The sequence below is a fragment of the Physella acuta genome, unplaced genomic scaffold (genome assembly GCF_028476545.2).
Source record: "Physella acuta isolate Inbredline_101_S28 unplaced genomic scaffold, ASM2847654v3 ptg000237l, whole genome shotgun sequence".
NCBI lineage: Eukaryota > Metazoa > Mollusca > Gastropoda > Physidae > Physella > Physella acuta.
In genome coordinates this window covers 77,090-195,473 of record NW_026731756.1, presented here as the reverse complement: position 1 = coordinate 195,473, position 118,384 = coordinate 77,090, and the positions used below count along the sequence as shown (strand labels likewise).

The 118,384-nt window shown below is 37.5% G+C and overlaps 4 protein-coding genes and 3 non-coding genes across 7 annotated transcripts; 4 read left to right on the top strand and 3 right to left on the bottom strand.

The window, feature by feature from the left end:
* The first annotated feature begins 3,089 nt into the window (after positions 1 to 3,089).
* Positions 3,090 to 3,634, top strand: LOC131938209 (coiled-coil domain-containing glutamate-rich protein 1-like). Its single transcript, XM_059296131.1, has one exon. It carries the CDS (start codon positions 3,109 to 3,111, stop codon positions 3,454 to 3,456), a length of 348 nt encoding a protein of 115 aa, XP_059152114.1. The 5' UTR covers positions 3,090 to 3,108; the 3' UTR covers positions 3,457 to 3,634.
* A 5,719-nt stretch (positions 3,635 to 9,353) lies between these two features.
* On the bottom strand, positions 9,354 to 29,139 carry LOC131938203 (motor neuron and pancreas homeobox 1). The gene is made up of 5 exons (XM_059296117.1): positions 28,727 to 29,139; positions 22,494 to 23,344; positions 20,045 to 20,261; positions 11,069 to 11,229; positions 9,354 to 10,219 (listed from the first exon to the last, which is right to left on the bottom strand). Exons 2-5 carry the CDS (start codon positions 23,304 to 23,306, stop codon positions 9,881 to 9,883), a joined length of 1,530 nt encoding a protein of 509 aa, XP_059152100.1. The 5' UTR covers positions 23,307 to 23,344; positions 28,727 to 29,139; the 3' UTR covers positions 9,354 to 9,880.
* A 13,987-nt stretch (positions 29,140 to 43,126) lies between these two features.
* Trnaq-cug (transfer RNA glutamine (anticodon CUG)) lies at positions 43,127 to 43,198 on the bottom strand. Its single transcript has one exon. It is a non-coding gene; the product is annotated as a tRNA-Gln (tRNA).
* A 1,832-nt stretch (positions 43,199 to 45,030) lies between these two features.
* Positions 45,031 to 45,102, top strand: Trnaq-uug (transfer RNA glutamine (anticodon UUG)). Its single transcript has one exon. It is a non-coding gene; the product is annotated as a tRNA-Gln (tRNA).
* Positions 45,103 to 46,421: 1,319 nt separating this feature from the next.
* Trnaq-cug (transfer RNA glutamine (anticodon CUG)) lies at positions 46,422 to 46,493 on the top strand. Its single transcript has one exon. It is a non-coding gene; the product is annotated as a tRNA-Gln (tRNA).
* A 976-nt stretch (positions 46,494 to 47,469) lies between these two features.
* On the bottom strand, positions 47,470 to 47,854 carry LOC131938208 (large ribosomal subunit protein eL34-like). Its single transcript, XM_059296129.1, has one exon. The coding sequence runs from the start codon at positions 47,851 to 47,853 to the stop codon at positions 47,509 to 47,511; it is 345 nt and encodes a 114-aa protein (XP_059152112.1). The 5' UTR covers position 47,854; the 3' UTR covers positions 47,470 to 47,508.
* A 27,458-nt stretch (positions 47,855 to 75,312) lies between these two features.
* LOC131938195 (alpha-(1,3)-fucosyltransferase fut-1-like) lies at positions 75,313 to 77,070 on the top strand. Its single transcript, XM_059296108.1, has 2 exons — positions 75,313 to 75,744; positions 76,003 to 77,070. The coding sequence occupies exons 1-2, from the start codon at positions 75,327 to 75,329 to the stop codon at positions 76,854 to 76,856; spliced, it is 1,272 nt and encodes a 423-aa protein (XP_059152091.1). The 5' UTR covers positions 75,313 to 75,326; the 3' UTR covers positions 76,857 to 77,070.
* The last annotated feature ends 41,314 nt before the right edge of the window (positions 77,071 to 118,384 follow it).

The following is a 118,384-nucleotide window of genomic DNA, read 5'->3' as shown; positions in this document are numbered from 1 at the left end:
ATAAAATTTAACAATATTCATGAATTAATTATTTCCCTTAAGAAATCACTTGTTTGTCTACTTTTGAATAATTTTTATAAACAATTCTTTCTCTTATCATCAGGAATAAGGTGTTTTGTTGATATTATTATTAAATACCTCATTTTTCTCCTCTTCTTTGCTTCTTTTATGTTTTGAAGTTGGTTGCATTTTTTGTTTTTCCTTAGCACAGTGTAATTCTCTTACTGAAAGGTTCACAAAGCAATAATATATTTGTGCCATTGGACAACATACTTATTTTTTAAAAGATTTGTGAAGCAATAATCTATATGTGTCTTTTAAAAACATTTGACATGCGTATTTTTGCTCAAGGTCTGTGAGTGTAACATATAATGCTTTAGGTTATTGTTTGTTTGAATATTAAAATTAATTCCTGTCAGATCTACTGCTTTGATCAAAGTATTACATTATTGTTGTTAGGAACTGTAATAAACTGATTCAGTCACATCAGTCAGGGTTTATTCTACCAGTAGGCCATTTTCTAGAGTAGCTTAAACATATTTCTCAAGGTTTTTATACATTAAGTGATTTTTATTTCATTTTACAAGAATAATAGTCTTTAATAGACAATGCCATTCTGATGCATTTTATTTTAGTTCCATTGAAAAATTAAAGCAATAAAAATGTCTTTTTATGAAAGATGATGAAAATGATCACTAATTTTATCTTTTAACAGAGATAATTGCAAGCTTTTGGTATTTGACACTTTTTGTATCAAAACACTCAGTGTATTTAGATGGCACCTTACATGTAGGCCTATAACAAGTCATATCATCGTAATATTGTACATTGTTTAACGTGTTGACAATCATTTATGCCCACTGCTTTTTGTTCCATGATCCATAAAATTATATTTTTTACACACCGCTTAACAGCATGTTTACACGTGCGACATGTTTAGTATACATATCTAGCAAAAAATCAACAAGTTAATGTTACATGAAAACCTGTAAACCGATTTGCTGCAAGTGTTTTTTCTATGCGTGTATATGTATAGTATAGCTAGACAGTGGTAGAACTAGAAAAAAAGGGCCACCCCACAAAAACTTTTTTAGGGCCCTCTATATATATATATATATATATATATATATATATATATATATATATATATATATATATATATATATATATATATATATATATATATATATATATATATATATATATATATATATATATATATATATATATAGGCCTACACAAAAACACAAAGAATATTCATTTTGGGCTTGTTCAAGTTTTGAAAAAAAAAAAAATTCTTTGTTTTTAAAAAAAATTAAAACTAGTTGCAACACTCCATGTGTGTGAGTGCTATTTGAAAAATTTCTGTTTCAATTTTAATTATGTTTACCATAATGCTTCTTAAAAGCTAGGGGGTCCAAAGAATATAAGAATATGAAGCATGAAAGCTTTGTATGTGTAATGGTTTCTTGGGTTATGTTTTTTTAATGTTTTTTTTTAAATGTATATTATTAGTCTTAAATACATTTCCTTTTTATACTATGTCATTCGTTATTATGCATTATTAAAAACATAATGATTAAGAAAATTAATTGCTTTATATTTGTTTAGTACAGATCTATTCAAAGGTGCTTAAGCACACATTTGACTATTTAAAAAAGTGAAATAAGTTATGGAAGTGGTTTGAACGTTTGCTTATCTTTCATACTACAACTTATGTATGTATATATATATATATATATATATATATATATATATATATATATATATATATATATATATATATATATATATATATATATATATATATATATATATATATATATATATATATATATATATATATATATATATATATATAATATATATATATATATATATATATTTATATAGGCCTATATATATAATATATATAACTATAAAAGGCTTAGTTGTTGGGGCGCTAGTTTGTACACACTACCACAAACACGCCCCAGGTTACGCTGATGATAAAAAATACCCTCGATGACGGCCTTGGTGTCAGAGGCGTCACGGGGCTCTTGGGACACGGCCACCGGCGGAGGCCCCTAATGCAGCGAGACTGATGATTCAAGTAGTGCACCTATCCCCCTGTGCAGGGCACCCGATAAACAGACCCCTGGTGCTTAGATAGCAACTTTGGATCTCGGGGCGCTAAACTTCACATTTTAAACAAATATTAGTTCTATGAGCACTCAGAAACTTCCCAGATTATCATTAAGGTAGTATGAAGGGTGTAGTAATGCATAAAAGACAGACACGATGTTTATATGATGTGCCCAGCTCATGCCGAGGAAAACCTTCTGATTTTGGGGACATTCTTAAATGACGTCATGCTTTTTTGACGACTCACAAAAAACTAGACCCTCATCCCTAACTGTCGTCATTTAGTAATATTAATTGATTTTTTTTTTTATTAATTCAATTGTTTCATGTCCTAATAAGATAAAAAAAAATATTCTTACGTTCCTTGCTTTATAAATAAGATTCATCAAACTAATTAATAACATGCTATTAAATTAATATCCGCTGACTAGTGTCTGATAAAATGTGAGAAATAACGTACAGCTATGAAGTTCGCAAACAATTGATTTATCTATTAGCTACTTTTAAGACCAGGAGCGTATTTTGCATATTTTTTGCAAGAATTTGTTAATATTACATTCCATTTACACCCTTGCCTGCCTCAAATTATCTCCCCAATACTAACATTTTTGCCCTCAAGGGACACAACAAACACTAAGAATTATTTAAAATGTATTTTGAATTTACGTATAAATGTAACATATGATTTTATTCTCTATACTAGTAAAATTTATAAACAAATATTTTTATTAGTGGATGTGTTTTTAGTAATTATTGTTCATCATAGATATATATTTAATGTTTAGAAAAGTAATGCATAAAGTCTGTTGCTTTACATATATAAACTAAATTTATACATATAAAAATAGATACGTGTAGTGAAACTTTATGATCGTGTTACGTTCATGTTAGAATATTTCTTTGGGGTATTGGCATCTCGATCTTTGTCGTGGAAGGAACAACAGCGTTTCTGTCGTAGTCTGCTGAAAACCACACAATTTTACAATGCTTGGAACAAAGGATGATGTTGCTGTTGAGTCAGAAACAAAAGAGACCACAGAGCCAATTGTAGCAAAGACAGTTGAAGATGTGAAAGGCAAAGCTGATGAGGCTGATGCTGAAGCAGAAGAACAAGCAGAAGAAAACACAAAAACAGAAGATTCAGAAGAAAATACAAATGAAAATGCTAGCTCGGAAGAGACAGAATCAAAAACAGAAGAAACAACAGCAGAAAAGCGATCTGTAGATGAAAAAGAAAGTGAAGATGCAGAAGATGAAAGTTCGAAGAAAAAGGCAAAGACAGACTCTAATGAATCATCGAATGGCACCACAGAAACAACTGAATCTGCTTAGTTCTATTATATATATAATTATTTTTTTTTTCCTTTTCATTTTGAACTTAATCACAAACTTGTAAAAATGTGTTTATCATCATGTTCAGGAGAAAACTGAGATATTTATAGTCAGGTTGTACACTTCATCATGGTTCTCATCATTTGTACTGTTCTTGTAATAAACATCTTAATGTATAAAAAAAAAAAAATTCTTTGGGGTATTGAAACAATTGAATTAATAAAAAAATAAATAAATAAAAAACGGTTTGAGGACTGTATAGATATAGATGTTTGAAAGGGAAGAATGTTTGCTTTGATGTGTCTCATTGTAATAACATAACTTTTCCGATTGCTTAAAATTTGTATAATTTTAATTCTCGGTAATCCCTTTTTTTTCAGCTCTACTTTAAAACCCAAATTCCACCCCCCCCCCCCACCCCCGTCCCCTTAGCCCACCACGCACGCCGAGAAAAAAAAATCCCTTGAATTATCATTTAATTACACATTTGCATTTTCAGTTTCAGGTTGGTTTTTAATTTTATTTTTTTCTTTATATTTAGACGTTTTGTATTAGATCTATGTATAAGTAAACCATCTTAAATGAATGAAAGCAGGCTACAAGTAAGATAGAAATATTACTATTGTAAATCTGTATCAGTCCTCACAAGCCGATGATGAAAACTGTAATACTAAAGCGAACACACAACTGACGCTATAAATTACGTGTCTGAGGCAAAAAAAAAAAAGAAAAAAAAAAAGAAATATTTCTTTGGGGTGTCCCCACTTTTCATTGTGCATATTCCCTATCAAATAAATCAAATAAAAAAAAAATATTCACGCGAACAAATTATTGAATTTTAACCTGGGGGCCCACAGGGATTCTTAACCTGGGGCAGAGGCGCAGCGACCCTTCCCGGCGCCCGGGGACAAACTTTTCGATTTGAACCTCCCCCCCCCCCCCCTCGAGATTTCCATTTGCACCCCGCCCTCAAACTTTCGATTTGCACCCCTCCCCCGAGATTTCCATTTTCACCCCCCCCCCCCCTCAGCCTTTCAATTTATTTTTCCAACACATTTTGGCGCCCCCTAAGGTCGGCGCCCACTGGGATTCTTAACCTGGGGGCCCACTGGGATTCTTAACCTGGGGGCCCACTGGGATCCTTAACCTATGGGCCCACTGGGATCCTTAACCTATGGGCCCACTGGGATCCTTAACCTGGGGGCCCACTGGGATCCTTAACCTGGGGGCCCACTGGGATCCTTAACCTGTGGGCCCACTGGGATCCTTAACCTGGGGGCCCACTGGGATCCTTAACCTGGGGGCCCACTGGGATTCTTAACCTGGGGCCCACTGGGATTCTTAACCTGGGGGCCCACTGGGATTCTTAACCTGGGGGCCCACTGGGATCCTTAACCTGGGGGCCCACTGGGATCCTTAACCTGGGGGCCCACTGGGATCCTTAACCTGGGGGCCCACTGGGATTCTTAACCTGGGGGCCCACTGGGATCCTTAACCTGGGGGCCCACTGGGATCCTTAACCTGGGGGCCCACTGGGATCCTTAACCTGGGGGCCCACTGGGATCCTTAACCTGGGGGCCCACTGGGATCCTTAACCTATAGGCCCACTGGGATCCTTAACCTGGGGGCCCACTGGGATCCTTAACCTCAGGGCTAGTGTAGCCTACACCCGAAGATGACCCTGTACAAGTAAAAACCAACCCTTACCCTACCCCACAGCACCATTGCTACTATTTATGCAACCATCTATAACACACACACACACACACACACAATGGGTGAATAATTCACTGTAACTACAGAATTTGAAATCTGTAGAATAAATCCGACATATTTTAAAATATTTCCTCCACCAAAACCTGCAAGATAGGTTCGATTTTTTTATACATCGCATAACCAATCTCATTATGATTCGCTTATGGATATAGGCCTATATTTTTAAAAATGCATCTCTATACACGCGATGGCCAGCTAATGACCGCTAAAAGACACGGTGTTATCTCCCTTTGCACTCAAATTTTCCAGGTGAAAACCAGTCACTTTACGAGAGTTCTAGCCCCTGTCCACGCCACTCTAGCCGGTGTCATAGCCCAGCAGGCTTTGCGCGGTATCGGCACGAACCGTGGATTTGTCGCGGGGTCTAGGCGCGATAATTATGTACACACAAAACAGGGTTTGGAGTGGGTGGGCCTGGGGGACGACCCCGAGGAGTGGGAGTGATAAGGCAGGCTAGTGGATTAGGCCACTCATTTGCTTCTCGTTTCAAAACAATAATCGGCCCCGGACCGGGGATTCCCGCTAGCAGTGGTACAAGGTCCCAACATATGTACATGGTGTACTAACACCTGACATGCGTACATAGTGTACCGACATGTGTACATAATGTACTAACACATGAGATGCGTACATAGTTTACCGACACGTGTCCATAGTGTACTAACACCTGACATGCGTACATTGTGTACTAACACCTGACTTGTGTACATTGTGTACTAACATCTGACAATTGTACATAGTGTACTAACACCTGACATGCGTACATAGTGTACTAACACTTGACTTGTGTACATAGTGTACTAACATCTGACATGTGTACATAGTATACTAACACCTGACATGTGTACATATTGTACTAACACCTGACATATGTACATAGTGTACTAACACCTGACATGCGTACATTGTGTACTAACACTTCACTTGTGTACATAGTGTACTAACATCTGACATGTGTACATAGTGTACTAACACCTGACACGTGTACAAAGTGTACGAACACCTTGTGTACCAACAAATGAAAATTACACATAATGTACAAGCACTCACTATTTACTCGTATTGTACACCTGAGATCTACACAGTCTACAAGCAGCTGATATTTACACATCGTGTACAATCATCTAACATTTAGTGTACAATCACCTAACATGTACACATAGTGTACCAGCGCCCATAGAGCCCATAGCACCCCTAGCTCTAATAATACCCCACCCCACCTCCGTGTAAGAACCGCAGGAGGCGGCTTATGTGCCTTACAACAACTTATTACATTACAATCTTCAAAATGAGTTTTTTTTACTTTTTTTCCCTCTTTGATCTTCAAATCTCCACTGATTTATTACAGTAGGGCTTAAGATTTATACGAATCGTGAAAGATATGTACACTTATAAAAATCGTGTACATATACGTTTAATAAAATTAAAATATGATGATAAAAACATTTTAATAATATGCTTTTATACATGCACTAAAAAAGATTTTTCAAAACATAAAATAATGCACCACTATTTAAATAACATCAAAGAATAGTATGGTGGCTTATATAATATTACTAGTTTTTAACTGTAAAATATTGTAATCCACTTTTTTATAGTTTGCTGAATAGATCTACATATTTAAAGAAAAGAATGTTTTCTTTTTTTAGTGAACATAAAAATCTTGTTATTAAAAATATTATTATTATCATTATTTAAAATAAATGTATTGAAATAAATTGACAGCTAAAAATCCATGTGGACCAAATGAATACGAATAATGTGTGTATGATGACACGGATAATCAGGACTACATAAGCCTATACGAAAATTTAATCAATAAAAAAAATTAGACAAACATCTATTCAAGTCACATTTTATTGCCTTGCTATCGGGTCTTGACCCACTTGTTAATTTGGAAAGAAATCGATCTGGTGAAAATTGAAATCTTTCTTGCAGGTATTATATATATTCATGAGAAAAAAATACTTTCTCGTACACATTTACCCCTTATTTAAAAACCAGAACGTTTTGACGAGGCCGAAATTTGCTAACATATCTTATAACAGTACCAAAGTTGGCGCTTTATCTCCCCTTGTTTCCATTTCATAAAGTTATCCCGTGAGTTCTGTGCAGTGTTTCTTTCAGACATTTTTCTCCGGGAGGATGTGAGTGAGGGATACAAAGTACTTGCAACTTTCTGGGTTGGTAAACTTAAATTTTGGGGGAAGGGGGCGGAGGCTGGTTGAAGTATATATTTTGTATATACATTCTATTTCTTTCGGAGATGGGGATACTAGCTCTAAGGGGGCGGTGCCCCCACCCCCACCCCCCGAAGAGTTGCCCGAAAGAAACCCTAGCCCTAGCTTTATCATTCTAGAACATGAAACTAATAACATATTAAATATGTTGAATCTTTATTTCAAGCTTCAAATTACCTTTTTTTTCTTCAAATTTACCTCTCCCCTAAGCGTCCGCCATTTTTTTTTTCCATTTCCCCCGGGGTTCAAGAAAAAAATGTCCCACTTCAATAAAAAGTCAGGCGTCCCTCGATTAGTCCAGTATCGTAAGTTAGTTTCACATCGCAGTACGAGGTCACTACCTAAGCACATCGTAAGCGGTGGTAATGCTAAGGGCGTGACATCGCCCCGGCAGGGTGCGAGAGCCTACTAATCTTCCTGTTTGGAAAGCGGAAGTTCCCCAACTCGTTATCTGCGCGTGGAAAGTGTTTAACGCTCAAGTGTCAACGGCGTGGTCACGTGGGGGTCGGAAGATGGCGGCTGCAGGTGTCCCCCTCGTCTGTTTGTCCACAGTCCCTGTGTTCACGGGGACAAATATTTCTTGTCTGCTCGCTAACGTCCGCCATTACGGAACTAAAGGAAGTACCCAATTTCCATGTTCCCCAAAGTCCAATACTGGAGGCTTCGAAACGTTTCATGTTGAGTGAATCATTTCACTGATATGATTCATTTCCTGCATCATATAGCCAATATATATATATATATATATATATATATATATATATATATATATATATATATATATATATATATATATATAGCCTATATATATATATATATATATATATATAGCCTATATATATATATATATATATATATATATATATATATATATATATATATATAGGCTATATATATATATATATATATATATATATATATATATATATATATATATATATATATATATATATATATATATATATATAAATAAATAAAGGGCCTATATATACAGTAACCAGTATTTGTCTAATAAATCACTTCATTATGAGTTGGTATCTTCAAGATGTAGATCTAGGTCATGCAAGGTGTGTTGAAAACCTTCGTGTGTGTTGATGTGTTTATTGATTTCTTTGTCATGTTGCTTTGACACACAAAGCGTGATGTTAAGCAATACATATAAATCCGTGTATAAATCCGTGTGCTGGTTATTCTGTTATAGTATGATGATATTTAAAATCAAAAGTTTAAAAATGATAGAAAACAACGTTTTATGTAACATCTGGATAGTTATATCCAGCTTTAACGCTGAAACTGGCGACAGCAATGAAAACAACCAATAAGCCAGAGGGGGGACTGATATGAAGCTAAACACAGGGAAATCCCTTTTTTATCTCAATATACTCATGTACTAATTAATATGATTTCATTTCGACTACTGAAAAAATAATTTAATTAAAAAATAATAATATAGAAATGACAAACTTTTCAGTGAACTACTATTGACCTTTCTATTACGCGCTACGCTATCTGTAACACTTATCAAGTTGTGTAGAATTATAATAGTGGTAACTGGTTCATGGGACACACACACATTTAAAGTAACCTTTTAAATGATGTAAAACATAAGAACTCAAATAGTGTTTATCATTGAGTCATTAAACCGCAATCATTTTTCGAACTAGTCCTTCAGGTTTAACCCCATAGGAACCACTGCCATTACCAAGACGGTACCTTTTTCCTACTTCTTTTAAAATACATCCTCTAAACGAGGATGCGAAGTGGACAACAAGAAGAAAGAAATCGTCATCAGAAAAAAGAAAAAAAAAAAAACAAGATCAGCTTTGCAATGTTTATTTAGAGAAAAAAAATGCGAAAAAAACTACACCAAGTCACAGATTATTGTTAACCATTTAAAATATATTTACACTCGAGTTATTGCCCCTGTCTGTCTCGTGGGCCAATTGTGGACACGGAGATTTGTCACGTGCCCCTAACAATGGCTGGCGTTAGAACAGGAAATCAAAGTTTGTTTGCTAGTTATAACACTTAGGAGTTCTCTCCCCTTGAAGCGCCATCTTCCTTCCTGTCCGACCATCGCATTTGATATCCGATACTCTTGTTTTTTTTTTTTTAGTCTTTGGTCTCTTTAAAAATGGCAAATATTCTTTCTATTTGCGATTCAAATTTTGCCATTAAAAACGAAGTGTATCACAAATGACATGAAAATCAAACATATGACATTGTTTCTGTTGTCAGAAGTTCGGCCTTCACCGACAAGCGGGGGTTTTAAGGAGGTTGCGTATCAAAGTCAAATACACATAACAGTGTTGAAGGTCATAACTGAACGCCAATTTTTTTTCCCGGCATCGCTATACGTGGTAGAAAGAGATGAGCTATGTCTTAGTAGGGTCTCAATGGCTATGACGTCAGTGAATCGCCTCAACCATATTTAACCCGTCGTTGTTTTTGAGGAAGGGGATGTTCTGGAGGACCCCCTGCTCCGCGTGCTGTATCGTCCGGCACACCTTCTCCTCCACCATCTCCCCCTCCCCCTCCTCGTCGTCGTAGTCCAGCTCCGTGACGTCGATGTTCTCGTTGCCCATGTCGTCGCTCTCCTCCCTCTCGTCCGTCGTGTCCAGGGCGTCGTCCATCTTGGCCAGGGCTTTGTTCTCATTGGTCGATTCTTCTGCACGTGGTTTGGGGTCACTGCTGGACTTTTTGCTGCGTTTCCACTTCATTCGTCTGTTCTGGAACCAGATTTTCACCTGCAGGAAAAAAAAATATATTTAAAATTATTTTTAAAAACCAACACAGATTAAACAAAAGGTGAATGTGGAAGGCGTGGTAGGATGGTAGAGGATACGACTGCTAATCCGAAAGTCTTGAGGTCGAATCCGGGTTCGTGTCAGCACAACGTCCTTAAACCCACCCAGCTCTTAGGGTACCTTAGGCAAATAAGGGCGGCTGGGCATAGTGCTGACCACACTATCCCTTCATATTTACTACATAGTTACTGAAACAGGTGAACTCTACTTCACCCGCACAATGTAAAGTCAGATTCCAACGAGTACTTAACTAAGCCAAAATACGTATTTTTGAAAATGTACAGTTTGGTCACAATGTCAGGTACCATTTCATTGTAGAGTACTGTATACATTTTGGCATTCATCTCTAATCGCTAGTTTAACGACTCTATAATTGGTATGGGTTTATGAGGTTGTGCTGATTATGAATCAATAGACTGAAAGCTATATTTGAAAGACCAAAGTAAAATAAAATCCATCAACACAATGTCGATACCAAAATGTAAGATTTTAAAAGATTGTATCTAGCGTATTTAGTAATCGATCCCAACCATGTTTTACTCATCCTAATGTTAAAGCTGATAGTAAACGAATAAAGTGTTATCATTGATAGGTGTGAAATATTCATACAATGGACTCAAATCTGAATGACTTCCTTGAGTTCACTCAGCTATAATCAATACCTGACTTACGGTAGCCGGCTGGGCAGAATGTTGAATACACTATCCCTATGTCTACCGCGGCCATTGAAATAGATGAACTCTACTTCATCTACCTTGGGCACGAACAACAGATGACGTAAGCGCCTACCTGGGTCTCAGTCAGCATGAGTGACGTGGCCACCTCAAAGCGTTTGGGTCGGGACAGGTACTTGTTCATCTTGAACTGTCGCTCCAGCTCCAGGAGCTGCTGAGAGGTGAAGGCCGTTCTTGGACGCCGGGTCTTGCCCAGGGCTGACCCCTGACCTCCGCCTGAGAGGAGAAGAAAGAAAAATTGGGGTTGAAGATTTTTGTATGTATTACACTGTGTGTTGATCAATGATATTGGACAATGATTAGATTAGAAATGTTAGTCGAGAAATTTGATACAGAATCAGTTTCTTTCAGGTATATCTCCTGGAGGTGTGTGTGTTTCTTCGTGACTTTTTTCTCTTGGGGGGAAGGGGGGGCACTTATAATATTGGGGGGGGGGCGGACAAAAATTTCCGGTAGGTGGTGGGCGGACATTGGTAGAACTATATAAATTCTATTTAGTTCGGGGGGGGGGGGGCGGTAGATGTTTTTCGAGAAGGGGGGGGGGGGCGAGCTGAGCCCCCTCGAAACACTGGCCACAGCCGCTGGGTCGAAATAGAAATTTTTGTTATAGAAAATATATACGCTAACTATTGGACGTTCCCTCCAAACAACAGGACATTTTTAAGGTGTACCTCCCGGAAGTTTCAGGTTACCCCCACTCCCCACCCCCAATATATATTGGAAACCATGTTCATAAAAGCGATCGAGGATATTAATCAATGATAAAGGTTATTGATAATGGATGTCAATCATGGTGATTGATCTACGACATTTCATCGATCCAGTTTGTTGATCAGAAATACTGAAGGAATATATTGGTCAAGGATATTGATAAATATTGAACAAGAAAGATAATTTGACGTTGATATCAATGCATATCTGAGACAATGATCAAGAATTAGGATCAATTATATTTATGAAAGATCGATATAATTTGTGTATTTACCTTTTAACAATAATTTAAAAAAAAACTCTACTTAGATCTCCGCGAAGAAATATTTTGATTAGTGAACACAGATTCCATTTTCGGTAGTTAACCTCAACGATTTTGTGTCAAAAACACAATAGTTACGTCCTAAGTTCAGCACCAGTTACTGCCCCTTCTCCAAATCACCGCTAACTATTTAAAAGACAACTTATCTACCGAGCCTAACCGGGCGACGGAGCCGGTAATTGAAGCCGTGTCGAGGGCCGGACCAGGGCCGGGACAGGAGGGGAAAAGTTAGGCAACTCTAAGAGAAATGGAGAAAGATCATCTCACGATGTGCTTTGCTTCCAGCTTTTTGCTTGATTAGTCCGGCGTTCGTATGACATGAGTGATCGCCCTTCTTCTGCCATCTTCGCTTTTGTGAGCCAAAAAGTAATTGATGGGATGCGCGCGCATTCCGATTCGGACCGCTCCAAGGACCGCGTAAGTAAATGGGAGCGCCAATATGAATCGAATGTGCATTTACGTGAGTCAAATCTTCCGAGTGTTTCCTCCAGTGGACGAGGGGGCACGAAATGGATTGGCGAAGAACACGAATTGGCTAAGTGCGAGGGAATGAAACTTCAACAGGCAACCTACGAGCGGCGGTTACACGTCTAGAGGCGATCAGCAAATACGGTTATTCATCGGAGGAGAATAGAGCTGGTTTAGCCACGCCATAGAGGACGTGGCCCCGGAGTGAGGGGTTGGGCGGGGGTGTCGATTCGTTGGGCAATGACTGGGTACACCCCCCCCCCCCCCCGGGGGAGAGGGTGCTCGGGTCTGGAAGGAGATGTGGAGCTGACGGGCCGAGGTTTAATGGAATGACATTTTCTTCATGCCGACGCTCTTGGTTGCCAGATTTTTTTTTCTCTCGCTCCAATCTGGCATGAAATTCTCCGGAAGTGAGGTGGAAAAATTGTGGCCATTTACGTAAATGTTTGTCGAGATGTAGGTTTACAAGAAAATTAAAAAGGCGGTGGGGTTATCATCATATAGGATATAGAAGACTACATTTTTAAACATGATTTATGGTTCGGCGTGGTCGAGTCGGTAAAGCTCATGGTTGCTAAACCGAAAAGTCTCGAGTTCAAACCCTCGGGCAGATGAGGCTCGTTAGCTGGGGACAGCCACTCTTCTAGGAGAGACAACTCCAAAATTAAACAACTGCTGCCTTGTAGTTTGTTCTTGGTTGGACAAAGGCTATGGAAGCAAATCCAAAAAGAAAAGCAGGCTGAAATCGGAGTCAATGGCCTCAATGGCGCATAACCAGTTGACACGTAACGCTTAATTGTGTTGGAGGCGTGGTCGAGTCGGCAAAAAGCTCAAGGTTGATAAATTCGAAAAAGTCTCGAGTTCAAACCCACTGGCAGATAAATCTCGATCCCCTTCAACACTAATAATTAAGAACGAAGAAGAAGAAGAAACATGATTTTTCTTAAATCGAAATATACATTTCAAAATTCAAAAGAATCAAGTCAAGGCAGACTTGAGTATGGAAGTAAATTTTCCGTTCAGACCTGGCGATCTCTAGAGTAGGCGAAGTAGAGTTTAACTGTTTTTGTGACCTCGGCATTAAAAGGGATAATGTGGTCAACACTACGTCCAGACGCATTTACTTTTAGGTACTCATTAGCTCTGTTGTTTTTTTGTGCATGTATATATATATGTGTATAATCATGTTTCTTGATCATGTAATGCGACATCAAATGTTTACATAACATGTTGTATGTAACGGCATCTGGTGTTTTTATACCAGGGAACAGATGTGGAGTTTAAAAAAGTATTTTAGTCGTGTTTTAGTGTTGATCAGGTGTTTAGGTTTACAGAAGTATATACTACAATCTACATCACACGTACAAACGTACTCACCTACCACACATTATCAACCACTCCATACACACTAGATATATATATATATATATATATATATATATATATATATATATATATATATATATATATATATATATATATGAGCAATTCATATGTTGGACATAATTAAGACGCTGATAGCGCTAACATTCTGAATCCCAGACAAATTAGCCCCCTTGCACAGATATGATTTGCATGTTTTTATGTTGCGTTGCAGTCTTTGTCATGCTAATAACGGATATTACCTCCCCTCCACACTCACACACGCGCGCGCGCACACTACTCCATCTGCACTCATCTTTCGTCTGCCGACATATTCTGCTCACAGAAGAAATTTTTAAAATCCCCAAAGAAAATATTTACTGCACAAAACCTTATGCCAAAAACTATAATAAACGGGCTAAAAATAGCACGGGGCTATTGATTGTATGGAAATAGGTATGGAGGAAGCGACAAAATCAACCAATGGCTGATCGTGAAAGAAACGGAAGTGAGTTTTCTGGGCTGGTGGTGGGGGATATAGAAGGGATCAATCACCCACGGGCGGGGCGCTGTTGTCGTATGCTTCACCCATCAACGTGTAATTCACGCGCGCTTCATGGCTCGACCCACTGTGCTCGTTCATATGCAAGGGCGCGGCTCCCCCGGGGGAGCCACAACGCCCGCGGTCGGGCGTCTCATTAGCAAAAAGGCGAGCGAGATAAAGAGGCGTTAAGAAAGGAGTTCTGTTATGCGGAGGGAAGAGGTTGGGGGTGGGGGTGAAGGGGTTAGGGTTAAGTGCTAATGATTCAATATCTTAAAGACTGTAAAAGATCAAACTATCATTTGAAAAAAAGCCATTTCGTGTTCTGACTTCAGTACTAGATTTAAGTTTTATCAGTTGGGCACGGTAACTTTCTATAGTTGATTAAAAAAAATTTTTTAGTAAAATTCCGGGTGAACTTGTATTAGTCTTTATTTTACATTAGGTGATTTTAATTCTGAAAAGGGCACCATTGCAAAATCTTTTTAGACGCTTTAATCTTATAATGTTTTCCTACATTTTGTTTTTGTTTTTATTTTATTAAATAAAAATAATTTTTATTTGAAAAATTATTGTATCCAAGGGGATGAAAATCTGGCAAGTTTTTATACATCTTAACTATTTAAAATCATATTATCCCGCTATAAATTAAAGCTATACAGAAAAAAAAATGATTGCCTTTTTATACCTCCTATTTTTACCCAGCACATTTCAAATGTTTGCCATTCAATTTTGCCGGTCGGGAACTATCGTCAAGAGACCCGGGTTTGAAAGCTCCCACCCCCCTTCCCCTACCCTAATTGGTTGCTCCCAGCCGATATTGCCCAAGATTAACTCGCCTCTTGGACGTCCGCGCGGTTTGAGCGCGCAGCTCCCTCATCACCCGAGTGTCAACATCCGTCCCTATCACGGCCAGATTAAACGCGCATTTTTCCAGCCAAAGGAGCGCAATTTGCTAATTTAATTTACGATTTCGCGACGATTAGTCCCCCGTGTCCCCCGGAAATGTCGCAAATAAAGAGAAAAGATGGTCGGAGGAAGAAAGGGCGAGCACTTGATGGCATTACGTATTCAAAAGATTTCGGCTCTAGATGCTTCCATACCCCAGTCTTTTATGGCCGGTGCTCCTAGACTTTTGTTCTGGGTTTTTTTTTATTTCTCTAGTTCCGACGCCTTTGGCTGCTCATTTAGTTTCTGCACCACCCACAAAGCTAGTTTGTTGTCTGATGATAGCTGAGACCATGCACGTTGCCATGGCAACTACAAGAATTAAAATGTTTACAGTATTCAGTACTATTGGGGAGGTTTTACTCTTGACTGTTTAATCTCCCGGTTAGGTTAGTGATTATTTTTATGATTTTAGTTAAGTTATTGCACATGATTAGTAGGTTCGGGGCGCATGCACAGAAAATAGGATATTTTAAAATATTAGGTTTATGGTTTTACTTAAGATAATGCTTTTGTTCAGGAGCACAAACACACACACACACACACACACACACACTGACGCACACACAGACACACACACAGACACACACACAGACTCACACAGACACACACACAACGCACACACGCAGACAGACACACAAACACACAAAGACACACAAATACTCACAGAGACACACAGACACACACAGACAGACACACAGACACACACAGACAGACAGACAAAAAATTTGTACTATTATAAAGCACGCATTGTCTAAATGAATACATCTATCTCTACTAGATACAGATGTTTTTTAGTTACCGCGTCATTCAACTAAAATTTACATCTATCTAAAACAGACCTACATGGAATTCTTTGAAACAAAAAGAACAGTTTGGAGATCAGTTTATATGTTTAGAAAAAATAAAATTCATTAAAGTGTTATAAAACTCAAATTAGATAAAAAAAAAAAGAATTATTTGGTGTTTTACGGTATTTGGGTCTTGTTTCTAAGTGGTGACAGTTGGGGGGAGGGGGGGGGGGGTGTTTGGGGGAGGTGGGAGCGGGTGACTTCCCCTTGACGCTCAGCATTCTGCCGATCAAATCTGGAGCCGGTTCGATTGACCGGAACATAAAAAACACGGCCGGCTAATCACATTATCATGACAATAGCCGGCTTGTGGCTAAACGGCCACAAAATTCACGAATACGAGTGTGAAATAATACTGAGAAGCTGTGGAATGGGGATGGGGGTGGGAGGAGGGGGGGTGGGGGTTAAAGGATCAGGGGTGGAGGGTTAGGGGTGAGGCGTATGAAGTCCGTTGGAAAAAGAAGAAGGGTGGGGGTGCTGAGGGGGTGTTGAAAGAATAGGAAGACCCTGGTATGGGATGAACTGGGGGGTGGGGGTGGGGATTGAATAGGGTGAGAGTTGACTAAAGAACAGCTAGGATGAACTACAGGGCTTAGGTTATTGGCATGGGCGGAGCCAGAACGGTATCAGTGCGTGTGTGGAAATGGGGGGGGGGGGGGATTCATTGAGGGGGTAGTGCTGCTTTAGAAATTAGAATGGATGTTTCACAGTTTAAGAAAATTGATGAATTTTTTTTTTCATTACGTGCTAATTAAAATGGGGTGGAAGTTCGATGGTATTTTTTTTATTAAAAAAAAATTAAAATTAATGGATGTTTAAATATCACTCTCACGAATTCACCGAGCTAATTAATTAAAATTAAGTCTTTAAGGAAATTTATTTCCTTTTTTTGTGTGTTTTGTTTCTTAAGTTTTCAAATGCATGTTTTTAATGTTTAATGGCTTAAATTTATCCATTGATATGCCTGTAGACTAAGACGATGTAAATAATTAAGTTATGTCCCTTTAATAAGGTCGGTGCCATACAGAGGTATAATGGGCAAGTAACCGCACCAAAGGCTCGAGTTCGGTTATGGACCTTGTGTCCGTTTAAGCTCCTTACTTTACTAAGCTCTGATGGGTATAGAACAGATTGCACTGTGTGACGAAGTCGCATACACAGATAAACTCTATTTCATCTTTCCTATCAACCGTCAGTTCCAAAAAGTTTATTTTCAAGTTAAAATACCCTCTCAGATCTGAATTATCCTAAACCTCAGCACAAAAGGATAGTGAGGTCAGCTATGTTGGCTTAAAGTCGAGCAGTCGTAAAATAGATTAGAACCTGCCGCGTGGTCATTTTGTAAAATACATAGATTCTTTATAAGACTTTAGAACATCGCGCCTACGAAATACTCGTTGCACACTAGATTTTCCCTTTAGAGGGAATATTGATGGTCAGTAGAGTCCCAACCATTTTTCCTTTCTCTGACCTAGGGTCGTTTTACAGTCTTCGTAGGCCCAAGGCACTTTTTGTATTCGTAGGCCCGTCTGACAACAGTAACCATAACCTGTGCTCCAGATCATGTCATGGTTATATTGCAATGGATATGGCAATGGATATGGCGTTGGATAGAGCAATGGATATGGCGTTGATATGACAATGGATTTAGTAATGGTTGTATTTAAACGGGAAAACATGTTCCTTTTTTAAATTCTTTTTTTTTTTACTATCTTTTGCCTACTGTACCTTTTGGATAAGACGGCCCTGTCCTACCAAGTCAGGTACTTATCACAGTTGGATCAACTGAAAGATTTTTACAGACTCCAGTTCAGGGGTAATTTACAATTAGAATTACAACTCTGGTTTTCTTTCGGTGACTTTTGCAACCAAAGCTGGTACCTTACGTATTGCTGAGCTCTTCTTCTTCATTCTTAATTTTAGTGTTGGAAGGGATCTCCTCCAACACAGTTAAGTATACGTGTCAAATGGTTATGCGCCATTGAGGTCATTGACTCCGATTTCAGCCTGCTTTTCTTTTTGGATTTGCTTCCATAGCCTTTGTCCAACCAAGAACAAACTACAAAGCAGCAGTTGTTTGATTTTGGAGTTGTCTCTCCTAGAAGAGTTGCTGTCTCCAGCTAACGAGCCTCATCTGCCCGAGTATAGGGCTGGTAGGTAGGTCACCAAACAGTTCTATGGCTCAATAAAACTTGCATGAGCCATAGAACTGGTTGGTGACCTACTTACTAGCCCTATTGCTGAGCATTTCTTTGGACTTAGCCCGGTCAAGGTCGAGAGTGGTGTCACGATGCCCGGGCAACCCTTGACCACTTTATCTAATACCCTTAAATACATATTCTCTGGGTGCATACATTGTCTCTCATGGCAAAATGGAGCCATGTAATATGTGTGTAGATTTTTTTTTTAAACATGTATGCTTAATTTTTTATACTTTATACAAGACAAGTAATAGCACTAATTACTATACAATCTCCCAGTAAAATTATAAATAATGGAAAAAAGATATAATTAATTAATAATCATTTTTGTGAGTGTGTGAAAACAAGACAGAACTACATAGATTAATAAGGTGGTTGCCCATGCAGTTGAGTGTGGAGAGCGTGTTGTTTGTTCAAAAACCGGATCCTGTTTGTGATTTAGACGAAAAACACGAGGTGAATTTACATCAACTTACAACACCTGGACGTGCCTATTCAACAAACACCCAACACGGCGCGGTGTCACCAAAACAAAACACCCTTTACCCAGATCATACACCGTGATCCAACTCCCCCCCCCCCCCCGCCGGGCCAGGTGCGGCCGCCCGACCACCTGAACTGTACATAACAACCCGTACCTCGGAGGTACAACCCTAGCGTGGCTGTTGCCTAGCAACCGTCGTCATCGGATGGAATTTTTTATTTCAAGAATGTTGGAATAACCGCAAGAAAATGGGTTCGTGTGTTTGGCTGTTTGTAAGTTGGTGAAAATTAACATGTATGTGTATGTGTGTAGGGGGGGGGGGGGGCGACGACGGGGGGACTGGTGATGGAACACCTGTGGGTTGTTTTTTTTAATCAGCAGGGCTGGTGTTGTACACTGTCGTGTAGGTGTCTGTCGTGTAGGTGTCTGTCGTGTAGGTGCCTGTCGTGTAGGTGTGTGTCGTGTAGATGTATGTCGTGTAGGTGTCCGTCGTGTAGATCTCTGTTGTGTAGGTGTCTGTCGTTGTAGGTGTCTGTTGTGTAGGTGTCTGTCGTGTAGGTGTCTGTTGTGTAGGTGTCTGTCGTGTAGGTGTCTGTTGTGTAGGTGTCTGTTGTGTAGGTGTCTGTCGTGTAGGTGTCTGTTGTGTAGGTGTCTGTCGTGTAGGTGTCTGTTGTGTAGGTGTCTGTCGTGTAGGTGTCTGTCGTGTAGGTGTCTGTTGTGTAGGTGTCTGTCGTGTAGGTGTCTGTCGTGTAGGTGTCTGTTGTGTAGGTGTCTGTCGTGTCTGTGTATACACTAACGAGGAGCACTGACGTCGGGCAACTAGTGTTGTGTAATCAGTGTTACATTAGGTTTAGGATTAGATTTTTTTTAATTAACTGTAAACTGTGTCCATTGCAGTTATGTGATAGGCCTAACACCACCATCAAACAACGATCATACAACAACACCATCAAACACCAACACCATCAAACACCAACACCAACATATAACACCACCATCATCAAAGAACAACACCATAAAATAACAGCACCATCAAACACCACCGCCATCAAACAACGCCACCATCATACAACGCCACCATCATACAACAACACCATCACCATCAAACACCACCAACACCAAACAACTCACCCAAATAGTCGCCGGTGTAGTCGACCAGACGAGACACGTACATGCCTGTACGCGCTAACCACTCGGCGTAGTTGATTCCCTGCAGTTGGGCCAGCTTCAGGGCCTGGTCAGCGGGGTGGTGGAAGGCGCTGCCCGACAGTACGGAGGGGAGGTGGTGGGGCGAGAGGCCCCCTGGGGTCGGGCCTTGACCCCCCGGGTATCCGTATAAACCTGCGTTAGGGAACACGTTCTGTGGAAACAGATTATGAAATCAGTTTTTTAAATGATGAATATGGAATTACAAGTAATTGTAAAGTTCTCTGACGGTCCATGAGGCAGGTGAAGTAGAGTACTCTTAATTCTGTGACCTTGGCATACAAAGTTATGATGTGGTCAGCACTGAGCCCAGCCGTTTTTACTTTCCCCAATGTCAGTTAGGAACCCATCAGAGCTAGGCGAACTCAGGGTCGTTGAATCCGGATTCGAACTCGAGACTTTGGGGTTAGCTGTCTAACGCTCTATCGCAAGGCCTCGCCGCCCCACGAAAAGTAACCGAGATGGTTTAAAAATCTGAGAGAAGAAAAGGTGTATAAGACAACCCATAATGTCAACCTATTTGTGAATAAACTACAGATCAAATACTCTGATCTTGTCTAGTGGTTGTCCGTATGAAACGTGTGAAAGAACAGCAGGTTAAGCTAGAAACCTCTCCGCCCTAACAAAGTAGATATGTTAAATTGGGATGTCTTCTTCTTCTTCTGCGTTCTTAATTTTTAGTGGTTGGAAGGGATCGAGCCTTATCTGCCAAAGGGTTTGAACTCGAGACTTTTTCGAATTTATCGACCATGAGCTTTTGTCGACTCGACCACGCCTTCATCACAATTAAGGATACGTGTCAACTGGTTATGCGCCATTAAGGCCATTGACTCCGATTTCAGCCTGCTTATTGGATTTGCTTCCATAGCCTTGGTCCAACCAAGAACAAACTACAAGGCAGCAGTTGTTTGATTTTTGGATGTCTCTCCTAGAAGAGTGCCTGTCCCCAGCTAACGAGCCTCATCTGCCCGAGGGTTTGAACTCGAACTTTTCGGTTTAGCAACCATGAGCTTTACCGACTCGACCACACCGACCCCAAATTGTGATGTATTGTTGTAAATACGTTATTGTAAGACGAAGGTATTATCAATCTCAATTTTTATTGACTTGATATTAAATCGATTTCTATTACTACAAAAATAATTGTATTTAAACCCAGTATCTACAATAGTCTTTTCTTTTATGCATACAAAAATGGATATTTCCAAATTGAAGTGTGTAGACCTATTCATTCTCATTCGAAAATAACTTTTGACTTCAGATCTATTTTTTTCTTTTCAAAGAATATGTTTCAAAGATCACGTCAGATATTTCAAAAGTTGGCTGTTGTTTGTTGATTGTAACATACATAGTTAATTCGCTAACTTCTTAAGAACTGACCATGAACTAGATTGTTTAGGTAAAACATGAGCTTTCCGTGAGATATCTAGTCAGTAATAATCAAAAGATTGTATCTCACTAAGTTTTCAAATGCAGTTAATAATTCAATCTATAGACACTTGTTTATAACTGTTTAAAAATTAAAATAGAAAAGCTAAGTGAAAATAATGTTCTTAATCTTTAAAACTTCCGAAGCGAAGGAATAAATGCGATCTTTAATTTGTTTTAATCATCATTTATAACTCAACGCTGAAATATTTGTTTTATTTTCAAAAGTTATGCATCATTCAACGAATCCAGAAAAAATACATAAAATTACTGTTTGGTTTTAAAGAAATTTAAAGAAATAATCAAAATGTGAAAAATAACACAGAAGCAGCCAAAAATGTACCTGTGTACTAGGCCCTTCAGTTATCGCGGTTAAAACGACCAGAGTCGGCAGCAATAAGTCAAACACCGCGAATTGTATTACCCTCTCATTTTTAACATACGAACATTTTTGTGTGCATGTATAATATCAATACATATATAATGTATATATAATATAAATATGATAAGTGTGCGTAATGATGGATATTTTTTTAATAATCCGCGATGTACTGAGGCCGCAATAAATGAACCAATAAGTAGCGAGGGATGACTGTAGGTTTCATCTGGCTGCTGTATGTCAAAAGTAAATCATCTTTTTGTTTTTAATATATGATATCTAAGTTCTAAAATAATGAAAATTATTAGTAGGGGATATTTTAGGGAATATATGCCTACTTGTCACGGCCAGTTCTTATTCATCAATTCGGGCCAGGATGCCCGACCCACCCTCCCTCTTGGAGCATGTCCACCCCACCCCGCGGGACGAAATAGATGAAAAATAAATCAAAATATATTAAGCATAAATAGAAAATTATAAAATACATTGAGCTCCGCCCCGTAAGTTTCCAATGTTCTCCCCCGAACAAAATATTTGAAAGAAACCTTGTATCTAATGTAAACAAAAAAAAATACAAACCTGGAATCCGAACTGACCGGAAGTCTGGACGAGGGAGTGATGATGCATGTTCAAGAGCCCGGGGCGGGGGATGAAAGGTGGGGAGACGGCCGGTCCGCTCCTTGGTGACGGCGAGTCAGGGCTGTGACTCCTGGGGGTGGAGCTGTAGGACTGTGGGGAGGGGGAGTCACGGTGGGGGCTCTTGCTGCCGGACAACCTGTTGGAGTCGCAGATCTCCGCTGACCGCAAGTTCTGGAACTGTTCTTTCTTCACGAGCGCCGGGTGGAAACTGTTCTGAGGGGCAGGCTCGAAGTGTCGGGATTTCTCCGGGGTGACTCCCGGGGACGTGACGGGCGAGACGGTGGACGTGGGGTGTTGGGGGGAGGAGTGGAAGGTGTTGTGACGTGACGTGACGTCCAGGTCTGCGCCAAACATCCGCTTCACGTCCGCTTCCCGCGCCATTTTGTCATGCGCGTCGGAGGGAAAAGTTTTGTTGACGTGCGCACCGTCCGTTGCGGGCATACGGTACACGGGAAAATCCGGTGTGGCGTGCGGTGTCTGGGTGTCGGGCGTCAGAGGTGTCTGACTGTCCGGCAGTGTTCTGGCGTCTCTCTTGGACGAGGTGACGAGCTGTGACGAGATCGTGACGCTCCTGGCTGCGTCACACACTTTCCTCGCGGTGCTGGGCGAGATCTCGTGGCTGGTTACCATGGCGACGGGGCTGTGGTTGTTCTCTTTGCTGTGGGTTGGCCTCGACGGTATCGTACTCGAGGATGATGTCTTAGCCAACAGGGCATCGATACTAAACGACTTCCGGCTCTCGGATTTCGTCATGGTTCCGGAAGTTGTACGTTGATGATTAAAGATGGCGTCTATGAAGGAAACAAATAGACGCATACATTAATCGAATATATAAACAGATCAAATACTTAAGTATATAAAGATCGTAAACTTTGTAAAATACATTAATAATTATCTGTTAGCTTGATTCAGACTTGTGACTGAGTTCACCCAGCTCTGATGGGCACCTGACTTGCGTTGGGAAAAATAAAGTCGGCTGGGCAAAGTGATGACCACACTATCCCTTCATATGACCCAGGTCAAGAAACGCATGAACTCTAATTCATCAAATGTCAAATTGATCGCTAGGTCTAAAGAGGAATATTTACTTTTAACTTCTGTTTGCATGACACGTTACTGAATATATACATATATATATATATATATATATCTCCGGTAACCACAACCAGTGGCGTAGGCAGGGGGGGGGGGGGGGGTTAGGGGGGTCATAACCCCCCATAGACCCCTCAGTATATATATAAAGTATGAGGGGGTTGCAAATCGACAGTTTGAGGGGGGTGCAAATCGACAGTTTGAGGGGGGGGGTGCAAATCAAAAGTCTGGGGGTGGGGGTGCTAATCGAAAGCTTGTCCCCGGGTAAAAATTGGAACCCCCCCCCCCCTTGAAACGATCCTGGCTACGCCACTGACCACAAGGCTTTTTCAGATGTACACATTTTTTATTTTTATTTTATTTATTTTTATCTATGTCGTTCTACATGCTGCTCAATATTATTAAGTAATTTTAAACAGATTACAAAAATATTTAAGTTATATGAGATGTTTTGCTTGGAATAAAATATTCTCTTGATTTTTATTACATGTATGTTTTGATACCTTTGTACATGTACTGGGGACAAGGATCAACGAATACTAATTATTGAATTGCTGTATTCAAATTCAGGCAAATATTGAACTCGAATCCGATATAGTGTTTAATATGTTAAGCCCAGTTTGAGAGCAAATACTTTTTGAAGAATATCATGGATAACTAAGGCCTACATACATTATTTAATTCAACTTTGACAAAATATAATACAGAAATATAATAGACACGACAAATAATAACAAAATGATTAATAATATCAAATATTTAAAAGTGCGAAAAAGGTTTTGATTAATTCATAATTATATGAAATTTAAAAAATAAATTGAGTTGGAAACAGGCACAAAAAAGCTGGAATTACACACATTAAGTGTGCTGAAACTGAATACAAATACAGAAATAATTACACAGAAGACAAAGACATCATCACAGAAGGAAATCAGGTCGAAACAATAGCTTTTATCTTAACTATTTTACTGCAAGTTTTTGTTTTCGTTTCTAATTCACAATAAAAAAAATATCATGTAAAATTAAAGTGGGACAGTTAATTTATTAAGTATAATAAAAAAACATAACCTTTTTAATGCATATTGCTACCCTAACCCTAACCCTGACCCTAGCTTTAGCCCTAGCTTTATCCCAAACCTTAAGTCTATTACTAGGCCTAATCCAAACCATAATCCTTAATCTTAACACCAACAACTTGACATGTACAATATTATCTATTGAAGAATTTACGAGACCTGAAAAAAATCTCATCTTGATGGACTCCCCCCCCCCCCCCCCGACCCCTCCCATCAGCTATTTGATACTATGACGTAAAAACATGATGCTTAGATGCTTCAACAACTTTATTGTAAACATTGTACATACAGAATAATACGCTTTTTATATAAAAGGAACTGATATGAACCAGTTTCTAAAAATACCAACCAATCACGTCACAGTTCTCTCAACCATGCACTGTACACAAACCCCCAATCTATTTTCAAAACTCTTTATATTTTATTTTCTATTTACCTTTATAATCCGTTAATCCCGTTAATCCCCGCAGCCACTTTATCCCCTCTCAACCTAAATATTTGTCATTTTCTTGGCCTGGACTATCTCCCAATTCGCCTCCTACAACTTAGGCAAGATTGCTCCCCCCACCGTCACCTGTGGCCCAATCTAGCCCTAATAAACAATCTTCTGATAGACGCAGGCGTCAATTCAACACTTCTAACACCTGCAAGATTCGGGGTTTTGGCATCTTATCTTGGTCGTCCGCGCACGGAGATATTTAATGGGGGTTTAATTTGTTGACTTATCCGGCGAGAATGGATCTGCTTTGGTGGAGAGGTAGAGGATCTTCTGTTAGATATTCTGGGAGATGTATGGTAAAAGGTGGGTCTTTAAAAGTCAGTTACAGCGGTTCTTATGTGATTTTGGACAGGGCGGTATTGTAAATTGTAGAGGCATTTAGTTATGTTGTAGTTGTAGTAAGGACAACAGATAGGGCAGGGCGATGTTGTAAAGTGTAGAGGCATTTAGTTCTGTTGTTGTTGGGGTAATGACAAGAGCTAGGGCAGGGATTAGGGGAAGGGTTAGTTATGCAGTAAGAGGGATATTAGTAATAGATTTACAGGCCATCGGATAGCAACCACATAACTGGTGATTACTTATTAAACGCCTGATTTTGATTTTTATTGTAACTCCGCATATTATGGGTTTCGATAAGTTGCTATTTTAAATCTAGAACACCTCCTATGGTTAATGTGCTTGTGTCATGCCTTCAGTAATGGGAAACGGGTGATGTGATTTCTTTGCAATAAAAAATTAAACGCATTTGATTTGCTTTGATATCCCGTATGGACAGTCAAGTCTAGAAAGACTTCACGCAGCAGTGGCGTCGCTAGGTCGGGTGTCACCCGAAGCGGTACTTCGTGGTGTCAGCCCCCCCCCCCCTAGAAACAAAGTATATATATATATATATATATATATATATATATATATATATATATATATATATATGTGTGTGTATGCCACATTATAGTTACCCCGTTTACATAGTGGTGTCACCCCCCCCCCCCCCACCTTCTTGAAATAATTGTCGATATGTACTTAAAAAAACTATTTAACTTTAATTAATCACTAAAGGATCTAGCAAAAAGTCATTATCTTCTGTACATTTTGCAATATTTTGGCTTGGTGTCACCCCCTAAATGGTGTCATTCGGTGCTGTCCGCACCCCCCCCCCCCCCCTCTGATGCCAATTTAAATAAATGTATTACAGGTACAGCTTCAACTAAAAACCCGACTTGGTAATTTCAAATCGATTCTTACTCAAGTTTAAAAATTAAATTATTAAAGTGAGTGTTAATCTACTTAATGAACTGGTCCCAGACGACTATAATCAGTTGTCACACCTCGTTGCTCTCAAGCTTGCAGACTGAGCTACGTCTGTACCAATCGACTAACTGCACCTAGCCAGATCAATTTTACCCAACATGTAGGATGTTGTCATGAAAAAAAGAAACAAATAAAATTTTATTCTTTTACTTATACGTATGTTAAAACATTATCTTACGATGTTCTTTTTTGGAGCTTCTTTAAGCTAATGAAAATTATTTCTGTAATGTTTTGTACTTTTTGATAAATATAATATTTGATTAAAAATAGTTGTATCTATTGCTTTTGGTACTATTGAGACTGTATAAGGATAGAAATTTGTTCTATAAAGCAGATCGCTGGTTAAATTAGTTAGTTCAATGACAATCCCACGCCTTTAAAACAAATTAAAATAAAAGAAAAAACAATCAATTTAATGTAGGCGACTAGGAATTAATAACAATCAGTTAAACATATATTTCGTCTAAGCTTCTTCGTTACTCGACAACCCCCTAGTGAAGGTGAAGAAGAGTCGACCTATTTCTATCGAATGTGTTTACCGTCATATTATTATTAATTTCCGTAAAGATGTTTACAACAAGATGCATTTAACAAAATGAGGAGCCGATTGAAAATGTCTGACAAAATGGCATTGAGCGATACATCAAATGATTTTTGCATTGATCAGAGATTCAAAATTGGTTTAAAAAATTTTTCAAACAGATACAAGAAATGAGAAAAAAACATTGTTTTCGACTTCTTTGAAACATTGCCGTAAAAATAGATAATTCAAATCCAAAAAATAACGTTCTAATCTATTAAAGTGCAAGGAATTTAGAAAATTGTTCATTTTGTGTAGTCCTAAAAGTTTGGTCCTTTAAATCGTATTTAAACAAACATGATTAACAACATAGCTTAGCTTGCCTCTTTTTTTTTTGTTTGTTTGTTTTGCTATTGAATTTCTTAACTTTCTGTCTTAAGGGAAATACATTTTCCTTATTTATTTTACAATTAATTTTCTCTTAAATGTTTTCCAAGTACTATATTATTTGATGGCTGACTTTTGCGGCATTTAGTCGTAATGCGGATTATAATCAGTACGCCACTTAAATTACAATAATACATTGACAATAAGTTAACTCGTTCACCAGTAATAGCAAACTGGATATCATCCCCCCATCTACCTCCCCACCAGTTTTCGCTAAACTGACAATTAAAACGTACTGATTTGTATATTTTTTATTGCAATAATGTTTAGCTGGATATGTAGAGTAAAAATGCCATACTATTTTATGACCAAGTTTATGAATGTATATGTGTCGTATTAGTGTTACGGTTTAGGAAGATGCATCATGTAATGCTGCTGAAATGTTAAAAAGGTATAATATTAAAAAAATAAAGCTTTTATACCTTATGATGTCAAAATATACAAACATTTTCTATACATTTTTGGGAATGAATTAAAATTTCCATAAAACTATTATATTTATAAAACTATCAAATTGTGGTGTTTTTTTGTTGACCTATATTTCTTAAATGTTATAGGCAACTAATTCGTTTAAAACATTAGGGCAAGCTTTAAAAAGAAATGTAAAAAAATGCAAATACCTGTCATTAAAATAAAGTTAATCGAAGCATGAGAAACTACCCACCAATGCATCAGGTATGGCTACCATTTATACTGACACCCAACTTTCTGGGCCATCAAAAACAAATTCTTTTAGAAATAGGCAACGCATTTAAAGAATTATTATCAAAATAACTATAACAGTAGTAGAAAAATATATAGATCCTAGACATTTCAAATATAATATCTTAAGAAGTTGAGATGTTTGAGATATCAAAATATATCTGTACTTTGTTATTCTATAGAAACTCTTGTTATTTCACCAGCTTTAAAAACGTTATGTTTATTTATTATACAGCGGTGTTGGTAAACATCTTTGACTGTTTTATGAACTCCTCAGAACATTCGTTGCGGAATTTTTAAAATTAACATCTATAAGTGGCGTAAAGTGACGTTATAAAATAGGCCTATATAAAAATGTTAATTCGTTTATCCATTAATTGGTTCTAAAAGTAGACTTTGATGAAGCGGAAGGCAATAAAACAGAAGAATACAATCAATACAGAGAGATAATTATCTTAGCATTGGGTGACGTACATGTCCGTCACGTGAATGACTGCTCACCTACACATCTACCAGATCAAATACTCACCGGTCCTGACAGGCTAGAGGTGACCGTTGATGGGTGGAGTTGGGCAGGTGGTGTCGTTTCTTGGCATGACGTCACACAGGTGGTGAGGAGTGAGGTTAAGATACTTGGTTGTTGTTTAAATTAGTCCGAATTCGTGATGAAAAAAAGGTAAACTAACGGAACATGAATCTTGAGTCGTGAATTATGAGTCCCGATGCTCACACAACTTCTGAATTTGGTGAAGATATATTTTACCCGAAAATAGTCCAAAAAGTTTTTTATCTCAATTTTCTAAACACACTTTAAATTTTTTTAAATATTTTGTAAAGTTTATTGAAAAAGAGCTAACACCTGCTTTGGTTCGTTACAGAGATATGTTATCAGCAAAGGTTTATTCTAAAACAAGTTCACTGATTCCACTTTGTTTTCTCGCGTTTAATTAACTATCCCCAACGCCGGCTATTACTAGACTAATCTACCATCACCCTACCGTCAGGGTTAAAAAGCAAAATCTCCCTCCCCCGCCCAGCCCCGGGGCCGCCTCACCGGGGTGCCAATCACCCATCCTGACAAATGTTGGCCTGCCGTTCACTCCCCTGACACGCCCCGTGCGGCTGCTCGTCCGGGGCTAGCAGCAGACGACACGGGGTCCATCGCTGATTGGCTGCGCGCCGATAGCAAATATTGGCCGGATCAATAATGGCGTCAGGCGACACGGAACGGAGCCCAGCGACTAGATGAGGAAGAAACGGTTGTAATCTAATTGAGGGATGGCACCCTAGGGCAGGGCGCTTAGAGACAAGAACAAATTTCTTGCGTTTATATTCCATACAGGAGAAGAAAAATTTGGCCATGTAAAAATAGAATTTGGCCATGTAAAAATAGAATTTGGCCAGGAATGCTAGCAGGATCAGAATTTTCTTGCGAGAAAAATGGTGGCATCGTGAAGGAATTTTCGAAACGTTTGAGGCATGTTTAAGGTCTGGGGGGTTGTGTTGGGGTTGTCAGCACGCGGGTTGAGGCAGGTTGGAGGCAGAGTTTCTTTCAGGCATCTCCTCGGTCTGAGGTCCCTCCGCGAAGAATGTCTACAGTAGTCGTACCTTTCCCCTGAACGCAATAGAGAAATAGAATATATATATACTTTTAATAGTGTCCGTTTGTCTAGAAAATTAAGTCCGCCCCTCGAAAATTTCAATTGCCCCTTTCTCCTGTACCCCCGGAGAAAAAAGTATGAAAGAAACACTAGTTGCAGGGTTGTGTTAGTACGCGGGTTGATGTAGGTTCAAGTTTGGAGGGTTGTGTCAGCCTGCGGGTTGAGGCAGGTTGGGGGGTTGTGTCAGCCTGCGGGTTGAGGCAGGTTGGAGGGTTGTGTCGGCCTGCGGATTGAGGCAGGTTGGAGGGTTGTGTCAGCCTGCGGGTTGAGGCAGGTTGTAGGGTTGTGTCAGCCTGCGGGTTGAGGCAGGTTGTACTGGACATGGTTGACGTCCATGAAGCAGACAGACTGACGCAGGGCTGGAGCCGCCTGTCCAATGACAATGTACAACCTCCACAGTGTGGCGGCATAACTCTCGGCGTTTCTCGCCGATTTCCGCCTCCTACATTTTGATAATTACACGGGCCACTTATTTCTGTTTGACCCCCGCCCATTTACACATTCTTAGAAAGGTCCTTTGAAAAAAATAATCCGTCGCTGAACAATCGTTTTGTGTCGCATATCGTTGCAAAGTTGGAGACGGATTTAGACTTTTGTTTTGAGACACGTGCAGTGTTGTGTTTCTTCCAGACATTTGTCTCCGTGGGGGGGGGGGGTCACTTGAAATTTTCGGGGTGGGGGGACGACTAAAATTTCCTGGGGGGGGGGGGGGGGGGGGCGGACCCTATAAAAGTGTATATTTTCCATATAATTTCCATTTCGTTCGGTGGGGGGAGGGGGGGGGGCAGAGCCAGCCAGAAAAGATGCCTGGAAGAAACTCTGGACTCGTGACCGAAGGATAAAACTTCAGGATGGTCAGGTCTGGCTAGGGTCAGTAGTAAACTATGACAACCCAGTCACCTGTCAATAATGACACTGACATCTATTTCAACAAAAACTGTCTAAGAATCGGAAGTTAACCGAATACCCCGAACACCAAGGGTTCGTAGGAAAAATAGTTACAAAAAAATGTCACAGAAAAAAAGTCAAAGGAAAAGAAAAAAAGCATGAAATAAAGTCAGATGAAAACGGGTCACAGGTGTGTATTTGCATGGAATTTGTGACCACTTTTATGTTTTCAGAAAGTGCAAATCAACATAAGATTAATTAAACGTAATCTAAACATTTTGGATTTATATGCGTAGGTTGTATATGCAGGATAACATTTGTAAAACATATTTAGTCTGAAGTATGTAGGTTTTAATTCCGTTATAGAATAGAGTTAAGTATAATGTTCCTTTCTACTCAGTGTTATCATATTTTTAAAATACAAACTTTGAATCAGCGTTCGTCGTATCATTATTCTCTATTGCTTGTCGTCCATTGGGGGGGGGGGGGGGATATTGCATTGTCTATTTGATGTGGGGATAGAGTTTATACCATTGCACTGCTGCTTAAAAGTTAACCTTTTTTGGCCCTTACAGTTCATATGGCGATGAATTAGAGTTCATCTGTTATATTTTTAGCCACGGGATATGAAGGGATAGTGTGGTCAGTACTAAATTAATCCGCCTTTACTTTACCAATGTTAGGCAGGGAACAACCAGAGCAGGGTGGACTCGGAGTTTCTTTCAGACATTTTTTACCTCAGTACTGCTACCTCATCACTACTACCTCATCACTGCTACCTCATCACTGCTACCACATCACTGCTACCTCATAACTACTACCACATCACTACTACCTCATCACTACTACCTCATCACTGCTACCTCATCACTACTACCACATCACTGCTATCTCATCACTACTACCTCATCACTACTACCACATCACTTCCACCTCATTATTACCACCTCATCACTACTAGCCCATCACTACTACCTCATCACTACTACCTCATCACTACTACCTCATCACTGCTACCCCATCACTACCACCTCATCACTACTACCTCAGCACTACTACACCATCACTGCTACCTCAACACTACTACCACATCACTACTACCACATTACTACTACCACATCACTGCTACTTCAACACTACTACCACATCACCACTACCACATTACTACTACCACATCACTGCTACTTCAACACTACTACCATATCACCACTACCACATTACTACTACCACATCACTACCACCTCATCACTACTACCTCATCACTACAACCTCATCACTACTACCTCATCACTACTACATCATCACTACTACCTCATCACTACTACCTCATCACTACTACCACATCACTACTACCTCATCACTACTACCTCATCACTACAACCTCATCACTACAACCTCATCACTACTACCTTATCACTACTGTTGCGAAGTGCGTTTCGGTACGGGTCGATGCTGAACTTTACGAACAATAGATGACGACGATCCAATGAAGAACACAGAATGACGCTACGATGTTTCCATCTTTTATTACATATAATATCAACAGCTACATAGACGATAGACGGGACGACGACTTCTAGACATCCTCACAAGACGACGACAAGACCAAGACTGACTTCCAACTATCTTCCTAACAACCAAACAACATTCTCCCTTACGTCACATCTTTATTTCCTTTTTTTACGCATTCATAATCTTCTATTAGCACCACTACACACATACTCTCAAACCATCTACAACTTTACTAACTCCATTCAACTACACACATACTCTCAAACCATCTACAACTTTACTAACTCCATTCAACTACACACATACTCTCAAACCATCGACGACTTTATTAACACACATACTCTCAAACTCACTCCATACACTTAAGTCCATTCACAACAACTAACACCTCATCACTACTACCTCATCACTACTACCACATCACTACTACCTCATCACTGCTGCACCAATCACTACTACCACATCACTGCTACCTTAGCACTACAACGTCATCACTGCTACTCAAGACTGCTTCTTCATGATTGCAACGGAGAATGTTAACTCACACTGCGGGTCAAATGACGTCACTCTTGACCTTGCTGACCCTTAGGTCGATGGATGGCATGACCTACTTCTGGGCACACGACTTGATCTGGCCGAACAACAAAAGAAAAACGTTTGGACAGGAATCACGGTGCCTGGCAGGGTTTAGCAGGGTTTAGCAGGGTTTAGCAGGATTTAGCAGGGTTTAGCATGACATAAAATGTAAATACCGACATGGAATATATTACCGATGTCCGACACTAGACCTTACAGGAGATAGGTGTGCAAAGTTGATAAATGTAGTGTAATCTTAGGTTTAGTGGTATGGTAAATAACAGTAGAATTAGTGATATGATACAACCCGGATTAGGGTTTTGGTTAGTGATAACGTTAGCTCTAACATTAACAAGTTATAGCTGTATTAAGTTATCTAGTAGAAACCCAACACCCTGTTTATAGACGATTCCATTACTGTGGCATTAATGAAGACTAGTATGACACACCGATGCCTAGACTAATTAATGGATAGTCCAAACATTTTATTTTTAATTAAAACAAAGAGAAATATTTTTTAAAAATAAATAAAGCCAAAGCATCATAAAAACAAAACTAAAAAAAAAACGTAAATACAAAATCAAACTATAAAACAATAAAGAAAATAAATTCAATATTCAGAAAAACGAAAAGAAAATCATATAAAAAACTGTACAAAGAAAATCCAGAAACATATTTGCATTTTAAAGACGAACGAAGATTATCGCTTTAAACTTTAAACTGGTTACAATTCTATTGACTCAAAGAAGCTCTTGTGCGGTAACAACAGTGTATTGAATTGGCTGTTAACGCCCACTGTATATGATTGTTCCCTAACGTCCCTTTTCGAAGCGTCGATACCGTGCAAAACATGTAAACAATCGCTCACACCTATAAGTCAGTTACCTTTTTGGATTTGCCAGTCTATGGAGCAGATGAAGCTTTAATCTCTTGGACTGGCCTTGACATGAGGAATGACGTGGTCAGTTTTTCGCCAAGCTTTTACTTTTACTTACGTCAATCAGTTAACCATTAGAGCTGTTGGGCCCAGAGACGTATTGCGGACTCGAACCCAAGATCCGGATTCCAGACTTTCAGGCTAGCAATGATGCGCTCTACCACCCGACCACATACTTAACTTGTAATAATTTTTTAATTTTGCTGCACGTACAAAATTAAATTTTGTATTCCACTGCAAGCAAAATTGCCAACAATTGCTACTTTTCTACCACAAAGTGCTAACATTCTCACCACTAATTGCTAACATGTCCACCACAAATTGCTAAAATTTCCACCACAAATTGCTAAAATTTCCACCACAAATGGCTAACATTTCCACCCTCCACCACAGATCGCTAACATTTCCACCAAAAATTGCTAACATTTCCACCACAAATTGCTAAAATTTCCATCACAAATCGCTAACACCTCCACCACAAATAACAGACAAAAAAAATCAAACATTTTGAAATGTCTGGATATTTGGCTTGCCAACGCTGATCGGGAAAATCCTGTCTAAAATGACAGGCTCCGATATCGCAGACGGCCCACTGTCTAGCAGACGACAGCAGGAGCCTCCTGAAGCAGCTGGCACCACAATCTGAGAAGCAGAGGCCGATGGGATCGTTCTATTTTTGTCTCCAGCAGCTTGGGAGTTCAGAGTTAGCTTCTCCTTGTTTTAAAGCGTCACACGCATGCGAATATCGCACCAGGAAAATTCAACAAACAAAACTGCGTCATACGTCGTGTAAATTGTAAATTGCTATCGGAATAACAGTTAAGTAGCCATTGGAACAGTTGTTCATTGGGCAGATGAAGTAGTTTTCATCTGCTTCTCGGATCAGAGAAAATAAATGGGTAGTTAGGTCTGCTGTACCACTCTTACAATCAAAATCCTGTGTGCAAAACATTTTTGGTGTGCGCGTTATACTAAAAATAGATATTTAATTATATTTGAATTTTACAAAACACCGCAGCACACCTTTCATGGAGCAGGGTCGGCACCATGACCGACGGTCATTTTACTAACCTGAGCATCAGACCGGTTGGACTCTTCAGATATTGTTCTCCAGGAGAATGGCGCGGGGGGGGGGGCAATATTCCCTCACTGGAGTAAAATATACTTACTGTCCATTAACGTCCAGTGGCGTAGCGAGGTCGGGTGTCACCCGGTGCGGCACTTAATGGTGTCACCACCCAGAGCGTAGCGACCCTTCCAGGGGACAGGCTTTCAATTTTCGATTTGCACCCCCCCCCACCTTAAACTTTCGATTTGCCCCTCTTGAAAGACTATTTGACACTCGAATTAATCACTTAATTAATGGTAATTATCATTTTTCTCTATATATTTTGCTATTTTTGCCTTAATGTCACGCCCCCCCCCCCCTAAATGGTGTCACCCGGTGCGATCAGTACCCCGCCCCCCCCCCCCTCGCTACGCCACTGCATACACCAACATATATACATTCACAGACAAAAAAACGCACACACACACACACACACACACACACACACACATATATATATATATATATATATATATATATATATATATATATATATATATATATATATATATATATATATATATATATATATATATATATATATATATATATATATATATATACACACATTGAGAAAGATAAAGAGAGAACGGGAACGAGAGAGAAAGATAGAGTGACTCAGAGAGGTTGAAACAGAGTGAAAGAGATAGAAAGACCATATAACAGATAAAGAACAGTTCCAAAGATTTGTTTAAATTTTTATTTTCAAAGCCAGCTCCCAAGTCTTAACCCAGCAGTACTCAGTGTAAGCTCTAAACTGTATTGTACATATCAAAACTCTGGCGTCCCCACGATCTTATAGTCATAATTGTATGTATAAAGTTAATCCCATTTAGTCTACACCGACTATGCTCGTTGTTGATGTAGATGGATCTCCCAATAGAGCCCACATCAGCCATCATTGTGTTGTAGGGCGGTATCCCATCCCCTGGGTCTCTCTCGAGAAACCCATCCCCCCGTCTTCCCATTATCCAGCCACTTTGTAAGTCGCCGAAGATCAACAGAATTCAACACGGAGCAACTTCCGTAAGCGCCACCATCACGTGGTATTTTCTTTTTAATGTCCCATAATTCAATTACCGGTAGTCGCCCCCTGATCGCCGGCGCATGCGCGTGGAGAGATGTTGACACACGATGCCATTTTGCTCCTTTAATTGAGGAGATTAAGGCAAACGAATAGGGGCTGCACGTTCATCTTGTGCCAGTTAGCCCCAGGTCGGGATGGAGTGCTCTGTACTTGGCCTCTTCTGGTTTTAATCACGATTGGTCAACAATCATCGGATTGTTTGCGCGCGCGTAAAGGGAGATAAAAAAAAAAACAGAGCGAGTTTTGTAGTCTTCTGTTGCCTGCGTTGGTTAAAACGTAAGAAGGATAAGATCGTTCGCATCTGTGATCTGTGTTGTAATTTTTTTGTAGTCACAGACACTTTCTACCTTTCTGTTCAAACTTTAGCATGTTTTATCCAATTTTCTATCAATATTCTATATTTTTATCAGTATTGTAACGAAAACATTTTTTTAAAAGTATAATAGAATGATTACCGAGGTTTTCTAAAGGTTCCTCAATTAATGAGATCCACAAATGAAAAAAAATAATTTAAACCCCTTGTGTCCACAAGTCAACTTTGAACGACCCCATCCTCTCAAGCGGACGTCAACGAAAATGTAAAAATGTAATAGTTCCTTAAACATGTATTTCACATATAGGCCCACTAATTAAGTAGCTCGAGGTGTGTATGCGTAACTTGCAATAATACACATTTACATACAAATTTACACTCATATTTCATTGCTAACATTTACATACACATTTTAATGATATAAATAAACATACTAATTTCAATGATACAAATTACATACAGTGCTAACTTTTACAAACTAATTTATTCTTTTTCGTTTTCTGTTTGTTTTAAAATATTAAAGCCAGAATCTTATGTGTAAACTAAAATAAATTAAGTGTTTATAAAAGTATAAATATATTACGCGCGCTTGAATTTATTTCATCACGTTTGCATGACCCACATTCTGCTTTCATTCATAGCTGCATGAGTACAAACTTTTATAGACACATCTATTTAATTAATTGCTTGATGTGATTTGATTTATAGCTTTTAAACGTATACATTTAAACGTTGCGCGTGTCTTGATAATGAGATTTTGATATTAAATATTGACGTTTACACGGACTTGAACCCCCCCCCCCCCCCCAATTCTACACATCTCAAAGTTCAATTTAATCGGACCCCCCCCCCCCAACCTCCCAAATCATTCTTCATGTGGACATCATAAATGGATAACCCCTAAACCTCAAGTATGAAGATAAGTTTGAGGTTTCCAATCGGGTAATTTAACTTTTGGGGGTTCGGTTATACCACCAATTTCAATTTGTTTGTTATCATTTAAAAAATTACAACTTAAAGTTTCCTAAATCAAAGTCTGTATTGATAAGATGACACACATAAACCTAAGCTTTTACTTGAAAATCAAATCGAAAACTGCTTGTCATTAAATGAAGTAGCTGTCTCTGTATCTAAAAACAACAGCAACAAAAAACAGCAAGAAGAAAGAGAAGACAAGAGAGGACACCAAGAAAACAAGAATTGATTGTAATGATTGTAATGATTGTGATGAAGCAAAAAAGAAACATGTTAACCAAAGCACAAACAGGCCCAAAGCCAATCTCAAAACGTGATTTCTGATAGCCCGCGCGAAAGCCAAAATATCGCCGAGACAAAAGGGTTAATTGTTACCGGAATTTGTTCACCACAATGGCCGCTGTTGTTGGTAGAGAAGGAACATTTGGGCATGCGCAAACAGACGCGCACGCCGGACGCCTGGATGGAGAATGTTGCCAGTGTGGCCGTTTCTTTGTTCAAGCCTCGCCAGGGGGAGACACTGTTAAGTCAGTTATTTCTTCGTGTGGCCATTCCCAATTGTTGTGAGCCAACCTCTAAAGCTGCCCCTTCCCCGGGGAGCACCCGGGCCTAAGTGGACGGCCTAAAATATAATCTTTATGTTATGATAAACATTTTGGTTCGCCTCTTGTTTCCGGTTCGAGTTTTTAATTCTGAGGTAAACGGCTGCTCTTTGGAGTTTAATCTGAGACTAAACATGGGACAATTTTAATGAAGGGAACATCAAAGTTGACGCGGTCGTGTTCATCCGGATGTTGCGGCTAGGTTGAAAACATGGATTTGATCTGTAATCCACGAAAAGTTACCATTTCCTACGCCCATTAATATTTCCTGCTGTTTATTTTTAAACATTTCCTGTGATTACTTAAAACTCCCACATTTAAAAAAAAATGTTTTTTTTCTAGCTTCTTTAAAATATTAGCTTGCTTCTAAGAACCCATTAATTTATTAATTATTAATCTATATGTTAATATATTTTTGTGCTTCTTTAAAAAATATTAGCTTGCTTTCTAAGAACCCATTAATATATAAATGATTAATCTAGTCTATATGTTAATATATTTTTGTTCAGATTTCAAAATATTTCGTGTTTTTTTTTTGTATGGTCTATGACTTATGATGTATATTGAGTATTGACTACTGTAATGAAACGGAGTGGCCTAGCAGTAGAGCGCTAGACTGCTATTCACCAAATTTTAGAGTTCGAATCCGTGTTCAAGTCAGTATAATGTCACTGAGTTCACTCAGCTCTGATGGGTACCTAACTCACGTTAGGGACACAAAGGCGGCTGGGCGTAGTTCTGACCACACTATTCCGGGCTTCTGAAGCAGATCATCTCTACATAATCCACTCCATTTGTCTTAGGCACGAACGGGAAACGATGAGGTGATATCACATACAGGGGGGGGGGTTATCCATTCCCTCATCTTATCATTGCGATATAGATAGGCCTATTATCACGTATAATAAAGGACTTAAGGGGTCATCCATAAATGACGACACGCTTTTTTGACGATTTTTACCTCCCCCCTCCGCTCCGTCACACGTCGTCACAAAAAGCCAGAACCCCCCCCCCCCCTAAAATGACATCACACTTCAACCTACAACACCCCTCAAAATTGCAGTTGAATTTTTTTTAAACATCGATATTTTTCTAAAATCTTGTCTAAACTATTACAATTTATTAAAACAGTTATCTAACACGCGAAATGACGTCTAAAATTCGTTTTCTAACATTGCTTTTTTATAAAGCAAAAGTGTGACGTCGCAACATCTGGCACCCCCCCCCCCCTCCGTCCCCATCATCACACATCGTCACAAAATTACGGACCCCCCTCCCCTCTACGAGTGTGACGTCATTTATGGATGACCCCTTACATAATTTTATCATCCTTTTTAACATATAACAAATAACATTTTTTTTTTCATTAAACTTACAATTATGGGATACTTTACTTAAATACAATTTAGCTGGGTTAGAAACAGAGGCTTAGCTAGGGAAGGGCGGTTGGGTTAAAATTTCTTTAAACCGGTTACTATTTGAGATAAAAAAATTTGGCCGTCCACGAAGACATGTTGGACGGCCAAAATCTTTCAACAATTGATGCGTTTTTCATTTCAGAAAACAACAACAAAGAATGAAAAGACGCGTCTAAAACTTGAAATTATTTGCCCAAGACTAGAAACGAAACAAAGTTATTCATCGCTGATTTCTCGCTTGGTCCAACGTCATCCTAAGCACTGCCATACCAAACAAAACGACAAACAAGGGGAACAATGGAGAATAGGACAGCACTCTGTGGCGACAAGTTCAGGTAATTCGCATTAGTTCCCTTTCTTCTTACAACACCAGGCACAAAAAAAAAAAAAAAAAAAAAAAAAAAAAAAAAAAAAAAAAAAAATCCAAAATTTCAAAGTGACGAGGCTTTGAAACAGAAAATGGCTCTGAGAAGTATTGACCCAGCAAATGTTTGTCTGAAATCGACTCGAAGCGAGAACTGTGAAGAATATTGTTTCAAACGCGGGCGAGCTGGGCCCTGGAATGTTTTGCCTATTGTTGCTGTCCCATCAGATGAGCGAGCTGATTGGCTGTCATCATGTCACGTGATGATGGGGAGAGCGGTGTTCTATTTTTGGAAATGCTGTCATTAAACCTGACCGCGGTGACTAGCTGGTCACGTGAACAAACAGCCCGACAAAAACTTCGGTCAAATAGTTTTTATGGACAGCTGTCGTTTTGGAAAATTAAATTATTGTTAAACTTTGATTATTCTATCTTTTAGCAAAAAGACTTTTATTTTAATGTGTTAATTTTTTTTTTCAGACCCCTTTGGGTCGGCGTCCGGGGTAGTCGCACCCACCCGAACCCCTTAGCTACGCCTCTGTTGCTACCCTGAATTTATTATAATGATCATTTTTATTTATTTGTGTAAAATTTTTACTCTAAAACTTACTGTTATTTGTTGGAATCCAGCCGTCAATGTATTTGTATACATTTGTTTAAAGAATCGTTCGTCTTAATCTCAGAGAGGCAGTATAATATTTCTTTATGTTTCTGACGTTGTTCATCTATTAAAGGATCTTTTAGGATATGGGCTCAATGTTAGACCATAGTTATGGCCAGTTAGGGTTAATGTGTCTGTTTTTTCTAGAGGTGGACCAGTTAGGGTTAATGTGTTGTTTTTTTCTAGAGGTGGACCAGTTATGGTTAATTTGTCTGTTTTTTCTAGAGGTGGACCAGTTAGGGTTAATGTGTTGTTTTTTTCTAAAGCTGTACAAGAGCCAGCGTTAGGGTTATGTTAGTGACAGCAACTTTAAATAACTTTTTTTGCAGTTTCTTTATGAGTTTTAGGAGTTTCAAATGTTCTTGGCAATTTTTAATTAGACGTTTAATATTTTGTTTTGTTTGTTAATCGAAATCTTTCACGGCCCATTAACAATTCACAGTTGTCCACAGAGGCCTTTTTTCGTCTTTCCTCAACTTTGTGTACACTGTTACAACTTTTATATTTGATCATGGCCAACACGTTCCCCGCCTGTATCACTTTACACGTTTAGTGTTTGGTTCAAGTCCATCAGGCTAAGAGACAGTGTTGTAGTAAAGTGGTGCAGGGGGTGGGTTGACTGGGCTGCATCCAGGGCCACGGTGTTTTAGGGCCATCAACTGGTTGTTTTATAGTTAAAACAAGTCAACTGCGTTTACCTAGAGAAATAGCTTGGAATTTGGTTTAAATACCCACCAGGACCCTAGCGGACTTGATCCGTCCCTGCTATAGTGTAATCACAATCAACCCACAGTTGTAAACACAATCAACCCACATTTGTAAACACAATTAACACAATTTGTTAACACAATTAACCCACATTTGTAAACACAATTAACCCAATTTGTAAACCCAATTAACCCACATTTGTAAACACAATTAACCCAATTTGTAAATACAATTAACCCAAACTTGTAAACACAATTAACCCACATTTGTAAACACAATTAATCAACAGTTGTAAACACAATTAACCCACATTTGTAAACACAATTAACCCACAGTTGTAAACACAATCAACCCAATTTATAAACACATTCAACCCACAGTTGTAAACACATTTGTAAACACAATTAACCCACAGTTGTAAATACATTTGTAAAAACAATTAAATCACATTTTTAAATACAATTAACTCGAATTTGTAAACACAATTAACACATTTTTTTAAACTCAATTAACTCACATGTATTTTAACATGGGGCTTTACACATTTGTTTCGTCATTTATTTCATAGATTTCAATTTTAGCTTTTACCCTCTATGGCAACGCGACCCCACGTTTTTAAAACCATCTATGATATTTAATTATTGATGCATTTATTTCATTACTGTAACCAAAATGTGGCTTGAAATACAACCTCAAACTTTTTCTCTTTACACACTTGCTTCGCGATTATTTGGTTTATTGAATAGCCACCAACCTAAAGGGCGATTTTGGTGATGGTGAATTATTAATTAACATTCTAACCGTAACTTGATTTAGCAGATTTAATTATCAGCCAACTAAAATATTGCTATGAATAATAATAAAATTGCGGGATTCGCGCCGTTAGAATGTCCCTCTCAGCTCAAAGACCAATCAAGGTAGAGTGTTCATCGGAGCCACTAGTCACTTCTCTGGTTGCTGATTGGCTGGTGGGTTTTGAAAAATGCGCACGCACTAACTAGATTGAACATAGAAAATACACCCGGAAGAGGAAGTGGTAAGGACGCCATATTGGGTTATAAGCGGTACCAATAAGGTTAGCGGCGATGGTGTGGTCGTTTTGATTTGGACGTGATGAATTGACGCGACCACTTTAGCCGCGCGGGTGGGGGTGGGACGGGGGGTGGGGGCGCGCGGTTCCAATCTGATTAAGTCGATGTCCGGAACGTGAAAACTTGTGCCACTATTCAAGCGTAATCTGCTTATGAGGCTAACAAACTCCGCTGGAAGCTTCTCGTTGCTGGGCCATTGGGCTGAAGATGTGGGCACGGATGGCGGCGATTATGGAAATGAATAACGCGGGGGGCCCCGGGGTGGGGCGCTCACCGGAAACTTTACCGCGTAGGACAATAATAAAAGGGCGTTAATTTACAAGATCAATTTAAAATAATTGCCTGTCCCTGTTTGGTGTTCAATCTGTAACAGGATGGGGGGGGGGGGGGGGACGTCATATTCCAATGTCGAGTTTTCAATAAATAGTATTTTACCCTGAATCTGTGATTTTGTTTTAAAAAGATGAAAGCAATTTAAATGCTTTATTTTTTCATACAAAGAAGTTAAGTGGATAATCTTTAAAGTGTATAAAAAAAAGCTTAATCTAGTTGTTTTGTGTGACTAAAACGAATTATCTCAAATCGGGTCATTTTTTTGTCATATTACTCTTGGAAACTTGCGGTCGATAGGACAGAGGAAGCAGACATCACATATTTCTGTGACCTCAGAATATGAAGAGATAGTGTGGTCAGCACGACGCCTAGCCGCCTTTACTTTCCCTAACTTAAGTCAGGTACCCTTTAGAGCTGGGCAGACTCAGCACGTCCTACGGAGCCTGACCTGGGATCCGAACTCGAGACTTTCTGTAATCGGCATTATGAAGTATTTTGTCTTGACCTAATTAGTCGACTGATTTGAGACATTATTATCGTGTGCAATAAATTCTTTTTTAATTATTTTAAAGAAGAGAAAATGTAAGCTAAATCACATTTCACAATTACAGTCGCTCAAGTAGCACACAATCACAAAATCTTCTAATTTCTTTGGGCTTGACGTCATTTATGGACGAACTCCAACACAAAAGGTTGGGTCCCGCTGTGATTCGAACACAGGCTTTCGGATTCAGGATCCGACGTGCTACCCACTACACTACCGGACCGCTTGTCTACACGGTAAATGATACATAAATGAATCTACAATGATGACGTGTACTAGATTATCTAGGGATCATCGGACAGTATTCATATGGCGTATTTGTATGGGGGGGGGGGGGGGGGTCTGACCTCATAACTGATAAATTCTCTTCAATGAAAAGGTCAACACTATCATTTCGCCTTTACCCACCAGTTGAAATAGTTAGCATCTATTTTTGTACAATTTTAAAATTCGGTTCCTTTAAACTTACGACTGTCACACACATCAGTAACAGGAAAAGAAAATTCTTGCATGTTTTGACTCAAAGTAGCGCCTGCTACAGATTTATTTAGCGCCTGGGCGTTGTTCAATTATTAAGAGCTCTTTTGTTAACACGTTTTATAGCTTGTTCATAAAATTAATAAATTTCAGGATATGTAAAAAAAAAAAAAGATGAACGACGAACACTAAACACTCATTGTTATATAATCTGAACAATATCGTTACAATATTTGCAAAAGATGAACGGCGAGGTCGAGTGCTAAATTTTGCAACTGCTATCCCCAAGTTCGCCAGTTCGGATTCTTCTCTCTCTGGAGTTCGGATTTGGAGCATGTTATCCTCCTTTGTGTCGAGGTCTCTTAAACAACTCTACTTCTTCTGCCCCATGTGTCTTGGGCACAAACAGGAAAAATGATGATGAGGATTTAAAAGTAAAATAAATGCTATAAAAAAGTTTGAAAATAAACGACCATGTAGGCCTATCTGCGAGCCTGAGGTCAACTATGGATCACCACCAACGAGAATTGTATGTACCGATGTGATTCGAACACACGCTTTGTGATACAAGATCGGACGTGCTACCTACTAATTTTACGGGTTGTCTACAAACGATACATACTTGCTGGTGTCAAGAAGACATTTATGAGCGATCTCCCGCAAAAAACTACGAGATTTTGTAGTTTACAAAAAAATGGGTCCCGCTGTGATTCGAACACAGGCTTTCGAATTCAGGATCCGACGTGCTACCCACTACACTACAGGGCCGATGCGCTTTATAGTAATTAAAATATTAATCAACCTACAATGATGACAAGATTAGTCAACGTAATCATGATAACATGCAGTGGGCATTCACTTACGGCATATCGCCAGCCATGCTGAGGGTCAACAGTTATCTGACCCTGATTACATAGTTTTCTGCCAAGTCAGCAGATTTGTGTAGTTTGCAAAGGTTAGCAAAGTGGATCAGTGATGGCTGGGTCTATAACTCATATGGCTTCAATATGAATCTTGAAAATTGAATTGTTTACATTGAAATAACACTACATTTTACTACTTCAATGATTCATCCAGCCGGTAAAGTGAAAACCCATTCTAGCAAATGCCTGAAATAAAAAGGCAGAGAACGGCTGTCAGGCCTTCTTTAACTCCAGACTTAGCCATTACAGTCAATACATTTTGATTAGAGTTTCGTTTAATTTTTTTGGTGAGATTTTGTGATCATTTATTGTTAATTTAAAAACATTTTTTGCAGCTGTTTTTCAGCAAATATTTTAGTCGTTTCATTTTGCTTTAGGGCAACTGGAGTGGTTGGTTTTTATAAACGTTTTAAGTGAATTAAAACCAAAGATTTTGTATTTATATTAGGCAATGGATTGGTTAAAATGTCAGATGTTTGTGCTACGTGTACAAGTGCCCTAATTATCCCTATTGATCCCTAATTATCCCTATTGATCCCTAATGATCCCTTGCGACCCCTAACAATCCACCGAATGAATAGCCGTTAATCCGGCTGTTCAATCAATGCGTTCTCAATATAAGTTGATTACGGTATCTTTAGGTATACAAGCAACTGGCCCTGTAGTGTAGTGGGTAGCACGTCAGATCTTGAATCTGAAAGCCTGTGTTCGAATCACAGCGGGACCCCGCTTTGTTTTGCGTTAGATCAATAAAAAATGACGTCATCGGTGTTCGAACTCTGGGGTAGAGTAAGAATCTACTGAGATGGAGCTTGAATTTTTAAACAAACTGGAAAACCGCTAAAATACAGGAATTTTGGTTACATTGTTTATAGTATTTTGTAACAGAATCAAACGTATGGGTTGGGTTTCTTGTTTGTTATTGTATTGTGACTAGAGTTAATGAAAGTTATGGTTACATCCACGTATTATTTAAACTATTTTGATAATGTTTCTCGTTAAAGCTAAAATTCATGTAAAAATACCGTTCCTAAGAGAGAGACTCAGCCAAAGACGAACTGAAGCATAGTTGTAAATTTGTAAACAATTCAAGCTACGAAACAGCAAATACACCGACATAACCTCATCAAGGAGGTACCTCTGTGGATGAGACCATGACGTATACGTGTGAAAACCTTCGAGAACGTCCAAATACCAGATAGGAATAGGTGGCACCGGAAATGAGAAGTTACTACGTCAAATTCGAGGCTGCAACACCATCAAATCATCTACTAAATAGGAGCATAGCTGTCCGCATAAAGTTATAAATAGTAACGGAAGTAAAAAATTTAAAACACCAAGGCAGCTGGACCAGATGGTATTCCACACAAAGCAGACGTCTCCATATCCCACATTTGGGAAGCCAGGGAACTAGACTACCTTGTAAAACTGCAATAGAAAAGAGACGTGTAACAATACAACAACAATTACTGGAGAGGGAAAATGCTTCTACTTGTTCCGATGTTTAACGTATTCTGAGGATACAGAGCAATATGTTTAAATAAAAAAAAAATGTGCCAATGTTTTATTTTGAATTGCTGGAGAAATAGATTGCCACATTTGAGTTAAGCACCTATTTAACACAAAACAAATATCATTATGATTGTTTCAAATATACTTAGAAATATTTTTACTAAAATGGTTCCGCATCTAAAAAGATTTTCTGCAATCAATTTCTGGAAAAGTATGGAGAAAGTTCAGCGATTTTCTAAAAAAAAAACAACCATTATATTGTGTGTATCGGTGGATTCCTGCAACCCTTATAAAGCATTGTAGGGTATGTGGGTGAGAAAAAAGATCAAATATACTATAATAAGTTTACAATCCCGGATTTGGGTCTTGCCGTTTACTGCTTGTTGTGTTAATCAGGCTAACGAGGACTTATCAGAACTGAGGTCATACACATTAGCTAACAGCACACAATATCACTGACCGATAACCATCGGCTGGTCAGGCACACTTCGACTTCGTAGCTTGATAAATGTATCATGTATCATGTAGACAACCGGTCCGGTAGTGTAGTGGGTAGCACGTCGGATCCTGAATCCGAAAGCCTGTGTTCGAATCACAGCGGGACCCATATTTTTGAACTACATATATTATAATATATCGAAATCTTCAGTAAGCGAAGTTGGGCTGTTTTTACTGAACATTATACACTTTATAAAAACCAGTTTATTTCTTTACATTCTCATTTATTATGTTTTTATACAAAATTTATTTTACATGAATACAATTTTTCTTACTAAAATATGTAACAAAAACAAGCGGGGTTTCAATTGAGGAGCAGATTGAAACGATTTAATAGCATTTCATATAATTTCAATGAAAAAAAACTGCTTCGATTTAGGAACGATTAGACATACGAGCAATGTTACAGAAAGAATCTCAAGGTACCACATTTGAATCGCTGAAACCTGTGTGGATTTCAACCACTCAGTTAAAAAAAAAACGCTTTTGAAAGAATCGTGTTGGCAAACATGGACCAAAATCTGACATTCTACAAATAATTATCTGGCTTTTACATCTGACAAACTTTTGGCCTCTTTATAAAACTAATCTGACTACACGTGTGAGTAAATGAGGTTAACAATCTCGTTAGCAGCGATATTACGTTACTCCAACGTCTCGTTGTAATCCGCACTGACGATACAGTAAACACCCTTATCACCAGCCGCCATTAAACAGCCATCAAATTAATATTTCCACGACACAAAGTTGAAAACCAACGCAGAAATCGATGACGTCATTCACCGTTTCCGCACGACCGCAGAAAACGATGACGGAAGCAATCTCTGATCAGCATTACGCGTCGCGTGTCGCGAGAGTTGCGCGCGCCGGCCACGTCATCGTATATCATGTAAAAACCAAACAGCCCTTCGGTGTTGGGGCGATTTGTTCTTGTAGTTTTTGACCCGGCGCTTTCAAGGGCGATAACAACGTAGCCGGCGCAATCAACGGCGCACACTATAGAGGGAACAATTGTTTACATCAATTGTTCGTTTGTCCCCTCTAACTGGGTAAATCCAATCGATCGGTGTGGACTTCATCTCAATTTTTTTTTTAAATTTTAGACATTTATTTAAAAAGTAACTTAGTGTTTTTTAGTGGCTTCCTGTGCTTTGAGTACTCTAGCAACAATTTTCTGTTCTTCAATCAAAAAAGCACGGATGATCCTTTCTCTAGCTGCCTTATGACATGTAGATCCACCATAAGCACGTGTTACGGTCTTTTGTCTCTTACTAATGGCAGCCAACTTGTGGGGTCTAACAGCTTTAACCCCTCTCAGGTTGGTCTTGTAGTCTCCACATACTGGTGCCTTGGGGAGTTTCTTCTGATACAAATAAACTAGTTTACCACCAGGTGTCTTGGATACTTTTCTGCGATTGGAGTTGGTGTTGTAAGACAAATGTCTTCTGAAAGTGAGACGCTGAACCATCTTTACTTTTTTTTTTTTTTTAATTGGCCTCAGACATGTTGATTTACAGCGTCATTTGTGTGTTCGCTTCAGTATTACAGTTTTCATCATCGGCCTGTGAGGACTGATGCAGATTTACAATAGTAATAATTCTTTCTTACTTGTAGCCTACTTTCATTCATTTAAGATGGTTTACTTATACATAGATCTAATACAAAACGTCTATAAATAAAAATAAATAAAAAATAAATAAAAAACAACCTGAAAATGCAAATGTGTAATTAAATGATGATTCAAGGGATTTTTTTTCCTCGGCGTGGTGGGTGAGGGGGTGGGGGGGGGGGACGGGGTGGAATTTGGGTTTTTAAGTAGAGCTGAAATAAATTTGTGATTACAGAGAATTAAAGTGATACAAATTTTAAGCTATCGGAAAAGTTATGTTATTACAACAAGACACATCAAAGCAAACATTCTTCCCTTTCAAACATCTATATCTATACAGTCCTCAAACAATTGTTTTTTTTTTAATCAATTGTTTTAAACATTTAAATCAGTAATAATAATTTGTTTGATAGTCCCACACAGCATCAAAGACTTGAACATCAATTGCATATATAATAATCAAAGAGAGAAAATAAAATGGCATAAGACTAGACTAAAATAAGGTGTGCAAACTAGGTTTCTCTGGACTGGTTAGTTCACTGTGCTCAGTCCTTAGCTGTGGAGTCAAAAGTTCACATTGTAGCCACCCATGTACAGAAATAGAAACGACCTTGGGAGAAGTGTCTCTGTAATACACATACTGATCTATAATTCCAAAAATTTCCATGACATTAAATTGACCCTTGGCGATGAAGGCACGCTACCTTGAAATATCCGCTTGTCCGGTTGAGTGGGGGGGGGGGGGGATGTGTGTGTGTGTGCGGGGGGGGGGGGGGGTGGTGAGGTGTGTATCTCTTTCTACCATTCTGGTTGTGCACTTTTAAAAACCTGGGAAACAGAAGGTTGTTCTAATGTTAATTTACTTGAGGGCAAATCGAGTGATGTTTGGCTTGAGACTGTCTAAATTAAAATTAATACTTTATTGATTGCTTTCCTGTACATTTTTTCCCCAGTTAAGTGAGAGTTCCGAGTCTATGTCTTAGCTTTGCTTGAAATATTTCTGCTAAAAGTATCGTCTTGTTTTTGTATTCGGTATTTATAAGTTCATTAAGCGTGTGGTAGAAATGTTTTTGGTCTTGTCTTTGTGTTGGGGCGTATACATTGATGATTGTTATTTCTGTATTATCCATATTCAATGTGATGCAAGCTATCCTGCCCTGTTTATCTGTGTATGTACTTTTAAAATATCATCTGCAGTTGAAACCAGTACTGTGCAGTGAGTTTTTGATGCCGATGTATGCATCTAGTTTAATGGCTTCTTCTGTAGTTCCAATGTTAGTTTCCTGTAAAAGTAGGATATCACAGGGGTCGGCAACCTTTTGAGACCGAAGAGCCAAAAGTTACAATTTATAAAATTTCCCAGTTTTTAAAGAGCCGCCAACACTTTTTTTTAATATTATGATCTTTATTTAGGATTTGGTATATATATATATATATATATATATATATATATATATATATATATATATATATATATATATATATCAATGTTTGTGTGTGTGTGTGTGTCTGTTTTTTCTTTTATGTATTACTACATCTTTCATCCGATCGCCATGAAACTTTGGGAAGTTGCTAAGAATGCACATGGAAAGGTTTCTGCGAAAAAAGTTTTTCAAACTCGCAGGATTGCCCCTCCCCCCCCCCCACCCCCCCCCCCCCCCCCGGCAGCGTGCTATTCGATTCTTCTCTATATACTGTATATAAAAGTAAAGTCGATTGTGGTTTGACACCGTTCATCCGATCGTCATGAAACCTTCCGGAGTTGACTAAAACACTCCAGGGGAGGTTTGTACAAAAAAAAAATCATTTTAATTTTTTTATGGGCGGCGCCCGGGTGGTGTATTTTTTGTCAATACACCTTTTGGCGCCCAGAGTTCCGGAGCGGCTATGTTAGTACTTGGCATCCATTAATCTTGCGTTCTGCATATCGGGTAAGGGGTACTACTATATTCAGCGGCAAAACTGCAACAGGTGCAACCACCGGCGCCTCGTCGATTGCGCGATCCGAAGCGCCCCGGGCTCACCTGCGAGCACTACTGTCGCCTACGTTCGTTTTTAAAAATAGGCTATACACTATAGACACGCGTTGATTTAGTCGCTTACTAAATCGAATCAGGCTCATCCTCCTGCTTCTCTGCAGGGTGCGATTTGGCGCCCAGGGCTATCCTGCAAGCACCAAGCGCCTATCTTAGTTTTAAGGAGCACCCTACAATACGACGTACGATGATTAAACCGAGCTAGGGGCCGTACGCAGCGCCACTGCGGTAGTGTAATCGGGTTCACGAGAGCGTCACTTTCCGTCCTCGACAATTAGGCGGTGAGTGATTAACTTACACTCAAGTCTTTCATACAGCACGCCATGGTGGTAGGCGGTAGTGTAGGTAACCAGTGCCTCGATAAATATGATCCAAACACGGGCATTGTTTACATTTAAATAACTCAGCTTTAGAAAACAAGGAAGTACATTGAAATAGGGAGTAACTAAATATTCTAATAGAATAGCGAGTGTTTATTGTTTATATTTGTTATTATACCGTTCATTACCGAGTGTTGCAGAATAATAATTTTATGAGTTTTAAAAATAAAATAAAACAATTATTAATAATAGTGCACCGAGATGAAGAGCCGCACCTTGAGACCAAAGGAGCCGCATGCGGCTCGCGAGCCGCAGGTTGCCGACCCCTGGGATATCAATACTGTGTTTATTTATTACGTTGTTTATATGTGTTTTGAACCATCTTTACTCACTGTTAAATCTATAATAATAGTTTCGCTGTCTGTGTATCTGACAAGAACGCTCTGTCTGACAAGAACGCTCTAGAGAAAACACAAGCAATTTAAAAACATGCACAGTAATTCGAAAAACGAAATATGACGTCGACACATTTAGCGTAGAGTAGAACATAGTCTCAAACCAGAGAGTGCACACAGTAATGTAATGACGTCATTGATTCTCGCGTAAATATTGAAAAAAAGGAAATGTTGTCTAATCTAAATGGTTTGCGTGAAGAGTTTCTTGCATACAATTCTTCGGGTAGGGGCGAAGCCCCACCCCCCGCGTAAGAACGTCTGAGCCCCCCCCCCCCCCCTCCCCAACTCAAAAGAAATTTCTTCATCGATACTCTATAACAAAATTACCGCCTAATTAATGTGTCTAATCTAAAAAGTGGTTTTCTTGCAATGGGACGGTAGACATGTTTTTTGGGGGGGGGGGGGGGGGTGGAGGGGTGGGGGGGGGGTGTGTGTGGGGGGGGGGGGTGTGTGTGTGTGGGGGGGGTGTGGGGGTGGGGGGGGGGGTGGTGTGTGGGGGGGTGGGTTGGTTTCAGTGTTTCTTTCAGACTTTTTCCTCCCCGGAGAGGGGTGGGGGTACTTGAAATTTTCGGGGGCGGGGGTAGAATTTTCTGGGAGGGGGCGGACACTGGAAAAAGTATATAATTATATTTCGTTGAATGGGACGGTAGACATGTTTTTTTTGGGGGTGGGGGTGGTGGAGGGGTGGGGGGGGTGGGGGTGTGGGGGGGTGGTGGGGGTGTTGTGTGTGGGGGGGGGGGTGGGGGGTGGTGTGTGGGGGGGTGGTGGGGGGTGGTGTGTGGGGGGTGGGTTGGTTTCAGTGTTTCTTTCAGACTTTTTCCTCCCCGGAGAGGGGTGGGGGGTACTTGAAATTTTCGGGGGCGGGGGGTAGAATTTTCTGGGAGGGGGCGGACACTGGAAAAAGTATATAATTATATTTCGTTGAATGGGACGGTAGACATGAGTTTTTTGGGAGTGGGGGGTGGGGGGTTGGAGGTGGGGGGTGGCGGGGGGGGGGGGGTGGTGGGGGGGTGGGGGGTGGTGTGTGGGGGGGGGGGGGTGGCGGGTGGTGTGTGGGGGGTGGGGGTGGGGGTGGTGTGTGTGGGGGTGGGGGTGGGTGGTGTGTGGGGGGGGGGGGTGGCGGGTGGTGTGTGGGGGGTGGGGGTGGGGGTGGTGTGTGTGGGGGTGGGGGTGGGTGGTGTGTGGAGGTGTGTGTGTGGGGGGGGGGTGGGGTGGGGTGGTTTCCTCATCGATACTCTATAATAAAATTACCACCTAATTAATGTGTCTAATCTAAAAAGTGGTTTTCTCGCAATTTCTTTAATGCAATTCTTCGCGTAGTGGCTAAGCGCGACACCAGTGTTTCTTTCAGACTTTTTCCTCCCCGGAGAGGGGCAGGGGGGTACTTGAGGTTTTCGGGGGCGGGGGTAGAATTTTCGGGAAGGGGGCGGACACTGGAAAAAGTATATAATTATATTTCGTTGAATGGGACGGTAGACATGTTTTTTTGGGGGGTGGGGGTGGGTGGGTGGGGGTGGGTGGGGGGAGGTGTGTGGGGGGGGTGGGGGTGGTGGGGGTGGGGGTGGGGGTGGGTTGTGTGTGGGGGGTGGAGGTGTGTGTGGGGGTGGGGGGTGGGGGGTGGGGGTTGTGTGTGTGGGGTGGGGGGGGTGGGGGTGTGTGGGGGGGGGTGGGATGGTTTTAGTTTAGAGAAAAGAGACAGCACTATCAGCCTAGCGCCCGTTGTACCCTTCCTCAACGGGCCATTTATCTAGTTAATACTAATAGTTTCGCTGTCTGTGTATCTGACAAGAACGCTCTGTCTGACAAGAACGCTCTAGAGAAAACACAAGCAATTTAAAAACATGCACAGTAATTCGAAAAACGAAATATGACGTCGACACATTTAGCGCACAGAGTAGAAAATAATCTCAAACCCAGAGAGTGCTCAAAGTTATATGACGTCATTGATTTTCGCGTTGACATTGAATAAAAAGGAAATGTTGTCTAATCTTAATGGTTTGCGTGAAGAGTTTCTTGCATACAATTCTTCGGGTAGGGGCGAAGCCCCACCCCCCGCGTAAGAGCGTCTGAGCCCCCCCCCCTCGGGGAGGGGGCGGACACTGGAAAAAGTATATAATTATATTTCGTTGAATGGGACGGTAGACATGTTTTTTTTTTGGGGGGGGGGGGGGTGTGGGGGGGTGGTGTGTGTGGGGGGTGGTGTGTGTGGGGGGTGGGGTGGTTTTAGTTTAGACTTTTTCCTCCCCAGAGAGGGGTGGGGGTACTTGAAATTTTCGGGGGCGGGGGTAGAATTTTCGGGGAAGGGGCGGACACTGGAAAAAGTATATAATTATATTTCGTTGAATGGGACGGTAGGCATGTTTTTTTTGGGGGGGGGGGGTGGAGGGGTGGGGGGGGGGTGGTGTGTGTGGGGGGGGGGCGGTGTGTGGAGGGGGTGGTGTGTGTGGGGGGTGGGGGTGGGGGGTGGTGTGTGGGGTGGGGTGGGGGTGGTGTGTGTGGGGGGGGGGGTGGGTTGGTTTTAGTTTAGAGAAAAGAGACAGCACTATCAAGCTAGCGCCCGGTGTATCCTTCCTCAACGGGCCATTTTTCTCGTATTTAATAGACTTGCAAATGGCCGAGAAGTACTCTTTAGATCTACCGATAAGAATTATATAATGTAGCGATGAATTGATAACTATAGTTTTTCTTTTTTAAATTAGTTCATCATGAAATTTGATTTGCAATTTTTTGAACTACATAATTGACATTTTTCATTCAATAACTTAATTGCATTTTGTATTCCTAAATGTGTCTTAGGCTGAGTGTCAGCTAAGTCTAAGTACACCTTGATTGAAAAACAAAATACCCATCTAGAAATTCTCTCCCTTGATGAGTAACAAAAATAATACTAACACAACTTTAGTCAAATTAGAAATCAAACTTTAATTTCATCACTATAGTGATATTATTTCTTTTTACTTTCTCGTATATACGAAGTATAGAGAAAGTATTGTAATCGTGCAAAAAAAAAAAATCGAAATTTTTACAAATCTCGACGTTTTACACCTCACTGATACGGAAAAACATAATTATGCAATCTTGTCCGTATGTCTGTGTGTGTGTGTGTGTCTGTGTGTCCGTGTGTAAACACAATTACTTGAGTATCGTTACAGCTAGGTTGATGAAATTTCATATATAAGTATTTTATCAAAATCGTAGATCCGTATCAACTTTTGAGCGATTTCCGATAACCGGAAGTGGTACTTTTCCTACTTTGAATTTTTCAAAAGCCTATAACTTGAGTACTATTTCAGATAGATACATGAAATTTCACATGTAAGTAAAAGATCTAACTCTCTACCTTCTGTTAAATTTTGAGTAATTTCCGTTGACTGGAAGTAGTAATTTACGATACTTTCGATTTCTCAAAAAACTAATGTAAATTTTAGAAGTACTAATAATATTGCGCACTATTATGCGCTTTTTTATTTGGCGTTCACTTGGTGTGCAATTAATTTGTCTACGAGATTTTATTCTATTTTTAAAACTTTAAGTATTTAAAATGGATTAAAAATCATGTCTATAGCCAGAGTTCCCATCCCTTGTTATTTTATATAAGAATATTCGAGAAAGTTTAGGGGAGATCACTCCCGGTTTATTTTAAATACAATAAGGAATAACAATTTTAAAAAAAATAAGATACTTCTATTATTACTATTGATAACTTAGCAGATATCTGCTAAATAACTGCAGAAAATAGTTATCGAAAAATATAAAAATGTTTATATATAGAAATATATATGTATGTTTGCATATATATATATATATATATATATATATATATATATATATATATATATATATATATATATATATATATATATATATATATATATATATAGGCCTATATATATATATATATATATATATATATATATATATATATATATATATATATATATATATATATATATATATATATATATATAAGGCATACATTCAATTTATAAATAAATACTAAATCCTTCACTTCATCCCCCAATTACACATGAGTGAGATGAACTTTATCGACTACTAGCACGATAATACGCCTGTAACAACTATTTCCTTGTTTATCTTTCGGGCTGAACTAATTGTTTTCGGTAGATAGAACACCCAGAGGAACAATTCACCCTCTCGCTCTACTGGTCTTGTTTACACACCGTGGTGAAATTAGCATAACGGGTGCGATGGCGTTCATCACCGATACACTTTGATGGCCGTTCTCGCGCGATTTCTCGGACATTAGAGCCACCGGGGGGGGGGGGGGAGAGCAGACAGCGGGAAAAGTCAACACCATTCTGATTTAATGGCCGTGTAACGGACGATACAAAAACAAAATGGCCTCGGTCGTCTGGAGAAGAATGCCCGGATGTTGAGGCGAGCAGAAGGCAGAGTTTGTCCTAGAGCCCGTGTGTCTACATCGGTGGGGGACGCCTCTGGGAGGGGGTGGGGCGCCTCTGGGAGGGCGTTAGACAAAGAACTCCGTCGAAGAGGAAACAATATCAAACGTTGCTTTAAAAAAAATGTAAAAAAAACTTTCGTTTAATTATAATTGGGGTGGTATTGATTTAATTTAAATTAGTTTAACTACGCCTTCGTTCTATCTATTTTTTTTTTTTTTTTTTTTTTTTTTTTTTTCTACGAACAGATTTCGATACTTTCAGATTAAACAAAAGCATCGCAGTTAAAATGCGTATATATTTAGATAAATATCACAGTAGATAGCTGTCTAGTTTAGCGGTTTCCGGAGGCTAAATTGGTCATCGATTTCTATAGAGGTGATACCCTACGGACCAGACCATTTGTCCCACATCATGCCAGTGATGCTACTGTTAATCTAAGCTTGTCTGTGTCCCATCGTCCCTTCTGGATTAGGCTTTCGTGAATACCAGTTAAGCTCGAAAAGTGATTGTAATTAGTCACACTGTAATTAGGACAAGTTGATTGAGTTACCAGAGAAGAAGACATTCAAACTTCGATCGTCACAATTTGAGTTAATTAAGATGTTGTATATCACGCTTAACAGTTATGCTTAGTATATCATTGTGGTCAAGATAACGATATAATTATTATCATTATGCTAAGTATATCATGGTGATACAACGTCATGATATAATAGTTATTACGATGCTTGGAACTTACGTTCTGTTCGAACCGAGGCACCAAATTCAAGACTACTGGGTTAGCCAAAGCGTGCTCTACCCACTATCTACGCCTGTTCATTAGGATAAATTTATCACTATAATTTCAAAGTACATTCTTTATAATTTTCTAACATTGTTGTTATCAACTACTTACATTAAAATAGCGATGACAGTATAATTATTACTGATGCTATTGTTATTATTACTGATGCCATTATTATTATTATTATAATTATTATTATAATTATTATTATAATTATAAAAATAATAATAATTATTATTATTATTATTAGCCTATTATTATTATTTTTATTTTATTATTATTATTATTATTATTATTTTTATTATTATTATTATTATTATTATTATTATTATTATTATTATTATTATTATTATTATTATTATTATTATTATTATTATTATTATTATTATTATTATTATTATTATTATTATTATTATTATTATTATTATTATTATTATTATTATTACTATTATTATTATTATTATTATTATTATTATTATCATTGCTATTATTAGATTTTTTCTTCTAATTTTTATTAGTAGTAGTATTGTTAAAACTTGTTATTATTATCGGCATGAGTTGGTTATAAAGGAAACTCATTATTACATAATTTAGCAAATCAAGGCCCACAACTCCTGATCTCACAACTCCCTAGCAACGCCACGCTCGCGTCTCATGTCGTCATGGCGTCTCGCTGATTGATCATTTTGTTTCCACTCGTCTCAAAGCCATGCGGCGCGCGCAACCGTCGCACGCTCGGGTGATTGCTCTTTAATCACTCACAGATAGCGGGCTCAGAAACACTGGCCCCAGGGTGGGGCGGCCATTAAAGAAAGTTTCAACCGCGTGTGGCGGGGGTCAGGCGAGGGGGTGGCGAGGGGGTGGCAGTCAAATAAATGGGCTGGTGCTGGTGCAGACGGGGTGTTTTGGGTGGGATGATTGCGGCAATCGGAACGGCACCCTCCACCCATCTGGACTGGGCTAGTCGTGGGAATGCTGCAGATATTGGGAGAGGGGCCGTTTGGAAATACAAGATAAACGACAGATTGAGTTTTACGATGCCCCTGATAGTAACTTCAAATTTTACCCATATTTCAGATAATGGTTTATGATTTTGCCTGTCGAAAAACTGAAAAAAAAAAATGAATTTAACTTTTTTTATTATAAATAATTTTAAATATATTCAACTAACAATTAATATTTTATAAACTAAACTAAATTGTGCAACCATCCGTTTTCCCCATTTTAGTTCTCAAGCAAATGGAAATAAAAATTTAAAAAATGAAGTCTTACCCAGCATGTAAAGAATCACAAATAGAGTTGCATTTTCTAACCTTATTAAATAAAATATCCAACCTTTTATTTTACTCTGGATATAGTTCACATAAATACCCAAATCATGTGACTCATTTCAGCCAATGGATCTGAAGATTAACCAAACGACGCTCGCCACGAACCTCCGCACGAAACAATAAACACCAAACGTATTGGTGGATTTTTAATAATAATTAAAATTTAAATTAATAAATTCCTCACTGAACTTATAATTTCTTGGTGTAGGATATTTAAAATTCTCACATAACCAATTTTCGATAACAGCGGTCAGTTAATTTGTGACAATTTGTTGGTCATCGTTTCTCATAATTTATTTAATTTTGATCTACATCTAGTTTATTTGATACATAACTGTTTCAATTTTGTTGCGAAACCTTAAGACAATAACTGAATCGAGCTAGGGGTAATTTGTATGAACAGAGTAGGAACAAGACCGTGGGTTGTGGAGTTGTGACGTCGTTCAGAGGGTGACCATCCAAGTGTGGGAAACTTGAGCCCCAGCCGTTCTCTGGAGTCAGAAATAATTGTTCGTCGATGACAACTGCAGTGACATGCTGAGAATTTGAAAATTAAAAGGCGAATGTAGTTAAAAAAATAGAACTCCATACAAAAACTAAAACTACACAACACTATGAAAAACGATCGTCCTTCACGCTAAAGAAATCCCACCCGGGAAGAAAGAGATTACACATATATATTCATAAAAAAAGTTTCTAATATGAAGTGTTTTTTTTTTTTTTTTTTTTTTTTTGTAAAAATAATATTTAAAAAAAAGGTTGAACTATAAATACAAAATCTTAGATCTTGTTGAAAAATATTTATATATACTTTAAGGCAATATCTTCATATTGTGCCAGATACGAGAAGTAAAACTCTCTGTATTGTCGAAAGATCTGTTGATTCATTTAGAGTAATTTCACCTAATATATAGCAGCAGCACACACACATACACACACACTGTTTAAAAGAGAAGTCCACACGTACATAACATATAACATCGCATATCGCATACGTATATACTTTCACATAAGCTGGTAAATGTTACGAAGAAACATATAGTGGAAGTGATTTAAGTGAGGAAAGTGGGCTGCAATAGAAGTGGTGGGTTCGGATCCATGTTAGCTTTATTTTCTACCTTAATGATAGTTATTTACTGATGCTAGATAACAGACGCATTTTCAAAGCCGAACCGTTTTCTGTTATTCAGACGATATTACACATCAGTCATATACTACATTAATTGAGCTTGGCCGTGCATTAATTTACTTTTGTTGTCAAAATTAATATTTTTTGTACGTTTGATCGATCTGCTACATAGCACTTTAATGAAATTTGTCACCAAAATACTAATATAGTTTTTACCACATATAACAGATTAACTAGACATTGTCAACAGTCTTCATAGTGTATGCACTTTGATATTATATGTCTTACTATATGTGAATTTGTGTATCACATGTAATATTTAATACGAATTATGCAATCAAACCAAAGAATTAACATGACATTCCTCAAGCAAATTGTATCATCAAATGCCATAATTTAATGCGGTTGTCTACTTATTTAATTTAGAGATTGGTTTGTAATTTTACCCCGAATGATCGTCAAGAATACGATACCCGGCCAGGCCGGTTAGTGAAAAGCCTGGCGCGCACCGCCAGATGTGAAGAATTACATTTCAAAACGGTCTCACTGGCTATCAGTCCAACATTCAATTTCGTTCTGCATAATTTCAAGAAGAGGGTAGGAAAAAAAGGCTTGTCCATCCACCGGTCCAGTAAGATTTCATCAAATGGTCAGTGTTCTCACTCACTTAATCATGGAATTATCATAGCGTCGCATGGGGTTTTAGGCCTAATTAATTAAGCAAGGGGAGGGAAGCAAATATTTGCCAGCCATTCCTTTGTCCAGACTAGCTCGAGTGACATGAGTTGCTGCCCCTTTAGAGGGCTGATTAAACACGGGGCGACTTTAGAATATAGCGGGATCAATAAGGGGAGAGCATCGCGGCTAGTTTAATTATAGAGATGTTCTTTATAGAGTGACAATGTTCGATGATCGCCCCTGTTTTTTTTTCTCCTCTCCCCCTTTTGTATGTACCCGAGAAGGGACATTACCCGCCGATAGAGCTGTCTTTTTAGGGCCGGGTCTGTGCTGATGAATAAATATCGGCGAGAAATTGAAAAGCATTTGTGTTGAATTAGAGAACCTAATGGCGCAATGCCCAAACCTTGGATCTCCTGGCTGAGTTAAGGGGAAATAATAGAAAATAAAGGGAGACAAGAAAAGTTTTTTTTTTCTCCTCACACGTTTAGCGAGCAATAATGTTTAAGGAAAGGGAGTTAACTTCGTGTTGTTTAGGCAAAGGGGAGTTAAGTTTGTGTTCTTTTTATTTTCAATCGTCTTTTTTTTTTACGACAAAATGCCATTTATAATGGACTTTTGTGAAAGGATTAATGGCAAGTTTTTTTTTTATATCGCTTACGATTTGATTGATAAAGTTGTATAAATATAAATGATTATAACTTTTAAAGCTGATTACGTTTTTATATGTTTAGGATTAAATTATGTGAATATATCAAAAGGAGTTTTACACAAATTCACCAATATAAATTATATATTATAAAAAATAAACAACCTCTTATGTTCTTGTTTGAAGTTTACTGTTTATTTATTAATCGGCCTTACACTTTGTTTTACATTTATTTAACGCATCAGCTCATTAGTCTTTTTAATTAACTATTTCAACTGGTATGTTAAACATCCTGATTGGTGATTTGTTAAGACAAAAAATGTAATGTAAATCGGATTAGAAAAAAGATTAGAGAAAGTCGTGTTGAACTTGCACTTAACTCTAACTGTTCTTACCTTGGCTGTATGGTTAATCCTTATCGTCAATCTAAAAAGGTATATGTTTGTCTAAGACTTAAAATAAAAACACTGAACTAAAGAAAATTTAGTTTTTATATCTATCTGCAGTGGCGTAGCTGAAGGGTGTGGAGGGGGGGTTAGACCGCCCCAGGCGCCGACAGTACATGGCGCCAAAAAGGTTAGGAAAAAAATAATTTAAAAACTTCGTTTAAGCTGCAGTATTAGATTATAGACAGTGAAGGTTAAGAAAATAAACTGCTACAAGGTGTTACACACTGATTTACCTGTATTATGCCTTGATTGTGTAAAAATACAACCTTTAAGTATCAGTAACAAGTAAAAAACCGCTCACCAACAAAACATATTCCCCTGTCTTTCTGTACGGACTTCAGGAGTTATCCCCCACGGCAAACTCCGACTAACTGGCTTAGATAACGGTTTGATTACCGTGTGTTGGTTGCTTCTGTGGGGTCGGCATGGTCGAGTCGGTAAAGATCATGGATGCTGAACCGAAAAGTCTCGAGTTCAAACCCACTGGCAGATAGGGCTCGATCCCTTCCAAGATTAAAAACTCTATAACCCACCCCACTGCCTATACAACAGTACACAGCATACAGTTTATCATACCTTATATCAAAATTTCCATGATTTTTGTTTTTAAATAAACGATTGCGTTTTTTCAGTAAAAAAAACTGCTACCTTGTAGTTTGATTTTGGTTGGACAAAGGCTATGGGAGCAAATCTAAAAAAAAAAACAGTCTGAAATCGGAGTCAATGGCCTCAATGGCGCATAACCAGTTGACACGTAACGCTTAATTGTGTTGAAGGCGTGGTCGAGTCGGCAAAAAAAAAGCTCATGGTTGATAAATTCGAACAAAGTCTCGAGTTCAAACCCACTGGCAGATAAGGCTCGCTCCCTTCCAAGATTAAAAACTCTATAACCCACTCCACTTCCTATACAACATTACACAGCATACAGTTTATCATACCTTATATCAAAATTTCCATGATTTTTATTTTTAAATAAACGATTGCGGTTTTTCAGTAATCGCTAATGATCATCTAACATTGCCAGTTAAGCCGGCATCTCCTCTAAGAAAGACGCCATCGTTGCAATACCGGAACGGCAGATTTTTTCACTTCCCGCCCATGAAATCATCACCACATAACCTATCGACAGCTCACGCTAACGACAGCGTCGGCTTCTGACGGAAGTCTCATTGACGACACCGCTTTTCCGGCCAGATGAACCGGTTGCCGGCTAAATGAACCGCTAGCCGGAAATTCCCCGGTCATAATCATGCATCATTTATTTCTTTTAAGCAGTCAGTCGGCAAAAGGAGATAAATGGCGATTTTAGCGAGAAAGAATTTGTCTTGGTATCGCTGATGAAGAGAGGGGATTCGCGAGGCTTAGTGGCTGGTAGGTTCCATGTGATTTAATGAATTGCTGGGAATAATTTTCCTGTTTGCCAAGAAACGTAAAGTTTTATTAATACTTATATGTCTGGATGGGGAATGGAACGAAGAACTGTTCTAAAGGCTGAGTTTATTACAGCTGGTAACTTATATATATATATATATATATATATATATATATATATATATATATATATATATATATATATATATATATGTATATATATATATATAAATATATATATATATATATATATATATATATATATATATATATATGTATATATATATATATATATATATATATATATATATATATATATATATATATATATATATATATATATATATATATACATACATATATATATGGATAATTAGATTGATGATACATGGATAGATGAATGGATGGATGGATGGATGGATGGATGGATGGATGGATGGATGGATGGATGGATGGATGGATGGATGGATGGATGGATGGATGGATGGATGGATGGATGGATGGATGGATGGATGGATGGATGGATGGATGGACGGATGGACGGATGGGCGGATGGACGGATGGACGGATGAATGGATGGATGGATGGATGGATGAATGAATGGATGGTTGGATTGATGAATGGATGGATGGATGGATATGTTATTGAATTGATGGCTAGATGGATGGTGGAGCGAGTGGAGGGCTGGGTGGATGTACAACGGGATATATGAGTAATCGAATAATTAAATGAATAAATATATGTATAGATTGATGGATGTACACATCAGATCTAATGTAATGTCCAGTAAAATATTACTATGGTCACCAACTAGTTAAACAGAGCAGGCAAACGATAAGCAAATGAATAGACGAGGGGCGGGGAGGGAGGCGGACGATGATGAAAACTCTAAGACGCATTGATGGTGAAATATTCGTAGGATTTGTTTCCATTTAATCCAAGTGGGTATCATTCGTCAGCGGGGCGTGCCGGCTATTTGCCCATTTGTTTAAAGCCAATTTTAGTAATGGCCGGCGCGGCGGCCGGTTGAGGGAGAAAAAAAAAAGTTTGCTAAAATTTGCCGGAATGGCCGGCAAGCGCCGTTAGATCACTAGTGACATTTGTAAATTGCCGGCTTGAAGATGAGGCGGTAGGGATTGAGCGAGGAAAAAATGGCTGGGGTCACGAGCGAGGGAAGCGATCATTTACAGCGGGGTAAGCGCTGCCCATTTCAGCGGGCGAGGAGAGAGACATTTTGAATTATCTTCTCTTTATTTTGCCTCCCCCTTTCTTCTGTTCACCTATCAAGACGCCTTTTAAGGGGCGGTTAATCTTTTCTGTTCGAGGAAGAGCACTCTCTTATGATTTCTAGTTTCTTTACGGGGTGGCTCGGGAGGGAGGGGGGAGAAGATAAATAAAAATAATCACTGTTTATTAGTTATGCTAGCTGACGGAGTGGTGGGACGTTACCAGAGAATTTCGGGAAGAATCACATACATGAGCGAGGGTAGGCGGTTAAGTTGGGTTTGTGGTTGTTGGGGGTTAAAGGTTGTCTGCTTCGAGAGGTCGGGTTGCCGGGCTGGTGAGTATGGAGGGGATGGTAGAAAAGTGATGGGGTTTGTGTAGTTGGGTGAGGCGGTTAGGATTTAAGTGTTGGTTAAGGTTCAGAATGTTTGATATGTTGTATGGTGTTGATAAGTGTTATACTATTTCATGGGTACAAGGGGGTTAAAGAGATGAAAAGGGAAGCGTTGTTTGATAAGTAAGATGGGGTTAGAATTTTGTTGTTTTTTTTTGGGTGAAAAGGGGTTAAAGGGATGGTTAGGATTTTTTTTTCAAATTAGATATCATTAACTCATTTGTTAGGGTTTTTGTATTCGGTAGTTGAGGTAGAATTAAAGTGCTGATTAGTGTTATGTAATGTTGAGTGAGGTGGGGCGGCAGTGGGTGGGGGAATAACGCGTTGGGTTAAAAGGTGAGACGGCTGGTGATGGTATTGTGGATGTGTTATGTGAGAGGTCTTGAGGCTGCTTACCTATATTATAACGGTGTTTAGGTTAGTCTTTTTTTTTTGGTTGGGGAGGGGGGACCTAAAACTATCTGGAAGAGAGGGGGGAGGGGCAAATTAAAAAAAATGAGTCAATTTTTGTACTCTTCAAAAAAGTAGTGTGTGCAGAAGAAGACCTTGGGCCGAAACATCAACTAAACCAATTCTTCTTCTTCGATCATGATTCTAGTGTTGGAAGGGATTCCCTCCTACACAATTTAGTATTACGTATCAACTTGGTAAGCGCCAACTTTGATTTCAGCCTGCTTTTCTTTTTGGATTTGCTTCCAAGCTAAAAGTTGTCTCTTCCAGAAGAATGGCTGTCCCCAGCTATCGAGCCTCATTTGCCCGGGGTTTCGAACTCGAGACTTTTCAGCAACCATGAGCTCTACCGACTCAACCACGCTGACCTCGATTATACCAGTGAATATCTTTAACTTTAAAGGCTATACTTAGACCACCATTATTTTCGTTTGTTGCTAATACTTATCCCACACACCCTATTGCAGCCATTATTTTCTTTCGAGAGTGTATCTCAGCTTTATCGGTTAGGTTACGATAATCCTAAAATTAGACACGATTTAAACAGCGATAAAGACATGAATTGGTCAGGATTAAGAAATACCCGTCTCAACCCCCCCCCTCCCTCCACCATACAACAGAATGTTGACACACTTCTAAAGTGACGCCCAACCATTAATTCAAAGCATTTTCCCTTCCTAAAAAAATCGGGTATCTCCTATTTATAAAAAAAAATCTCTTTAGCACCGGCAATGCATGAAAGACAACTCTAAATAGCCTGATGTAGGGGAGAGAATAACACTAATGTTCAATCGAGCATTCGTTCGCTATTAATCACGGCACAAAAAAAGGGGGAATTAATTCACCGATACAAATGAAGATAACTAATTACCGCACTTAATATTAAGTAGTGGCTCTGATTACACTTGAACTTTGACCCAGGAGACGTCGCCTGGGGAAATCTTCGACTGGTGTGGATGTCTCGTCACGTGACCGGAATGTTTAGTTAATTAGAGCTTAATTTCTAATTGTGTTAATGGGCAATCGAATTAGTTTTTTTTTCTCCCCATTTAGTTTCTTGTTTGGTATTGACTAATGCGTAGATTTTTAAAACTGTGAAGACAGAAATGGAAAATGAAAGATAGTAAAATGAAGCGATCAGTAGAAAAATATTAATTTTATACTGTCATCTTTTGTGCCAATAGTTTAATTTAGTGTACAAATGTGATAACGTAACATGGTTTTCAGCCTATCTGATGTGGGTTAATTTATGGAATGACTTCATTAGTGTTTGAAAAATAAATATGACTGTTTATGACTGTATGTGAATGTAAAAATACACATATATGTAATTGTTAAATGACAAACTATGTATGCGATTTTTAATTTCGCTGCGCACTAGATAGTATGTGAACATATATTCAAATGCGTTAATAAATTACCGTGAATGTGTATATTTATAGAAGACTGTGTATGACTGTGTAAGTTAGCATGTGACTTTATATGATTATGTGAATATAATTATATGTCAATGTATAGGATAGTTAACGAAATGTAGCTAAATCGCTTCTCACAATACTTCCAAGAATATGGAAGAAGGATTGAACTTGGTGGTGGTATTCTACAAGGGAAATAAGCTCTTAAAAACTTATGATGATAATGTTTATATGATTTTGTGCCCCCCCCCCACATACACAATCACAGACACACAGACACGCAGACACACACACACACACACATACACACACACACACCACCACCACTACCACCAAAATCAAACAACTGCTGCCTTTTAGTTTGGTATGACAAAGTATATGGAAAACAAATCCAAAAAAGAAAAAGCAGGATGAAATCGGAGTCAACGGCCTATATGGCGCATAAAAAGTTGACAAGTAAAACTTACTTGTGTTGGAGGGAATCTCTTCCAGCACTATAATTAAGAAAGAAGAAGAAGCTCGGATAAAAAAAAAACCCTAATCCAACCTTAATCCATAACAAACCCCTAATCCTAAGACCTAACATCTAGCACTAACCCCCTAACCCCAAGTAAGATTATAATGCGTTAAAAATGATGTTATTAATGCCATTCGTACTATTAATTAATAAATTAATTAACAAAATCTTGCATTAAAAAACAACTATGCCTATAACTATAATATTAGCATACATCGCTGTTAAGCGAAAAATACGCACGTATTATTGCCTCTATCTTTGTCGGAAACAAGCACCACTTGCAATTTGAAAATAAACCGGGAGTGATCTCCCCTAAACTTTCTCGAATATTCTTATATAACACTACGTGGGATGGCAACTCGGAATATAGACATGATCTTTGATTACTTAAACTTTTAAAAATAGAATAGAATCTCGTAGAAAAAAGAATTGCGCACCAAGCGAACGCCAAAACAAAATATGCATATTATTAGTTTTTTGAGAAATCGGAAATAGCGTAAATTACTACTTCCGGTCAACGGAAATTACTCAAAATTTGATAGAAGGTAGAGAATTAGATCTTTTACTAAGAAGTGAAATTTCATTTATCTATCTGAAATAGTACTCAAGTTATAGGCTTTTGAAAATTCACAGTAGAAAAAGTACCACTTCCGGTTATCGGAAATCGCTGTAACGGTACTCAAGTTATCGCGTTTACACACACACACAGACATACGGACGGAATTACAAAGCCCAGGTTTTCAGACTCGATTACGCATAATACGCCAAAATTTTGATATATCTGGATTTATAATTTTTGCCCGATTAAAATAAGTCTTCTATATCCCGGTTGTGATGAAGGACTGAGGAGTAAAGCGGTGAAAACTGTCAAAATTTCATGTGATTTTTGTGCACGATTACAAGACTTTATCTATACTTCGTATATACGAGAAAGTAATAAACCAGTTTAACTAGGGGAAAAAATCCATTAAAATTAGCTCAAAATTATAATAAAATTACAATGAACTTCAATACCAAAGCGAAAATAAATAAATCAAGAAATTCTATTATCGAAAACATGGACATAAAATATCTATTTGTATATACCTAAAATATTGTGTTTATATTAATCTTTACAATTATTCAATGACTTTACTTTAAATAATATACCCTATTTTTTTATTAAATACATAATTAGTAGAAAGGTGATACATCACATGTTAAAATAAATGACATCCAGACTGCTAAAGCCTAAGAACTTATTCGAGATTCTGGAGTTGAAATTGTAAATGGAAACGATTGTGGCCGTGGTTGGTGATTTATAAATCTACATTCGGCAGATAAACGCATCAAGGACTCACAAGATTTTCATCCAAGTTGCAATGTCATCATTTTTATTTTTTACTTTTTTTTTAGTATAGTTACCAAGTCAAGTCATGTATCATTTATTATCCAGACCTGCTCAAATTATTTTTAAATTCTCGGAAGATTTGAGTCTAGCTCACTCATGCAGAATGTCAGATGTTATATATAATTGGACTTGAGCCCTTGAGAAATCTAATGTATACACTATTCGCAAACTTGATATTTTCACTGTATTGGTCTCATTGTCTTTAAAATCGTGTTCATTGTGCATTTATTTATGCTTACAAATTTCCAGCTTTGAATATACACCACACATTATATATATATATATATATATATATATATATATATATATATATATATATATATATATATATAATTCGTTCTAGAATAGACATGATTGGCAACGTAGAGCCCTAGCTTTACAACGCATCGTTGGAAAAAATACACTGAACAGTAAACAGGTATGTAGCAAAACAGATAAAAAGGGACTAAAACAAACGACCTACACAGTATAAACGTCAGTTGACTTTATACTATCAAAACCTCTTCAAACAGAAAGACACGGAGGATGACATACAAGAAAAATATCTTAATTACTTAACAAAGCTAGACAATGGTGACTACCAAAATCAACACTTCAATTACAAAAAAAAAAAGAAATATATAAGACGATGGACTTAATTAAAGACTTAATAAAACTACACAAAGCTTCAGGGCTAGACGGACTAACCAGTGAATTTTATAAAATTTTCAAAAATGAAATATACCTTTTAGAGGCTACATTTCAAGATATACATAAAAGAGAGAATTGTGCTACACATTTTTAAGAGCATATATAAAACGCATTGTTAAATATGATACGGAATTGACAAAAATTATAAATTACAGACCTATGTCTTTACTCAACAGTGATTATATTATACTGACAAAAACTTTAATTAATACACCGATCAGCAGTACAGAACACCATGTAGAAACACAAAACCACACGTACTAAATCAGAGACATCATACATTATAGAACGCAGAAAGACACACAACTAGCAATTCTTAGCATCGACCAACAGAAAGCTTTCGATAGAGTAGATCATACATGGTTAATGAAAACAATAGATGCTTACAACCTAGGACACTATCTTAAAACATGGATAAAAATAATATACTACAACGCACAGTCGTTTTCAATAAACAACAGTGTCACAAGCGCACTTTACATTCAGAAATAAGTTAGACATGGTTGTCCTTTATCTCCCCTACATCCTTAGCTTAGAACCCCAACTAGAAAACATCTGACAGGACAACTCGAATAAAGGACTGCACATTCTAAACATGGCAGGCAAGAAAATACATAAACTACTTTCTTAGTACTAAACAATACAGACTGTAATAGAAAAAATCAACTGTGACTTGTTCCTATGGTATATTTCTGTGACTTGTTCCTGTGACTAGTTACTGTGTAAGTTCTCGTGACAATTTCTCGATGTTCCTGGAACATCTTCAAGAGAAATATTTTTCTTACAGTCATACAGTACCCGTGTACGGACTACTGGACTACTGACTTAATGTTTTTAACCAACTCTTGTTTTTTAAAAAAAAAAACCCGTAAGGGATTACCTCCATCATTTGCAGTGAAATACAAACAATATAGATCGCGGTAGTCGGTGTAACGAAAACAGTTTCTGCTCATTTTCCAGAGAACAACGATTACACAATTCACTGATCTGTGTGCCTTTAGATTGTGATTGACTGCGAAGCCATTCGTGCCTTACCTATCACTAGCCCACACCTCACTTAGCACTAGTCCACATCTCTCCTATAGCTAGTCCACACCTCTTCTTGAACTAGTCCACACTTCCCCTACCACTAGCCCACACCTCCCCTAGCACTAGTCCACACCTCCCCTAACACTAGCCCACACCTCCCCTCACACTAGTCCACACCTCCCCTAGCTCTAGTCCACACCTCCAATAGAACTAGTCCACACCTCCCCTAGCACTAGTCCACATCTCTTCTAGAACCAGTCCACACCTCCCCTAGCACTAGTCAACACCTCTCCTATAACTAGTCCACACCTCCCCTAGCACTAGTCCACACCTCCCCTAACACTAGCCCACACCTCCCCTCACACTAGTCCACACCTCCCCTAGCTCTAGTCCACACCTCCAATAGAACTAGTCCACACCTCCCCTAGCACTAGTCCACATCTCTTCTAGAACCAGTCCACACCTCCCCTAGCACTAGTCAACACCTCTCCTATAACTAGTCCACACCTCCCCTAGCACTAGTCCACACCTCCAATAGAACTAGTCCACACCTCCCCTAGCACTAATCCACATCTCTTCTAGAACTAGTCCACACTTCCCCTACCACTAGCCCACACTTCCCCTACCACTAGCCCACACCTCCCCTAGCACTAGTCCACACCTCCCCTAGAACTAGTCAACACCTCTCCTAGCACTAGCCCTCCCCTCCACTAGTAACATCATTCGACCCCCCCCCCCCACATGCGAGCTTAGAAAATCACTTTTCTGAATACCACCAAGGAACCGCCTGGCTTGCTTTATGCGATCTCTGTAATAAATAGATGTGTTTACTGACTATGGATAACGTAAAAAAATTGCTGCACCACTATTCCATACTTAAACCAGAGCACGTCAGAACAATTTTAGATTCTCCTCTGTTTCGTCCTCTGATGGTCACTTGTAATTAGAGATAGGTACCCATTAGAGCTGGGTGGACTCAGTGGCATCTTAAATCTTCGAATATATTGTAAAATTGATTCCTTAATTAAAAAAAAGATTCTTTAAATAGAAATCACTCACTATGGTACATGATTCATCTCAACGGCTACAATTTCAGAACTGTATAAAGTAAGGGAAATAATCAAGTATTTAAAAATATATAAATATATTTATTGGTTAGTTCCCCTGAATTATTATGTTTTTTTTTTACCTCACACAAAAACAACAAGCTAAACGAAAGTTGGCCCCAGCTGTCTGTAAGGCTGGTCGGTTCCCATCATTAATCAAATGTTACAGGTGTGAGACAAGGTGACTGTGTTACATTATTAAGTCTACCTGAGAGTGCCTGGGTTTCATGTTTGTGTGTTGTCAGTCTACTTTAAGCTCTCTTCTCATTTGTTAAGTCTTATATCAGGCGGCTTTTACATCATTTTTGTCTACCTTATTTATATTCACAATTCTTGTCTTGGTTTTATAAATCAACTCACATGTTCTTATTATTTCTCTTTTGAATTTGTTTAAAGATATATCGTAAATGTTGTACTTATATACTCTGTATTTTAACAAAGTACGGTCCGATTATCTCCCTTTATTTCATTAATCTGGCTGCACTCTTATTGTTGCCATTTATTTGCTTGTTTTTTTTTTTTCAATTTCGGTTATATTATCCAAATCTCTCTTAATTGTTTTTATTTTCTACCGTTATTAGATCCAGATCTATACTTAAACCATAAACGTTTAATATTTGAAATTTCTGACAAGATTAAAATGGTCTTGCTTGGTTGAATCAGTAATCTCCCAGTCAGCTTGAAACATTTTTTTGTTTGTTTGTTTCGATTGATCTTGTTTTTAAATTCCCTGTTAATAGCTTTACCAGATGCCCACAAGATGTAATTTTTTAAAAATCAAAGTGGAATTTTTAAAATTCAATACTTGATCTAAAACTTTATTATTCCCTTTTAAAAGTAATATTTTTTTAGAATACATAGCGAGTCGGGCGAGTTAAATTAGATGTGTCGGCTTAAAGGAAATAGCTATGTGGGTCAGTTTTAAGTCAGTTATTGGGTTGACATATAACATTGTCGAAGGATTATTTTTAAGCTTGCGGTAATTAAAAAAAGAAACGATATTACAGCGGCGTGTATTTCTATTATATTGACCGCGACATAACGAACGTAACTATCCGGTAATGGGGTGGGTAAACACAGGTACTTCACACCTGGTTGGATACAGCAGGTTGGGCCTCTGTATATTGGGCCACAAGAGGTTGGGCCACCATAGGTTGGACCACCACAGGTTGGATCACAGCAGGTTGGACCAGCACAGGTTGGGCCACCACTGGTTGGACCAAAAAAGGTTGAACCACAGCAAGTTGAATAAACACAGGTTGGACCCAGGGGCGTAGCGAGGGGGGGGGGGGCGGGGATGTGCGGACCGCACCGGGTGACACCATTTAGGGGGGTGACACCAAGGCAAAAAATATCAAAATATATAGAGAAAAACTTGAGGAAGGGGGTGCAAATCGAAAGTTTGAGGGGGGATGCAAATCGAAAACTTCCCCGGTAAGGGTCGCAACGCCTCTGGGGGGGGGGGGGGGGTGACACCATTAAGTGCCGCACCGGGTGACACCCGACCTCGCTACGCCACTGGTTGGACCACAACAGGTAGGACCACAACAGGTTGGATAAACACAAGTTGGACCACAAAAGGTTGGACCATCAAAGGTTGTAGACTATTTTCCTCTGTATTTTTCTGTTGATTGTCTATATTTTGTTTCTATAGCATCTCTAACACTATACTCTAACTCAGGGGTCTCCAAACTTTTCAGTCCGAGGGCCGCATTAACTATCAAATTTCAGTTCGGGGGCCAGTTTCTTCCAGGTATGTCTTTGGTTTTTCTGGCCAAAGTTCCTCAGCCATCACCAACAAACGATTTTTCCTTGGACAAAAAGATCTCCGCGGGCCGGATGAGAGGACTTCGCGGGCCGCATGCGGCCCGCGGGCCGTAGTTTGGAGACCCCTGCTCTAACTTATCCCTTTTGACCTACCTATTTGATTTAATCATGTGATCACATATCACTATGATTCTTTTTTTCAGTGACATGTTACATTTGTCTCTGACAATATCCACAGATTCCCTATCTATGACTTCCCCTGTTTTGTTACACTCATTACAGTGGCGTCTCATTACCATTGTCCCAAACAGTACAAAAAACAGCAACATATGTTATAGGTGAGGTTACCCCACAAACAATAACAACTGTATCCAATAACTATTGGATTAATTAAACAAAATTCATTAACAATTGATTGGCGCTGATTGCTTTAACACACATTTGTAAATAATATCTCAATTAGTGCTGACAGTTACGGTTCATTATTTTTTTCTTTTTTTTTTTTGTTTTTATACTTTTATTTGCAATTAAAACAAGTACATTATATCACATTTTTTAACATAATTTTGAACACCAAATGAAAACGAAAGACTTTGCAAATGTACATAATGAATATTTACATGATGTCATGTATTTGATTATAAAAAAAAATTGCAAAGGATGACAGTAAAAGGGGTGAAGGTCAAATGAAAGTGTCAGAAGTCTGGGTGGGGAGAGGAAAGGAAATTTTTCAGAGAAGGTCAATGGGACAGTGAAGCATTTTCTATGTAGGGAAACAACTTAAGTTGACTAGTTGAAAGGGTGTTGTAGTGGTCGCATTGAGTTTTCAAAAGGTTGCAGTGTGAAAGATGAGGGGAAAGAGACAAGATTTAGAACTTTAAATAAGTTCTGGATATTGATGTTGCGGTGGGTGGTGGGGTCGTTGGAACAGTTAAAGGGATTGTGGGGTTATCATGTCTGGGGGTAAAGTGGATAGAGGGGGAGAGAGGAGGGGGTAGATTTTTTTTTATTTTTATTAATTCAATTGTTTTAAACATTTAAATCAGTAATAATAATATATTTGATAGATTTTACATAGCATCAAAGACATGAACAATGAACATCAATTGCATATATAATAATCAAAAGGAAAAAATAAAATGGCATAAGAACTAGATTAAAATAAGGTGTGCAAACTAGGTTTCTCTTCACTGCTTAGTTTAGTGTGCTGCGGAGTCAAAAGTTCACACTGTAGCCACCCATGGACAGAAATAGAAACGACTGTGGGAGAAGTGTCTCTGTAATCACGTACTGATCTATCATTCCAAAACTTTCCAGGTTTCAGTTACGGTTCATTATACATGTTAATGAAATAATGCTGGACCTAATACGTGAAGATCAATTAGCAATGTTAAGACAACAGAGTATATGTAACGTAAGGTGGTAATTTGTTACTACTGTCTGTATCAATATTATTTTTCCCTTAACATATACGTTCATTAACGTTTTTTCTATAACTGTTTAATGTTTATTTGTCCATATGTTACATTTTTGTGGTTATTGATTTTATAGTAAATAAAGATGCAAGTAGCTGGACGGTAGGCGTTATTGTTGACGGGCAGGTCATGCGTGTAGAGTTACCGCGCCTAGTAACAGCTGCGGTCATGGGGGATATGTGTGTGTTCGTTCGTCTAAGCCCCGCGTTATAAAATACACCGGTTCACACGCGGATTTGGATAGTACATACTTGTACAATGGTAAGTGGCTGTTCTCTCTAAAGGTCTTTTTAAAATGTACATTCTTAAACTGATATATTAAACCAGAACTTTGTAATATTCAAGTTAAATTTCATGATATTTTAAACATTTTTATCAACTCGACTTTCTTTTAAAACCCAATGTCCCCTTTAATTTTAATAATTATATTGTATACTACCTTTTTTACCTCTAAGATACATTTGAAGGTGTTTTACTATTATCTGTTTAGCTTTCAAAAAAGTAAACATCGGAATAATCACTTTATGAATATGTAACTAAAAATTAAATGAGTTAAAAATCTTAAAATATATATACTGAGGTTCTACTATATGAAATACTTCAAACACCATTTAACGGTTTTTTAAAATGGGCATGTTTCATATATGAAGACAAAATAATCCAGATCTTACGAACCAACTTATTTTTTTTTATTTTCTTATCATCTGATTTGTCTATGTAAGCAAATCCAAAAGAAACGTAGCCTACGGGACATATTGTACATAAATGTGGACACCTAATACCTCATTGTGTTGGAAGAAATCCCTTCTAACATTACATTTAAGAAAAAAAGTAAAAAGAAAAATCCGTAAAAAATAATAAATTAATAACAAATGTTAAAAAGTGAGTACATAGTTAATATTTGTTTGTTTTGAAAATAGGCAGCTTATAAAATCTGCTCTCGTTTTACAATGTTACAAATGAAACCTAGGATAAAAGTAGAATAATGAAAGCGAAATTAGCGATGCTAATCACATTGTTGGCCTACCCAGATGTTACACTGTGAGCTAGCCTAATGCCTTTGTGTCGCTCGTACGGAAACATGAATATTCTGAAACTTGTAAGATCATTGCATTTATAATCTACTCACCTAACTCGTAGGCGGGATGTGTTTTTTTTTTTCAAAAGAGTTGGAGATTTTCAAAAATTATTTTGTCATTTTAGGGTCCAAGTAGAGGGGAATTTACCCCCCCCCCCCACATATACACACACTTAGTTACTACTCATGTTTGTAACTTTTAAAAAATGGTATTGAAACTAAAAAGTTTAATTTTAACTGCTACGTGTTAATAAGAAGGTTACGATAAACATAACGTTTTGACATTATTTACACAGTTGGAAACACATACAAATTTAATACCAAGGAATATATATATATATATATATATATATATATATATATATATATATATATATATATATATATATATATATAATTTTATTGCAAATTAAGAGGAAATAACTACTAAAAATAAATAACCAATAAAGCATCTTTTCTAGATAAGTAACTGAAAACTTATTAACCTACAGTTTTTAGGTCATTAGGAGCTAATTACAGTCTCCAGTATCACACTATGTGTCTATTGCCGTACACGAGATATGTGTTGTTGTTTAATTCACTGACATAAATGCAACTGTTTTGTCACGTTCAGCGTCTGTTAACATTACACTATGTAACCAAACTGTACTCGTGTAGCTTCTTTATCCGAGATATCACTTTACGTCACATATATCTGTGGTTGCAGTTTAACCATTGTGTGTTACTCAATCATCATTATCTATGTTTCAACTCATTTTTTTTATTTCAGAAAAATCAAAAAATTAATCAGAGTTCTAAATGGATGCTTGCAATTCTGCTATTAACTATTTTTAGCTACGGGACTGTGTACTGGCTACTTCCAACAGAATCTCTGAGATACCATTTAGGCATCGAAAATAAGACATACACAATTTATTCCTCTATGATGAAGTTATTTTATAAAACACATAACGAAACGTCAACTGTAGTCAACGACACTACAAGGAATCACACAAAGTCAGGAAATAGAAATGGTTCTGTTGTTGTTACTGTTCTGAATAAATTATCTTCTAAAAGTCCTCACATCAATCGCAAATATTACCATCTATTGAAAAACAAGCCATCCTTTATTATCTCAGACTACAGTGTCAAAGCGTCAAATTTATTGGAACAGTTGAAGCTACCCCCTTACATGCCAGTGACCGAGGCTTTATTAAAACACCCATCGTTCAGCAATGATTCCATAATGGAAGATCTAATCAGGTCAGGATTTGGTCTCCAGTCTTACGTCACGGAAACTGGTGAAGAAATCTGGACAGAAAATGGCGTCCAGTACCGCCCGTTTCCTTACAAAGAACCAAAAGACAGCAAATATTACAATTCAGAGTTTGAAGCCTACATTCCTTTCAATGAGACCACGTTTTTTGAAGGTCGACCAGCTCATCAATCGTTTAGAAATGGGACGAAAAAAATAATTCTATGGTGGCAGCATAAAGTCGGTCAGGCAAGCATCGACGGGCTAAAAACTTTGAAGGGGTGTCCAGAGTTTCCTTGTGTCATTGGCTCAGACAGGAAGTACACAGATGTCAGCAGTGCTCTACTTGTTGACGGTAAATAAATTTAACATTCCTTAGCTTCGCGTGTCGGAATATTTACATTGTTTTCACTAAATCACAATATGACACGAGAGGTAACTTTAAATTACAATTACAATACATTTACATTCTGAGAAAATTACATATAAAAAGCTCGACTTACACGTAGTTACTTGAAGAATAATATTTGTTTTGAGGTGTTTTTTAATGATGCCATTAATTAAATATTTAATGTTATTAAAGTTTTAACTTTTTTTTTCACTGAAATTTTAGCACAGTTTGTAAACAATGAACCCCCACCAACCCGTCGTGAGGACCAAGTGTTTGTCCACTACCACGTAGAGGCACCATCAGACAATGTATATTGGTGGTATGGTAATTTGTACGAGAAGTACGAAACCTGGAACACAGCATTCAACTGGACAATGTCCTTTAGACGGGACTCGGACATTCGGACTTACTACGGTCTAGTCAGAAAAAGAAAACACATCAGAGAAAAAAATTATACATCAATTTTAGCATCTAAAACGAGGCTGGTCGCCTGGTTTGTGTCGAATTGTAATACAAATTCAAAACGGGAAGAATATGTGGCAGAACTTCAACGGTATTTAGATGTCGACGTTTACGGGAAGTGTGGTCCTTTTAGATGCCCCAGACAGAATGACAGCAATTGTCGTGATAAAATTCGTAAAATATACAAATTTTACATAGCGTTTGAGAACAATCTTTGTAAAGATTACATTACGGAAAAGTTGTATAAATTCTTCGATTCAGATTTCATTGTCATTGCCCGTGGATCAAATTTCTATTCGAGTAATCTCCCTTCAGAAACTTTTATAAACACCGCTGACTTCAAATCTCCCGAGGAACTGGCTAAACGAATTCTATATTTAGATTCCCATGACGAGGCTTACATTGCAATGCTGAAAGAGAAAGACAAATACTTTAGCATCTACGAGGATTATCCGTTATACCGTATCGATCCTGTGTTCCTGGAGTATCGATATGAGGCAGTTCCCATGTGCCAGTTGTGTCAGCGGGTCTGGAACTTGGAGAAATATGCTAAAACTGTGCCAGATATACTGGCGTGGTTTGAAAACGAATATTACAAGTGTCAAAAAAATTAGGCAAGCACTTAATTTATTTTGATATATAAATGTGTTACAAGCATTTTAAGAAGTTTAATGTATTTCAATTCGTAATGAAAGCTTGAATACAAAATTAATATTTTAAATGTCAACTAAGAAGTTCAATTTTGTGAACTAAATTAATGTTTAATTTACTGTATTAAAATTGTCTAATATTGTTAGTATCTTAGCACTTTAATCTGTTGGCCCATACTCCGTGTACATAGTAGATTCATATATATATGTATATATATATATATATATATATATATATATATATATATATATATATATATATATATATATATATATATATATATATATATATATATATATATATATATATATATATATATATATATATATATATATATATATATTTATATATATATATATATATATATATATATATATATATATATATATATATATATATATATTCAAAGCAATGTTGAAGTTTTTTATTTTATAAAACATTCAAAATATTTGTCAGTCTTTTTGGAAGTATGAGATATTCATGCATCCAGCTATGTTGTATAAAATGATGACATATTACATACAGCACACGATATTTAGTAGTTTTTACAAACTTTTATTTACTTTGCAATGTCTGTTTGTTTGTTTTTGGGGCAAATCTTGCAACTCAATTTTGTCCCACTTTTAATGCAGCGATTTCGTTCAAACTTTCCAGATACGTTCCACATCAATGACAATACAAGTCTATCTATTTTTAAATTATCTAGATGTTTAATTAGTCATAAAAAAATTAAGTAAAACTGTTTCGAAACGAAGGGGAGATGACAAAATAAATTCGTTGGATAGATTACCATATGCAGCAGAAGGGGAGATAACTAGCTAGACGTGATCACTCTAACAGTTCACGACAATGTTTACAATCGTAGAGCCGTTCGATCTAGTGAAGTCTATTGGGGGTGGGGGGAATAATATTTTTAAACGAGTTGAAACGAAATTGCGGTAACAGAAGCTTGCTGTCGTTTGTAAAATTATGTCACGGAGGGTTGCTTCAGCGGGGCAGATAATCGTCTTTCAGATATTGCGAGCTTTTGATGATGTTTTGAAGGAAATATTTTTAGTTCTGTAGACTTCAAAAATTAGAAACCAATAAAAAGTAGAAAAAAAAATTTAATATAAACAGCTTTTATAACAACAAGCTTTTAAATGCACTGAAATTTGGAAAATAAAACAAATTTGCATTTTTAAATAAAAATTTTGGTCGCTCATGAGATCTTTTACATATTTTAGCGACAAAAAGATGCCAAGTGTTATACAATTTAATTATTTTTCTCCCGAAAGGGCCTTGCGTGTTGTATATGTCATGTCATTAAGCTTGACATTTTCTATTTTATGATAACACATGTAGGCAGTTGACAGGACAAGGTCACAGCACGGAGCGTACAGGTAAATAATATGGAAAGCAGCGTTATATATATATCAAAAGTCCGTCTCCTCAGTTTCACTGTTTTCGTTTCATGAGACATTAGGAAAACATCATATTTTATTTAAAGTTAAATGAAACTTTCAGTGCTATCAATATCAAGTGAAATGAATTATGAAACAATTATTTGCTTAAAATGTTTTTTTTTTCAAAATAAAGCTGAAGTGATATATCTTAGTCTTTCAAGTATATTAAATTTGTTAAAATTTATATATTATATATATATATATATATATATATATATATATATATATATATATATATATATATATATATATATATATATATTATATATGTATACACACATACACACACACACACATATATATATATATATATATATATATATATATATATATATATATATATATATATATGCAATTATATACACATGCATAATACTATTGTGCAGGTCATAAACTCAAGGACATCTGGAAATAATGCAACATTTTTAATGACTAATTATGCAGTTGTAATGTGATGAGGAATTTGTTTCGTTTAAAATCAATGTACATACGCACTTTCATTTAAAGACTTGCTAGTTACAATGTTTATTTAAAAGTATAACGAAATATTGAAATAATTTTCTAGTAGCTGCATTTGTAATAAATACAATCTTCAAGCAATAATATATATATATATATATATATATATATGTGACCTAGGCTAGTTGCATCTTTCCTGTTCGCAACGCCCAATGTGACCTTCCCCGAGTCTATCCTGCCCGACAACGCCAATTGTAACGAGTTGAACCACTCATGCTACACAACATCGACTACAGTAGAAAGACTCGAAGATGCAGGTTCGCTATTGATCCTTTTATTACATGAATCAAGAAATGCTTCAATATAACACAATGAATCAACAGAAATGTTTCACAATAATAGTCTGAATCAACTGACCCCCTAACAGTCCTCACTAGGCTTCATATAACTGAATCCACATGTCTATTGTCCTTCTTAACACAATATAACCAACTTGAGTATGTCACACAGACTGACTGATCTAAAGCCAGCGATCGAAAAGGGGAGAGAGAACGAGTTCTGCCGTCCCCTCCTATTTATGCCTTGTATCCGTACTCGTCTCCGTACTTGTATTCCTCCGTAATCGATACTTGTACTCGATGTCTCCGACCACTAGTTGCGTAGTTCCAACGTACAGTCCGTGAAATAACATCTGCATCCTATCAATCAAAGTTGACAGGCCTTCTGACTCTCTTCGTACCGTTTCCCAAAATAGCACGCGTTGGCTTTGAGATTGTTATCAGTCCGACTTCAATAAGCCACCTGTTATGTTGCGTCAGACTGCAACACTGCGTCTCGGCTTCTCGTTCGTTATCAGATTTGTAACTAGTGGCTAGGCCTACCCTAGTCACATCCACCCCTGCCTTTTTTTGTGTGTTTTCAACCACAAACAACGCCTGGCAGGTGCACTCCTCCAGAGTCAATCGCATAATCGTAAAAAAATTTTATTGTTCCACTCACTGTCCACGACGTCCCATTCGTATACGATTGACAGTTATACCTATTTCACATCTCAACTGTGTCTACATCGTCTTCCTGAGACACAAAACAGTTCTAGAATTCACATCCACCCTTTTCGTTTGGTGACTTCACCAGTTCACTTTTATAGCTTTTTGAACAGTCTGTTCTCATACCAGCGCGACCATGAAAGACTTGATGGTTGCTGACAAAAAATTTCGTCTTCCTTCTGTTCCTCAAACTTCTCCGCGGACCACTTATCTGATGGTCTACTGTCTCTCTGCTTCTGGAAGGAACGGGATCCTCTTTGTTGCCGTTATCCTCCACTTGTGTATCGCGGTTGTTCTGATGATGGTGATATGGTTCCGGGATGGGTATGTGAATTTCCGTTATAGTTTCCGGTTCCCTAATTGTCTTGGATTTCCTTGTGTGTAACTGCTCTTCTTGCCTATTCCAATATTTCTTTAATTGAGCAATATTCGCCCACCGATCCGGTTTGGCGTGATCGATGGGTCTTATCTTAAAGGGGCCACCTGCTGCTTTAGGCATCTCCACGACTTGCCATATCTCCTGTCCCCAGAGATCGTGGATTTTGTTTCTGCCTAACGGGTGACTACGCAGTAATACCCTGTCATTCAGTTTGAGTGGCGGGTCCTTTGTCTGTACCGGCGGTTCCCTTCGCCGTGCTTCATGTTCTAGTCTTTCCTGTACTACCCTGTACATTTCTCTAATTCTTCTCATATGTTCATTCACATATTCCAGTGCGGTGTATGAGCCAGTCATACTCTCCCTTTTTCCTAGGAACAAATCAAGAGGGAGTCGAGCCTCCCGTCCGAACAGCAACATGTATGGCGTAAAGCCGGTTGTGGCATGGGGTGTGCAGTTGTATAGATATACCAACTCTGGGAGAAAATCAGGCCAACGTTTTTTCTGTTCAGGTTCTAGCGTACGCAGCAAATCATGCATGCTGCGGTTGAACCGTTCACACTGTCCGTTTCCTTTCGGATTAAATGTGGTTGTTCTAGATTTGTTAATCCCGTAGTGGCTGCACAGTTGGTTAATTACTTCTGACTCGAAAGCCCTTCCTTGGTCAGAATGTAATTGTCTTGGTATGCCATATTTGATGAACCAATGTTCTATTAAGACCTTTGCCACTGTTTTGGCAGTCTGATCTCGCGTGGGCACCGCCACCGTCCATTTGGTGAATACATCAGTCATTACCAACACATGTTCCGTCCCATCCGATGATTGCTCCAACGACGTAAAGTCCATAGCCACAATCTCTAGTGGTTTTGTCGCTAGTAGGTGTCCTGATGGCTGTCTCATTTTGACAACTGGCATTTTCGCATGCTGACACCTCACACAAGCCTCACAATGGCGTTTGACCTCCATTTCCATATTGGGCCAGTAACACCTCCGTCGTAATATTTTGTGCGTCCTGTCCTGACCCTGGTGTCCTGCCCTGTCATGTGCCAACCTTAGCACTTCTTCTCTTAACTGTCCAGGCACCACCACCTGGTGTATTGTCCCATCAATTTGGTCATGAATTCTCCGCATGAGAACACCATCCTCTATACTGAGACGGTCCCACTGACTCAGTATTTTCTTTGTTTCTCGACCAAATTGTTCTCTTTCCCTTCTTCCTGGGAATTTTTGTTCCTGGACGTGTTTCAACAGCGGCTGTAAGCCACTATCCGTTCTCTGGGCATTTCTTATCTCTTTGTGATTAAGGCAATTAAAATCACCAATGTCCATATGTCCGGGCTCTGTGGAAATGTGCTCCACCCCGGTCTGTCCGTTCTGCCTCACTTGCACCCCGTGAGGGATATCTGTTGACGCTCTGACCTCACATATTCCTGTCAGCGTTTCTTCCTCATCGCCCGGTCTCTCGTAAGGATTCCTTGATAGGGCGTCCGCATTGCCATTGGACCGCTCCGGGCGATACTTTATCTCTAGGTCAAAGAGTGCCAATTCTGCTGCCCATCGCTGTTCGATGGATCCCAACTTTGCTGTCTTTAGGTGACTCAAGGGGTTATTGTCAGTGTATACCACACATTTAGCACCTAATAGATAGTCCCTGAATTTCTCAGTCACAGCCCATTTTAATGTCAAAAGTTCTAGTTTCATGGCGCTGTAATTTGTCATGTTCCTCTCTGATCCCTTCAGAGCTCGACTTGCATACGCAATAACCCTGAAACCTTGCTTTTGTTGTTGTGATAGCACAGCTCCCAGACCTTTAGAGCTGGCGTCAATTTCTAGCCGAAATGGTTTGTCAAAGTCTGCGTATCCCAATATCGGCGCCTCTGTCAAAGCCTTTTTCAATAGCTTAAACGAGTTCAGGCATTCATCAGTCCATAATTCACCTATCAGTTGTGTTTTACCTTTCTTTTTCTCCTTACTGTGTTTCTTTGTCATTTTGTTTACCAAGTCATGCAATGGTGCGGCAATTTTTGCAAAACCCGGCACAAATTTTCTATAATAGGAGGCAAAGCCCAAGAATGACCTGACCTCTACCGTAGTTGTTGGTTGTTTCCATTCTTTAACAGCTGCAATTTTATCTGGGTCAGTGGCGATGCCATCCGACGAAATCACGTAACCCAAAAAATGTACCGATTTCAAACCAAAGCAGCATTTGTCTGGGTTCAGCTTTACTCCTATCTCCCTAAGACGGAGAAACACTTGTTCTAATCTTTTTAGATGGTCCTCCCAAGTTTTTGAGTAAACTAGAATATCATCCAAATACACCAACATTATTTGAAATAGAAAGTCACTCATAGCACTCTGCATTACTCGCTGGAATGTAGCAGGTGCATTAGTTAGACCAAACGGCATACGGGTCCACTCGTACAGTCCCAGTGGAGAAATAAATGCAGTTTTATGTTGATCGTTGGGGTGCATGGCCACTTGGTGGTAGCCACTAGCCAAATCCAAGGTAGAAAAAAATCTTGCTCCCCCCAACGCATCAAGACATTCATCAATACGAGGCAAGGGGAATGCATCCCTTCTTGTGATATTGTTCAATTTCCGGTAATCACAACACAGTCTTATCTCTCCTGACTTCTTTTTTACCACTACTATCGGTGCCGCATACGGGCTCGTACTGGTTGTAATAATTCCCTTTTTTAGTAGGTCATTCAGGTGTGCTTTCACCGCAGAGTAGTGACTCGGTGGTAATCTTCGGTAGGGTTGCACAGCGGCTTGTCTTGTAGTAAGGGTATCTGGTGTTTTATTACTTCCGTGTACCCCAAATCACCCTCATACGAGGCAAATATATCACTGTATTTATTCAGCAATTCATTTAGTTTTGGGTCCTCAGTTTCCGGGAATGTATATGATCGGCCATCCTGTTTCTTCACCTCGGCCGTCACATTGACCGACCTAATTGTTACTTCATTACTGCTGGTATTGCTCAGTTCGATACACTGTGCCGACCTTAGTACCTCGACGTTCTGTGGTACTCCTACCAGAGTGTTAGGCGGTATAAAAATTTCCTCATCCAAAACATTTGCCACTAATCCTTGAACTAGTCCATTTTCCGCTGATGTGTATGTCCGCAGTAACACGACGCCTGCCCTCAGTGCGGCGCCACATGGTTCTATCATCACATCACCATTCACGCTTCTATCCCCAATTTGTAATGTGATTGCCTTGACCGTGTTTGCCGGGACTGATATCCTTCCTCTGGTCTTGGCAAACCTGGTCAACTTGGATCCCCGACCTGGTGTGGTCGATCCGACAATATTTGTAAGAAATTCTGGCAACTGGCCAAGAATATTCATGCCCAACAGGCAAGGTATATTTGACACATTTGTCTCTAGGTTGTGTTTCGTAACGAACACCCCAACCTGCTTCAACCTATGTCCTGCCACCACGACATCCGCCAGAAAATAACCACAGTATGGAATGGTTAGTCCATTAGCTGCCGTCAGGCGCATGCATGTGTCAGACCTCAACCTATGGTCTTTTCCTTTCATCCATTTGGTGTAAAAATTTTCCGTGATTGTCGTCACCTGGGAGCCTGTATCCACAATTGCCTTCACCGCGATGTCCCCAATCGTAATCACCATTTCTGGACAGACTCCCATCATTTTGCTTCTTGGGCCATACCCTCGCCCCTCTGTAGCCTGGCCCTGCCTTACAGAGGACGACCGTTTCCCTGGCAGTACCGTGCCATATGTCCGGGTTGTGAACAAGACAAACAAATTGGTCGACCGTCGGCCGTCCATTGGAGTGATGGCTTGGCCGGACGCGGCCGTCCAACCCGTCCCTGTTTTGTCCCGTTCTTTTCCCGATTCTCAGCTGTTGACCTGCTTTCTAACCTCTCCAAACGTTGGTCAACCTTATCTAGGTGGGCCAACAGTTGAGCCATCATGGTCTCCATCGTGTCGGCCCCTGTGGGTGGGGATTGTCTCTGTTCAGGCACAGAGACTTTGTCCACCGAACAGTTCGATTGGTCCTCATCCTCGGACCTGCGGATCGCTGAGTTCCTGACCTGAAGGAAGGTCAACTGCGGGTCTTTGTGGACCTCCTCTTTCAACCCTCTTCTTAGGATCGGGGTTGCCAGCCCCTCAATGAAATGGTCCCTCAGTAGGCGTACATCAATGTCCGGTGTTTTGACCTTTACCGAATCAAAGGCCCTATTCATCCGGTGTGAGTACTCCATCACACTCTCCGCCAATCTCTGCCTCAAGCCTACGAACCCTGCTAGCAGTTGCGATCCCGACCGTCTCTCCCCAAAGGTCTCCATAATCAGATCCAGCACCTTATCTGGATCTGATTGGATGGTTTTATCGTGGCATTTGACCTCTGCCCTAACCGTCTCTCCTATGCTGCCCATCAGCAGTCTTAATCTTTCCTCTGGTGACATGCCTCTCGAGGCCCAGGCCGCTTTGACCTCTTCACTGAACCTGTTGGTTAAAGTGGGATCACCGTCCCCGTAAAATTTGTTAATGTGGGACTCTCTGGGTAGGACCACTATATGGGTCTGCTTCTCGTCCAGAGTAGACATTTTATTCCGTAAGTAAAACAAAAGAGTTCTTTCTTACCGTGTGTATATGAAAAAATTTTCCTCGATTTTCACAGTTCCTGAATGTCCGAATTCACATACACACAAAACACAGTTATGCACAAGGTTGACTATGGGTGCCTAAAACGGCAAGTCTAGTTGAATTCATCCTGCTCGACGACGCCAAATGTGACCTAGGCTAGTTGCATCTTTCCTGTTCGCAACGCCCAATGTGACCTTCCCCGAGTCTATCCTGCCCGACAACGCCAATTGTAACGAGTTGAACCACTCATGCTACACAACATCGACTACAGTAGAAAGACTCGAAGATGCAGGTTCGCTATTGATCCTTTTATTACATGAATCAAGAAATGCTTCAATATAACACAATGAATCAACAGAAATGTTTCACAATAATAGTCTGAATCAACTGACCCCCTAACAGTCCTCACTAGGCTTCATATAACTGAATCCACATGTCTATTGTCCTTCTTAACACAATATAACCAACTTGAGTATGTCACACAGACTGACTGATCTAAAGCCAGCGATCGAAAAGGGGAGAGAGAACGAGTTCTGCCGTCCCCTCCTATTTATGCCTTGTATCCGTACTCGTCTCCGTACTTGTATTCCTCCGTAATCGATACTTGTACTCGATGTCTCCGACCACTAGTTGCGTAGTTCCAACGTACAGTCCGTGAAATAACATCTGCATCCTATCAATCAAAGTTGACAGGCCTTCTGACTCTCTTCGTACCGTTTCCCAAAATAGCACGCGTTGGCTTTGAGATTGTTATCAGTCCGACTTCAATAAGCCACCTGTTATGTTGCGTCAGACTGCAACACTGCGTCTCGGCTTCTCGTTCGTTATCAGATTTGTAACTAGTGGCTAGGCCTACCCTAGTCACATATATATTTATATTATATAAAATACAACACATTATATAACTAAGCTATTAGCAATCAGCAATTTAAGCAATTAGCTAAGGAAATGAAATATATGTTGAGTCCATAATCAACAGCATTGGTCGCTGAATTTTATTTTAACACGAAAGCGGGATAAAATATGAATACATTTAACGTTAAAATTGCAGGTATACCAGGTATACTGCATACGTGGTGACGTTTGGAAGGTGTGGGCAAAGGTTATGAGCAGGGTTGGGATGGATATCTCACAGAAAGCTACTGAACTTATCCTTTGAAAGATAGAGGGGAAACGCTGGGGTTCAGTGGCTTGAGTTAAAGCCGAGAATTGGGTACTTTCGTGAAGTGTCAAAGCTGGTCTATTTTGAACAATTAACAGAAAACTCGAATTAGTAAAATAATAAAACGTGGTGCTGTTTTGAAGGAGTTGGGGGGAGGACACAAGGGACTCAGAGTTCACGTGGTAGGGGGAGTGGTCAGCTGATGGGTCGGGTGGGATGGAAGGAAGGTTCTAGTAGGGAAGTATCTTGATTAGCTTGATTCAGCAGAAGATAATTAATTCGTAACGTTTGGCTTTTAAATACTGCGGGATAAATGTATATGTGAATGAGGTGTAGTTGATTGTTGACATTGCATAGTGTAGTAAGCTTTCTGTTATCTGTTGAGGATATTAAAGCAAAAATTTGTTATAATGATATAATAATCCCACCCATAAGCAGACAATTCTATTTCAAGCACATAATTTTAATTAATAAGTTATGAGAACTAATTACATAAGATAGAAAGACCTTGATTTCGTAAACCAAATGAACGATTGATGAAGTAGAGTTTAACTGTTTCACGAACCTTAATCCTACAACCATCTACCTTGATGTCAATTAATTTTATTCAGATTCTCAGAGTGACTGGTAGTCTCTGCTACAGATGCTTTAATAATGTTTTTTTCACATGAAAGTCTAGTTTTGCTTAACTTACATCAGCGACTACATTATGACATTGGTATTCTTCCAAAGAAAACCATTTAAGAATATCTGGAATAATTTTAGCATATTTTTCCATGTTCCACAAACGCTGACACAACTGGCACATGGGAACTGCCTCGTAGCGATACTCAACGTAGAATGGAACCAAGTGGGGTAAAATATAATCCTCGTAGATGCTAAAGTATTTGTCTTTCTCTTTCAGCATTGCAATGTAAGCCTCGTCATGGGAATCTAAATATAGAATTCTTTTAGCCAGTTCCTCGGGAGATTTGAAGTCAGCGGTATTTATAAAAGTTTCTGAAGGGAGATTACTCGAATAGAAATTAGCTCCACGGGCAACTAAAATAATGTCTCCATTGAAAAATCGATACAGTTTTTCTGTAACATAATCTTTACAAAGGTTGCTTTCAAATGCTAGGTAAAATTTGTACTTCTGTTGGATATCTTTAAAGCAAGTTTTATCTTTATCCATGGCGCATCGAAACTCACCACAATTCCCAAACACATCAACTTGTACAAATTCTCCAAGTTTCATAACGTAGTCTTCACGTTTGGAATTTGTATTACAATTAGACACAAGCCAAGCTACCGTACCTGTCTTCAATGACACAACAGATGTGTAGTTTTTTTCTTTGATGTGATTCCTTTTTCTAATGAGACCGTAGTACGTCCTAATGTCCGAGTCCCGCCTGTAGGACATTGTCCAATTGAAAGCTGTGTTCCAGGTCTCATACTCCACGAACAAATTTCCAACCCTCCAGTACACATTTTCTATTGGAGTTTCCACTTGATAGTGTACAAAAACTTGGTCTTCTCGGCGATCCGGAGGGGGCTCGTTGTTTACAAAGTGAGCTGCAATGATTAACAACAAAACGTAGATCTTTATTGTAACTATTTTTATTTTATTTAAAAAAAGCATAGAAATTCAATTCATGAATATATTTACATCTTTTGTAGGTTATAAGAAGTAGAAGCACGTTATCAATAAAAAAAATGTAATTTCGACTAGCGATTTCAAAGCTGATTTTTGTTAAACAACTATATATTAACACATTTTAAAGCATTGGATTCAAAAATGTTACAGAAAAGACGAATAGAAGAAATAGAGGCAATAAAATTAAACATATCTGACGCGCAAACTGAAATGTAATTAAGATGTGTAATCAAACAAAACACTTACTGTCAACAAGTAAAGCACTGCTGACGTTTGTGTAATTCCTGTTTGTAGTGATGACACAAGGAAACTCTGGACACGCCCTCAAAGTTTCTAGACCGTCCAGATTTTCCTCGCCATTTTTATTTTGCCACCATAGTATTATTTTTTTCTCCCCTTTTTCGAACGATGGATGAGCTGTTCGACCTTCAAAAAACATGCTTTTACGAAAAGGAATGTAGGCTTCAAACTCTGAATTGTAATATTTGCTGTCTTTTGTTTCTTTGTAAGGAAACGGGCGGTACTGGACGCCATTTTCTGTCCAGATTTCTTCACTAGTTTCCGTGACGTAAGACTGGAGAAAAAATCCTGACCTGATGAGATCTTCCATTATGGAATCATTGCTGAACGACGGGTGTTTTAATAAAGCCTCGGTCACTGGCATGTAAGGGGGTAGCTTCAACTCTTGCAATAATTTTGACGCTTTGACACTGTAGCCTGGGATAGTAGGGGATTGCTTGTCCTGTTCTTCGTAATATGTATTCAGGGGTGAAGATACTATATGATATTTATGAATGTTCATTTCCGCTGTATATTGATGTGACACGTTTTGAAGCAGTCTATAAACACTGATGAAGCCCATAATAAAAATCACCAAAAATGCCGGCTTCCACTTTAAGCGGTGACGTAGTCTTTGATTCTGATAAAAAGCAAGGCAAAGGTTAGGCTTTATTTATTTTACGTATAACACTCGCTCTAAAGCAGCAGAATAATCTACAGACTTAGTAGGAGTTGAAGAAATATAACCAATTTCATAGATAACCAAACGTTTTTGGATATATTTTCTGGAGATATCATTGCCTTTATATCATTGCATTTATATCACTACCTTTATTTCATTGCCTTCATATCTTTGTCTGTATATTATTGCCTTGCTGTCGGAGTTTCACATTAAATAAAAAGGTAGCGTTATATATCTTCAGCACCCACTTTTCCAAAACACATAATAGATTGGCTGATTACTGGCATTTGTAACAACTTGCCATATAGCATGGTGAACAGTGGAGCGCTAGGCTGCTAACCCGAAAGTCTTCGGGTCCAAATCAGTAGAAATCTGACGGGTACAACTTATGTTAGTGAAAGTACGGGAGGCTGGGCATAGTGCCCACCAAGCCTTCCCATCATATGCCGAGTTCAAGAAACATATGATCTCTACTTCATCTCTCCAATGGATTACTAGTTCTAAAGATAATTGCTTAAATATTTTTTAAAATATAGTATAGTGTAAATTCCTCTTAGAGACCTATAAAATATAACAGTATCATTTTCTGGTAAATTTGGTAAGATACAAATATACTAATATTTTTTCTGCTATTATTAATACTATTTAAAATTTGCTACAGAGAAAATATTTTCCCTTTGAAAATATTTCAAGAAAACACTAAAAAATCAAAGGTGAGAACAAATTGTAAACCTAATTAGAAATTGAATTTAATGAGGTCGACTTGGTCATGATAACGTATTCAAATCAATAGTTAGTTTAAACAATGTGTCATTTTGCTACATATTCTCAGGCATTATTAAAACAGTAGGTATTTGACAAACAAAATAAACGTTAAACATGTTTTTTTAATAATACTAGACATGTAGCTTACATTGTAAGACTTGGATAATTCCCGCAACTGGTATCAGATTTATAATTATACTCACCTTTTTACACACGAAGTTAATTTTCATTTTAGGCTAATTGAATCACAGACTTATTCCAGATATCATCCGTGAGGTAAGTCTTCAGAGATGAATGCCAACTCGAGGAATATTTATTTATCCTATTCAAATAAACACATCAAAACCTACACACAGAGATACACATATTAAATAGAGCCTATGTCACATGATCAATCTTGATAAAAGTGGAAGAAAAAATTCTGGATATTAATTGTTTAAACTTACATTTACAGTTTACATGTATGTAACATGGAATATTTTGTTTGACTCACACCCTGATGAATGTTTCTTCCCAAAAGTTCTATTAATTTTTTTTTCTGATTGCCAAGCTACGGGGGTCATTTCATATATTGCGCAGCTTAAATTATTCATTAAACGCTTGGGTGTCACGGTTGAATAATTTTCCGATAGCTGTTTGTTATAAATAATATAAACAACGAGTCGACCCGCGGCGTAGCATACGCCTCTATTTTGTTGTTTTATTTTCTACTTTTTTAGTAATTGATTCGTAATTTTTTTAAATTGGACACCATATATATATATATATATATATATATATATATATATATATATATATATATATATATATATATATATATATATATATATATACATATATATATATAATTCTCTTCTGGGAGACGCAAGGAAACAAGCTGTAAGCGCGCTCCCTACCACCCCACCCCTACATGGTCTGGTGAGCTGTGGTTCACGCTAAATGTTTACAATCAGAGCCGGTTTTAGTGACGACTATTAGGGGCAGATAATTTAGTTTGAAACGATTTTAAACGTAGGGACGAGGGGGGGGGGGTAACTAAGTGGAGTTCACTTTAACGGAGGGGGGGGGGGGCGAGGGGGAGAAGGGGGGGGAGTTATCGTCCTTAACGAGCTACTGATAGTGTTTTAAAGCAAATATTTTCAGTGGCAGCATTGGTACTGTCGAATTCACAAATTATGAATTACTGAAAAGTAGAAAATAAAACAACTAAATAACGCCGCGGGTCGGCTCGTTTGCTTTAAAATACCTTCAGTAGCTTGTGAAGGCGTGATAAACTATTATCCTCCCCCCCAGCCCCCGTGAAAGCAGCCGTCCGTGACGATAGTTTACAAACGACAATGAAAAGATCAAGTAGAACGAACTTGTTATTACCTCCCCTTAGTTCTAATCGTTTAAAACTAACACTAATTCGACCCGGAGGAGGGTTAGAGAATCGGCGTGCGTGCGTGGTTGAGTCCCGCATGGTTGGGCGATATATATACATATATACATTTTATATATATATATATATATATATATATATATATATATATATATATATATATATATATATATATACTAGCCGTCCCGGCCAGGCCCTGCTCTGGCTTCTGTGAAAAACCTTTCTGTTAAAGACCATTACCTGTGTGTTTAGTAATCATCATAAACCCGGCATTGCACACCCAAACCAAAACCAAAACAACAAAACGCAAACATAACGCTAACACAATTACAAATACAAACGAAAACAAAAACCTAACAACTAACCCAACCACAACCACAAACACCAATACGAACACAAAGAAAAAAACAAACGAAAAAGCAAACGAAAACAAACCAAATCCAAATGCAAAACCAACCACAAACCCAAAGAAAAAAACACAAACGAAAAAACAAACGAAAACAAACCAAATACAAACGCAAAACCAACCACAAACACAAATACAAACACAAACGCAAAGAAAATAAAACACAAACGAAAACGAAAAAAGAAAGAACAAAAACGAACCAAATCAAAACGCAACCACTAACGCAAACCCAACCTAAACACAAAGAAAACACTAACGCGAACATAAACGCACAGTGCTCAGAGTCTAGCCCGGGGCGGAATCGCCTGTTTCAGCTTAATAAACGACTATAGTACCCCAACTTATTCATAGTCTTTTGCACTCACTTTAATGAACGTAGGCGCGAAACCGAACACGGGAGGCCCGGGACCCCAAATAGCACCCTGTCTGGGCGCCAGAGGACGCACCATGACGTCACCGCCTGATTGAACTTAGTAAACGACTATAGTACATAACTTATTCATAGTCTTTTGAACTCACGCGAACGTATATACCATAGCGTACACCGGAAGGCCCGGGGCGCCAAATAGCACCCTGTCGGGGTGCCGGAGGACGCCCGGATTTGATTCACTTAAAGACTATAGTAACCTTTCTTACCCATAGTCTATCGCACTGTTTAAAACAAAACTATGCAGCATAGCGCTCACATGATAGCCCAGGGTGCCAAATCGAACCGTGCAAGGGCGCCGGCGGACGCGCCTGTTTCAATTTAGTGAACAAAAATGATAATACTCCAAGCTTATCCGTAAATGGAAAGAAATAAACATATAGGATTTGTAGGACCTGGCTTATTAAATGTTATTGATTTAAAAAAAAAAATATTGAACAGTATGTTCAGTGTATAGAATAAATAAAAGGCAGTGTTAAAAATACCTAACGATATTGCACTTAATCAATCCCCGCTAATTATGTAATTTTTTTTTCTTAACACCAAAAAACAAAGTAATAAAATGTAAATTCTTTCTTCTTAAGAATTTTTTTTATTAAAGGGAAGTAACTGTGCAGTCAATACATTTCCGACACAATTTTAGAAAGTTTATAAACGTCGATACACTTTTTAAAAATTTTATGTCGTGTTCATAATTGAAAATTATTCTTCTAAGTAAATAGAATGAAAATTGTTTTTAAAGACTTTCAATGGTAATTTTTTGACTCGTAAATTTAGACTAAGAGCACGATAAAAAATCTAACACTTAAATCCATAGAAATGTCAACGACAAACTTTTTTGCCACACGTTACAGAACTGAGCTTTATACATTAGATATATATATATACTAGCCGTCCCGGCCAGGCCCTGCTCTGGCTTCTGTGAAAAACCTTCCTGTTAAAGACCATTACCTGTGTGTTTAGTAATCATCATAAACCCGGCATTGCCCACCCAAACCACAACCAACCAAAACCAAAACAACAAAACGCAAACATAACGCTAACACAATTACAAATACAAACGAAAACAAAAACCTAACAACAAACCCAACCACAACCACAAACACCAATACAAACACAAAGAAAAAACAAACAAAAAAGCAAACGAAAACAAAAACCTAACAACAAACCCAACCACAAACACCAATACCAACAAAAAAAAAAAAAAAACAACGAAAAAGCAAACGAAAACAAACCAAATTCAAACGCAAAACCAACCAAAAACACAAATACAAACCCAAAAAAAAAAAAACACAAACAAAAACGAAAAAAGAAAGAACAAAAACGAACCAAATCAAAACGCAACCACTAACGCAAACCCACCTAAACACAAAGAAAACACTAACGCGAACATAAACGCCCGGGGCGGAATCACCTGTTTTAGCTTAATGAACGACTATAGTACCCCAACTTATTCATAGTCTTTTGCACTCACTTAAACGAACGCGCCTGTTTCAATTTGATGAACAATTTTAATACTCCAAGCTTATCCGTAAAATACCTACAACATTTGCACTTGATCAATCCCCGCTAATTATGTAATTATTTTTTTTCCCAACACCAAAACAAACTAATTAAAAAGTAAATTATTTTCACGGAATGCAATGGGTTTATAAAGGGAAGTAATTGTGTTTTTCCTAATTTATCAAAGGGAAGTAAGTGCTATAGGACTAAATAAAGACATAATTAGAATTTTTGTAAAAGATGATATTTTTTTTAAAACTTGTGTTTAATGAACATGCCGACAATTATTATTGTAATTTGAAAAATGAAAATTATTTCCCAACACTTTCAATAGTAATTTTTTAGCTCATAAATTTAGACAAATGCGCACGATAATTTTCTAACTTTTAAATTCGTACAATTCCAACGATATACAAATGCATTACATACAGAACTGAGCTTTATATATTAGATATATATATATATATATATATATATATATTAATATATATATATATATATATATATATATATATATATATATATATATATATATATATATTAATATATATATATATATATATATATATATATATATATATATATATATATATATATATATATATATATATATATATATATATATATATGCCTATATATATATATATATATATATATATATATATATATATATATATATATATATATATATATATATATATATTCTGTATTTGAAAGTCATATCAGTCGTGTTTTAACTATCTTTTTTTAAATTGGAAAGTATACTTCGACAACCTTAGCAGAAACATTGCTATATCAACTGAACATTATTCAAATAGTAACGTACCTTGTATTATGATGTCACGATGTACATAACGGTATGACAATTTATCGTGACCTATACCTCTACATCCTCTTTCCCTGTAGGGTTAGATTTATGATAATGTCATATTCCTGACTCTTAGAGGCGCCTGGGGCGGGTCAAATCAGTGAGGGCTTATGAACGAGTCGGTAACAGAATAATTCGATTTCTTACCTCTGTTTCAACTTGTGGCGCCCTCACCCTGACCATTTTTGGTAAACTTCAGTTCACAGACTTGTACGAACTAGGGTTTTATTTCACTTTCTATATGTGCTGTATATATATATATATATATATATATATATATATATATATATATATATATATATATATATATATATATATATATATATATATATATATATATATATATATATATATTTATATATATATATTTGTCTCTCATGTTTTTTAATCAATGTCCTTAAGTAATTTTAATAAACTACATGTATAATTCATCTTGCTTTATTTAAATAATTTATAATTTTATCACTGGTCCTACGCAGCGCGCATTAAATTGTAACGAAGTTATAGGACCTGATTAAATAATTTTACCAATCAGCTGTAAACCCTTGCAAAGAGAGTGATCATCCGACCTTGCTATTACTCATAATGTCCCTTTTGATATTGTCATGGTGGACTGACTAAGAAATTGCCGGTGACCGACAAAAGTGGAGATAACTTTCTGTGGCGGCCCCATGTGTCTCGGGCACAAAAAGGAAAAGATATATGTTCAATATGTTCACTTGGCTGTAATAAACTAAACTTTTCATTTAAAAAAATTATCCTGTCTGTGACTCAGTTTACCTTAGATCAGAGAACATATATCATAATTTATGACATTTTATTTGAAAAATAAATTCCTTGTGGAGGTAGGGCTCATGCACCTACCTTTGGAATTTTATGAAGAACACACGAGATAAACCACAGATGTTCACTGTTTGAAATTTTCGAGTTATTGCCACATTCGTGTAGTACTAGTGTATATCTATCAGGTATATCAATATGAAAGCGTAAAACCACCCCGATCCCCTCAAAAGTTAGGATTTTAAAAACATGCCACAATGGAACAGCGAAGGATCTCAAACACAAAATCTTATTTTTATCTTATAAGTATAAAGCTGTGGCTTATCCCCTGTAGTCTTCATACGGTTTTGCTATTACTATAATCTAGAATAAAATTATCTCTCCATCGTTGACAATGTATTCAAATCATTAGATTGGTTTTAAATAAAACAGATTGTGTTTTGCTAATACGGTGGTTTACCTGTTTATTTTTTTGAAATACATTTTGTATTTTTTTTAAAACACCACCCATTCACTACTTACCCTAGATAGCAACATCGGAATTTATCTCCCATAGGCTAGGACGTATCAACATGCAATGATAGTAGTCTAATGCGGACTGTCAGTGTAATTAGGACTTCAAGATTTGCTGTTGAACCAGACCACTACGACATACTTCAGTGGTTACCTTTGAAACACTTGAACATTTATTTTAGCGTGTCGCTTGCACTTGAGGCTCGTGATATTCAATGGGGTAGGGAAAGGGGTTGTACTGGGGGAAGGGAGACATATTAGACAGCTTGTTTATCCTTTGAGATTCTTTTTCCACTATCCAGACGGTTTCTATTTTAAACAAGAAAGTTATTTTTGGCGTTGAACAGGAAGATAGAAACTAAAATCATTTTCTTGATCTGAAGTTTCCGTTTGGATATTTGATTTAAAATTCTTCAGATTTAAATTAATTTTTAAAACAAACATGAGTGTAAAGTGTAAATCATACATGTTCTTCTAATTGTGCTTCATAAAATAATAAGAAGAGACAATAAAAAAAAATTATACACGTCACGAAAAAAAATTTAGTGCTTTATCCAAAACAGATGAAATACGTTTAGCCACTAGGTTTCCTCTAGAAATTGTACAACACAGAAAAAGCATTTTGTGACTTTTATCTTTCATCACAGATGTTATATTTACCACTGATATATTTATGTTATCTAAGTAATTATTTTAGCTATTAATTTACCGATCTATTTTATTGATTGGCAATTTTTTTACAACAATTCATCAGCAGTACTACCTTGTTCAAATTATTTCACTTAATTTGTCAGTAAGGCCTTGCTAAATGTTATAGTATTTGCACCGAGAATTTTCTTGTTGTCAACATTTTGTATTTCAACTATTTGAATCATTTTTTTCTTCTTTTGCTTACAATGTTGTTCGTTGATGAAATATCTTTCTTTTCTTTGTCAGAAAACCTGTATGAAATGCAGGTATTGATTGATTGAATAAAGTTAACCCTATAGAGCAATTAGTAAGAAGTCTCCCAAGTTTGGTAATTTCCAAATGCCTTTCTAGAGTATGAAAGTAATTCAAATCTAAAAAAAATATGAGCAAAGAAAAAAAAGCATGATCGTTAATAACAGCATATATTAAAACTAACTTTTAATATTCCTCCAAAAGCTAAAATGTGTTCTCAATTAGGCCTACTCCCCCCATTTCACATTGGGTTGAAGTAAATAAATAAACACCTTAATTCACATACACTTGAGTAAAGAAAAACAACTATTGTTCATATACACTACACCACAGTTTGATATTGAACATGTTAACTACACCACAATAAGCAATTGTCCATATTTAATATGCCTTTTTTGCTGTTTTCTATTGGTGAGTGGGAAGGGCGTTGTCTTTTTTACTTTCTCGTATAGAGAAAGTCTTGTAATCGTGCAAAACAAAATCGAGATTTTTACAAATCTCGACGTTTTACACCTCACTGATACGGAAAAACATAATTTTGCAATCTTGTCCGTATGTCTATGTGTCTGTGTGTCTGTCTGTCTGTGTGTAAACACGATAACTTGAGTACCGTCACAGCTAGGTTGATGAAATTTCATATATAAGTATTTTATCAAAATCGTAGATCCTGATCAAATTTTGAGCTATTTCCAATAACCGGAAGTGGTACTTTTTCTACTTTGAATTTTTCAAAAGCCTATAACTTGAGTACTATTTCAGATAGATAAATGAAATTTCACATGTAAGTAACAGAGCTAATTCTCTGCCTTCTGTCAAATTTTGAGTAATTTCCGTTTACCGGAAGTAGTAATTTACGCTCTTTTCGATTTCTCAAAAAACGCATGTAAATTTATAAAGTACTAATAATATTGCGCACTATTATGCACATTTTGTTTTGGAGTTCGCTTGGTGCGCAATTCTTTTTTCTTTGAGATTCTATTCAATTTTTAAAAGTTTAAGTAATTAAAAATCATGTCTATATTTCAAGTTATAAAAGAATATTCGAGAAAGTTTAGGAGAGATCACTCTCGGCTTATTTTGACATACAAGTGACCAGGTATCTTCGTTCGTGATCAATTCGTTAGGATTCTGGCTTCTCTGTTTGATATACGTTGAGCATCCGGGTGAGTAGCAGTCAGGAAATTGGCGCGGTCAGAGTATTCGTGGCTTTTAAAGATTGCTTTTGAGAAGACATGAATGGAGATGTCTGGTTCAGCGATTTTGTGCTCATCAGATAAATACCTTCCTCTACGAAAAGTGAATCCAAACAAGTTTTGATATGCTTGGTATTAGTCAACGACACACGGCATACGAACAACTATATTACAATCATTAGCTATTTACTTTTCATTTAAGTTGAACGTAGATTAGAAACATGTAAAGAAAATAAATTTTTGGTTCGAATCACACTCCTTTAGGGTAGGAGCAACTATCTGCCTGTGAACTCTGTATTATATGCATTAACAAATATTAGACTAAAATAAAACAATTTCTGGCAATAATCAAGCAGCTCAACTTTACCAATGTAACTTGTATATAAAACCTGCTTAATTAAAAAACAAATAATTATTAACATATAATATATACCCCCCCCTTTTTTTTCAAGATAATTAATGTGTTTTAAACGTCACATGTGTGGATCATGTGCGGTCAGGGTGGTTTGTAGTCTTATTTGATTCCAGAAATAACATTAATTTCTGTAATATTGTTAAATATTATGTCTGTCGTCCTTCTGCCATCTGTAGTTATCTTTATGGTTGAGATGACGACTTCGAACGAGTATGATTTTCTCTATAATAATTTATATGTATTTCATAACCTAGGTGTTCACTGTTTATTGTTGTGAGAAATGGTAGATTGGAGTAACGGTATTCACATAATTGAGTCCTACATTTATCTAGTTGATTGTGTTTTTATAACTATGTTGCCAATCAATCAATAATGTACGAGGGGACGTCCTGCTGAGTCGTCCACGGAAGGCAACCGACTAACGGTTCACAGGGGTAAAGTACAATACATCAGGCTACTTTTCCGCCCCCCCTCCCCTCCCCCAACATAGACTAGATAATGAAGACAACCAAAAGAAAACGTAAAAACAGATTTCTGTATACTTGGACAATAGATAAAAGAGAAAACAATTACGGTCGCAGACATGTTGGATTCGAAATACAGAAGCAAACGCCGTAAAGAAAACAACTACAAATCAACTCCGACAGCAAAGCAAATACTGTTCTATAAGTCCCTTGAAGGAAAGGTATTCTTGTACACACCTAAGTGGTAACGTGGACCAACAGAGCGGAACTGATTCACATGACAAACAAAGCATTGGCAAAACCAGAACCACAATTAAACAAAAAGAGCACATATAGGCCTCCCGAGAGATTACCTTGACAACCAAGATGAAACAAATATGAAAACAAACCACTAACCAATATCCACAAGCAGGCAAGGAAAGGTCAGAAGTCGACCAATGAAGACCTGGCTACGTGAATATGATAGTGACACTACAACGAAAAGCTACACCCGGAATCGAATAGAGAAAGTGACATAAGACTGAAATCTAGTGATTTTGGGTTGACCTCTGGTGGGGTGACAGGCAGTGGATTTAAGCATGATCCTTTGGTCGTCTCATCGAAATACCCAAGCCGCAGCGTTATTTTCCCAAAAAAACTGATAATTCTAGTGATATTCAGTGTATATAACTTATCGTGGTTAAAGCAAGTCTTGTCTTGAAAATGTGATTGCAGGGAACGGTCACAATTCTGCATTGAACGAGCTATAGAACCATAAATAAACATAGACAATAACAGCAATGAAACTTGAAATATACTTGACATTCTGAAATCAACGAGTGGTTGATAAAAAGCTACGCTGAAATACTCTTTTGAAGAAAGACAATAATCGAGCTCGAGAGCAATACCCAGTAAAAAAAACGTTCTTGATTTGTTCTAGCAACCTGAAGAGCTGGCAATCAATGGTAAAATAAAAGCTACGAGGAGCCGTTTAGTGTACACATACACATACACCACATACTAATACACCTCATACACATACACATACACACACCCAACGCTCGTACGCACACATACAGAAACATAAACGCAGTCACACACGTAGACCCACACATAAAAAAAGACATATCCAACATCCAGAATAGCAACGTAGACACAGTTATACAAACAAACACAAAACAAACACAACGCATTCATGCATAGTGACATATACATAAAAACGCCTGCAAGGATATAGGTACACACTCACAACCACGCATGCATCACTGCATGAAGAACAGGAACAATTAGGAACATAAACAGGAAATAAACCCTATTAGAATAAATTCTTCCATTCTCTCTCAATTATCTATATATATAATTCTCTTCTGGGAGACGCTAGAAAACAAGCTGTAAACGTGCTCCCTACCAGCCCCACCCCTACATGGTCCGGTGAGCTGCGGTTCACTCTAAATGTTTACAAACAGAACCGGGTTTAGTGACGACTATTAGGGGCAGATAATTTAGTTTGAAACGATTTTAAAGAAATATTTTCAGTGGCAGCGTTGGTAGTGTCGAATTCACAAAATATGAATAACTGAAAAGTAGAAAAAACAACAACTAAATAGCGGCGTATGATATGCCGCGGGTCGGCTCGTTCCATCTAATCTATTCCCGCTCGAAAAGCTGCAGTAGGGCATTACCATCCGGTTAATTACCCCACGCTACTTTAAAGATAAAAATAGGGATAGGGATATGGATAAGGATATTGAGCGTTTTATAGTTAGGATTACGGTTCTTGTTCGGACTCCGATTCGGGATAGGGATATGCACAGGCGTAGCGAGAGGGGTGCGGACCGCACCGGGTGACACCATTTAGGGGGGGGGGGGGTGACACCAAGGCAATAAATAGCAAACTATATAGAGAACAATTTGAGGGGGGGGGGGTGAAAATCGAAAGTATGCGGGTGGGGTGCTAATCGAAAGTTGAAAGTTTGTCCCCGGGAAGGGTCGCTAAGCCTCTGGGGGGGAGGGTGACACCATTAAGTGCCGCACCGGGTGACACTCGACCTCGCTACGCCACTGGGGATATGGAATGCGATAGGTTTAGACTTGAGTTAATGCCATTTAAAAGAGCGATCCTTTTTCAGCATAGGTCTGGCGAGACGAACGATAGAACCATTTAGAAGCAAAGACGGTCCCAGCAATACAAAGGTTAAAGATACTAGAAATTCTAAAGCCGGCGAGTGTGTTATAGAAATATCGTTCAAATGTTCTTGACGTACAAGCAAAATAATAGCTGAGCTTTAGGGCGACAACAGCTGAAATACCTCGCGTGGAACCATCTAAAATAAAGAGTTCTTGATTGATTAGTTCTGGAGAGCTAGCGATCAAAAATAAACCAAACAAACCAATAGACGTTTAGCAATAGCGCACAAGCAAATTACACACTCATATACATACATACATACATACATATATATATATATATATAAATATATATATATATATATATATATATATATATATATATATATATATATATATATATATATATATATATATATGTAATATATAAATATATATATATATATATATATATATATATATATATATATATATATATATATATATATATATATATATATATATATATATATATATATATATATATATTTAAACATATACATACGTATAAATAAAGTGAGATTAGTAATCGAAATATACACATGATAGTTGTTATTGCGGCACCACCTAGTCATAAGCAAAACAGTTTTAGCAAAATTCTTAACATTTTAAATGTTTTCACAACTGGCCAATCAAGACGCTCTTATGGTGTTTTGCCATAAAAACAAGACAAGAGCGGTATGGCCCTGATAATCATCGTAGATGCTGAAGTATTTGTCCTTCTCTTTCAGCATTGCAATTTAAGTTTCGTCATGGGAATCTAAATATAGAATTCTTTTAGCCAGTTCTTCGAGAGATTTCGAAGTCGGAGGTTTAATAAACGTATCTGAAGGGAGACTACTCGAATAAATATTTGATCCAGGGGCTATAACCATGAAATCAAAGTGTGAAAATCGTGTCAGAATTTCGGAATATTAATCTTTAAAAATAAATTAATAAATTCAGTGGTAAATATAATTTGTAGGCTAATTTTTGATTGGGTGTTCGTCGATAACAAAATGAGCTCGAATTATATATAAAAATATCATTCATTGTATTAATATAATTAGAAGAAAATATATACTAAAATCGATGCATTGTATTTGTGCTACTTTTTATAATATTATAACCCCTTCACATTATTCTTGCTAGACCAGTGTTTTCTCACATCAGAGGCAGTACTCATTAAATCCGGCTGGAATTAAATTAAATAATGTTTTGAGGGCTTGAGGAAAGTTCTCGAATCTTCTCCCAATCGATTACATATTAAAATACATCCTGAGCTTATTGTCTCCCCCCTGGATGTCATCTAGCTAAGTACCGAGGGTATCATCTGGCTAAGGTACCTCAGATGTCATCTAGTTTAAGTACCATGGGTATCATCTGGCTAAGGTACCTCAGATGTTATCTAGCTTAAGTACCTTGGGTATCATCTGGCTAAGGTACATCAGATGTCATCTAGCTTAGGTACCTTGGGTATCATCTAGCTAAGGTACCTCAGATGTCATCTAGCTTAATTAAGTACCATGGGTATCATCTAGCTAAGGTACCTCAGATGTCATCTAGCTTAATTAAGTACCATGGGTATCATCTGGCTAAGGTACCTCAGATGTTATCTAGCTTAAGTACCATGGGTATCATCTGGCTAAGGTACCTAAGATGTCATCTAGCTTAAGTACCATGGGTATCATCTGGCTAAGTTACCTCAGATGTCATCTAGCTTAAGTACCATGGGTATCATCTGGCTAAGGTACCTCAGATGTCATCTAGCTTAAGTACCATGGGTATCTTCTGGCTAAGGTACCTCAGATGACATCTAGCTTAAGTACCATGTGTATCATCTGGCTTAGGTACCTCAGATGTCATCTAGCTTAAGTACCATGGGTATCATCTGGCTAAGATACTTCAGGTGTCATCTAGCTTAAGTACCATGGGTATCATCTGGCTAAGGTACCTCAGATGTCATCTAGCTTAATTAAGTACCATGGGTATCATCTGGCTAATGTACCTCAGATGTCATGTAGCTTAAGTACCATGGGTATCATCTGGCTAAGGCACCTCAGATGTCATCTAGCTTAAGTACCATGGGTATCATCTGGCTAAGGTACCTCAGATGTCATCTAGCTTAAGTACCATGGCTATCATCTGGCTAAGGTACCTCAGATGTCATCTAGCTTAAGTACCATGTGTATCATCTGGCTCAGATCTTTCTAAATACATTCAAACTCTGATGACAACGAGGAAATTTTTATTTTCTAATATAATTAGTTATAAGTTAGTCATTTGAAATGAATTTTAAAAATTCCATATAGAATCACAAAAGGAGAACACATCTGTAATTACTAGCGATAGTTCACTTAGGGAGGCTGCTAAAGGATGGTTTGGTTTTGCCAAAATCACATTTTATTCCGATTTTTTTACAAGGTATAACGTTTTTCAACATTAAATTTCAAACTTAAGAAAACACGGATGTTATCATTACAGAATCTTTCTCTCTCTCTCTCTCTCTCTCTCTCTCTCTCTCTCTCTCTCTCTCTCTCTCTCTCTCTCTCTCTCTCTTTCTCTCTCTCTCTCTCACACACACACACACACACATACACGAGTCATCCAATTCAGCACAATTAACAATTAAAAAATACTTCAGAAATTTTTATAAAACATCATAAGTGAGAATTACAACAGTGAAAAGAATGGTTTTTTACAATGAATGTACATATACAACTTTATCTAAGACTGATTTGAAGTTGTTATCATAAGTATAAATAATATTTGAGTTATCTCCCTTGTAATGCAGCTAATATTGTAGCCATGTTTAAAAAAACAACTGAAATATTTATTTTACAGGACATCTATTTTCTTAATGTGTCAAACATAATATAATACATTTTCCAATAAAAAACTTCTTTACCATTTTAAGTAAGAAAATAATAATCGATAAACAAATGAAAAATTAAAAATGCAGTTAGGCGGCTTCTGCGATTATTGGAAGCCACTTTTACTTTTTCTAATTTTCCTAAACTCAATATTGGACTCTTTTACAAAAAAAGAACACGCTACCTGGAGACATTTACCACAGGTGATTTTTAATCTACTAGATAAAGTATTTATAACGTTATAAGCAATAAGATAAAGAAGTTTAAAAACTTGGTAAAAAAAGACAGCATTTGAGAAAACTTTGTGCCCAGTAGAAGAATAACGGGCTTCTTGTGTTTGCCGTGTGTGTTTGTGGACGGCGGGAGTGTTTTGGAGACTGATTGTGATAAAATCAAAGGGACTTGTTCAGGGAAGGCAATTATTGTTTAGCGTGAAGGTGAACAAAATGTTTACAACAAAACAAACTGGGCAGCCTGCCTCAACTTGAAGTTACATTAGAGACTACTATACGACACTGGTATTCTTCCAAAGAAAACCATTTCAGAATATCTGGAATAATTTTAGCATATTTTTCCATGTTCCACAAACGCTGACACAACTGGCACATGGGAACTGCCTCGTAGCGATACTCAACAAAAAGCGGATCTACTTGGGTTAAAATATAATCCTCGTAGATGCTAAAGTATTTGTCTTTCTCTTTCAGCATAGCAATGTAAGCCTCGTCATGGGAGTCTAAATATAGAATTCTTTTAGCAAGTTCCTCGGGAGATTTGAAGTCAGCGGTGTTTATAAAAGTTTCTGAAGGGAGATTACTCGAATAGAAATTTGAAGCTAATGCAATTAAAATCATGTTTGTATCGAAAAACCGATACAGTTTTTCTGTAATATAATCTTTACACAAGTTACTTTCAAATGCTAGGTAAAATTTGTAGTTCATTTCGATATCTTCAAGGCACTTTTTATCTTGGTCCCTGGCACAGTGAATCTGTCCACAATTCCCAAACACATCAACATCTACAAAAGCTTCAAGTTTCCTAACATAATCTTCTCGTTTAGAATTTGTATTACAATTTGACACAAACCAAGCGACCGTCCTTGTCTTCAATGACATAACTGATGTGTAGTTTTTTTCTTTGATGTGATTCCTTTTTCTTATCAGACCGTAGTACGTCCTAATGTCCGAGTCCCGCCTGTAGGACATTGTCCAGTTAAAAGCCGTGTTCCAGGTTTCATCCTTCTTGTATATATTTCCGAACCACCAGTATTGCTCACCAGATTGAGCTTCTACTTGATAATGTACGAAAACTTGGTCTTCTCGGCGGTACGGTGGGGGCTCGTTGTTCACAAATTGGGCTGAAATTTTTTAAAGAATATCAATTTTAAACATAATAAATGTCTATGTTTATAAGTATTAGTTTGAATTCTAACTTTAAAAACTCAATATATAAATATAAATATAAATAAAGCATGTGTATGTTATAAAGAGTTTAAACATTTGATAAATTATTATTAGAATGTAATTGGTTTACAAATTTTAAAAATTGTATTTACACTTTGTGTATTCACACATTTTAAATAGGTTTGTATAAGTAATAGCAAACCTGAAATTATAAAAAACTGGCAAGAGATCATACAATTAAATATATCTGGCCTAATCTACAATAATTTACCGTCCACCAGTAGAGCACTGCTGACGTCTAAGTACGTCCTGTCTGAGCCAATGACACAAGGAAACTCTGGACACCCCCTCAAAGGTTTTAGCCCGTCAATGCTTGCCTGACCGACTTTATGTTGCCACCAAAGTATTATTTTTTTCGTCCCATTTCTAAACGATGGATGAGCTGGCCGACCTTCAAAAAACGTGGTCTCATTGAAAGGAATGTAGGCTTCAAACTCTGAATTGTAAAATCTGCTGTCTTTTGGTTCTTTGTAAGGAAACGGACGATACTGGACGCCATTTTCTGTCCAGATTTCTTCACCAGTTTCTGTGACGTAAGACTGGAGACCAAACCCTGACCTGATGAGATCTTCCATTATGGAATCATTGCTGAACGATGGGTGTTTTAATAAAGCCTCGGTCACTGGCATGTAAGGGGGTAGCTTCATCTGTTTCAATAATTTTGACGCTTTGACCGATAGCTCTGAGACAGCAGGTGATAAACTGTTCTGCTCGTTACTAAATATATCCAGTATTGAATACACTATGGCGTACTTGTGTACGTTAAGTTCCGTGATGTACTTTGTTGTTCCTATTTGCAGCAGCCAATACACAGTTGTTAAGCTCAAAATAAAAAACAATGAAAAGGCAAGCTTCAACCTTGAGTGCTGACGTAGTAGTTGAATCTGAAAAAAGTAAAGAAAATTATACTTGTTATTAGATATAATTTAACAATATATCTAAATCAAGACACGAATCACTTAACAAAAGTTTACTGTGGAGGCTAGAGTTGATACTGACATTAAATGATGTTGACTTTTTTTCGCGATTAAGTGGGTGAGGTCTATACCAAGCATTAGGACTCAAACTTAGAATAACGCTTTTGCGCCAGTAGATTTAGTAGCTTAACCGCAATGTAAATAAAATTTCTTATATCGACAATAAACTGTTGACTTCATGCACTGACATAAGACGCTGATGTTGCTACAGGACAAGGGAATCACCAAACGTAGTAATAACGCAAAGGACTAAAATGTTAAAACAATAACACGCGATGGAGAACAGTGAAACTGCTGGATCCAGCACTTAAAGGAAAAAGCTCTATGAATCTTTTCCAGACATACTTCTAGCATCAACAAGGATGAAGGTCATTAAAGCTTTCAAGATTATTTTGACAAGTGAGTCAAATGGACAAGATGAAATGTCTCCAGAGGTATTTAAAGCTTGTACACCAACGAGAGCAGATATGTTGCAGCCAAAGTTGATGAAGAACCGTAGACAAGTCAACGTCTCTGGAAATTTGAAACTGCTACATCTAGTGTGGTTGTTTTCCCATGCTCCAAAAGGTATGCACAAAAAATGGTTATATCCATAGGATTATAACGTTTGATACCTTTCACGGTGGAAGAACATCTCAGTACTTATGAAAGATGGTAGCATCAGGGCAAGTTTCCCTTACATGGCTCGATAAAATGTTCATAAAATGCCAACAAGCTGTACAAGCAAAATCACCGGAGGACTGCAATTTTAACTATAATTTGTTAATCGATTTCATGTTTTTAAGGGGAGACTTTAGTAATTTTTTGTCCAAGTTAAGTTTAATCCTGTCTATTTCCGGGGAAACAGAAAAAACCAGACAGGCCAAGCGAAATCGTGACAAGCAATTCGGAGAACACCGTAAAGAAAGAAGAAATCCATTTGTGAACAGTTACTCGAAAGGTTCTGACTGCCTGTATATAAACTATCTAAAGGCTTATTACTAATAATAATATTTACAAATAGCAACACACAACACTTACCTAAAATGCTTACTTATAAAATTGTTTATAATTTATTGAAGTTGACTTTTTCGAAAACATTTAATCAACTGATTCTCCAACATAATAAATCAATAGTCAATTTCATGCAACATTGAACAGCAATAGGCCTGCGTGTTAGAATCACGAGCTAAAACCTACGGCATTTTTTTTTAAGATTTTAAGGTTAATCGTAAATCTTATAAAAGACTAATAGGCTGAGATTGTAACATGAGCTAAATATTTTATTATACTCACAAAAATTACTCACCATTTTACTAACCATTTTACTCGCTAATCTGTTTCAAATGGGGCAAATTGGATTACCAGAGTTGGTTCCAGATGACATCATCTATTTATTTCTTCAGGGCAATAGTGGCAACTCTAGGAATAACTGTAAATCTTGAACAATTCAAAATATCTAATGTATTTAGAAAAAATAAAAGAAAAAATATTCATTTCATTAGTTTACTGTGAGTAAAAATTATTTCATTTCACTAGTTTACTGTGAGTAAAAATTATTTCATTTCAGTGTGGTACGTGTTTAATCGCTCTTTTATATTTGTGTGTAGCTTGCGTCACGACATTTGCAAATGTCGTCTTTACTAAGCTTGCATAATTTGTTTTCATTTAATTCCTGATCATTTCAACATTTCATTTTAGACTTTATTCAACCCTACTTCCCAAAATGAAATTCAACAAATCTAATTATAAAACAAGGTCACTTGCTATGTTTCATGATCATTTCGATAATTTGTATTTGACTTTAGCCCTTCCCCCATCCCCACAAATACAGTTCAAAACATCTAATTATAAACCAAAATCAATTGTAATGTTTCTTGATCAATACAATATTTCAATTATATTTTATTTTACCCCCCCCCCCCCCACATGCTTTTCAACACATTTCATTTTAAAACAAGGTCATTTGCAATGTATCATTTCAACATTTCATTGAAGATTTTGTTATTCTCCATAAATTCCATTCAACAGAATATATACATTTTAAAACACAATGTCACAAATCGATTGTATATTTTGTTAAGCAACAAAAAACTAATTTATCATTAAATAAAACCCCGTTACTTGACGGTTGCCTTTTAGACCGAATACACCTAGAAAACAAAAAACACACACAAGCGTACGTAACACACCAATGATATAAAAACAGGAGATTTTAAAAACATTGAAACGTCGAAGCAATCTAGCTGAAAACACCACTTTTTAAATTGATACTTTATAGAGAGCTGTCTACGCTAGGCCCCTCATCGCCAATACAGAAACACATTGTAATCCTAAACCAATGATAAACGCTTCCTGCGTTGAATTCTGCATTTACAACTTTCGAGTCGATTCTTGTTTATCGGTATCACAATCACATTCATCACTATACCCATATAGGTAAATCCGTCACATTTTAACAGCACATTTACGAGTCAGGCGAGTAGGTATTAGTATACATTTTATTTAATATAATGTTTCTATTTGCCTTGTATTGAATGAAACAGTGTGTTTATTATTTCGGTTAGGGATGTGTTAAATAGAGCCAAACATTGTGACTTGCCACATGTTTTCTGACGTGATGGTATTGCCATCTGTTTTACAACCAGTTGTTTATTTATTTGGGTGTCAGTTTGTTTTACTTTTTTTATGAACCTTGGTTGTCACTAACACCTTGTTCCAGCTTTTGTTTGTTAGTTTTATCAGTTAATTAATCTTTGGGCGTTTTGCATATTGATTTCTAATTAATTTCAAGAGGTTGATCCTAGTGTTTGGATAATAAATGATTTCCGTGCTCAAAGCGTCGAATTCTGTTACGTGAGGTGCATGATCATGTAGCCTGTTGATGCAATCTGAACAGTTTATCGAAAGATCGTTAAATATTTAACTGAAGTTCTATTAGTTTTACTCCAGCTATCGTCTCTTTGATTCGACTCTTTCACTTTAACTAGCACATCAAAATGCGTATTCTGTTACACAGCACGATTGCATTATTTCGGGCATCCACACACTACGGTCTACTTTACACACTTTGAGAACCTCTGCTGATCTGTGTTTGTCCGGGCCTACTAACCCCAGGTGTCTATATAGCTCACTTTGAGAACCCCTGCTGACCTGTGTTTGTCCGGACTTCCTAACCCAAGATGGCTTTACATCTTGTCCTAGTTTATGAAATTTATTCTACCTGAATGGAACAGTTCTAGGGGCATCGTGTTCCCGTGGAAATAGAGTAACATACCATTTCCGGTTACCGAAAAATCGTTAAAATGTTGAGAACATTTTTCGCAATTTGAAATTTCGTCAATCTAAGGTAAAAGGTACGCAAGTTAAAGGCTTTTGAGTAACCGGAAGTACGGTAAGTACCACTTTCGGTTACTGCAAATATCTTAAAAATTGATAGAAAACAATAAATTTGATATAATACTTTTACTTAAAATGAACTCTTCAACCTACCTGAATCGATACTTAACTATAAAATATTTATAGCCCCAGTATGCTATAAAACGTCAGATTTTGTTAAAATGTTAATTTAGATTTGTGCGATACTACAAAGCATCCTTTATATTCTCTATACGATAAAGCGGGGAGGTGTAAAATAACGAAAACTATTAAAAAAACCTCAATTTTTCAGCAAGATAAATAGACTTCCGCTACATTTTGTTTACTAAAAAGTAAAAAGTGCAAATAGTGAAATGTTTATTGAAAAATGGTATTTTATTAACGAAGAAATATTAAATTACGCCTATATTTAAACACAATTTAACTTTTATAAACTATGTTGTTTTAAACAATAATACACTATAAACACACTGTTTTTAATATACGGATAAAATTAGCACCGTTTCAGTAAAGTGGGAAAAATGTTATACGTAGCTATATGTAGGTATAATATTTTATTCTCTTGATTATTTCAAATTTTGAGTGATTTACGGCGACAGGAAGTTGTACTTTACGCTGTTTTCAATTTCTAAAAAAATATTGCTTTTATTGATTCGATTTGTTTCAAACCTATCAAGTAAAAAAAAAAACTATCAAGACTAGATGATAATGCTCTGTGCCGTAAAATGAGACTTAACGTTTAATTAACATTTTAATAAGTAATATGTTTCCTTATAAAGTACTAATTTTTCGCTCTATTGTGCGCACATTGTTTGCGTTCATTTTGGTGCGCAATAATTTTTTTCTACTCGATTCTATTCTATTTTTAGCGCAATTTCCATTCTGGAGAATTGCGTTTATTAACTCGTCTTTTCTGGGAATGGATGGATGGATGAATGGATGGATGGATGTGTGTCCGCAGCTTTAAGTCGTATCTCCTCCTCAACGAAGCAATATCGAGGACTAGTTCCAAAAGCAATTATGTTAAGCAAGTTACGAGGATGAACATAGGCCATAAAAATTCCGGGTTTCTTTCATGGATTTCCCGGAAAAGCCAAAAAACCTCGAAAAATGCAGTTTTTGGCCCATATCTCTGCAACCAGACCACTTAGCGACTTGAAACATGTACCAATCGATTCCTGCCATAATTTAGAACAATATTGCCGAAGAAAGTTTTCAAAAATATCCTTTCGTTTGGTCACAAAAACTTTTTTGAATTAATTAAAATTTGGACCGAATTAGTAGGCATTTTATGCAACCACACCACACGCGTCATCACGTTCAATAGCTGCGCCATCACGTTCAATGGCTGCGACGTCACGTTCGGTAGCTGGGCGCGCAATGGTTTTTAGTCATGTTACTCTATTGTAAATAAAACATGTAAAATACTGAAAAAAAAAATTAATAAAAAACGTATTAATAACTAACCAATGGTTTTACTAACCCTGCTCTTGATTTACGCTACGTCAGAGCTATTTTTAGATAACACAAGGAAATTGCGCTAAAATTGTCACTAGACTTTTTTTAATTACTTGTTTTAAAAATGGTGTATTCAAATATGAATTAAAATAAATTAAATATAATAAAAAATGTTTCAATAACAAGCTTTTATATAATAATGCACTAGAAATTAAAAACTAAATGCTTTTCTTTCATATAATAATAATTTACAACTCTTTCAATAGATAGAAAAGCGTGGTTATAGAAATATAGGTGCATTTTTAAACACTTACAGGATAATCATTTTTTTTCTGATTCTTAGTGCATAATTATACAGCAACCTGTTATTGAAACGTTTCATTTTTTTTTATTTCTTTAAAAAAATTAATAGCATAATATTTGCTTGTCTGAAGAGAATTGATTGTGCACGAAATGAAGGCAAATAAAGTGGGTATTATAATGACGGAAAAAAACGAGTAATTTATTTAGGAAAATTTAATGAAGTTTTAAACGTTAATTAAGCATGCATTTAGGTCAAATTAGCTGTCACCTTGCAGTATCATCGATTTATAACCCACGTGCCAAGAAATGTATCCGGTTGAAGTGGTCGAAATCGCCCTCGCATGTCCTCACCCATGATTACGACAGAAGCAAGTTACTCTTGTAATAATTGTTTGTAGAAACAAAATATACTTTGATGAATAGTAATGTATCCCAGAAATATTAACTGTAAGACACGTTCCTCACAAAATACACTCGCTCATTAGTGGTACTCACAAGCATACACATTTATACACGCATTTACATAGAAACAAACACATACTCAAAAACATGCATACATTTAAGCACATAGCTATAGATATACAGATATGGCAAATTAATGAGACACAGATAGATGCTTAAACAGGTTATGGTTATGGTTATGGTTATGGTTATGGTTATGGTTATGGTTATGGTTATGGTTATGGTTATGGTTATGGTTATGGTTATGGTTATGGTTATGGTTATGGTTATGGTTATGGTTATGGTTATGGTTATGGTTATGGTTATGGTTATGGTTATGGTTATGGTTATGGTTATGGTTATTGTTATGGTTATGGTTATGGTTATGGTTATGGTTATGGTTATGGTTATGGTTATGGTTATGGTTATGGCTATGGCTATGGCTATGGCTATGGCTATGGCTATGGCTATGGCTATGGCGATGGCGATGGCTATGGCTATGGCTATGGCTATGGCTATGGCTATGGCTATGGCTATGGCTATGGCTATGGTTGTGAATTAGTATACGCAGTTGGATAGGGATCGTCGTTTTGAGCTGGATAATGATAACTAAAGGTATAGCTATAATGAAACAAGTGCAAACATCTTTGTATGGCGGTTTTTCAAATTCATCAACTCATCAAATTCCCATGTATCTTGTCAGATTGTTCCCTTCATTTGTTAAAATATTTTCATTGAGACATTTTGTCTAAGATGTTTTGTTCAGCTATCTTTTGTCTCTAAGATATTTTGTCCTTGATATTCATTTGTCAAGATTTCTGTCTAACATATTTTGTCATTGAGATAATTTGTCTGGTGTATTTTGAGCGTGCTATCATTCGTCCTGAGGTACATTGTTATGCAGCTATAGCACTATAGAGAAACACAAGCATGAACTTGAACTTGGTTGTTATGAAACGTGACACTGTTGAGTGGTACAAAAAATGGACGCTGAAATGTTCATATTAAGAATGAAAACAAGGTGGTGGTTACTTCTCTGACCATAGACAGGTGTTTTTCAATGGGTTTTCTGTCTGCATTTACCCACTGTGATATCGATTTCTATCACAGACAGGGGCGGAATTGATTTGCACTGAAAGTAAAAACAGGATGCAATAGGAAAAAAAAACACATCACACTGTGTTATTTATTATTTTAATTAACTTTCGTGAAATATTGATAATTCTTGGGAACGTGAAATTTCGTATTGGCTTTCAGCTTTAATTGTTTGCTTAATATTTCATCGTCGTTAAACCATTTTTTGAGTATACAAGATTACACACTGGTTCAATTAGCCCCACCCCCCCCCCTCTTTCACCCGGTAATTACTCCATTCTATTAGTATCTTCAGAACAGTTTGCAGTTTGTACAAGTAAGAGTTTAGCCTACTTCATTAGCGTTTCAAGTGTTTTTGACACCTGAAAGCTATCACTAGCTGTAAGTGGCAACAGTTTGTTTCTTGAAGTTTTGTTTCCAACTCATGTTTTACAAACTAATTTAATTACTAAATTTGTTTATCAGTTCTTAATTTTGATGCTGCATTCCATTTCATCAAATAATTAAATACTATGTGTTGGATATTTCAGATGGTTTTAAGAAATCCTGCCTATTTTCGAAATCAGTTAAAGGATGATTAAATTGGATTTAAATTTCTGAAAAAAACTAAAAATTATTTCTTTTAAAAATTGGTTATTGATTACAAAAAAAAGGGGGGGGGGGTAGTGCCACCCCTGAATTTGAAGTGGATTGTGAAATGTGGGTTTCCGTCTATATTGTAGCGTATTGTATTTGTTTTAGCGGGGTGGTGTGTGCACTGTTTTAGTCCAGAAAAAAAGCACCATGTTTTTCGTACTGTTTGATCTATCTTTGTATTTGTATTTGTTTTGTTGTAAATAACGCTGAGTCCAAAGCGTAGGACCATACAACAGGCTCAAAACATAAAATATCAGGCTGAACCAACAAACATGGGATCAAACGTTGGGTCCGCATAAGAAAAATAGAGTCGCCAACATTTGGACAACACAAAGCAGCAGTTCATTTCACAGCTGCAAATCGAACAGGGCCCACTCAATTAAATAATCAATAATATTCATGCTTTATCGTAATTCACGATGTATACCATCGATATATTTATGATAATTAAAAAGATATTGTTTCGAGGAAGAAAGTATTGCAGTTGTAAAACAAATCAATGGAAACACAATTTCTTCGTTTTATTAGAAACTCAGCTAGTTATTGTTTCTACCGTCGTAGATATTGATAATCCATGACCATATCTTGTGCAGGCCCCAGCTAACTAAAGCAGGTAAGAGTGTTGTGATCGTTAACTTCGAAGTCTGCTGATTACAATATCTTGATCCGACCAGTTGACGACATCAGGTAAGAGTATTGTAGGTTAGAGTTAGCCTTTTAAAAATAAAATAATGCATTGAAAATTTTCCAAATATTTTTAAACATGTTTTAAACACAGAATAGTCTAACTGTATTTGTTTCAAGTTTTTACAGGTTTTTATTTAACCTGCTTCGTCTGTCGTCAGTCTGTCGTCATATACCGAAAGGTGCGAACAAACTTTTGGGCAATTCTATGTGACCAGTTTATCTGAAATTCGGCACTCAATATGACATTCAATTTGACTTTTGGATGTCTATATCATTTTTTATGAAAAAGAGTCATCAAAACGTTTTAATAACAAGATTTTTTGTAACAGTGCACGAAAAAGGAGAAAATAGACGATTCTCTTTAAATACACAATAATACTCTACTATTTAAATAACTATAAAGAAAAGACTGGGTCTGTTCCTAAATATAAGTAAATGTCTCAAATAGATAACATAGCGACGCACGCTTTTCTTGTTGTTTGTAAATATGATGAGGGATATGTTTAGGGATAGATTTTGAAATAGTACAATGATTATGGATTGGGATCGATTTTTATAATGGTAGAAGTTGAGAATGGTGTATAACTTTAAAGTTGGTAGGAATCCAAATAGTTGTTAATATCTCTTAAATTTACGGCACTCTATTTCTTTCGCTTCACTTAATTGTGCATTATTTTGTATACCATGACACTAGCATCTTGACGTATCGCTAGATTTAATATTTCTCTACCGATTCTATTATTTTTCTAATTACTTATACTTAGCATACCTGGGATCTCACTAAATTGTATAAGTTAATAAACTTCTATTGAACATGTAAATAGACTGATTTGTTCTATCCAAATGATTCCATTGTTGTAGACTCGGCACTTGGACACCAAACATGTGTACTAGAACGGTTCTAACCATGCTATGTATAATCAATCAAGGTACGTCTGTATTCAAGCTATAATGGGTGTAATCGATTGAGAAAATACCATTTTTAAAAAAAACCAATATAATGTCATTTAAACCACTTAAACTCATGAACATTATATTACATTAAAACATGTCATGTCAAGCTATTAAAACCTAAAGAACATATTTCTTTTTTAAAAATTTTGCCATCCTTATAAACCACTACACATATCACACACACACGCGCAAAAACACATATCCACCACATATATATTGTGTATTTACATATATAATGAATTAAGTTATCTCCACACAAAGCCCAGCTAATCCTCTCACTAAGAGAAACCCAATACAAATCTGCCGATACCACTGAAGTGACCACACTGCCCATCAATGTAGAGTATGACCAAGTCAGCCATTTGTCCTGCGCCTCACGTTGTTCAAGTCTCAACAAAACGTGCTTCAGTTACATCTACAACAAAACCACAAAGCATTGTAGCCTGGGTAAATTTAGTTCACATATTTTAAGTGAACTTTAATATATTTCGAACAACAGTTTAGATTTTAAAAAATTCTATTTCCAAAAATGCAATTGTATTGACCAGGTTCCTGGCTCGTCCCTCTGAGATCGACTCACCAAACTCCCCAGGGAAAGATTTACTCTAGTGGGAAGTTCTGTAACACAACCAAAAACATCACAGTCCTGTCTGATGGCTCCATCTCAGAAGCTGACAGACTCATATGTACAGGTAGTTGAGATACTATAGTTGTTAGATGGGTGCCGTCAAGGTGCGCTTATTGCGATATATTTCATTGCACTCAGTGTGTTCTTCATCCCAAGCATATGTGCATTTCCAACAACACGATATAGGAATTCATTTAACTGTCATCCATTTATAACACACACACACACAATTAGTTGTTTAACCTCTCTATTTTTATTCCACACGTGTCTCCTTTTAAAAGAACTGCCCCCCCCCCCTCCCCCCGCCCCCTGTTCTTAAAAGTTGCAATCAAATAGCTCGTAAGAGTTCATGTTCCATATTTCTGTATAATGTACAGATTATAAATACAAATTATAAAAATAACCATTGTGACATAACTACCCACTGGGTTGGGATAAAAACACTATATATTTTTACATTGCTTATTAGATTTTTAAAAATTTACCTATAGGCCTATTGATTGGGAAATCTATATTTACTCAACTCCCCCCCCCCACATACACAATGGTTATACGCAACCCTAAAAGCCTACATTTAAACCTAATAATTAATTTCTAATATTCTCATGATAATACAATAAATTAAGCACAAAACCTTAAATGGCAAAGAGTTCTCATAAATGACCAATGCTTTTATCAAAGAAAGCAAATTTTATTTTTATTTTCTTATTTTCAGTGCATTTAAATGATTGGCAAAATTAAAGTGGTGGCAAAACTAGAAAAAAGCCCCCCCCCCCCCCCTACCCTCACTGTTTTAGGCCAACTATATATATATACATAGAAATAAATAAATATAAATAAATATAAATATAAATATATATATATATATATATATATATATATATATATATATATATATATATATATATATATATATATATATATATATATATAGTTTTAAAAAAATTAACTTATTTCTAATTTAGTAATTTAATCGATTTCATTGTAAAGTCGATCTAGATCTACACCCATCGTGAGGCAATAACCAACAACAAATAGACCATGGAGTTGAAAAATGTTTTATTTCAATTTATGCACGACGAAAATTGTGAAAGGTGTAACATAATATACAGCAATTCAGTAAAAAAAATTATAAATCACGGAAGCTTAGTGTCTAATATATCCCCGAGTTATTTTTTTTCTTACATTTTTTACTTTCTCGTATATACGAAGTATAGAGAAAGTATTGTAATCGTGCAAAAAAAAAAAATCGAGATTTTCACAAATCTCGACGTTTTACACCTCACTGATACGGAAAAACATAATTTTGCAATCTTGTCCGTATGTCTGTCTGTGTGTCTGTCTGTCTGTCTGTCCGTGTGTAAACACGATTACTTGAGTACCGTTACAGCTAGGTTGATGAAATTTCATATATAAGTATTTTATCAAAATTGTAGGTCTGTATCAACTTTTGAGCGATTTCCGATAACCGGAAGTGGTACTTTTCCTACTTTGAATTTTTCAAAAGCCTACAACTTGAGTACTATTTCATATAGATGAATGAAATTTCACATGTAAGTAAAAGATCTAATTCTCTACCTTCTGTTAAATTTTGAGTAATTTCCGTTGACCGGAAGTAGTAATTTACGCTACTTCCGATTTCTCAAAAAACTAATGTAAATTTTTAAAGTACTTATAATATTGCGCACTATTATGCACTTTTTTATTTGGCGTTCGCTTGGTGTGCAATTCTTTTGTCTACGAGATTTTATTCTATTTTTAAAACTTTAAGTATTTAAAATGGTTTAAAAATTATGTGTATAGCCCGAGTTCCCATCCCCTGTTATTTTATATAAGAATATTCGAGAAAGTTTTGGGGAGATCACTCCCGGTTTATTATTCTTTATGTTATTGATATGTGAATTAAGTACTTTTTTTGGTTTAGTCATACTGAGTGTGTTTAATTGGAATAAAAATTAGGAGAAGCAATTGGTTTTTAATTCGCTTAATGCAAAACTATTTAATTTTATGGGCACTCTTTTTATCTTTTTTTTGAGAAGAGCAAAAAACCTGGAACTTCTTTGAAGATTTGCCTATCTTTCACACTACAGCTCATGTACATTTTTATTTCCTTTTACGCAACGGCGTGTGATTGTTACTATAGAACAATAATTGTTGTAGTAGATCTGTTTTTTTTAAAACCACTATCAACGTGTCAGAAAAAGAGATCAAATGTTGTGCGCCTAAACGGAGTGCCCCTAACTTTCTCGCACATGACAGATCTGGCGGCATGTAATTTCGCTCCCTGTTTTTTTTCTTAGCCTACCAGAGCTCTGTTAAAATAATGGATATAACTTTCAAAATGCTGTCTTTTTTAAAGCGGGATCATTGAAAACTAAATTGTCGAAAATAGGTCACTGTTTTTAATTATTTTACCTCTGAAGTCAATTCATGTCATTGTTATAAGTGAACGCTGGTCCAGGCTATGTTATTTTAGGACGTCCAGGTTTTATAACCTCACGGATAAAAGATCTCAGGACAGTACAAACCATGGTCTAATTATATCAGACAAATTACATAACCTTCACAAAATCAAAAAGAAATTAAACACTAATTTCAGTTTGAGGCACTGTATCTGTAATGATTGAGACTACAATGAATTCATTTGTAAACTTCAGGTCCACATTTTGTCCCCAGAAAGTGATGAGTGCCAGAGTGCTAGTCGACCCTGCCAGCAGTTGTGTACCAACACGATAGGGAGCTTCGTGTGTTCCTGTCAACCGGAATACTACATTAGTAGCACAGATAAAACTAAATGTATAGGTCAGTTGTTGGTACAATACATAAAAGTATAAAAACAATCTACGGTCAGTGGGGTAGGTAAAGAAGAGCTCATCTGTTTCTGTAACGTCGGTGTTTTGTAAAGAAAAGCGTGGACAGATCTATGCCCAGTCGCCTTTACTACGCTCAGCATTAGAAAGATACTTGTAAGACCTGGGTGGGTTCAACGACATACCACGGATTCGATATAGATATCCATGCTTAAATCTTTCTGGCTAGTAGTAGTGCTCTCTAGTTTTCGACATTTGAATCTCTTTTCGTTTATAACATATCCCACCTAGAAAATTGAATTACATATTTTGTCTGGCTTTGTT

Bases quoted from the DNA above. Each gene is read 5' to 3' on its own strand.
- LOC131938203 (XM_059296117.1), bottom strand. From the start codon at position 23,306: ATGACGAAATCCGAGAGCCGGAAGTCGTTTAGTATCGATGCCCTGTTG. The intron at 20,262-22,493 runs GTTTGTATTTTT...CTGTTTCCACAG, and splicing joins CCGGTCAGTTCGGATTCCAG to AACGTGTTCCCTAACGCAGG. The intron at 11,230-20,044 runs GCGACTATTTGG...TTCTCCTCTCAG, and splicing joins TCGTCTGGTCGACTACACCG to GCGGAGGTCAGGGGTCAGCC.
- LOC131938208 (XM_059296129.1), bottom strand. From the start codon at position 47,853: ATGGTTCAGCGTCTCACTTTCAGAAGACATTTGTCTTACAACACCAAC.
- LOC131938195 (XM_059296108.1), top strand. From the start codon at position 75,327: ATGCCAGTGACCGAGGCTTTATTAAAACACCCATCGTTCAGCAATGAT. The intron at 75,745-76,002 runs GTAAATAAATTT...CTGAAATTTTAG, and splicing joins CAGTGCTCTACTTGTTGACG to CACAGTTTGTAAACAATGAA.
- LOC131938209 (XM_059296131.1), top strand. From the start codon at position 3,109: ATGCTTGGAACAAAGGATGATGTTGCTGTTGAGTCAGAAACAAAAGAG.